General features: G+C 41.9%; 2 protein-coding genes, 1 non-coding gene and 1 pseudogene across 7 annotated transcripts in view; 2 read left to right on the top strand and 2 right to left on the bottom strand.

Annotated features, from left to right (window-relative positions):
• Nucleotides 1–63,376, bottom strand: part of PSEN1 (presenilin 1) — a 99,497-nt gene extending 36,121 nt beyond the window's left edge. The window contains exons 1-7 of one of the 5 annotated variants that reach the window (XM_003263673.3): nt 63,227–63,376; nt 51,132–51,213; nt 50,902–51,041; nt 25,430–25,680; nt 22,770–22,911; nt 11,670–11,737; nt 5,693–5,913 (exon numbers count right to left, since the gene is read on the bottom strand). In XM_003263673.3, the coding sequence (XP_003263721.1) occupies nt 5,693–5,913; nt 11,670–11,737; nt 22,770–22,911; nt 25,430–25,680; nt 50,902–50,988 (769 nt within the window). In that variant the 5' untranslated portion in view covers nt 50,989–51,041; nt 51,132–51,213; nt 63,227–63,376. Of the gene's footprint in view, nt 1–5,692; nt 5,914–11,669; nt 11,738–22,769; nt 22,912–25,429; nt 25,681–27,029; nt 28,762–50,901; nt 51,042–51,131; nt 51,214–63,226 lie in introns of those variants that run through there. The other 4 variants (XM_012504403.2, XM_030813036.1, XM_030813025.1 and 1 more) reach the window with 4 other exon arrangements.
• Nucleotides 35,533–35,593, top strand: LOC115836049. The gene has a single exon (XR_004031051.1). It is a non-coding gene; the product is annotated as a U7 small nuclear RNA (small nuclear RNA).
• Nucleotides 63,377–78,447: 15,071 nt separating the features above from the next.
• On the bottom strand, nt 78,448–143,502 carry RBM25 (RNA binding motif protein 25). Its single transcript, XM_003263670.3, has 19 exons — nt 143,160–143,502; nt 130,347–130,467; nt 125,707–125,756; nt 124,539–124,706; nt 118,558–118,615; nt 113,789–113,949; nt 105,163–105,348; nt 101,679–101,732; nt 101,362–101,445; nt 97,650–97,936; nt 95,088–95,310; nt 94,884–94,973; nt 93,285–93,358; nt 91,669–91,819; nt 88,703–89,027; nt 88,056–88,330; nt 87,609–87,707; nt 85,560–85,607; nt 78,448–80,157 (listed from the first exon to the last, which is right to left on the bottom strand). Exons 2-19 carry the CDS (start codon nt 130,450–130,452, stop codon nt 80,065–80,067), a joined length of 2,532 nt encoding a protein of 843 aa, XP_003263718.1. The 5' UTR covers nt 130,453–130,467; nt 143,160–143,502; the 3' UTR covers nt 78,448–80,064.
• Nucleotides 133,475–134,131, top strand: LOC105739241 (annotated as a pseudogene).
• Nucleotides 143,503–144,179: the final 677 nt, after the last annotated feature.

Here is a 144,179-nt window from a genome sequence, read left to right as displayed (position 1 = left end):
AGTGTCCACCCCACCAATTCATCTCCACACAGTGTGCTGCCAGCTTACAAAGGCACGGCTTCGTGCTCACATTACCCTTCCACTCAACAATCTCAGTTCCCCAGTGATCACGAATAGCAGAAAGACATCTAAACCAGTCACTCAAAGAAATCCTTGAGCTTGGCCCTAATCATTAACTTCCTAACAGGGTTTTAAAATGGAATGCTGGTTCCCCAATATCTAAATATTTTCTTTCCTTTCTATTGATATAGAAAAACTCTCTTAATCAACATCAGGTAGTAAGACAATGTTGTTTGCAAGGAAACAAAGAGATCTGCAGGAGTTCAGGGAATGCTGTGCATTTATAGATGAGTGAACAATGTACCACGAAAATGTAGTGCCATAGTTACGTGTGGCTTCAGGTTCCATATAAATTTCTACCACTGATTACTAATTCAATATCAATTCTCAAATACTTACAGGAGTAATGAGAGCTGGAAAAGCCGTTTCATTTCTCTCCTGAGCTGTTTCAACCAGCATACGAAGTGGACCTTTCGGACCAAAACAAGCCACTAAAATCTAGAAAAACAGAAAAGACATTTGATAAAATGTATGGGCTAAACTGGTAAATGGGTGTTAGGGAGGAATTAAACGAGGGAAAAAAGTTTAATGTTTTTTGTCTCTTTTTACACAAAAAGATGTTGAATGAATATGAAATAAAATGCGGTGAACTGGTGGGGGTAGGGGACAACCTAAACAAAATAAAACCACACAGAACATCTGTAAAAATTTCATTTGGGTTTGACTGCTGTTTTGCTTAGTGTACAGTGTATCATTACTGGGGTTATAGGAATAAGTCTTCCCAGTTTAAAGGAAAGCTGGCAGAGATAATGATTGAGATAGACTATTTTAAGCAGTTGTCAACTAACAGTGAGCAGAAACAGGGAGAAGTCACTTCTAATCACGGATATGAACTATAAATAAAAAGACTACTCCGAGATGAATTTAATAAAGGGGGATTTGACTGAACTTTTCAAAATATGAAGAGCAGAGTAGAAAGAAATTCATCCCTTCTCCTTTTTAAAAAGCAGTATTACGTACTACTGAGAAATACTTGAAGTAGAGGGGCAGTAAATTTAAATAAAAACAAAATAATAACTCTTCGCAAGATAAAGTTTATTACTTCTTTACTCTTTGGTCACAAATATTCAGGTCTCAGAACATATGTGGTGCTGAAAAGTAGCTTATTTTACAAAAATAATAAATCAGAGAGGAAAACAATATGCCTGTTATTCCTGTTTATTATACCACCATTTCTTTCCATCAACTGCACTTTTTCTTTCATTTTCTGTCATGAAAATTTCAGGAATATAGGCCGGGCGCAGTGGCTCATGCCTGTAATCCCAGCACTTTGGGAGGCCGAGGTGGGCAGATCACGAGGTCAGGAGATCAAGACCATCCTGGCTAACACGGTGAAACCCCGTCTCTACTAAAAATACAAAAAATTAGCTGGGTGTGGTGGTAGGCGCCTGTTAGTCCCAGCTACTCGGGAGGCTGAGGCAGGAGAATGGCGTGAACCCGGGAAGCGGAGCTTGCAGTGAGCCGAGATCGCGCCACTGCACTCCAGCCTGGGCAATACAGCGAGACTGCATCTCAAAAAAAAAAAAAAAGAAAGAAAATTCAGAATATGAAAATATAAAAATAATTTTAAACACTGAAAAAATATAAAACAGGTATAGCTAAACTTGTAAAGGAAGAATTGATAGCTTGTGTTGACATTATTGTCACTTAGAAGCATTTACATTTTAAAATTCATGTCTTGCTGGGGCACAGTGGCTTATGCTTGTAATTCCAGCACCTTTGGGGAGGCTGAGGCGGTTAGATCGCTCATGCTCAGGAGTTTGAGACCAGCCTGACCTAGATGGCAAAACCCCATCCTCTACCAAAAATACAAAAAAATTAGCAGCTCATGGTGGCAGGTGCCTATAGTCCCAGCTACTCAGGAAGCTGAGGTGGGAGGATTGCTTGAGCCCTGGAGGTGGAGGTTGCAGTGAGCCAAGATGGCGCCACTGCCTAGGTTACAGAGTAAGACCCTGTCTCAAAAAAAAAAAAAAAAAAAAATTCATGCCTCGAAGTGGTCATGTCTCTTTGTATAATAATATATGTACAATATAATATAGTATATACAGAACTATAATATAATATAGTACAGTAATAAAACACACATACACAAAAGAAACCTCTACTCTCACCACTTCTACTTCAATTTGTTTGAATGAGAAGTCTGCCCTGCTCTGAAGTAATGAGATTTTCAACTTGACTCTGCCACATTCAGTACTATTTCAGTTTTATGATATACTCTCCCTTAAAGAATTGCTAAATGATAAACCTGCTTATTTTTTAGAGCAATTAAATTAAAATTGCTTTTGCTTTGAAAATTTCAGAACTTTGACAAATTAAATCTTGAAACCTTGTAAAAATGGAGCCAAGCATCACTACTCTAAACATTGGGTACAAAAATCTCTTTTGTTTAAAAGGAACTCAAAGCTCTGTAGAGATACTCATTTGGTATGATGTGCAGACAGAATGGAGGGGTGATGGTAAAAATATTGTAATATAGTGAAAAAGAATATTGGACTTGGGATTCAGATTTGAGATCAGAGTTTAAGTTTGGGCAAATAATTTACCTCTGTAAACTTCAAGTTTCTTAGCAGTAAAACAGGGATAATAACTGCCTTGATACTTCATAGGATTATATAAAAATATAACACTGGGCTGGGTATAAGTGGCTCACGCCTGTAATCTCAGCACTTTGGGAGGCTGCTTGAGGCCAGGAGGTCAAACACCAACCTATGCCTGTAGTCTTATTCTACTCGCTAGGCTGAGACAGGCGGGACTGCTTGAGCCCAGGCTTTTGAAGCTACAGTGAGCTATAATCGTGCCACTTCACTCCAGCCTGGGAGACAGAGTGAGATCCTGTTTTCTTAAAAACAGAAAAAATTTACTGATAGACATTGTTCTAAGTGTATTATTGTATTAAATGGATCATTTAATTTAATCTTCATAACTGACATAGGAGTTGAGTAACTTGTGTGGTCAAATAGCTAGTAAGTGATGAGTAGGCCAGGCGCAGTGGCTCACGCCTGTAATCCCAGCACTTTGGCAGGCTGAGGTGGGCAGATCACTTGAGGTCAGGAGTTTGAGACCAGCCTGGCCAACATGGTGAAACCCCGTCTCTACTAAAAAATACAAAAATTAGCTGGGCATGGTGGTACGCACTTGTAGTCCTAGCTACTCGGAAGGCTGAGGGCAGGAGAATCGCTTGACCCCGGGAGGTAGAGGTTGTAGCGAGCTGAGATCACGCCACTGCACTCCAGCCTGGGCAACAAAGCGAGACTCTATCTCAAAAAAAAAGAAAAAAAAAAAGTGATGAGTAGAATTTGAACCCAGACATTCTGTCTCCAGACCTGGCATTCTTACTCACAGCTAAGCAAGAATAGATGGTTACTTTGCAAACCATCAAGTACTATACAACATAAGGTAATTACAAAAGTCAGAGAGGGTATATGACTTCCACAGTTCCACAACTGATTACTCAAATACAAGAACAGAACCAGTTCAATCCTATTTCCTCAGACTTCTTCGTCAATCAAATGAGGATGATGTTTCCTATTACAGGCCACCAAACATTTTAGTAAGTATGTAAATAGTGATAAAACTGTATGGCCAGGCCGGGCACGGTGGCTCATGCCTGTAATCCCAACACTTTGGGAGGCCGAGGCGGGTGAATCATGAGGTCAGGAGATCGAGATCATCCTGGCTAACACGGTTGAAACCCCGTCTCTGCTACAAATACAAAAAAATTAGCTGGATGTGGTGGCAGATGCCTGTTGTCCCAGCTACTTGGGAGGCTGAGGCAGGAGAATAGCATGAACCTGGGAGGTGAAGCTTGCAGTGAGCCGAGATCGCGCCACTGCACTGCAGCCTGGGTGACAGAACCAGACTCCGTCTCAAAAAAAAAAAAAAAAAAAAAAGTGTATGGCAAGGCATGGTGGCTCATGCTTTTAATCCCAACACTTTGGGAGGCCAAGGTGGGAGGATCGCTTGAGGCCAGGAGTTCCAGACAAGCCTGGGAAATACAGTGAGATCTCATCTCTGCAAAAAAAAAATTTTTTTTTTTTAAATTAGGCATGGTAGTGCATGCCTGTAGTTCTATCTACTTTGGAGGCTGAGGTGGGAGGATTGTTTGAGCCCAGGACAAGAGTTTGAGGCTGCAGTAAGCCATGTTCATGCCACTGTACTCTAGCGTGGATGACAGAGAGAGATCCTGTCTTTGGAAGAAAAAAACAAAAAGAAAAATAAAGAGTATGGCCATGGCCTTATAATATAGAAGTGGTCACATATTAATCTCTGAAAATGGATCACTTTTTGACTTTCATACAGGGCAATAGCCACAGAGTACGTACCTGAAAGCTGCCTGGGTTAATGGCTGGAGTCTGTTCTAGCTGTTCAGGACCCATGTCACACTGGTGGTGACAGAATGTGAATCTCGCACTGTCCAAATTGGTTTTATTTTAAAAGAATAATTCTATACATTACCTGATAAAAAGTAGGTAACCTAATTTTGATTTTAAAAGTGAACTGAGGCCAGATGCAGTGGCTCACACCTATAATCCCAATACCTTGAGAGGCCAAGGCAGGAGGATTGCTTGAGCCCAAGAGTTCAAGACCAGCCTAGGCAATATAGCGAGACGTTCTCTCTACAAAAAATAAAAAAGTTAGTCAGGCATGGTGGTGCATACCTGTAGTCCTAGCTACTTGAGAGGCTGAAGTGGGAGGATCACATGAGCCCGGGAGTTCAAGGTTGCAGTGAGCTATGACTGCGCCACTGCACCCCAGCCTGGGTGACACAGCAAGACTTTGTCTCAAAAAAAAGAAAAAACCTTATGCAGTAAGATATAAAGGAAAAAAATCATTTAAAAAATGAATTGAGCATTTTGTGTGTCTACCACTCTGCTTGTGCTTTTTTTTTTTTGAGACAGAGTCTCGCTCTGTCACCCAGGCTAGAGTGCAGTGGTACCATCTTGGCTCACTGCAACCTCCACTTCCTGGATTCAAGTAATTCTCCTGCCTCAGCCTCTCAAGTAGCTGGGATTACAGGGGTACACCACCACACTCAGCTAATTTTTGTATTTTTAGTAGAGATGGGGTTTCACCATATTGGCCAGCTTGTCAAAACCTCAAAATTCTTGAAAAACCAAATTTGTTTTGAGACAAGGTCTTGTTCTATCACCCAGGCTGGAATGCAGTGATGCAATCATGGCTCACTGCAGCCTTGACCTCCTGGACTCAATCGATCCTCCCACCTCGCCTCCTAAGTAGCTGGGACTACAGGTGTGCACCACCAGGCCTGGCTAATTTTTGTATTTTCTGTAGATAAGAGGTTTTGCCATGTTGCCCAGGCTAGTCTTGAACTCTGGGCTTAGGTGATCTGCCCGTCTCAGCCTCCCAAAGTGCTGAGATTACAGGCATGAGCTACCATGCCCAGCTGAAATCTTCAAATGAAAAAGTTACTATAGCTAATTAATGATTTACTGAAGAGTTATGGGATGTACACATTACCATTTTCTCTAAATCAAGATAAAGAGACGAGGAAAGAAAACACTCCAGTAAGGCATTCCTGTGACAAACAAATTATCTGTCTTGGGTTTACCATATACTGAAATCACAGCCAAGATGAGCCACGCAGTCCATTCAGGGAGGTACTTGATAAACACCAGCGCCATGAGGGCACTAATCATAATGAGATATGCCTGCTGGAGTCGAAGTGGACCTTTCCAGTGAATGGAAATCATTCCCACCACACCAAAATTCCAGATCAGGAGTGCAACAGTAATGTAGTCCACAGCAACGTTATAGGTTTTAAACACTTCCCTGAAAAAAAATTACACAGATTTTAAAAGATTTATGTACAATAATTTTCACCAAAACATTATTTAGAATAATGTGATGGCTCCCAAACATTAGATATTAATATCCCACCTTTATAATTTTACCATAACCTATATCAACTGTGCTATTATTTATTTAATACTTCCCTTTAAATAATTTACTCTTTTTTTGTTTGTTTTTTTGTTTTTGTTTTTGAGCCAGGGTCTCATTTTGTTGCCCAGGCTGCAGTAAAGTGGTGCAATCATGGCTCACTGCAGTCTTGAGCTCCGGAGATCAGGTGATCCTCCCATCTCAGCCTCCTAAGTAGCTGGGACAACAGGTGTGTGCCATCATGCCCAGCTAATTTTTCTAATTTTTTTTGTACAGATAGGGTTTCACCATGTTACCCAGGCTGGTCTAAAACTCCTGGGTTCAAGCAATCCGCCTGCCTCAGCCTCCCAAAGTGCTGGGATTACAAGCATGAGCCATGGTGCCTGGACAATTAATTCACTTTTTTCCCTCAAGTTGAACAATTCACTTTTTTTTCCCAAGCTGAACTTTTTCTTAACAGGAAGCTCTGTATCATTCATATAAATGGGAAACCAGGTGCACAGGCCATAACTATAAAAATAAGTACAAACAGGAAAAAAGATCATATAATACCTAAAATACCATACTATACTTTGGGAAATATTAGTTTAAAACATCTGAAATTAGAAAAAATTAAACATGTGCTAATAAATTTTATAGCTAGGATATAAATTTTCATATAATGAGATTTAGCAGTCATTAAAAATAGATATATGCAGGCTAGGCACAGTGGCTCAAACTCTAATCCCAGCACTTTGGGAGGCTGAGGTGGGAGGATCACCTGAGGCCAGGAATTCCAGACCAGCCTGGGCAACACAGTGAGACTCTATCACTACAAAAAAATTTTAAAATAGGCTAAAGGTGATGGCACATGCAGTCCCAGCTACTCAGGAGGCCGGGGTAGGAAGATAGCTTGAGCCTGGGAGTTGGAGGCTGTGTGAGCTATGATCACACTACTGCACTCCAGCCTGGGCAACAGAGCAAGACCCTAACACTAAAAAAGAAAATAAAAAAATATATATATATGTATGTATTTTGAAATTTCAAAGTGGGAGATAAATCATCTTTCCAGATAGCATCTGAAACCCAAAGTTTATGCTTAAATAAAGGTGTGCTTTCTTTCGCCTTCAAAGCGGGAGAAGAATCATCACACACACACACACACACACACACACACACTTACATATACACATATATACAAATATATTTTTTAATACACATATATAAACATGGAGTATAGGCGTAACACACTGTTGCTTGAAAAAATATAGGATCCCATTTATGATCCCATGTATGCAAAGCAGTGTGAGAGAAGAGTAAATGAGAAATTGATATATTAATTCCTGAAAGGATGACAGGACTTATCTTTAGGTGGTGGGAATCTGGTCATTTTTCTTCTTTATAATCTTATATAATGTCTTTTTTAAAAAAAATAATGAATGTTAAGTATTTTTATAATGAAGAAAATGCTATTTTAATTTTGGGGAGGAAAAATCCACCATCTAACAACAAAGAGATTGCAACTGTAGAAGATGCCTGAGGTAACTGAGGAGAAAGCATGCACGCCTTTAGGCATAAACTTTGAGTTTCAGGTACTGTCCAAAAAGATGATTCCTCTCCCACTTTGAAATTCCAAAACAGAGCAAACATTGAAATCTCTGGACAATGTAGATATTTATATTAAGCATTTCCGGTATCCTCGAACTAAAAAACAAAAACAAAAACAAAAGACAACAAAAAAAATCTATTTATTAATCTTTGGCTAGGTAACACATGAATAAGATATAAAATTCACAACAGATACTGTGAAAAGTAGGTTTTCTCCCCACTGTGCCCCACGGTTCCCCTCTCTAGAGCAAAGCACTATTTTTTCTTGAGATGGGGTCTTGCTATGTTGCCCAGGCTGGCTATGAACTCCTAGGCTCAAGCAATCCTCCTGTCTCCACCTCCAAAACTGTTGAGATTACAGGTGTGAGCCACCGTGCCTGACTGGAAAGCACTACTATTAATTTCATGTACATCCTTCCAGAAAGTCTATACATATCATGCATATACTTTTCTACTTGACACAAATGACAGCATATTTTAATTTTTTTTTTTTTAATAGAGACAAGGTCTCACTGTCACTCTGGACAGAGGGCACAATCATAGTTCACTGCAGCCCCGAAGTCCTTGGCTCAAGTGATCCTCCTGCCTCAGCCTCCCAAGCAGCTGGGGCTACAGGCATGCACCACCACGCCTGGCTAAGTTTTGTATTTTTTGTAGAGATGGAGTTTCACCATGTTGCCCAGGATGATCTAGAACTCCTGGGCTCAAAGGATCCTCCCACCTCGGCCTCCCAAATAGGTGAGATTACAGGTGTGAGCCACCACACCCAGCCTTAAAATTCTCAATAATAGATCTTGCATATTATCTTTTTTATCCCTCTAAGCTGTCAGTTTATTCACTTAAAATATCTATTTCTTCAGAAGCGGGAGCAGGGACTGCTGGCCCTCAGTGTCCCCTGCCTTCCTCTGCACAGCCTGCACTAGCAGCTCTGAGTACAATGTACGTAAGGAGGGGTAACCTGAGCTAGAGAGGGCCTGGAGCCACATCAGACCCATCCACCCAGTTGTTGGCCTACAACTGGCTGTGGATCCAAAGGAAGGTAGAGGCCAGCTCAGTCTACACCTGCTACTGCTCAGTGCCCACCCGGTCATGGGAGACCAACACACGGTAAAGGTCAAGGGCTTCTTGGAAGGCAGTCAGCAGCCTGTGCAAGATGTTCTCCACACTGCTCAGCTTAAGGGGAGCTGAGGGCAGGACCTCAGCTGGCATCTCTGCTTCACCAGTGTCCAGGGCTTGCACAATTCTTGTTTACTTGTAGATATTTAATCTTTTTTGCTGCCATCATAAATGGGACTTGTCCTTTTATTATGTTTTCTAACTAGTTGTTTATGTGAAGGTTATTGATTTGTGTTTTCATTTTATTTTATTTTTTTGGGACGGAGTTTCACTCTTGTTGCCCAGGCTGGAGTGCAATGGTGCGACCTCGGCTCACAGTAACCTCCACCTCCCAGGTTCATGCCATTCTCCTGCCTCAGCCTCCCGAGTAGCTGGGATTACAGGTACCCACCACCACGCCTGGCTAATTTTTTGTATTTTTAGTAGAGGTAGGGTTTCACCATGTTGGCCAGGCTGGTCTCGAACTCCTGACCTTAGGTGATCTACCCGCCTCAGCCTCCCAAAGTGCTGGGATTACAGGCGTGAGCCACGACACCCAGACCGGGGACTTTTGTTTAATTTTGTAATCAATTGCCTTACCAAACTTACTTAGTAATTTGAATTGGTTTTCGGTTAGTTCTAAAACAAAGTAAACAATCATTTTATCTCCAAATATTGGTAATTTAACCTTCTTTTCCAAATTATATAGCTCGTATTTCTTTCTCTTGCTTAATTGTGTTTGCTAGTCCCTCCAGAGCAATGCTAGATAATTGGTGATAAAGAAAACCTTCATCTCAGCCGGGACAGTGGCTCATGCCTGTAATCCCAGCATTTTGGGAGGCGGAGGCAGGCGGATCACCTGAGATCGGGAGTTTGAGACCAGCCTGGCCAACACGGTGAAACCCCTGCTCTACTAAAAATACAAAATTTAACTGGGCATAGTGGCAGGCGCCTGTAATCCCAGCTACTTGGGAGGCCTTGAGGCAGGAGAATTGCTTGAACCCGGGAGGCAGAGGTTCCTGTGAACCGAGATCACACCACTGCACTCCAGCCTGGATGATAGAGTGAGACTCTGTCTCAGAAAAAAAACAAAACAAAAAACAAACAAAAAAAAGAAAGAAAAGAAAACCTCCATCTCATTCCTGACCTTAATAGCAAGCTTCTAGTTTCCCTATGAGGATGACATTGGCCTTTAGAATGAGATGCATACATTTTATAATGTTAGAGATTTAGTTATTTATTTATTTTTAGAGACTGAGTCACCCAGGCGGGAGTGCAGTGGTGCAATCATAGCTCACTGCAGCCTTGAATTCCTGGGCTCAAGCCATCCTCCAACCTTAGTCTCCCATGCAGCTACAACTACAGGCACACACCACAATTGGCTAATTTATTTTTTGTAGAGGCAAAGTCTTGTTAGGTTGCACAGGTTAGTATCCAACTTTCAACCTCAAGCTATCCTCCTACCTTAGCCTCCCAGGGTATTGAGATTATAAGCATGAGCCATTACACCTGACCCCATCTGTTTATTAAGGAATCTGATCAAGAACAGGTGTGGAATCTTATCAAATGCCTTTTAGCACATACAGAGATGATGATCTAGTAATATGGCAACTTATAATGAACCAGTCTTCCATTCTGCAAACAAACTCCACTTGGTCAAATGTATTATTATGGCAGGGTGCGGTGGCTCAGGCCTGTAATCCCAGCACTTTGGGAGGCCAAGGTGGGCGGATCACAAGGTCAGGAGATCGAGACCATCCTGGCCAACATGGTGAAACCCCGTCTCTACTAAAAATACAAAAATTAGCTGGGCATGGTGGTGCGCACCTGTATTCCCGGTTACTCGGGGGGCTGAGGCAGGAGAATCGCTTGAATCCAGGAGGTGGGGGTTGCAGTGAGCCAAGATCATGCCACTGCACTCCAGCCTGGGTGACAGGGTGAGACTCAAAAAAAAGTATTATTCTTTTAATCTATTGCTGAATTCTCTTAATATTCTGTTATTCTTTTGAGATCAATAAATATAACTGACCAATAGTTTTCTTCTACTTGATAACTTGCAGGGCTTTAGCTATCAATGTTATGCTGGCTTCATAAAATTAATCTGGAAGCTTTTTTTCTTTTTATATGTTCTGGAACACTTAGTATTAGAGTTACCATTCCTTAAAGGTTTAACAGAATTTCCCCATTAATCCACTGGGGCCTGGTACTATTGTTATTAGTGCAGGTGGGGTGGAAACTTCTTCAGTAACTTTCTGTATTTCTTCTTTGCTCTGTTTAGATTTTCTCTCTCTTCAGGGGTCAGTTTTGATAATTTTTTTTCTAGAATATCATCCATTTCACACAGATTCTCATATTTGCTTCTTTTGTCTGTGGTTATTTCCCTTAATGCTCTACCAAAGAAATAACTCTCCAATTTATTTATTAGTTTGACTGCCTCTTCGAATTTAAGAGCTAGTGCAATTGTTTCCAAACTGTATTCTGCCACTTGAGCTGAGAAAAAGGCCAGGCTGGCACATCTCTGAGCTTCACTATTCTCTTTGACAGACTAGATCCACTTTTTTCTATATTATATATGAAAATTTCATGTAAGATTTCATTTGAAAGAAAAAAGAGTCACTGATTAAAAAAATAGAAGTATGAAAATCAATTATTCTGGTTTTTATACATTCTTAAAACCCTTTCTTAACATTCTGATTCACAGACTTCTACTAGAAGAATATATAATCTTCAAAAAGGCTTAGAATTAACTGTAGTCTTAAGTTCTTTCAGTTCTACTTATTATAAGCAAGGAGCAACAGAGGAATGTCTCAATTAGTAATATTGACTTGTCTTTTATATACCAAGTATGACCTATATATGGAAACAATTCAGAGTAATTCATCAACAAAGTACATGGCTTTAAGTGATCGCTACAGAGCACAAAGGTAGTTAATTCTGAAAGACAGACCAAAAATTTCACAACTTACCCCAAGTAAATGAATGAAAAAAAGAACAGCAACAATAGAGATGATATAATAAGCCAGGCATGGATGACCTAGAAAAGAAAGCATTTCAATATAATTAACAGGTCCCACAACTCTTAAAAAGTACATATTTTTTTTCTTTTTTGAGACAGGGTCTCACTTTGTCACCCAGACTGGAGTGCAGTGGCACGATCTCAGCTCACTGCAACCTCTGCCTCCTGGGTTCAAGCAATTCTCGTGCTTAAGCCTCCTGAGTAGGTGGAACCACGCGTGCGCGCCACCACACTAGGCTAATTTTTGTATTTTTTTTTTTTTTTGAGACGGAGTCTCGCTCTGTCGCCCAGGCTGGAGTGCAGTGGCGCAATCTCGGCTCACTGCAAGCTCCGACTCCCAGGTTCACGCCATTCTCCTGCCTCGGCCTCTCCGAGTAGCTGGGACTACAGGCGCCCGCCACCACGCCTGGCTAATTTTTTTGTATTTTTAGTAGAGACAGGGTTTCACCGTGGTCTCGATCTCCTGACCTCGTGATCCGCCCGCCTCGGCCTCCCAAAGGGCTGGGATTACAAGCGTGAGCCACCGCGCCCGGCCTAATTTTTGTATTTTTAGTACAGACAGGGTTTCGCCATGTTGCCCAGGCTGGTCTCAAATTCTTGACCTCAAGTGATCCGCCTGCCTCAGGCTCCCAAAGTGCTGAGATTACAGATGTGCACCACCACGCCCGGCCCACATCTCTCTTTAAAACAACTTTATAAAATAGTACAATTTGGCAAAGGCCAATAGAATGGCTTTACCTAGATATTGGTACTCCTTGGACATTTGAATATTCTTTTTTTTTTTTTTTCTGAGGTGGAGTTTCGCTCTTGTTGCCCAGGATGGAGTGCAATGGTGCAATCTCGGCTCACTGCAACCTCCACCTCCAGGGTTCAAGAAATTCTCCTGCCTCAGCCTCCCAAGTAGCTGGGATTACAGACATGTGCCACCACGCCTGACTAATTCTGTATTTTTAGTAGAGACAGGGCTTCTCCATGTTGGTGAGGCTGGTCTCGAACTCCCGACCTGAGGTGATCCACCTGCCTTGGCCTCCCAAAGTGCTAGGATTACAGGTGTGAGCCACAGCACCTAGCCAACATTTGAATATTCTACATTGACTATCCAAATACAACAAAGTTGTTTCTGGTGTTCTTCCACAAAAATTTTCCAACATTTTGTTACAAAAATGTTCAAACACACAGCAAAATTTAATTAATTTTACAGTCAACAGCCATATATCACCTAGAGTCTACCATTCATATTTTGCAGTATTTGGTTTATAAAATTTCTGTCTAGCTCCTCATCCATTAGTCTTTGTTATTACTAATACATATCAAAGTAAACTGAGAGGTCGGGCGCGGTGACTCACGCCTGTAATCCCAGCAATTTGGGAGGCCAAGGCAGGTGGATCATGAGGTCAGGAGTTCAAGACCAGCCTGGCCAATATGGTGAACCCCGTGTCTCTACTAAAAATACAAAAATTAGCCAGGCATGATGGCACATGCCTGCAGTCCCCGCTATTCGGGAGGCTGAGGCAGGAGAATCACTTCAACGCGGGAGACGGAGGTTGTGGAGAGCTGAGATCGCACCATTGCACTCCAGCCTGAGCAACAGAGCGACAGTCCATCTCAAAAAAACAAAAAAGGTAAGCTGAGAACACCTGTACATTTCCCTCCAAATACTTCAACTTTAGCCTAAATTTTATCTCACTCTTTAAAACTTGTCTGTCTTGGCCAAGACAGACAATACCAGTGGGAGATGTACACTGGGATTCCATATTAAGCTTTAAATTAAGGACCAGAGTAAACATTAAATAATCGAAATTCTCATCTTTCTTGAGAGATGCTTTTCACCTTGGTTTTTTGGCAAGGGAAGAAGGAGATGTTCTTATTTATTTCTTTTTTAAATTTATTTATTTTTGGGAGATGAAGCCTCACTCTGTCGCCCAGGCTGGAGTGCAGTAGCACGCTCTTGGCTCACTGCAACCTCCACCTCCCAGATTCAAGCAATTCTCCTGCCTTAGCCTCCCAAGTAGCTGGGATTACAGGCAGCCACCACCATGCCCAGCTAATTTTTGTATTAGAGATGAGGTTTCACCATGTTGGCCAGGCTGGTCTTGAACTCCTGATCTCAAGTGATCCACCCTCCTTAGCCTCCCACAGTGCTGAAGTTACAGGCATGAGCCACCGTGCCCGGCCTAATTTTAATTTTTTTAACTGTACCTTATAGGAGCCCCCAAATATTTTTTTAAATTATTTTTTGAGATAGGGTCTCACTGTGTTGCCCAGGCTGGGGTACAGTGGCATGATCATAGCTCACTACAATATCGAACCACTGGGCTCAAGCCATACTCCCACCTCAGCCTCCCTAGTACCTAGGACTATAGGCGTGGGTACACCACCATGCCTGGCTAATTTTTTAATTTTTTTTTTTTTTTTTTTGGTAAAGGTTGGGGTCTCACTCTGTTGCCCAAGCTGGTTTTGAACTCCTGGCTTCAAGTGATCCTCCGGTCTCAGCCAAACTGGTGAGAGTCACCATGTCCAGTCTTGCTTATTTCAAAAATAGCATTTTTCTGAATCAAAAGTAACATATGCTTGTAACACTTAAGAAACACAGAAACACTAAAAGAATAAAACTATTCTAATGGCCAGTGACAACGAAAATTAATATCAACATTTCCCTTCCAGGCCAGGCACAGTGGCTCATGCCTGTTATCCCAGCAGTTTGAGAGGCTGAGACAGGTGGATTGCCTGAGGTCAGGAGTTTGAGACCAGCCTGACCAACATGCCAAAACCCTGTCTCTACTAAAAATATGAACATTAGCCAGGCATGGTGGCGGGCGCCTGTAGTCCCAGCTGCCAGGGATGTTGAGGTGGGAGGATTGCTTGAACCCAAGAGGTGGAGGTTGCAGTGAGCCGAGACAGTGCCACTACATTCCAGCCTGGGTGACAAAGTGAGATACTGTCTCAAAAAAACAATACGAAACAAAACAAAACCGTTTCCCTTTCAGACATGTTTTCTATCTGCATGTATAGGCGTGTCTGAAGACCTTTTAACAGTGAGAATCAACTAGTGTACTGTTTACATTCTGCTTTCACAAATGTAATCTTTTATTACAAACATATTCTCATGCCACCAAATATTATTTGAAAATATGATTTTTTTTTTAAGAGACTGGGGTCTCACTATGTTTCCCAGGCTAGACTGTAAAACCTGGGCTCAAGCAATCATCTCGTCTCAGGGTCCCAAGTAACTGGGTCTACAGGTGCGTGCCACTGCACCTGGCGTGAAACTATGATTGATTGACTGACTGATTGATTGATTTTGAGATGGAGTTTTGCTCTTGTTGCCCAGGCTGGAGTGCAATGGCGCAATCTCACTGCAACCTCCGCCTCCCAGATTCAAGTGATTCTCCTGCCTCAGCCTCTAGGGTAGCTGGGATTACAGGCACTCACCACCACACCCGGCTAATTTTTTTGTATTTTTAGTAGAGACAGGATTTCTCCATGTTGGTCAGGCTGGTCTCGAACTTCCGACCTCAGGTGATCCGCCCACCTCAGCCTCCCAAAGTGCTGGGATTACAGGCGTGAGCCACCGCGCCCAGCTGAAACTATGATTTTTAAATGACAAAATAATAGTATACTCATATGGATAAACCCACAACTGAACCTTTGCCTTATGCATGGAATCTGTATTGTCTTCCCTTTCTTTCCCCAATTTTAATTTACATTAAAATGAACATCCTACTTCACAAATGTTTTTCTGCATTTCTAATTCCTTCTTTAGAATATATCATAAAAGCAAAATTACTAAATCAAAGTGTACAAACTTTTGCTAATTACTGATTTAATTAATACACACTGGCTTAGTTACTTGACAAAAAAGACTAATCTTGACAAAGTCAATATGCCAAATATGTTAATTTGTTATTTTCATATGCATTTATTTTATTACTATGTTATACATACACATTTCAACAGGCCTTTCTCATCTTGCAAAAATCCATAGTTCAGCTTTCCTGTGCTAAAGGATATGAAAAACAGCCCTGCTGTTTTACAGTACACAACAGTATCTTCTCTAAACCCTAAACTATCAAGGCCAGAAATCTTCTGACTTTAATAAGTTATAGTTCCTTTTATAACAAATTATGTATAATAATTAACTGCCTTTTCTGTTTTTAACATTTTAAGGTTTGGTCTTTTAGCTTCTAGGGATTGCCACAGACATTGCATAACCAACCACTGATATGAGAAATCCTCAGTGTTTATTTCTAAACAGGCTCTGGCAAGTTACTGAATCTCTGACTCAAAAGCTCCTTTTACTTATACTGGGAGTCAAAGTAAACAACTTGTTTCTATATAATTGTTTGTGCGTGCTAAGACTTGAACATTAAAAAACATCACAACACAAATGAACAAGTAAATGTGGAGATCTGGCTGAATACAAACCTCTTAAGCTGTCTAAAATGAAGGATAAGGCTGGGCCTGGTGGCTCAGGCCTGTAGTCCCAGCACTTTGGGAGGCAGAAGCCAGTGGATCACCTGAGGTCAGAAGTTCGAGACCAGCCTGGGCAACATGGGGAAACCTCATCTCTACTAAAAATGGAAAAACTAGCCAGGCATGGTGGCGTGTCCCAGTAATCCCAACTACTTGGGAGGCTGAGGCAGGAGAATCACTTGAACCCAGGAGGCGGAGGTTGCAGTGAGCCAAGATCACGCCACTACACTCCAGCCTAGGCGAGAGACTGAGACTCCGTCTCAAAAAAAAAAAATAAAATAAAGGATGGATAAAAGATGCACAAATGTGACAAAAAATGTATTAAGAAAGGTTCCAGATAAGATGGAGTAAGCACCTTCCACTCTCTCTGTCCCACTGAACACAGTTACAAAACCTGGGCAGAAAGCAGGCAGCAGCTGGTTGCAAAAGATGAAAAGTAATGAGAGGTAGGTGGGCTGGGGAATTAGAAGTACTAGCAGTGAGCTGACTACTTTTTTTTTTCCTCCACCTGTACTCAATACAACCTGAGTGGGCATTAGCAAGACAATGGGAGCTCCAGAAGACCTCTAGCTCTGGCTTGAGGATCAGGAAAGAGGTCTTCTAACACCCAGAGAGTGTAAGAATCCAGTTTTTCTTCCTTTTTTTTGGAGACAGAGTCTCGCACTGTAGCTCCGGCTGGAGTGCAGTGGCACGATCTCGGCTCACTGCAACCTCTGCCTCCCGGGCTCAAGCAATACTCCTGCCTCAGCCTCCTGAGTAGCTGGAACTACAGGCGCCCACCACCACGCCTGGCTAATTTTTTGTATGGAGACAGGTTTTCACAGTGTTGCCCAGGCTGGTCATAAACTCCTGAGCTCAGGCAATCCGCCCACCTTGGCCTCCCAAAGTGTTAGGATTACAGGCGTGAGCCACCACGCCCGGCCTTCTTTTCCCCTTTTCTCCATTCTCGTATGCCCAGTCCTCACACAATCCTGTGGTGATGGTAATGTGGGTGGCAGAAGCCTAAAATTCAGAGGGAGGGAATCCTTAACTCTCTGACTGGAGGAATGTCAGTCCCAAGAGAGTGGGGCAAATAGCCCTTGCTTTATTTCTCTCTCTCTTCCCACATTTTGGCCCTGACTTTAGGAAGATAAAGTCCACTTTCGGCTGCAGGAATGGAAAAGGGAAGCCCAAGAAACCACAGGGAGATCACAGAAAGAGAGAAACTCATGAAGGCAATCTCTTAAAGCTGTTTATAAACCTGTGGGTCCATTCCCGAGGTAAGTGGGTATGGATATGATCTTCAACAGTACACACCGACCCTGATGACCGAATTACAAATAGAAACCACTATACCAGTCCCACACTGGTGACTGGGTGGCATATACATGGGGCAGATCTGAGCAACACTGCGAAGGCTTTGACAAGGCTGGTTGGACCTAACCCAATCAGATCAATTGGCCAATAAAACAAAAATATCAACATCCTTGGAGCATAAAAATCCTCCAAGAAGTAAGGGCAAACACTCTTAAAATGAAAGGAAAGTTTTAAGTTTCAGAATAAAAAAATGTAAAGAAGGGCTAAATAGGAATTTTAGAACTAAAAATAAAATAACCAAAAACATTTCACTGAATAGGTTTAGTAACAAAATGCAAATTTCAGGAAACTTGAAGACAGATCAATAGAAATTATCTAACCAGAGCCAATAGTGAAAAAAATTGGAAAATAAACAGAGCCTCAGAGACCTGTGGAATAAAAAGTTATTTGTGTCATCACTCCCAGAAGAGGGTAAAGAGCCAGGCACGGTGGCTCATGTCTGTAATCCCAGCACTTTGGGAGGCTGAGGTAGATGGATCACTTGAGGCCAGGGGTTTAAGTCCAGCCTGGCCAACATGGTGAAACCCCATCTCTAATAAAAATACAAAAATTAGCTGGGCATGATGGCGCATCTCTGTAATCCCAGCTACTTGGGAGGCTGAGGCTGCAGTGAGCCAACATCACATCACTGCACTCTAGCCTGGGTGACAAAGCGAGACTCAGTCTCAAAAAAAAAAAAAAAAAAAGGGGGCCGGGTGTGGTGGCTCACACCTGTAACCCAGCACTTTGGGAGGCCCAGGCAGGCGGAATACTTAAGGCCAAGAGTTCAAGACCAGCCTGGTCAATGTGGTAAAACCCCGTCTCTACTAAAAATTAACAAAATCAGCCAGGCATGGTGGCAGGCACCTGTAATCCCAGCACTTTGGGAGGCTGAGGCAGGAGAATCGCTTAGCCAGGGAGGTAGAGGTTGCAGTGAGCCAAGATCGCGCCACTGCACTCCAGCCTGGGTGACAGAGCGAGACTCCGTCTCAAAAAAAAAAAAAAAAAAAAAAGAAGAGAGTAAAGAATGTGGTACAGAAAAATTTTGAAGAAATAATGGTTGAAAAATTTTCCAAATTTGGTAAAAGACATAAACCTAGAGATTCAAAAAGCTCAGTGAACTCCAAACAGAAAGAACAAAGAAATCCTCACACAGTCCCATAATTAAACTGCTGAAAAGAAAAAGAAAATTTTGAAAGTGACCAGAACAAAACAATGTATTACTTTTAGAAGAACAGTGATTTGAATGACTGATTTTCATCAGAAACCATGGAAGCTGAAAGAAAGTAGAAGAGCATTTTTTAAATGCTGAAAAAGGGAACATCAAGACAATTTTCTGCCCAGTAACAATATCCTTCAGTAATAAAGGTAAAATTAAAACATCCTAAGGGAAAGAAAAATTAAAACAAATTGAGGCCAGCTGACTTGCTCTAAAAGAATTATTAAAGGAAGATGTTCAGACAGGGCAAATAATACTAGAAGAAAACAGCTGTCCTGGCATAGCGGCTCATGCCTGTAATCCTAACACTCTTGCCTAGGTGACAAAGCAAGACTTTATCTCAATTAAAACCAAAAACAAAAACACACACACAAAAAACCCCAGCAAAGCAGTCCTACTGATGATAATGAAATGGTACGAAGGATAATTCGTTCGATTTATATGCTACCAGGTATGTGAGTAGAAGAGATATGCAAAGGAGAAAACAAACCAACCATGGGCCCTTCTGGGCTAAAAATACTACATTAAAAGTTATATTTAAGGATGAAAATTTAAACCATGAGATTAAAATATAATTTCCCAAGAAGTAATGGGAGAGACGAAAAAGTCCATCATCTGAGAATCATGGCTGGTTAGCTTTAGGAAACTGCAAAGAGGACCCAAGTAGGAAGTAAAGCAAAAGCCAGAATCAATGTCAAGTGGGAGGCAATAAATAAGTCAAATGCCAATAAGGTCCAGAAAAATTAGGTTTGAAAAGGTCAGCAGATATGACCAAAGGAAAAACTGGTAACCACATGATACGCAGTTTCCATGGAGGCATGAAAAGAGAACCCACACTTCAGGGAGCTGAGGACTGAATTTGAGAGGAATCTTACGTAATAGCTATGTGTGTCAATCCAGGCCAAACTCTGGACTCAAATGTCCATTCTGACCCATTAGGTTCTGACCCACACTAGCTGTGTGACCCCTGCCTCAGTGCCTATCCATAAAACTGGGATAATAGCAGGGGTTACCTCAAAGAGCTCGCATTTAAATAAAACAAGGCGGATGTAAAGCTATACTGTCCTGTACATGTCACTGCCCAAGATTGGGAAAACCTATACATGCTTAAAAGCAGACAAAAGAAGAGGTAGTTTAGAGATGGTGCTTTCTCTTTTATGTGTGAAAATATGAAAACACAGAAAAATTAAATAATTTCCTAAGATTACTAGGAGAAAGAACTCTGAGTCCAGAGCTCCACCTATCCAACTACACAGGCATTTTGTAAGGGAAAGGCAGGAAATCTGGATGTAAATTCTAGATTATAAGAAAGAACAAGTAGAATTCCACCCTCCAATAAAATCTGAGAAATAAACAGAAGAACAAAAGTATAATGGGATCCTGGTAAAAGTCACAAGGTCAGTCTACTAAAGCAGGGAAACTAAAGACAAGTAAACACGTGCAGACAAAATATATATGGTGAAAAAAGGGATAAAGAAAAGGAATTAAGAAACTAGCATTTTTAAAGTGGGGAAGGCGAATGCTTCCCAGCATGGGTTTATATCACTTGCTTTTTGGCCTTCTGAGTGTTGGTAACAACCTGTCATCATCATACATACCTGTCGTCTTTAATCATCTCCACACATTACTAACAGATTACACAGACAGCCATCACTTAACACTTCCACTCACTCAAATGTTCAACATGCAAGGTTAAACTCTATAATTTTAAAGTTCACAAGCATTGAAAAGGTATGTGATATTACTAGTAACCAACTAAATGCAAATTAAGACATTTTCTTTACCTATAAAAACCAGCACAGAGTTTAAAAAAAGAAATTCAGCACTGGTGGGGTACGACAGATACTCTCATTCACTACTGGTGTTAAGTACAAATTGATACAAGCTTTTTGAAAACGAGATTTTGAATACCAAGAGAGTTATAAATATGTAGATAATTTGCCCCAGAAATTCTTCTAGGATTTTACCCTAAGGAAATAATTTGAAAAACTGAAAAAGCTCTAAGCATAAAGACAGAAATTACTGTTTTTTAAAATAGTGAAACACTAGAAACAAATGTCCAACATCAGGGACATTTGAGAAGTAAATTACAAGGTACTTGAGTCAAATATCTCATAGCCATAGAAATATTTTCTAAGAATTTATAATAGAAAAAATGTTCACACCAAAGTAAAAGGACACATATTGATTATACATTTTAGCCATGTTAGAAAAGTATACAGAAATAAATACTAGAAGGAAACAGAGTAGACTCCTACATTTGGAAAGTTAATTTTTTTTTTTTTTTGGTAGAGATAGGTCTCACTATGTTGCTCAGGCTGGTCTCAAACCCCTGACCTCGGCCGGGCATGGTGGCTCACGCCTGTAATCCCAGCACTTGCGAGGCCAAGGCGGGTGGATCACCTGAGGTCAGGAGTTCTGGACCAGCCTGGCCAACATGGTAAAACCCACTCTCTACTAAAAATACAAAAATTAGCCGGGCGTGGTGGCAGGCACCTGTAATCCCAGCTACTAGGGGGGCTGAGGCAGAAGAATCGCTTGAACCCGGGAGGCACAGCTTGCAGTGAGCCAAGATCGCACTATCACACTCCAGCCTGCGGGACAAGAGCGAGACTTCGTCTCGGGGGGAAAAAAATACAAAAAAAAACTCCTGACCTCAAGCAATCCTCCTGCCTTGGCCTCCCAAAGTGCTGGGATTACAGGCATGAGCCACCATGACTGGCTGAACATTTATAATTTCTATTATTTGAAAATGGCCTTAAAAGGTGCACGACTTGTGATAATGTGTAATTTTTTCTAAGGTATGAGTCTGAAACGTGCTAGTTGGCTGAAACTCAGCAGTGGGTCACTTGGCAAAAGAACGAGCTAGGGGAGGAGAGGCTGAGAAGGGTGGGTCTGTGTCTTTCCTGTACAACCTCCCAGCGCCCCACTTCCCAAGGAAGGAAGTAGTACAGTAGAGATGGTGAGAGGGTGCATGATGGCTACCAGTTTAGGCAAGGTGTGACCAGTCACCAGTGACTTTAATACCAGCATCTGAAGATGGCTTTATTGTTCTGTACTCCAATATGAAAATCTGATTTTAGTTATACCATATTTTATAGGGACCATTATATCCTACAGTGTTATTTGTGAATGAGGAGATTCACAAAGGTCTTAGAGTATATTTCTTCAGTATACTGTCAATCAAAACATTAAAACCACTTAGGGCCGGGTGCAGTGGCTCATGCCTGTAATCCCAGCACTTTGGGAGACCAAGGTGGGCACATCACTTGGGGCCAGGAGTTCAAGACCAGCGTGGCCAACATGGTGAAACCCCGTCTCTACTAAAAATACAAAAATTAGCCGAGTGTGGTGGCACAAGCCTGTAATCCCAGCTATTTGGGAGGCAGAGGCAGGAGAATCGCTTGAAACTGGTAGGTTGAGGCTACAGTGAGCCAAAATTGCGCCACTGCACTTCACTCCAGCCTGGGTGACAGGGCAAGGCCCTGCTTCAACAAACAAACAAACAAACAAAAACCCACTTAGATTGTGCTATTATATGAAAATGTTTTTCAGTTACATCTTTTTTTGTTTTCTGGTTTTATTTTTTGAGACAATGGCCTAAAAAGGCATTGAAATCCAAAATAACATGAATTATCACTAAATCTTGATAACTAATCATAATATAATTTTACACTAATTTTTTCATGACATTTAGATTCCATGCATATAAAATACTTCCAATATTTGTTTTTTGTTTTCTTTAATAGAGGCAGGGTCTTGCTATGTTGCCCAAGCTGCTTGTGAACTCCTGAGCCCAAGTGATCCTCCTGCCTCAGCCTCTGAGCCTGGCATTCACATGCACCTGGCTTCCTTTCTGTATTTTTTGAATGTTCCACAGTGAGGAGGAAGAAAACTAAAAATTACCTTATCTCTAGAAGACAAAACATTTTTTCTTTCCTAGATCAGTTAAGTTACTGTGACAGGAATACCCAACCATAAGAAGAACAGGGTGGAAAGCAAAGATCTGTGTCTCATGCTTACCTTATAGCACCTGTATTTATACAGAACCACCAGGAGGATAGTCATGACAACAATGACACTGATCATGATGGCAGCATTCAGAATTGAGTGCAGGGCTCTCTGGCCCACAGTCTCGGTATCTTCTGTGAATGGGGTATAGATTCTACAATAAAACAAACACAAAAGCCCTAGGTAAATGTTAATGGAGATCCCCAACCACATTACCACCTCCAACACAGAATTTTCTTTCTCGATTCAATTCATATCTTACAAATCACTTTTCCCCAACTCACCAATCTAGCTAAGAATTTTTAACCTGAGAAAAACAGCTACACTCTAAAATAATTGCTTCAAAGAAAATATCTAACATATGGAAAGAAGGACTTACATGTGAACCAGACACTGGCTCCATCTAGTGGGTGCTTTATATTGAAATAATTATAATACCTCATCAAATGTTTTCTGGCTACAGCTTATTAGGAACTTGTTATAGAACCAGATTCTGCCACAGAAACCACGTGGGCTAAGTGGTTGTCAGAAGAAAGGTAATATGGCTTATAATTAGTGCCTCTCATCTGCAGAGTAATTGCAACTGGAGTTGTCTTAAGATAATGTCACATATCCATCTTCCCCTTGTTTCTCATTCACAGAAAAACATTTTTATTCCAGGTGCCAATATTCCCAGCCAAAAACACTTTACTTCTGACTCCCTTATATTTAGGATGGCTATGAGAACAAGTAATGGCAATGACTTTTAGGGAGATGTGTTGTGTATGGAACTTCTAACAAAGGAAAGAATTCTGCTGACATGTCCTATGTTCTTTTCTCCCCTACTCCTTCCTACTGTCAGAATGAAGGCTAGGGCTCCAGCCTGGACCCTGAAGTAAGCTAGAGGTTAGAAGCTAAAGAAGAAAGAAGGAGATTGATTCCTTGATGAACGTGAAGCCACTGTACTAATCTGGACTGCCTACCTCTGCACTACTCTATGGGAGAGAAAGTATGTGCATTATTTAAACCAGTTGTTTTGATTTTCTATTAACAAAGTCAGAAACATCTCTGTAAAAAGCCAGACAGTGAATATTTTAAGCTCTATAGGTCATATGGTCTCCAGTGCAACCACTCAACTGTGCTACTGTAGCGTGAAAGCAGCCACAGGCAATGTATAAACCAAGGAGCATGGTCATGTTCCAATGAAAGTTTATTCACAAATTTGTGAATAACTTTATTACAACTTTGTGGAAAGGTAGCAGACATATCTAGCCTGTGGCTGTAGCTTGCCCATGTTTGTTCTATAATATGTTGCCAAACCTAACCCTAACCTATACAGATAATATTCTTTAATCCCTCTAGTTCTAACCCCTGCCCTTCATCTGCTGTCTTAGATGCTCTCCCAAAAGGCTAAAAGTTTGGCTTTCAGAACACCATGTAGTTTTTCAGACACTTCGCAACTTCAAATTCTAAAACTCAATTAAAACTCTTCTTTGGACCCCATGAGAGTCCTAGAGACGGAACTAGATGACATTTGAATCAAGCATTTTTCTTGGAGGCCAAGGGCTGACATCAGCAGCACCAGGGAATCCACATGACAGCTCCCCAAGAGTCTAGAGAGTGCTAGCTTGAATTAGTTGTTCATCCTTTCGATTAACGATTTGTTTGGCCATTTATTATACACCTCACCTGGAGACTCAGTACCCTCACAGGCCTTGCAATAAAGAAGGAAATCAGGCATTAAATAAACAATGTAAATAAATATATATTTGCAAATTGTGACAAGTGAGAAAGGACAAGTTGCTATGAGAAAAGATACCAAGAAGGACTTAATTGTGTTAGGAGAAACAGGAATGTTATCTTTGAGGATTTAACATTTAAGCCAATGTTAGATGTAAGTTCTAAATTTCGAAGAATTAATATGTCAGTATGTTCAATTCTTTGCCTTCTGCTTTTAAACTTAACTTCCTCGTAAAGCAACGTTTTTCGATTACCTGCTCCACCCTCATTCCAATTACCTGCTACCTGCTCTGCCCTGACTCCTGACAAAGCAGTCACCCCATCATTCTCTTTAAATTAGCCAACTGGAATTAGTTTAGCCTGTGCGGTCTAACCCTAGCCAATAGGGGAAGAACACAGCAGCAGGGACCACGTGCGTCAGGGATAAGAACCCTTTCCCCTCCCTTGTCCAACTGTGCGCTTGCCATTGTTCCATCTGTAAGGGTGCACCCTTCTATATAGAAGTAACTTGCCTTGCTGAGAATTAAAAGGAAAATTTTATATTCGAGTGCTATTTCTTTTGCGGCACCAAAACTTTATATATAACACCAAGAGGAGGGGGATGACAGGAATTTAAGCCACCAAAGTTAGAAAAGGAAAGAATATTCTAGGCAGAAGAGCAATGGGCGCCCAATGGCCCTGAGGTGGAAAAGAATTTATGTGTTCAATTCAGCATAACTTCAGCCCTATCCAGTAATACCATACAGGAAACATACTTCTGCAGTGTTCCTTTTCTCCACTTAAAACATGAAGTAATAACCCCTCGCTCTCTCAACTGCTCCTGACCATCACAGAGGATGGACTCTCCAGCTAAGTCATGCGCCTTCAATGCACAGGCCTTCAAGGTGATGATGACATGCTGTAAAGAAAAGCCACACTGGCTTTGAGAATAATAAAACAAAACTCATACGTACAGCTGCCCATCCTTCCGGGTATAAAAGCTGACTGACTTAATGGTAGCCACGACCACCACCATGCAGAGAGTAACAGGGACAAAGAGCATGATCACATGCTTGGCGCCATATTTCAATGTCAGCTCCTCATCTTCTTCCTCATCTTGCTCCACCACCTGCCGCGAGTTACCCTGGGGTCGTCCATTAGATAATGGCTCAGGGTGGCCAAGGCTCCGCCTGTCGTTGTGCTCCTGCCGTTCTCTATTGTCATTCTATAAGCACAAGAAAAACATTTTCAGTAAACCAGATTCTCGGCAGAATCACCGTAATGGTTAGACCTGGGATTAACAACAGACCCGTCACTATGAGTTCTAAAAACCTGAAGCAAGAAAAAACAATGTACAGGAAGTATGCAGTTTAAAAGTCTAGATTATCTATCATTGTTCACTGAAGGCACTCAGGTCCTCTCTTTTACCTGGGTCTTGGCTTGCTCCATTCTCTCTGTTCATCCCAACATAATACAATTGTACTTACCCTTTGAGATGTAGCTTAAATACTGACACCTGCATGAAACCTTGTTTATTGGCTGCAGCTCCAAGTACCTTTTTCAAATTCGGCTTTCTGTGATTTCAGACCACTTATGCAAGGAACTATCTTACCTTAATTAATAAGACTTTAAAATCCTTGTGTCAGAGGCATTTGGACCAGAGCAACTCTATCTTGAATAGGGGCTGGGTAAAATAAGGCCAAGACCTACTGGGCTGCATTCGCAGGAGGTTAGGTACTCTTAGTTACGGGATGAGATAGGAAGTCAGCACAAGATACAGCTCATAAAGATCTTGTTGATAAAACAGGTTGCAACAAAGAACCTGGCCAAAACCCACCAAAACCAAGATGGTGAGGAGAGTGACCTCGCATTATCCTCACCGCTCACTATACGCTAATTATAATTAGCATGCTGAAAGACACTCCCCGCCAGCACCATGACAGTTTACAGATGCCATGGCAACGTCCGGAAGTTACTTTGTATGGTCTAAAAAGGGGAGGGATCCTCAGTTCCGGGAATTGCCCACCTCTTTCCCAGAAAACTCATGAATAATCCACCCCTTGTTTAGCATATAATCAAGAAGTAACAGGCCAGGCGCCTGAAATCCCAGCACTTTGGGAGGCCAAGGTGGGTGGATCACTTGAGGTCAGGAGTTTGAGACCAGCCTGGCCAACATGGTAAAACCCCGCCTCTACTAAAAATATAAAAATTAGTCGGGCATGGTGGCACATGCCTGTAATCCCAGCTACTCATGAGGCTAAGGCAGGAGAATCACCTGAACCTGGGAGATGGAGGCTGCAGTGAGCAGAGATCGTGCCACTACATTCCAGCCTGGGTGACAAAGCAAGTCTCAAAAAAAAAAAAAAAAAAATTGGTAAGGTTGAATAAGTGACACAATCAGATGTTTCATTTTTAGCAAACTTGATTGAGTGGCAATGAATGAGATTTCTAGCATAAGGAACTAGCATTGGTAGAGATAAGGAACACAATGGAACACAATAAGCTAAACAGGCTGGAAGAGAGAAGTACTTTAGTTAGAGACATAACCAGGCAGTTAAGTCCAATGACAGTTACCAATAGGAATTTCAAGCTCAGAAGAGTCAGAGGAAGTCACTGGTCTCTATAGCCTCAGAAATGGATGAAATCTCAGGCCTCAGAAATGGACGAAATAGGTGTGGGGGGAAAAATACAGTAAAAAGATGACCAAGGAGAGAAGTGTAAATAACCCCTAAGCTTAACCAGCAGGTGATGGGAGAAAACCAGAAAACGAGATTAAGAGAATAGAGGAGAGGGAAGAAAACTCAGGAATCAATATATCACAGAAGCCAAAAGTGGAGCACAAATCAGAGGTGTCATCAACAGTCTGGCAGGATGAGAGCTAAAAAGACCCTGAATTGACAATGGGAAGTTCATCAAGGGTTTTACAAAAGTAAAACAGTGAAGAGGGAAGTCGGATTGAGATGAGACGGGATAATTCCCTTGACCTCTTCATGGCTTGGAGCGTGGCTCGTTTACTCGGCCACCACACACTCAAACCCCTTGCAAGAGGGAGTGTGCAAGCGAGTGAGTGTGGGAACCAGAGCAAATGAATGTGGGAACCAGCCAGTTGCTCCTCTCTGGCAGGCACAGGCTCTATGCGGCCCCGCAGCAGCATCCAAGTGTGTTACAATCAATGCTCCTTCAACTCGGCCATTCGGGGATGGCCAGGTGCCAGCCAGCTCAGTGGAGGGTCAGGGTGGCAGCCCCTGCCCTCTCCTCTTGGCACCCAGGTTCTCTTCCAGTGTCCAGGAATAATCAGATCACATGAATAGATTGAAGGGTAGTATATGCAGAAGATTGTATTGCACGATAGAAGTGGTTCTCAGCAGGATGGGGAGTTGAAAAAGGGATGGTATGGGAAGAAGGTGATCTTTCCCTGAAGCCAGGCCATCTCCGGCTGGGCCTATTCTCCAAAGGTGCACCATCTGAAGTTAGCCACGTCCATCCATAGTCTCCAATGCTCAGCTGCTTCTCTGCTCGCTGCTCAGCCACTTGTATCACCAACACTCAGTGGCTTGTATTTCCGACAATCAGCCGCTTGTATTTCCAACACTCAGCCATTTATATCCCTGACGTCAGCTGCTTATATTGTTCTGACAGCTGCTGAAATCTTTTTTTTTTTTTTTCCAGACGGAGTCTCACTCTGTTGCCCAGGCTGGAGTGCACTGGCACAATCTGGGCTCACTGTAACCTCCACCGCCCGGGTTCAAGCAATTCTCCTGCCTCATCCTCCCAAGTAGCTGGGATTATGGTGCCCACCACCATGCCCGACTAATTTTTGTATTTTTAGTAGAGATAGGGTTTTGCCACGTTGGCCAGGCTGGTCTTGAACTCCTGACCCCAGGTGATCCGCCTGCCTCGGTCTCCCAAAGTGCTGGGATTATAGGAGTGAGCCACCGCACCCAGCCCAGCTGAAATATATTTATGGGCACAGGATAGGGGCATGGCAGGCCAAAGAGGCAACATTTGGGTGGGGAAAAATGGGGTCAGCTGTTTTCACTTAGGGTTGCAGTTCCAGGTTTAAGGGTGGAATTTAGCCGGGAGCCCAGCCCTTCTGTATCAAGGTCATAAAATCATAATGGGCTGGAAAATAATTGAGAACTGAGAAGGTAAAGGCAATCATTCTTCGAAGCAAAAAAAAAAAGGTGGAAGGGGCTTGCAATAATAGAGAGGGATTTAACTTGAAAAATTTATTTTATCCAACCCCACTAGAAATGAAGACAAAAAAAAAAAAAAACAGAAAAGGTTATTTTAGAGCTGTTAGAGACTTGAGCATACCTATCATGTCACAGTGTAGACTGAAGATTAGAGGAAGAGACAAAGTGGGGATTAAAACTAATGGAATAGGGTAAGGGATAAAGAAAGGTGCTATAGTTTGAATGATCCCCCTAAAAATTCATATACTGGAAACCTGGTTGCCATTGTGGTGTTATCAAGAGGTGAGGCCTTTAGGAGCTGACGGGGTCATGAGGACTCTGCCTTCATGAATGGATTACAGGTTCAGTATCCTTTATCTGAAATGTTTGGGACCAGAAGTGTTTCAGATTTTGCATTTTGGAATATTTCCATTATACTTACAGGTTGAACATACCAAATCTAAAAATCCAAAATCTAAAACGCTCCAATAAGCATTTCCTTTGAGCATCACATTGGTACTCAGAAAGTTTCAGATTTGGGAGCACTTTGAATTTCAGACTTTCAAATCAGGGATATTGAACCTGCAATGTCGTTATCGCAGGAGTAGGTTAGTTATCATGGCAGTGACTTTGTTATAAAAGCAAACTCTCTTGCCGTTCTGCTTATCCACCATGGGATAATCCTCCTCAGGTGCTGGTACCATATACTTTTGGGCTTTCCAGCCTCAAGAAACATAAGCTGAATAAACAAATCACCCAGTCTCAAAAACAACAACAACAAAAAGAATTTAAAAAGATACAAAAAAGAAAACAAACAACAACCAAAAATAAATAAATAAATAAATCAACCAGTCTGCGGTATTCTGTTATAGCAATACAAAATGAACTAAGGGGAACAAAAAAAAAAGACGGAGGCTGGTGTTATAAAGGCATGGTGCCCTCTCCTTCAGTCTGGAGGTCAGGATTTCTCTTCAAACAGTTATGAAGACCCAAACCCTAAGAGAAATGGAAAGGAAACTATTCTAAAGCATAAAAGGTAGAAATATATACACCACCCATCAAGAAAGATTATTTTTGCTCAACTCAAGTCACCAGAGTGGCTAAAGCCCAGTAGAACGGAAATGGTTATATGGAAGGTGAGGCCAAAGGGACCAGAACATAGTGTGATAGACAGCAAGGAGCTGTCTATCTTCCATTCTTCCACAGAAGGAGGTGACTAAATCATCTGCCAAGAATATTGTATCTGCAATTGATGTTCAGTAGTACAAGTCTGAACAACTTGATTGGCTGATTAATGTTCACAATAAACATACAAGTAATAATAGCTATCTCTATATAGTATTTGATATTTACAAGGCACTGTCACATTATCTCATTTATTCTTTTTGTCTTGAGAAGTTTTGGTAAATGAACACAAAAGCAACTGATCCAAAATCTCACAACCAGAAAACAGCAGAGGCAGGAATCAAACTAAAGTCTCTTGCCTCAAAACTTGTTTTCTTTCTATGGCACCACAGCCATCCTTTTAGGTCATATGAACAGTTTAATTAGCTAAGTCTAGCATGAAAGGGGCAATCATATGCTCATTCACAGTCCCCAACCGGATGATCTGGTTTATAATGAACATTAGCCAACTCAATCCTGCCCTGCCCAAGGCTGATAATGAGATGGATACTAGAACACTGTTTAACTTAACAGTAACATACACATTCACAAACCTTTCCTCTTTGTAGTACGCTGGATACTACTTTTATTTTTATTTATTTGTTTATTATTATTATTTTGGAGACAGAGTCTCATTCTGTTGCCTAATAGTGGCACAATCTTGGCTCACTGCAACCTCTGCCTCCCAGGTTCAAGCAATTCTCCTGCCTCAGCCTCCTGAGTAGCTGGGATTACAGGCATGCGCCACCACGCCCGGCTAATTTTTTGTATTTTTAGTAGAGATGGGGTCTTATCCACGTTGGTCAGGCTGGTCTCGAACTCCTGACCTCAGGTGATCCGCCCGCCTCAGCCTCCCAAAGTGCTGGGATTGAAGGCGTGAGCCACCAAGCCCAGCCCAGACACTACCTTCAAAACTGATTATGTTTTCAGGAATGGTGGTGCACACCTATAGTCCCAGGTACTTAGGAGGCTAACACAGGAGAATCGTTTGAGCCTAGGAATTCAAGTGCAGCCCAGGGAATGTAGTGAAACACCATCTTTAAGGAAAAAAATACTGTTTTAATTTCTTTATTTAAAAAAAGCACAATTTGGGCCGGGTGTGGTGGCTCATGCCTGTAATCCCAGCACTCTGGGAGGCTGAGGCGGGTGGATCACCCGAGGTCAGGAGCTCAAGACCAGCCTGGCCAACATGGTGGAACCCTGTCTCTATTAAAAATACAAAAATTAGCCAGTGTGATGGCGGGCACCCGTAATCTCAGCTACTTGGGAAGCTGAGGCAGGCAAATCGTTTGAACCCAGGAGGCAGAGGTTGCAGTGAGCCAAGACTGTGCCACTGTACTCCAACCTGGGTGACAGAATGAGACTCCGTCTCAAAAAAAAAAACTAAAGTACAATTTGGTGACAGAAGTGTTGGTTAGAGACAAAAATGGCAGATTCATTGGCTATCCAGATTTAATTTATGAACATATATATATATATATGAAAATAAAAGAAGCAAGTTCCTCAAGTATTGTATAGGGTACTCCAACTAATCAGAAGACTATGGCTGAATCACTACATTTTATGGGTGAAATCATAGTGTGTGAAATTTGGAATTTAAAAGTCTCTAACTTATGTTATCACATCTTGGGTTTACCCCAGTGACACTGTATTATACAGTGGTAATTAGCCCAAGTTCTGGGGTCAGACTACCAGGATTTAGATTTCTCTTCTATATAGTGTGATTTGAGGTGAGTTATTTAACCTCTTTGAACTTCAGTGTCTTCATCTGTAAAATAGTGATAAAAAAAGTATCTCCTGATAGGGTTGTTGTAAATTCTACTGGGATAGTACTTCAAAGACATATCTCATGGTGTCTGGCACATATTAAGCATTCAGTAGTTTTACCATTTATTCTACATATACACATTCCTGTGGCTACTAGCAGGTGCCAAGGTGTAACTGATCTCTTCTTAGGGTATTGTCCAGATGAAACTGCATATAAAATTCCAGACATTTTTAGTCTATCAATAGAAAATTGTAGGCATGCCAGGCGCGGTGGCTCACGCTTGCAATCCCAGCACTTTGGGAGGCCGAGGCGGGCGGATCATGAGGTCAGGAGATCGAGACCACAGTGAAACCCCGTCTCTACTAAAAAATACAAAAAATTAGCCGGGAGTGGTGGCGGGCGCCTGTAGTCCCAACTACTTGGAGAGGCTGAGGCAGGAGAATGGCGTGAACCCGGGAGTAGGAGCTTGCAGTGAGCCAAGATCGCGCCACTGCACTCCAGCCTGGGCGACAGAGCGAGACTCCGTCTCAAAAAAAAAAAAAAAAAAAAAAAAAAGAAAATCGTAGGCACTATAGAATTAGAAAAATCTGTTTCCCAAATGTTGATCTCCATCTCTGACCTCTCCTAGAACTCTATTCTAAGCTTCTCCTCCATCTTCTCCATTTATCTCAGTAAACAGCAGCACCATTCTCCCAGTTTCTAGGAAGTCCCAAATCTAGGAATTATTCTTGATTCCTTTCTTTTCCTTAGTACCTCTGTCTAGTCAGCCAGCACATTCTGCCAGAATACCTCCAAAACATCTCCTGGATCTATCTACTTATTTCTGTGTCCACAATCTTTGTGGTTCAAACCACTATTATGTATCATTTGGATTACTGTTAATAGGCTTCTAATTTGGTCTTTCTGCTTTTATGCTCCCCTAGTCCATTCTCCACACTACAGCCAGGATGATTTTTTTAAAAAAAAAAACAAAATGAGATCATGTCATTCCTTTGTTTAAAACTCAATTATATGGCTTCTTGTCATGCTCATAACAAAAATCAAAACTTCTTAGGCTCGTGAAGTCTAAAATGGTTTGGTCCTTGCTCTGACCACATACTGTTCCTCCTCTCTCCATTCCTTTTCTCAAACTGGCCTTCTAGTTCCCCGCTCAGGGCTGGTTCATCTGGAATGCCCTTCTCCCACCTGAGTGTTCTTGTCACTCAGTTCCCTCCTGGTAGAGAGAGAATTTCCCAACTATCGAATGTAAGGAAGCCTTTCTCTACGTTGATCTGGTTTTAATTCTCTGAAGCGTACTTGTGATTATTTGATGTAGTTCCTCTTTCTCACTTGATTATTCATCTTTATCTCCTTAGAATATGTTTTCTCTAAGGACAGCACATGTTATTGACCTCTGCTTTATCTCTAGTGTCTCCTGTACTCTATAAATATTTCTTGAGTTAATTAATGAATGACTCCTACAAGATTGTATGTGAAGCCCGGCTAATTTTTTGTAGAGACAAAGTTTCACCATGTTGCCCAGGCTGGTTTTGAACTTCTGGGCTCAAGCAATCCTCCCACCTTGGCCTCCCAAAGTGCTGGGATTACAGGCATGAGCCATCGAGTCCAGCCATCTTGTACTTTCAGATTGGAGTTTTGGGTTTCAGAGATTTGTAGTTCACTGAAAATGAAGCACCATGTAGGTGTGCCTGGGAGGGAATTTTGCTAAGAATTCTTACTAAATAAAGTTCAATCAATCAAATGTTATTGTACTTCAAAAATTTTCCAGGGAAATAAATTGTCGGCTTCCATTTAAAGACTGTATTCTGTCTAAATGTGCTGTTAAAGTAAAATGTGACATAAGAATCTACAGAAGATAATCGAAAGGAAATAAAAATACAGCTCTTCAAAAACAGTACAATTTATTTGTTTAAAAGCAGGTAAAGCAAAAATTAAAAATAAACACAGGTAAAACATACACGTGGTTTGAAAGAAAGTATTAAAAGGTATAGAGTACAAAATCTCCCTCTTAATATATACCTAGTTTCCTAATCCCCCTGCTTACTACTGTAATTGTTCTGTAAATCCTTTCAAAGTTTCTTTCTACATATGCGAGCAAATACAAACACATACTCTTACTCTCCCTTTTCAGACAAATGGTAGTACAGTAAATGCACTATGCAGCGGTTTGTTTTCTCCACTTAACTATGTATCTTAGAGATTTTTCTACACATCAGTACATAAAGAATATGCTCATTCTTCTTATCTTTGAGACAGATTCTCTGTCACTAGGCTGCAGTGCAGTGGCATAGTCATAGCTTACCACAGCTTTGACCTCCCAGGCTCAAGCAATCCTCCCACCTCAGCCTCCTGAGCAGGTGGGACTGCAGGTACGTGCTCTCTCTCTCTCGCTCAATTGCTTGCTCGTGCGCTCTCTTTCTCCTTCTCATGGAGAGACAGAGAGAGAGCGCGAGCAAGTGAGCCAGAGAGAGAGAGAACGAGAGCATGCCAAATTGCCCTCCCTGTGGATTGCACCAATTTAGAGAATCAGCAATGCAAGAGGATTGCCTACTTCACCACACGGTTGCTAACACCTTATGTTGGCAAATGCTTAGAGTTTTACCAATCTGATGGGAGAAATACGGAATCTTGGCATAATTGTAATATCTATTTCTCTTATTATCAGGATGGTTGAGTGCTCTTTTTTTTTTTTTTTTTTTGAGACGGAGTCTCACTCTGTCACCCAGGCTGGAGTGCAATGGCACGATCTCCGCTCACTGCAAGCTCCGCCTCCCGGGTTCACGCCATTCTCCTGCCTCAGCCTCCCAAGTAGCTGGGACTACAGGCACCCGCCACTACGCCCGGCTAATTTTTTTTGTATTTTTAGTAGAGACAGGGTTTCACCGTGTTAGCCAGGATGGTCTCGATCTCCTGACCTTGTGATCCGCCCACCTCGGCCTCCCAAAGTGCTGGGATTACAAGCGTGAGCCACCGCGCCCGGCCCTTACTTTTTCTTTCTTTGAGACGGAGTCTTGCTCTGTCGCCCAGGCTGGAGTGCAGTGGCACGATCTGGGCTCACTGCAAGCTCTGCCTCCCGGGTTCACGCCATTCTCTTGCCTCAGCCTCCCGAGTAGCTGGGACTACAGGTGCCCGCCACCACGCCCAGCTAATTTTTTGTATTTTTAGTAGAAACAGGGTTTCACTGTGTTAGCCAGGATGGTCTCAATCTCCTGACCTCATGATCTGCCCGCCTCTGCCTCCCAAAGTGCTGGGATTACAGGCGTAAGCCACCAGGCCTGGCCAAGTGCTTTTTATCTATGTCCTTTTTCTATTTAACTTTTTTTTTTGAGGAGGAGTTTTGCTTCTGTTGCCCAGGCTGGAGTGCAGTGGCACAATCTCGGCTCACTGCAACCTTGGCCTCCCAGGTTCAAGTAATTCTCCCGCCTCAGTCTCCTGAGTAGCTGGAATTACAGGTGCTTATCACCACACCTGTTTTTTTTTTTTTTTTTTTTTTTTTTTTTTTTTTTTTTTTAGTAGAAACAGGGTTTCACCATGTTAACCAGGCTGGTCTCAAACTCCTGACTTCAGGTGATCTGCCCACCTCGGCCTTCCAAAGTGCTGGGATTACAGACGTGAGCCACTGCGCCCGGCCTTAATTTCTAATTATTAATTAATTTTTAAAATAAGTGTTAGAGTGCCGGGCACGGTGGCTCATGCTTGTAATCCCAGCACTTAGGGAGGCCCAGCCGGGTGGATCACGAGGTCAGGAGATCGAGACCACGGTGAAACCCCGTCTCTACTAAAAATACAAAAAATTAGCCGGGCGTGGTGGCGGGCGCCTGTAGTCCCAGCTACTCGGAGAGGCTGAGGCAGGAGAATGGCGTGAACCCGGGAGGCGGAGCTTGCAGTGAACCGAGATTGCACCACTGCACTCCAGCCTGGGCGACAGAGCGAGACTCCGTCTCAAAAAAAAAAAAAAAAAAAAAAAAGTAACTGTTACAGCTTTTTTAAAATTTGTCTAGCAAGTTTTCTAGTTTTCACTGGGAACTGTCACCTCTAAAAAAGGTAAATGCCAGCTATGTGCCAGACACTGTGCTAGGTGCAATGCCAGGGATACAACAGGGAGCAAAGAGATAAGGTTCCTGGCTCTCATGAACTGCTTTCAAGCAGAGGGAGACAGATAATAAACAGGATTATTACACAATGGGATAGTACTATAAAAGGAATAAACAGGCTGCTCTCAGTGTACTGCCTATGGGCTAGCTCAGCTCTGCAAGGAGCAGTTAAAAAAAAAAAAAGGAATAAACAAGGTAATGTGATAAAGAACACCTGGTATGGGACTACTTGTAAATAATATGGCCAGAAAATACCTGTCTGAGGAAGTACCACAACATGACCTGAAACCTGAAGGATGAAAAGATGTACAAGGCCCGCTGTACAGTAAAGGGAGTAACTCAGCACATCAAGGTTGTCCAAACTCTGCACAGGCCAAAAAAGGATTTTTTTCCCTGCCCAGCTCCTGGAAGACAACCTCTAAACCCTTAGAATATCCGTCCTGTTAAGACTTCCTGGCTGAGTGCAGTGGCTCACGCCTATAATTCCAGCACTTTGGGAGGCTGAGGGGGGTGGACCACTTGAGGCCAGGAGTTTAAGACCAGCCTGGCCAACACGATGAAACCCCATCTCTACTAAAAATACAAAAATTAGCCGGGTGTGGTGGTGCATGCCTTAATTCCAGCTACTGGGGAGACTGAGGCATGAGAATCACTTGAACCTGGGAGGCAAAGTTTGCTGTGAGCTCAGATCACACCACTGCACTCCAGCCTGGGTGACAGAGTGAGACTCCACCTAAAAAAAAAAAAAAAAAAAAAAAAAAAAAAAATTAATTAAAAAGAAAAACAATTTCCCTTATTTACATGAGGCATTGGGTCATGCCAAAAAGTTTCTGCTAACAATGTGATCTGTGGTGAGGGCCTTGTGTCACACAGTATCAGCTTGGCCTCTGAAGGAGCCAGAGAACTGAGGTCAGCCATGTGTGACCTGGATACTAAGGCTCAGCCAGCTTCCCTGGTTGCCAATATTCCACGTGTGTTGTCATACACTGTTGCTGGAAAAATTAAGCACTGTGTGCACAACTCCACTGGGAGGGGACTATTGACAGCTTGTGCCTGGTGTGTCTCCTGGACCCTGCCCTATGTGTCTTTTTCTGTTGCTAAATTTAATCCATATCATTTCAATGTACTAAACTATAATTTAAATATAAAACCTTTTCTGAGTTGAGTCTTTCTAGCAAATTACTGAACCTGAGGGTAGTCTTACAAATCCCCAAATAGCCTGTACAATGAAACTTAACAAAATATTGCTAAGAGAAATTAAAGAACAAAAACAAAAATAGACAAATGGGTCTACACCAAATTTCTACACACCACAGGAAGCAGTCATCAGAGTGAAAAGGCAACCTCCAGAACTGGAGAAGATATCTGCAAATCAGGCTGGGTGTGGTGGCTCACGTCTACAATCCCAGCAGTTTGGAAGGCTAAGGCAGGTGGACTGCTTGAGCCTGGGAGTTCAAGGCCAGCCTGGGCAACATGGTGAAACTCCATCTCTACAAAAAATACAAAAATTAGCTGGGTGTGGTGGCGAGTGCCTATAGTTCCAGCTACTCAGGAGGCTCAGGTGGGAGGACTGCTTGAGCCTGGGAGGCAGTAGTTGCAGTGAGCCCAGATTGCATCACTTTACTCCAGCCTGGGTGACGGAGTAAAACGCTGTATCAAAAAAAAAAAAAAAAAAAAATGCAAATCATGTATCTGGTAAGAGATTAATATCCAGAATACATTAAAAAGTCCTACAATAGCGTGAACCCGGGAGGTGGAGCTTGCAGGGAGCCAAGATCCAGCCACTGCACTCCAGGATGGGCGACAGAGCGAGACTCAGTCTCAAAAAAAAAAAAAGTCCTACAATTAAACAATTGGAAAAAAACAAATCATCAGATTTTTTTTAATGGGCAAAGGACTTGAACAGATATTTCTTCAAAGAAGATATACAAATAGCCAACAAGCACATGAAAAGATGCTCTACATCTGTGTAATATGGGGGGAAAAAAAGGAAAAGATGCTCAACAGCACTAATCATTAGAAAAATGCAAAAAAACACGACACCCATTAGGATGGCCACTACCAAAAAACAGAAAGTAACAAGCAGTGGTAAAGTTGTGAAGAAATTGGAACCACTATGCATTGTTGGTGGGAATGTAAAATGGTGCAGCCACCATGGAAAACAATATGGAGGTTCCTCAAAAAATTAAAAATAAAACTACCATATGACCCAGCAATCCCATTTATATATACACCAATGAGTATACATAAAAAAGAACTGAATTACAAACAAGACCTCAAACAGGTATGTGCATAGCCACTTTCGCCATAGCATTATTCAGTATAGCCGAGAAGTGGAAGTAACCCAAATGTCTACTCAGATATGTGGTATATACATAACACAGAATATTATTCAGCCCTTAAAAAGGAAATCTTGTCACATGCTACAATACAGATGAACCTTGAGGACATTATGCTAAGCAAAATAAGCAAGTCACTAAAAGAGAAATAATGTATGATTCCACTTATATGAAATATCTAGCCAGCTAGGCATGATGGCTCACACCCATAATCTCAGTATTTTGGGAAGCCAAAGTGGGAGGATTACTTGAGCCCAGGAGTTTGAGATCAGCCTGGCCAATACAGTGAGAACTCGTCTCTACAAAAAAATTAAAAAATTAGCGAGGCATGATGGGGTGCACCTGTAGTTCCAGTTACTCAGGAGGCTGAGGTGGGAAGACCACTTGAGCCCACGAGGTGAAGACTGCCATGAGCCAAGATCATGCCACTGCACTCTAGCCTGGGCGACAGAGTGAGATCTTGTCATCAAAAATAAGAAAAAAACTCAAGTAGTCAATGTTATAGAAACAGAAAGTATACTGCCACGGGCTGAGAGAAATGGAAAATGGGGAGTTGTTCAATGGGTATAAAGTTGTTCAATGAGTACAGAGTTTCAGTTTTTCAAATTCAAAAGCCTCCCCATGAGAACAGCCTTTGACCCATGACTGATGGAACAGATTGACACATATATGGACAACTGATTTTTGCAAATGTACAAAGGTACTTCAATGGAGAAAATAGTCTTTTTTAAAAAACAGTGCTGAAACAATTGAATATCCATATGCAGAAAAATAAACTTTGATCCATACCTTGGACCATGTATAACAACTTGAAAAGGATCACAGACCTAATGTAAAACATGAAACTATAAAGCTTCCAGAAGAAAATGCAGGAAAAAACTCCTAAGAACTTGAGGTAGGCCAAAGTTTCTTAAGATGTGACACCAAAAACACAATCAATGAAATACAAACAGAATTAGCTGGGTGCAGTGGCACACGTCTGTAGTCCTAGCTATTTGGAAGAACGAGGCAGAAGAATTCTTTGAGCTCAGGAGTTTGAGGCTGCAGTGAGCTATAATCACATCACTATACTCCAGCCTGGGTGACAGTGCAAGACCCTGTCTCTTAAAAAAAAAAAAAAAAAAAAAACTGCCCTTCAAAAAGCACTGTTAATAAAAAGAAAAGCCACAGTCTGGGAGAAAACATTTGCAAATTATATATATTACAGAGGACTTGTATCCAGACTATGTAAATAATTCTCAAAATCCATTAAGAAAGCAATTTTTAAATGGGCAAGAGATTTGAACAGACAAGTCACCAAAGAAGTTATCAGGATGACAAGCATATGAAAAGATACTCAACATCATTACTCAATAGAGAAATGTAAATTAAAGCCAAAGTGGATATAACTATATACCTTTTTATAAGAGCTAAAAAATTTAGAAGACTGACAGTATCAAGTACTGACAGGATGTGGAGGAATTGGAACTCATACTGCTGGTAGAAATGTAAAATTATACAACCAGTTTGGAAAGTTCTTTGGTAGTACCTTAAAAAGTTAAATATAAGGCTGGGCATAGAGGCTCATGCCTATAATCCCAGCACTTTGGGAAGCCAAGGCGGGAGGATCACTTGAGGCCTGGAGTTCAAGACCAGCCTGTGAAACATAGAAAGACTCCATCTTCTATAAAAAATATAAATAAAAACTGGCCAGGTATGGTGGCTCACGCCTGTAATCCCAGCACTTTGGGAGGCCAAGGCAGATCACTTGAGATCAGGAGTTCAAGACCAGCCTGGCCAACATGGAGAAACCTAGTCTCTACTAAAAATACAAAAATTAGCTGGGTGTGGTGGCAGGCGCCTGTAATCCCAGCTACTGGGGAGGCTGGGACAGGAGAATCACTTGAACCCAGGAGGCAGAGGTTGCAGTGAGCCAAGATCACGCCACTACATTCCAGCCTCGGCGACAAAAGTGAAACTCCATCTCAAAAATAGATAGATAGATAGACAGATAGATAGATAGATAGACAGACGGACGGATAGAAAAAAAGTTAAATATACACCTACCATATCGGATCATATTCGACTCCTAGATAATCTATCTAGGTATTTGACCAAGATAAATTAAAGCATATGCCCATACAAAGATCTGTACGTGAATATCCGTAACAGCCACTATCTGTAATGCTTCAGAACTGAAAATCCAAATATCTACTAACAAGTAAATAGATCAAAAACTGTGGTATACAACTCAGCAATAAAAAGGAACCACATAACATTGACGAATGTCAAAATAATTATGCTGAAAGAAAGAAAGAAGCCAGACAAGAGTCTGTATGACTTTTTTTTTTTTTTTTTTTTAGACAGAGACTCACTCTGTTGCCCAGGCTAGAGTGCAGTGGCACGATCTCAGCTCACTGCAACCTCTGCCTCCTGGGTTCAAGCAGTCCTCATGTCTCAGCCTCCTGAGGAGCTGAGATTACAGATGCACGCCACCACCCCTGGCTAATTTTTGCATTTTTAGTAGAGAAGGGGTTTCACGTTGGCCAGGTGGCCTCAAGTCATCGCCCACCTCGACCTCCCAAAGTGCTGGGATTACAGGCATGAGCCACCGTGCCTGGCCTGTATGATACTATTTATATAAAATAGTATCATAATAGTAAATGGCTGGGCGCGGTGACAAAACATGGTTGCCTGAGGATGGGGAGGAATCAGGGAGAAGGGGAGATTACAACAAAACATGAAGAAACTTCTGGAGGTAATGGACATATTCATTAACTGTGGTGGTGGTTTCAAGAGTATACATATATATCAAAACTTATCACACTGTATACTTTAAATATGTACATTTTACGTCAATTATACCACAATAAAGCTGTTGTTAAAAATGTATCTTTCTTGGGCTGGGCGTGGTGGCTCACGCCTGTAATCCCAGCACTTTGGGAGATCGAGGCAGGCGGATCATCTGAGGTCAGGAGTTTGAGACCAGCCTGGCCAACATGGTGAAACCCCATCTGTACTAAAAAAAAAAAAAAAAAAAAAATTGGCCGGGTGTGGTGGCGCATGCTTGTAATCCCAGCTACTCAGGAGGCTGAGGCAGGAGAGTCGCTTGAACCCAGGTGGCAGAGGTTGCAGTGAGCCAAGATCATGCCACTGCACTCCAGCCTGGGCAACAAGAGTGAAACTCCATCACACACACACAAAAAAAGTATCTTTCTCAAGGGAGTGTGAAGGTGCTTTGAAAAGTGTCAAATGAGAGGAAAGTGGTACTAGAATACTGAGGGATTTCCAAAAGGAAAAATCTTGGCAGCTAAATACGAGAATGATGACTTAAGCATGGTATTACCTGTAAGGCTATTTTTAAAAAAAGGCCAGGCGCGGTGGCTCATGCCTGTAATCCCAGCACTTTGGGAGTCCGAGGCAGGTGGATCACAAGGTCAGGAGATCGAGATCATCCTGGCTAACATGGTGAAACCCCATCTCTACTAAAAATACAAAAAATTAGCTGGGCGTGGTGGCAGGCGCCTGTAATCCCAGCTACTCGGGAGGCTGAGGCAGGAGAATGGCGTGAACCTGGGAGGCGGAGCTTGCAGTGAGCTGAGATCGTGCCACTGCACTCCAGCCTGGGCGACAGACCGAGACTCCATCTCAAAAAAACAAAACAAAACAAAACAAAACTTTTTATTATGGAAAAAATTTAAACAAATACTGTTCAGAAACGTACAATGAAGCCCATGGGCAATTTATTCAACTTCAATAATTATGAACTCATGCTAATCTTGTTTCGTCTACTCCCCCGCTCACTTTGCCACTCCAGTATTATTTTGAGGCAAATCTTAGATATATCATTTCCTTCATAAATATTTTAGTATGTATTTCTAAAAGATAAGAACTTGAAGCCTTTTGCATTTGTGGCTTGATAGCTCATTTCTTTCAAAATATTCTTATTTTTATTTATATTATTTATTATTATTATTATTGAGACCGAGTCTGGCTGTGTTGCCCAGGCTGGAGTGCAGTGGCATGACCACTGCTCACTGCAACCTCCACTTCACAGGCTCAAGTCATCCTCCCACCTCAGCCTCCCAAGTACCTGGGACTATAGGCACATGCCACCACACCCAGTTAATTACTATTAGTATTATTTACTTTTTTTTTTCTTTTCATAGAGATGGGGTTTCACCACATTGCCCAGGCTGGTCTCAAACTCCTGAGCTCAAGTGATCCACCCGCCTCCGCCTTCCAAAGTGCTAGGATTACAAGTATGAGCCACCACGCCATAAAATATTTTTAAATGCAGACTTAGATCCACAGCAAAATTGAGCAGAAAGTACAGAGAGTTCCCACATACCCCCTCCAACAGCCTCTCTCTATCAACATCCTGCACCACTGTGGTAAACTGTTACAACAGATGAACCTACATTGACAGTCCACAGTTTATCTTGATTCACTTTTGGTGTTATACAGTCTATGGGTTTGTATAAACAGACAATGACAGGTTTCCATGATTACAATATCATACAGAATAGTTTCACTGCCCTAAAAAATCTGTATGCTTCAGGAGGCCGAGACAGGAGAATCGCTTGAGTCCAGGAGTTCAAGACCAGCCTGGGCAACATAGTGAGACCCCAGCTCTACAAAAAAGGTGAAACAAACAGCAAAAAAAAGTAGCCAGGCATGGTGGCACACACCTGTACTCCCAGCTATTCACAAGGCTGAGATGGGAGAATCACTTGAGCACAGGACTTAGAGGCTGCAGTGAGCTATGATCACACCACTATACTCTAGCCTGGGTGACAGAAGGAGACCCTGTCTCAAAAAAAAAATAATAATGATAATATATATTTGATTCTATGCTAGACATATAAATATACCTCATTCTTAAATATGGCAATTTTAATAAGAAATGTTAATATTTATTGAACAAGTATGTGCTAGGTAGTGTACTAATCATTCAGGTTATCTCATTTAATTTAAATAAAACTCTAAGTTAATTGCTATAAACTTCATTTAACAGATAAAGAAACTGAAGTTTAGTGAGGCCAGTTAATTTGCCAAAGATCATAGTGGTAAGAAGTTCCAGAATGGAGATTCAAAGTCCAACTGTTTAGTCAAGAGACCCTACTGTTAACCAGTACCTTTACACTACTAACTGGGTAAACCTTAAGCAGTTAATGATAAAGATTGAGATTACTGCCACCTTTTCACTGTTATAAATAAAACTTCAATAAAAATTCTTGGCACTTCTCTGGTAATATTTTTATAGGATAAACTTCCAGAAGTGAAATGCTAGGTGAGATTAGATTAGGTTAGACTTAATTGCTAAATTATTTCCAAAAGGCATGTGTATCTGTAGATTCAATTAACAGCTTGCCTCCAAATAAATACTAACTTAACTCCAAAGAACACAGCATACAAGAAAGCCTACTTCACTACAACCTCAGCAGCAGTGTATCAATTTTAACTCACTACTAATAGGTAAGAAGTGAAGTTTTAATTTTTATCTCTATTAGTAAGGCTGATCAACTAGGCTTTTCATATATTTATTGCCATTTCTATTTCTTACTTCATAAATACTGCTTGTAACCTTTGCTACTGAGTTAGTTGGTTTTTTTTGTTGTTTTTTTTTTTTTTTTTTTTTTTTGAGACGGAGTCTCGCTCTGTCGCCCAGGCTGGAGTGCAGTGGCGCAGTCTCAGCTCACTGCAAGCTCCGCTCCGCCTCCCGGGTTCACGCCATTCTCCTGCCTCAGCCTCTCCGAGTAGCTGGGACTACAGGCGCCCGCCACCACGCCCAGCTAATTTTTTGTATTTTTAGTAGAGACGGGGTTTCACCGTAGTCTCAATCTCCTGGCCTCGTGATCCGCCCGCCTCGGCCTCCCAAAGTGCTGGGATTACAAGCGTGAGCCACCGCGCCCGGCCCTGAGTTAGTTGTTAATGTTCTTTTTAATTTCGTAAGAATTCTATGTATATTGGGATATATCTGTCATATATTTCAAGCCTTTGTCCTAGTTTGTTTTGGACTTTGTTCATGGCAGTTTTTGCCACACATTTTTTTCTTTTTTTGAAGCAGGGTCTCACTTTGTTGCCCAGGTTGAAGTACAGTGACATGATTACAGCTCACTGCAGCCTCGACCTCCTAGTCTCAAGCAATCCTCCTGCCTCAGCTTCCCAAGTAGCTGGGACCACAGAAGCACACTACCTCACCCCACTAATTTTCACATTTTTCTTTTTTGTAGAGACAAGATCGTGCTATGTTACCCAAGCTAGTCTCAAACTCCTGGCCTCAAGGGATCCTCCTGCCTCAGCCTCCCAAAGTACTAGGAATACAGACATAAGCCACCACACCTAGCTCTACAATTAAGTTTATAATTGTGTGTAGCTGAATATGAACTTAGGTAATTTTATAAAGAAAACAGAAACTTATTTTTACAACACCCCAAATCCTAATGTTTTTCAATATATACATACATGTATACATAGTTATGTGTTTACAAATATTCTACCCTTTTCCCTTAATATTTCATGCACACATGTAAGCAGTTAACATGCCTACGTGGTTACAAAGTATTCAATTATGCTGATATATTTATAGTCTGAATATTTACTTAAAATACATTTTTTCAATAATTAATATTTGTAAGAAAAATGTATTGGCAGGCACGGTGGTTCATGCCTGTAATCCCAACACTTTGAGAGGCCTAGGTGGGCAGATCACTTGAGGTCAGGAGTTCGAGACCAGCCTGACCAACATGGTAAAACCCCATCTCTATCTAAAATACTAAAGTTAGCCAGGTGTGGTGGCACAACCCTGTTAATCCCAACTACTCGGGAGACTAAGGCAGGAGAATCGCTTGAACCTGGGAGGTGGAGGCTGCAGTGAGCCGAGATCGCACAACTGAACTCCAGCCTGGGCGACAGAGGGAGGCTCCGTTTCAAAAAAAAAAAAAAAGGAAAGGGAATGTATTAATCCTTTAAGACTTAATGGGAAAAAAAAAGACTTAATGAATATTGTTTGAATTTCTACAACGAGAAATGTGGGGCTCTAAGCCTGCTCTGTAGGACAGGACTGGAAGAGTGGCTTAACCAAAGAACTGGCAAATTAAGTGGAAAACTTGAAAACATTTATTAATCATAGGGAACATGTTTCCAACAACACACATAACTCCATTCAGCATCTGACCAAGCTTTGTGATTCCCTGGAGTCAGAGGTTTAACCATTCCTCTAATGCCAAGAAAGGCTGTCATTTCCACAAACAGTTGACGTAACTGGTTAGAGATAATACTGAACATTTATGGGGCTGTTATGTTAGGCTTAAGCCTAAAGTTTCTTAACATATTATTAAGATTTGTGCCTAAGAGATTTTACTCATGCAAAAGCTAGCATGTTTCTTTGGAGGTCGTTGAGATTTTAAGTTATTTTTTGCCTTACTCCACTTTAACACAACTGAGAAAACAAATTCATAACTATAATGACACAATAACACTGTCAAAGGCTAACTGGAGCTGCAGATTCTATTTAAATGTAGATCACCCATTCCATTCATTTTTTTTCTCCTCAAGGTCCTTTAAATAGCTTATAGGTTTGCTTTTTGTTTATTTTTATGTATTTATTTGAGACAGGGTCTCACTTTGTCACCTAGGCTGGAGTACAATGGTGTGATCTCAGCTAAATGCAGCTTTGACCTCCCAGGTGAACCTTGAAAGCAATCCTCCTGACTCAGCCTCCCAAGTAGCTGGGATTACAAGGGCACACCATCACACCTGGCTAATTTTTGTATTTTTAATAGAGACAGGGTTTCACCATGATGGCCAGGCTGGTCTGGAACTCTTGGCCTCAAGTAATCCGCCCACCTTGGCCTTCCAAAGTGCTGGGATTACAAGTGTGAGCCACCGTGCCCAGTGAACATTTCTTTTTTCAAATGGAGACTAAGAAACATAACCGAAGCGGCCGGGCGCGGTAGCTCATGCTTGTAATCCTAGCACTTTGGGAGGCCGAGGCAGGCGGATCACAAGGTCAGGAGATCGAGACTACGGTGAAACCCCGTCTCTACTAAAGATACAAAAAAAAAAAAATTAGCCGGGCGTGGTGGTGGGCGCCTGTAGTCCCAGCTACTCGGAGAGGCTGAGGCAGGAGAATGGCGAGAACCCGGGAGGCGGAGCTTGCAATGAGCCGAGATCGCGCCACTGCACTCCAGCCTGGGCGACAGAGCAAGACTCCGTCTCAAAAAAAAAAAAAAAAAAAAAAAAAAAAAAAGAAAGAAACATAACTGAAGCTTTTATTGATGACAAGGGCATAATATAAACTCCAATTACCAATAAGAATGTAAGAATGCTCTCAAAGATCTCATGCTAACCAGCTTTTGTGGTTTTTTTTCTTTTTTTGAGACAGTCTCACTCTGTCACACTGCACTGGAGTGCAGTGGCACGATCTCAGCTCACTGCAACCTCTGAGTCCTGGGTTCAAGCAATTCTCGTGCTTCAGTCTCCTGAGTAGCTGGGACTACAGGTGCATGCCACCACACCCATTGACTTTTTTTTTTTTTTTTTTTTTTTTTCAAGTAGAAATGGGGTTTCACCATGCTGGCCAGGCTGGTCTCAAACTCCTGACCTCAAGTGATCCGCCTGCCTCGGCCTCCCAAAGTGCTGGGATTACATGTGTGAGCCACCATGCCCGGCCTTTTTTGGTTTCTTTTGTATCAGCTGTTCTAACTCCATGACTTTAGTCAGTCATCACAGAAAACCTCGAATGCTTGATCCCTTTCCACAGATATTCCTCGGGTAGCATACTATTCTTTTGTGACCTTTCCTCATATTAAAAAATATAAAAAATATTTGGGAGGCCGAGATGGGCAGATCACGAGGTCAGGAGATCGACACCATCCTGGCTAACACGGTGAAACCCCGCCTCTACTAAAAATGTAAAAAATTAGCCAGGCGTGGTGGTGGGCACCTGTAGCCCCAGCTACTTGGGAGGCTGAGGCAGGAGAATGGCGTGAACCCGGGAGGCAGAGCTTGCAGTGAGCCGAGATCGTGCCACTGCACTCCAGCCTGGGCAACAGAGCGAGACTCTGTCTCAAAAAAAAAATATATATATATATATATATATGTATATATATACATATATATATACATAAATACATATATAAATAAAATATTTTAGGTTGGGCACAGTAGCTCACACCTGTAATCCCAGCACTTTGGGAGGCCAAGACAGGTGGATCACTTGAGCTCAGGAGTTTGGGACCAGACTGCGCAACATGGTGAAACCTCGTTTCTGCCAAAAATACAAAAAATTAGCTGGGTGTGGTGGCATGAGCCTGTGGTCCCAGCTACTTGGGAGGCTGAGGTGGCAGGATCACTTGAGACCATCCTGGTCTCAAGGAGGTCGAGGTTGCAGTGAGTTGAGACTGTACCACTGCACTCCAGCTTGGGTGACAGAGTGAGATTACTTTTTCAAAACAGCTTTTTAAATTATTAAATAACTGTATTATAGAACATTTAGAAAATGAAAGGGGGAAATCACCAAGATCACCCATGCTTTTCTTCTCTTATTTTTCCGAGACAGATGTAATACAGCCGTGAACCACCATGCCTGGCCTGCAATATAGTCTTGATGCATAACCACTTTGGAAGAATTCTAGCAATCTCTAAAATAGTTCTAAGATCCATATATTCAATCACAGCAACTATCTTTGAGAAAGTCACACAAGTGCACACAGACTAATGAATTAGTATGTCACTGCAGCACTGTCAGTTATTGTGAAAAACTGGAACCTATCAAATGTTTGTAAACAGATTTATTTTTATATATTCACAAGAGAAAACGAATGCTAGAGCTACATGCATCTACATATACATGAATGCCCAAAATTCTACATAGGAATGTCTCTTTTGCAACATATACTAACATATATGTGGAAATTCTCTTCAACTTTCAGACACAAACTATATAAAGTTTTTTTGTTTTTTTTTTTCTAGATGGAGTCTCGCTCTGTCGCCCAGGCTGGAGTGCAGTGGTGCAATCTCGGCTCACTGCAAGCTCCGCCTCCCAGGTTCACGCCATTCTCCTGCCTCAGCCTCCCAAGTAGCTGGGACTACAGGTGCCTGTCACCACGCCCAGCCAATTTTTGTATTTTTTTAGTAGAGACGGGGTTTCACCATGTTGACCAGGATGGTCTCAGTCTCTTGACCTCGTGATCCGCCCTCCTCAGTCTCCCAAAGTGCTGGGATTACAGGCATGAGCCACCACACCTGGCTTTTTTTATTTATTTATTTATTTATTTTTGAGACAGAGTCTCGCTCTGTTGCCCAGGCTGGAGTGCAGTGGTGCAATCCTGGCTCACTGCAACCTCTATCTCCAGAGTTCAAGCAATTCTCTGCCTCAGTTTCTGGAGTAGCTGGGATTACAGGCCCCTGACATCACGCCTAGCTAAATTTTGTATTTTTTTTTAGTAGAGACAGGGTTTCACCATGTTGGCCAGGCTGGTCTTGAACTCCTGACCTTGTGATCCACCAGCCTCAGCCTCCCAAAGTGCTGGGATTACAGGCGTAAGCCACCACGCCCAGCCTAAAGTTTTAAAACATGCCAAGTGTATTATATGATTCATGTACATAAATATTATAGTAAGCCTAATACTCAATTTTATTAAACATGATAAATACCCAATTCAGGACAGTAACTATCCTGAGAAAAGAGGAAAAGGAATGGGGGAGGGGCACTTCAATTCTATCTGCAGTTTTTTGTCATATAACTAGTCTCTTTTCAAATTAAATGCAAAATCTTGTTTTGTTTAGTTAGGATTTCATTTAGTGTAGGACAATAAGCAATAGAAGCAAAAAAAGCTTATCAAAAAAACAGCAAACAAGATGTTAAGGTTTAATAAAGTTGGGTGATAGGTACATGGGTGCCTATTACATTACGTGCCATACTTTCTGTATGTGCTTGAAACATTTCACAACAAAAACTTGAGAAATAAATATTTGGGCTAAAAAAACAAACACAACTTCAGCTCTCTGACTATTTTATCATCAAACTTCAAATCCCTTTACTATGAATGAGATTATGCACAGCAGCCCACAAAAGGAAAACTATTTTCCAGGCTATAGCAGCTCGTCACAGTATTTTCTTAGAGTTGAAGAAATGAAGCTAAAGGCAAGATTTAACCTTTGGAACAAGAAATGCTTTAGATGTTATCTTCTATTTGAACTATAACTTATAGAACTGTAATAGTACTCAAAGTTAAACAAGAAAGTCAACTAATTGAATAAGACTTGGTTAGTCAGATCCAAAATTATTTCAATTTGATTATACTCTGGTAGGTAACTGACTTGATCCTATTGCTCAGGACTGTCCCAATTTTAAAACTGAAAGTCCTGTGTTCTAGAACTTCTAGTTTTAGACAAACTGGGACAACTGGCCATCCTAGCTTCTGGGCACATCAAAACTTTCCAGCTCGGAAAGAATTTTCAAATTATCTAGTAAATTATCTAATTTTACTGATGGGAAAAGTGAAGAATCCTAAATCTTCTGAGTGTAAAAGGAAGTTCCAGGCCATTCAGTGCTCTAGTTTCAACTGCTGAATTCATGGACTAATCCTCTACAGATCTTGCTGGAGTGGCCTTCCAGCCTTTTGTGACTGTTTGTAGTGAAAAGTACACACAAGCCTACAAGGCAGCCCAGATGTACCATAACTGTGGGAAAATTAAAAAAAAAAAAAATACAGAACCTCTGTATGTTGCCCATGCTGGACTCAAACTCTTAGACAAGCAATCCTCGTACCTCAGCTTCCTGAGTTCCTGAGTAGCTGGGACTACAGGCATGCGCCACCATGCCAGGTTATGAGAAAGTTCTTTTTAGTGATCCAGACCTTATTGCCTGTTAACTTCCACCACTGTTCCTAGCTCTGCTTTCTGGTCCTAACAGAGGAAAATCTGACCCCACACCTAGTGCAGCTGGATAGCTTATAGTTGGCCTTGTGTTTTCCTCTATTCTGGTTCCACCTCTAAAAATCCTACAGATACTCCAACTGTCTCACAGGACATCCATGCTCTCTCTCTTTTCTTTTCTTTCTCTATTTATTTTTTATTTATTTATTTATTTTTGAGATGGAGTTTCGCTCATCGCCCAGGCTCGAGTGCAATGGCGCGATCTCAGTTCACTGTAACCTCCACCTCCCGGGTTCCAGCGATTCTCCTGGCTCAGCCTCCCAAGTAGCTGGGATTACAGGCAACGGCCACTAGGCCTGGCTAATTTTTGTATTGTTAGTAGAGATGGGGTTTCTCCATGTTGGCCAAGCTGGTATTGAACTCCTAACCTCAGGTGATCCACCCGCCTCAGCCTCCCAAAGTGCTGGGATTACACGCATGAGCCACCATACCTGGCCTCTGCTCTCACTTTGTGATGATTAGCTAGTAGAGTTGCAGTCAAATGTCATGTCTGTGTATGTAGCTGGTGAGGAGTCTCTTTGTCCGACAGCACAGATTACATTCTTTTCCTGAATCCCTCCTTTGAACTCTTAGAACTTCTACACTTATCCTTGCACTGTACAATCATAATGAATATTTACTGAGCACTAACAGGAACTGTTAGGTACTGAATACGGTAAATAAAATGGACTCAGCCGTAGAAGAATCAGGGCAAGATAGGTAAAATAATAAACAACATGAACTATGAGGTGCTGCACACCTTGGGAACCTGGAGAAGGCTTCAACTGAGGTGGTGATATGTGAGTTAGGTAGGAACTGTATCAACACCTATGTGTTAAACAGCCCTGTGTCCCCTAGCAATCAGCTGAAGTTCAACAAATATATTATAAATTTGGTAAAGCAGAGAAAGCCTGCTCAGCCCCCTCAGCATTTCTTAGAGGTGAGGGGAGATGATAAGTGAATCCAGTCTGGCAAAGGCAGTTTGAGAGACTGACACTGTACCTGGCTACGTACAGTATTGCTCAGGTGGTTGTCCTCCGACATCTGTGCATTCTGGAAGTAGGACAACGGTGCAGGTAACTCTGTCATTGGAGCAACTGTATAGAAATACTGTTTCGCAGAAAACAAAGCCTCTTGAGGTTCTGAAAAGGGAAAGAAAAACAGAACTTTGTGCACTACAATTATACTGTTATAAAAAACACTTTCATAGATTACATTAAGCAGAAACAAACCTTTCTTTCATGTGTTCTCCTCCAGGCCAAGCTGTCTAAGGACCTCAAAGGCTGTTGTCCCTTGCAGGCTCCCAGATTAGGTCTGAAATAGGATTTCACCAGGTCATCCATTGTTAGTTAAATCCTAGTAAATTCATTTAAACCAATCAAATACTTTTAAGACCAATTTGTAAACCAGGAATGTATTAATTTGTCACGACCTTCAACTAACTGACAAATTTACTATAAGCTCAAGGTAGACCTCTTTAGCAATAAGTAGAACCGCCTGAGACACCAAACATTTTCAACCACAAAGATACTTAATGACTTCTGATTTCCAGCAAAGGGAGCTGAGTAATCTTAAGCAATGTTCTCAACATTCCTTTTTCTATGCTGACCAAATTCAACCTAATCTTTATATTTTCATAAAATCATTTGTCTAGCACTTTTAATTTTGCAAAATTCTATAATCTCATCTTATCCTTATCACAATGCCCAAGGCAGGATGAACAGATAACATGCTTATTTTACAAAAGGAGAAGGGCTTAATCCAGAGAAGTTCAGTGACTTGCTTAAGATGACACAACTGGGTAGAGCTGGCAAGAAATTGCAGACTCAGCTGGGAGCAGTGGCTCATGCCTGTGATCTCAGCACTTTGGGAGGCCAAGGTGGGCAGATCATGAGGTCAGGAGTTCGAAACCAGCCTGACCAACATGGTGAAACCCCGTCTCTACTAAAAATACAAAAATTAGCCAGGTGTGGTGGTGCGCACCTGTAATCCCAGCTACTCAGGAGGCTGAGGCAGGAGAATCGCTTGAACCCAGGAGGTGGAGGTTGCAGTGAGCCGAGATGGTGCCACTGCACTCCAGCCTGAGCTACAGAGCGAGGCGAGACTCCGTCTCAAAAAAAAGAAAAAAAAAGAATGGCTGACTCCTGACTCCCAGCCTCAGGCCTCTCCTTTGATCTTGGTGCAGTCTTATTTACAGGGACGACTGTGTCTCTCAGAGCTCACCCTCCTGGGGGGGCCACATTCCCATTTGCCTATCTACCTTAATTTCCATCAGCCAATTCTTTATGATTTCAACTTTTCCTTTTCACAGAAGGTTTTCAGAAATATAGAAGGCAAAAATCCATGTACATACCTAACACTAATTAATACATTACCATGTACACATTTACATAAAAAAATTTTCTCCATGTCCTATTTCATTTTCACTTTTAACATCAGGATACTCTTTCCTCTAAATATTCCATTTTTTTCTTCTAATGATTTGTCATCAAAATGCATAAAGTAATTTTTCCTCTAGCAAAGGTATCAAGTTCAAAATAGCCCTTAACTACTTATATTTGTATCATTCAAATCATGACACATTTTTAACCAAGGTGACGTTCCACTTTATCATACATGCTTTTATATACCATGTATATCTTTCTCCTCCCCTCACCTTCAGCCCATTGTCAGCTAGCATGAGATCAGTGAAATGCAAATTCATATTAATTGAAAACATAGTGAAAATTTGCTTAAAAAATAAAGAGCTTAAGGCCAGGAGTTGCAGATCAGTCTCCAGCCTGGGCAACATAGCAAGACACTATCTCTACAAAAAACGAATTAGCTGGGTGCAGGTGGGATGCATCTGTAGTCCCAACTGCTCAGGAGGCTGAGGTGGGGGGATTACTTGAGTCCAGGAATTAGAGGCTGCAGTGAGCCAAGATCTCGTCACTGTACTCAGCCTGGGCAACAGAGTGAGACTCTGTTTTTAAAAAAAAGATTTCTTAAAACTAGATTTTTGTGGTAATTTAATCTATACTTAAAGAGTTATCGATACCTTTGTTCCTGTCTTTATTTTGAGACACAGTCTTGCTCTGTCACCCAGGCTGCAATGTAGTGGCACGATCTCGCTCACTGGAACCTCTACCTCCTTGGTTTAAGCAATTCTCATGTCTCAGCCCCCCGAATAGCTGGGATTACAGGTGTGCACCACCATGTCTAACTAAGTTTTGTATTTTTAGTAGAGACTGGGTTTCACCATGTTGGCCAGGCTGGTCTCAAACTCCTGACCACAAGTGACCCACCCACCTCAGCCTCCCAAAGTGCTAGAATTACAGGTGTGAGCCACCACGACCAGCCCTGTTCCCGTCTTTTAATATGGACAAAATTAGGATTTCACAATACAGACGGTCCCCGATGACAGTTCACTTTAGAAATGTTCAGCTTCAGTATGACGCAAAAACAATATGTATTCAGTACAAACTGTACTTTTTGAGTATCCACACAAGTTCACTTTCAGTGAAGTAGTCAATAAATTGAATGAGGCCAGGCTCAGTGGCTCATGCCTGTAATCCCAGCACTGTGGGAGGCTGAGATGGGCATATTACTTGAGGCCAGGAGTTCGTGACTAGCCTGGCCAACATGGTGAAACCCTGTTTCTACTAAAAATACAAAAAAAAATTGGCTAGGTGTGGGTGGTGGGTGCCTGTGGTTCCAGCTACTCAGGAGGCTGAGGTGGAAGGTTCACTGGAGCCAAGTGACTGCATCACTACACTCCAGCCTGAGTGACAGAGTGAGACCCTGTCTCAAAAAAACAAATAATAAAATAATAAAAGTACACTCCATTATGGAAAAACCCATAGAACTCTCATATAATCCCTCAGAAACAAAACAAGTAAACAAGACAGTCTTAGCCAAATGAAACAAGGCAAAGAAAGGGTAATGCAAGCAAAAATAAAAGGTAAGTAGGCTGGACGCGGTGGCTCACACCTGTAATCCCAGCACTATGGGAGGCCGAGGCAGACAGATCACTTGAGGCCAGGAGTCCGAGACCAGCCTGGCCAACATGGTGAAACCCTGTCTGTACTAAATATACAAAAATTAGCTGGGCGTGGTGGCTCGTGCCTGTAATCCCAGCTACTAAGGAGGCTGAGGCAGGAGAATCGCTTGAACCTGGGAGGCGGAGGTTGCAGTGAACCAAGATTGCGCCACTGTACTGCAGCCTGGGTGACAGAGCAAGACTCCATCTCAAAAAATAAAATAAAATAAATAAATGGTATATAAATAAACTATATTACGCTTATAGGTTAAATACGAGCAGAAGTGATTGCCATGCACTAAACAAGATTAGTATGATCTTATAGAATAAATTTAGTAGAGATACTATTAAATAATAAGAATGATTATTCACTAAACAAGAAAGACATGCCGGGCGCGGTGGCTCACGCTTGTAATCCCAACACTTTGGGAGGCCAAGGCAGGCGGATCACGAGGTCAGGAGATCGAGACCACAGTGAAACCCCGTCTCTACTAAAAATACAAAAAATTAGCTGGGCGTGGTGGCAGGCACCTGTAGTCCCAGCTACTCGAAGAGGCTGAGGCAGGAGAATGGCATGAACCTGGGAGGCGGAGCTTGCAGTGAGCCGAGATTGCGCCACTGCACTCCAGCCTGGGCGACAGGCGAGACTCCGTCTCAAAAAATGAAAATAAAAAATAAAGAAATAAATAAAAAAAACAAGAAAGACACTATCTACTTATACGTAAAACTTAGAGACAGACATTATTAAACTAAAGCTTAACAAACTAATTTATTATATTCACTTTATCCTTTTACAGACGAAAACAATGTGGCACACAGAAGTTAACTTGCTTAAGGCCACATCTGGCAAGCAAGGAGTCGGAATTCACAGAGTACACTACATTGCCTCTTTATAAAACTCCATACCTGCCCCGTAGGAGTTTACGGCAATGAGGATTACGGTATTTTGAAGCGATTTTGATTACTAGTAAATCTATTACTTAGAAGTAATGAGATCTTAAACTTCAAAAACTGCTCTAAGTATAAATTCAAAACTGAAGCACCAAAAGCATTTTCAATAATCTCAATATCCTAGTATTTAAGTTTTTTTAAAAAAGGATAAGCTGGCCAGGTGCAGTGGCTCACGCCTGTAATCCCAGCACTTTGAGAGGCCAAGGTGGGCAGATCACAAGGTCAGGAGTTCCAGACCAGCCAGGCCAATATGGTGAAACCTGATCTCTACTAAAAAATACAAAAATTAGCCGGGCATGGTGACACGCACTTGTAGTCCCAGCTACTCGGGAGGCTGAGGCAGGAGAATCACTTGAACCCTGGAGGCAGAGGTTGCAGTGAGCCGAGATTACACCACTGCATTCCTGCCTGGGCGACAGAGTGAGACTCCATCTCAAAAAAAAAAAAAAAAAAAAAAAAAAAAAGGATAAGCTATAATGCAAATCTTTTTTTTTTTTTTTTTTTTTTTTTTTAAGAGACAAGGTCTCACTCTGTCACCCAGGCTGGAGTACAGTGGCAATCATAGCTCACTGCAGCCTTGAACTCCTGGCCTCAGTCAATCCTCCCACCTCAGCTTCCCAAGCAGGTAGGACTACATGGCTGGCTAGTTTTTTATTTAAAGAAAGGGTCTTGCTGTACCGCCCAGGCTGGTCTTGCCTGGCCTCAAGCAACCCTACCACCTCAGTCTCCCAACTAGTCAGGATTACAGGCCTGAGCCACTGCAGCCACTGGTCATTTTAAAAGAAGTAGTTTCCTTTTTTTTGTTTTGCCTCAAAAAGTGACATTTATTCAAAGAAAAAAAATGATAAGATGTCCATCCCTTAGCTCCCTTCCCTCCCCCTCCTGCTGCTCCTCAGCCCCCAGAGATTGAGCCCTGGCTGGGGCTGGGTGGCAGGACAGCCCCTCAGATGAGGTCAGCAACATTGAGGGGCATTTCCTCAATGGAGGTGTTGTAGAAGGTCTCAATGTCTCGAAGAGACCTCTTGTCTTCTTCTGTCACCATGTTAATAGCCACACCTTTATGGCCAAACCGTCCACCTCAACCGATTCTGTGGATATAGTTTTCCCTGTTGGTGGGAAGGTCATAGTTGATGACTAAAGAAACCTGCTGCACATCAATGCCTCTGGCCTATGTCAAGAAAGACAACTCTTCAGCATGTGCACGGAGGACACTATCCGGGAGGGAAGACACTTAGGCATCACCCTATGCTAATAGGATCTGTTCAGTTATTACAAGAAACCATACAAGCTGGTACAAACTGGTCATACTGGAGCTTTCTCAGACAAATCCCGTAAAAATCATCAATAATACAGCAGTCACTTTAGCATTTTCCACTACTATCTTCAAAGTTCTTTTCACATCTATTCTTCCATTTGAGTCTTAAAGAAACCTCATGAGGAAAGGAATCTGTACTGACATGTAAAAAAAAATGCAGAAAAGGTGAAAGATTTTGCCTGCACAGAGTTACGGAGCTAGTGTAAACAATGCCAGTTCCAGAACCCAAGTCTTCTGATGCCCAGCCCAAGTCTTTTCCAGTTCACCCAGAGAAATCTTGTGCCTCCCTTGATGCTTCCAAAGATCACAATGCTACAAGCTGAGCCTCCCTGGGAGAGCTGCTCTTTACAGGGCGCTCGGTAGGAAGCAGAGGCAGGCAACAGGGCTAGGTCTTCAGTCAGGCCTGGTGAACAAACAAGCGCTACTGGTACAAAGAAAGGGGCAGGCAAAGCTAGATTTGATTTTGGTCCAGGAACAGCTGAAAACAATTGAGGATTGCATGGCGGTCAATGACCCCACTGTTCAGGCAGCATGGCAAAAGACACTAGGAGACTTTTTAACATTCTTAGCCGTGAACATTCTTAGCCCTGTGAACAACAAAAACAACAACAAACGGTTACTCGGATCTAAGGATCTTTCATGGGACCTGAATTGAGGAGTAGGTGGGAGTAGGGGCAGAATCTACTTTGGTGTTTTTGCTCTCTGGTCACCTGCTGCAAACTGACAGAGCACACTTGAATTCACTGACATCCATTTTCTTAATCTCAAGACACTTGCTCAATCAGACAAAAGGAAAAAGAAATCATTCTGTGATGGGAAACTAGAATTTATCTATTATATACAAAGAGATTTAAAAAGCCCCAGGAGAACTACAAATAATCTCAAAGCTCAGATGTGCTGAACAGAAGTCTAACCAGAAAACCTTCTACCCATCAGCACTTCAGAAATTATCACAGGAGCAATGTTTAGAATCTCAAAATAAGTTTATTAAAAATGTAATTCAAGAAAGTACCAACAGAAAACTGTTAATACGTTTTTTTCTCGCACTACATCCCAATGTAACAACAAAACCTCAGACTCCTACAGAACATGGTTACTTATTGATACCATTTTCTTTTTTCACTCTCAGACATAAATATAAACAAAATTTGTACTGTGGAAAAACATCTTCAGAAGACTTTTAACCATGATCTCTAGCACAAAGGGCTTGTGGCTTGTTTTAATGTCTCTAAGCTACTTGACTAGTTTCTCTTTCACTGAGAAAACTGCTACAAGTATTTTCTGCTGCATCTGCATTGCAATGCTAAGTTTTCAAGTGCCAATGAGCTTATGATTTATTCTTTATTTTACAAAAGTATTTAATCAGCCTTAGTGTTACTTTGAAAGCTTCTCCCAGGACAGGTGGCCAAACTTCTGATGTTATGAACGGGCTGAAAAGCCTCTACTTGAGTTTTTAAAGGTTCACATCCAATAGTAAATGTAACTGAACTCTAAATTCCAACCTATAATTGAAATTATTATTATTATTGAGATGTAGTTTCCCTCTTGTCACCCAGGCTGGAATGCAATGCTGCGATCATAGCTCACTGCAACCTCCACCTCCTGGGTTCAAGCAATTCTCCTGCCTCAGCCTCCTGAGTAGCTAGGATTACAGACGCCCACCACCATGCCCAGCTAATTTTTGTATTTTTACTAGAGATGGGGGTTTCAGCATGTTGGCCAGGCTGGTCTCGAACTCCTGACCTCAGGTGATCCACCACCTTAGCTGGGATTACAGGCGTGAGCCACTGTGCTCAGCCTATAATTGAAATTAATAAAAAAAGTTTTTAAACTAATTTAAAAATTTTAGGAATACATCCTCAAAAGACTCCTCTGGTTTTTAAGAGACTAGGAGCAAATCATTTCTCCAGTCCTATAAAAGGCTTTGTGAAAGCAGTAGACGCTAAAAAGAGCAAGGGTAGTGATACATCCCATTTGGTGATTTTTTTTTTCTCCTTCCATCCCACTCCACCTCTGTTAACCATCTGTGGTAGATTAGATTATTATTCAGCCAATATTCACTCCCTCCCCCAGCCTGGCCAAGGGAGGAATACACCTCTCTCCAGTGATGTTATAGGCTTGGCCCTGTAGTTTGCTTGGCTGCATGGTGGTTGCAGTCTACCACCCACTCCAAAGTCTTTGGGCATGATCGTATGACTTGCTTTGGTCAATGCAATCTTAGCACATGTGGCATAAGCAGACATTTGAACTATGCTTGTGCAGTTGGCCTTGACTTCTTGTACTTTTGCTGGTGCCTTGAGAAAAGCTTATCATGGATAGCCACTGCCCCTTCAGCCTGGGCCCCAAAATACGGCATACAAATAAGAACTGCCCCCACTGATCCACAGACCTACCTACAAGGAAGCAGAGCCCTGAGTGAGAATACATGCTCTGAACTGCTGAGTTTGGGGGAGGTCTGTAATGTAGAGTTACTATAGCAACTTGTTTTTAAATAATGGTTATGTTGGCTCAGAAAATGCAATAAAAACGAACAAAGACTTAGAATTGCAAGTCCAGAATCCCTTATCTGTAACTTTTAGGACTAAATGTGTTTAGAATTCAGATTTTTTTGGATTTTGTAAAGGTACTATGCAAATGCCAGAAGTTATATAATGCCCCTACAGGGTCTTAGAAACAGAAAAGCAAACAAATTATTAAGCTATAGTGAAACAAATGAATAGTTTTAAATCACATTAAAAAAATAAAGACTATAGGTCAAATTTTGCTGTCAAATTAGTTATGAAAAACCTTGGCCAGGTGCGGCGGCTCGCGCCTGTAATCCCAGCACTTTGGGAGGCTGAGGCAGGTGGATCACGAGGTCAGGAGTTCGAGACCAGCCTGGCCAATATGGTGATACCCCGTCTCTACTAAAAATACAAAAATTAGCCCAGTGTAGTGGCACACGCCTGTAGTCCCAGCTACTCGGGAGGCTGAGGCAGAAGAATCACTTGAACCTGGGAGGCGGACGTTGCAGTGAGCTGAGATTGTGCCACTGCACTCCAGCCTGGGCGACAGAGGCTCGGAAAAAAAAAAAAGAAAGAAAGAAAGAAAAGAAAAGAAAAAAAAAGAAAAACCTGCTGGGCAGCCTGTAATCCCAGCACTTTGGGAGGCCGAGGCGGGCAGATCACGAGGTCAGGAGATGGAGACCATCCTGGCTAACATGGTGAAACCCCGTCTCTACTAAAAATACAAAAAATTAGCTGGGTGTGGTGGCGGGCGCCTGTAGTCCCAGCTACTCGGGAGGCTGAGGCAGGAGAATAGTGTGAACCTGGGAGGCAGAGCTTGCAGTGAGCCGAGATCGCGCCACTGCACTCCAGCCTGGGCGACAGAGCGAGACTCCGTCTCAAAAAATAAAAAAAAATTTAAAAAAGTAAATAAATAAACAAAATTCTAAAAAAAAAAAAAAAAAAAGAAAAACCTTTTAGTTTTCGGATTTCAGAACTCTGGATATGAGACTATGGTCCTATATACCTTTGTATAAAGAATCTTTCTCAATAAGTTAATTTCAATAACTCTATAAGGGAGATATGATTATTCAAAATCATTGTCTAAAATTCTCTGTGGAAATGGACAGAATACAACTAATTTTTAATGAAAAATGATTATTTACGTCTAATTAATTTGTAAATCACTTGTTATATTTAGCATTGCCTGCAGTCTTTCTTTTGCTTTGATCAACTTAAACAAGAAACCGTACAAGGCGTTGTGAAAAGCCAACACTAATACCTTTTTCCTCACTCTGTCACCCAAGCAGGAGTATGAATACCCTTCAATCAACAAACACTTCCTGGGTTTCTTCTATATAACCACACACTGTGATGAGGGTTGGGAATTCTAATTAATCAGGTATTACTTCTGTTTACTTAAGGAGCTTACTATCTAGAGGGCAAAACAAGTAAATTTTTATACTGGTTAGACATTGAAATAAAAATATGTTAGGTATATTGTGTTAAAATAAATTATTCACATTGGTTTCATGTGTTTCTTTTTACCCCCCCCTTTTTTTTTTTCTGATGGAGTCTTGCTCTGTAGCCGAGTCTGGAGTGCAGTGGCATGATCTCGGTTCACTGCAACCTCCACCTTCTGGGTTCAAGCGATTCTCCTGCCTCACCTCCCGAGTAGCTGGGATAACAGGTACACGCCAACACACCCGGCTAATTTTTTGTATTTTTAGTAGACACAGGGTCTCACTATGTTGGCGAGGCCGGTCTCGAACTTCTGACCTCAGGTGATCTACCTGCCTCGGCCTCCCAAAGTGCTGGCAGATTACAGGTGGGAGCCACTGTGCCGTCTTTTTTTTTAAAAAAGAAAAAAAAAACAACGGAGTCTCGCTCTGTCGCCCAAGCTGGAGTGCAGTGGCGTGATCTCGGCTCACTGCAAGCTCCGCCTCCTGGGTTCACGCCATTGTCCTGCCTCAGCCTCCCCAGTAGCTGGGACTACAGGCGCCCAGCACCATGTCTGGCTAATTTTTTGTACTTTTAGTAGAGACGGGGTTTCACTGTGTTAGCCAGGATGGTCTCCATCTCCTGACCTGGTTATCCAACCGCCTGGGCCTCCCAAAGTGCTGGGATTACAGGCGTGAGCCGGCGCGCCGGGCCACCCAGCCTCTTTTTACTTTTTTTTTTTTTTTTGAGACAGAGTCTCGCTCTGTCGCCCAGGCTGGAGTGCAGTGGCGCGATCTCGGCTCATTGCAAGCTCCGCCTCCCAGGATCACGCCATTCTCCTGCCTCAGCCTCCTGAGTAGCTGGAACTACAGGCGCCCGCCATCACGCCCGGCTAAATTTTTTTTTTTGTATTTTTTAGTAGAGACGGGGTTTCACCATGTTAGCCAGGATGGTCTCGATCTCCTGACCTCATGATCCACCCGCCGCGGCCTCCCAAAGTGCTGGGATTACAGGGGTAAGCCACCGTGCTCGGCCTCTTTTTACCTTTAAAAATGTGTTTATGGCTAGGCATAGTGGCTTGTGCCTGTATCCCACCACTCTGGGAGGCCAAGGCAGGAAGATCACTTGACTCCAGGAGTTCAAGACCGGCCTGGGCAACATAGTGAGGCTCCCATCTCTAAAAAAGTAAATAGCTGGCCGGGCACGGTGGCTCACGCCTGTAATCCCATCACTCTGGGAGGCCGAGGCGGGCAGATCACGAGGTCGGGAGATCCAGACCATACTGGCTAACACTGTGAAACCCCGTCTCTATTAAAAATACAAAAAAATTAGCCGGGGGTGGTGGCGGACGCCTGTAGTCCCAGCTGCTGGGGAGGCTGAGGCAGGAAAATGGCGTGAACCCGGGAGGCGGAGCTTGCAGTGAGCCGAGATCGCGCCACTGCACTCCAGCCTAGGCGACAGAGCGAGACTCCGTCTCAAAAAATAAATAAATAAATAAATAATAGTATGTTTATTAGAAAATTTAAAATAGGGATAATCACCTTGTGGTTTTCCCAGTCTGCATGCTAATAAATTTGTGTGCCTTTTCTCCAAAAGAAAAACAAAAAAGATTTTTTGTTTTGTTTTTTTTGAGACAGTCTCACTCTTTTGCCCAGGCCGCAGTGCAGTGGCATAATCTTGGCTCACTGCAACCTCCTCCTCCCGGGTTCAAGTAATTCTCCTGCCTCAGCCTCGCTTGGGAGCAGCTGGGACTAAAGGCGCGCACCACCACGCCCAGCTAATTTTTTGTAGAGACTGGGTTTCACCGTGTTGTCCACGCTAGTCTCGAACTCCTGAGCTCAAGGATCCGCCCCGCGGCCTCCCAAAGTGCTGGGATTACAAGCGTGAGCCATCGCGTCGGGCCTCACGTTATATTTCTATTGGCTAGTGCTGCTCTAAATCTTCTGTTCCTTTTGCTACACCAGGCCTAACACTCAAAATCCCTGCCAATCTTTTCCTTCCTGAAGCCTCCCTCCCTTCCTCAGCTCCGGCGACCCTGCACTGCGATGGTTCTCCAACCACACTCATTCTCCTCAGCTGGCTCCTTGCTCTTCTTCCACTCCCCCGTTACAAGTGTTCCTAAGTGTTTGCCTTGGCCTCCTCTTCCCCTTCCTTAGCTTAGACTTCTCCACTGCTCCAACATCAACTGGAAATCTATGGAATTGACTCCTGTTTTCAGCTCCAGTTCTGTCCACAGGACATTTTCACCTGCTGGCACTTCCAAAGTGATACTTCCAAACCACTCCTCGCCCTCCTCTCTAAACCAGTTCTTTCTTCCTAACTTCCTTATTTCTGAGAATGTCTCTGCCATGTTCTAAACTGGAAACCTCCTAGTCAACTTCACACTTTATTCCCTGATCCTCAATTGGTTCCCATGTCCCGTTCGTGTTTCTTCTAAGCCTCTGCCACCACCGCCGATCGAACTCTAATCACATCTCAAATGAATTATGAAAAAGTCACCTCAATTCTCTCACCCATCCCAGCCTCCACTATAGATTAATGTGCCTAAAGCAGAGCTGACCACAACGGTGAGAAGAATCTGAGAGGGAAGCAGCAGCAAACACAAAAGGCACTGGACATGCATGCCTCGAGACAGTCCCGACAGAGGAGAAAGCATCAGACCCCGTCTTCCGCCTCGAACGAGAGGCGTGCGGACTTCTCTCAGAGTGCCCGTCGCCCCTGGACAAGGACACACCCGGGGCGTGAGGCGCGGAGTTTCACCAGTTGCTCAAGCAGACCCAGCCCAAGACGCTTCCTCTTTCTCCTATTCCACTCCAGTTCAGACAGCTACTAATGCCGGCCCAAGGCACCTGCGCCCTGAGACGTCTTCGAGCAAACAGCATTTCCGGACCAAGGCTCCGCGGAATCTCTCTCCACCCGGCCGCGCTCGAAGCCCGAGAAACGGGCCGCCCCTCCTGGTTTCCCACACGGGGTTCCCCGGCCCCAACCCGGCCGCGCCCCGCCCCTCATCTTTTAGGACACCGGCTCCGCGGCCCGGGCGGCGACAAAGAGCCGGGCCCTGCCCGCGGCCGCCCGTGTCTGCGGTGTCTTCCTGCCTTCCCCGGACTCGCCATCACGCACATACGCTTCTCCGCCGCCGCCGCTGCCGCCGCCGCTCGTAGCTCAGGTTCCTTCCAGACCAGCCGCTGTTTTGTTTCCGATGTGAAACCGCGGACCCCGGAGCTGCCTGTCCCAGGCCCCGCCCGAGAACCCTCACCGGTGTCGTCATTTCCGGCTCTGGCGCCGTTGGCGGCCGGCCCACGGGGGAGGGGAAGAGCCAGGAGGAAGGGGGCGGGGCCTCCGGCCTGGAGCAACGATTGCGGGGAGAACCCAGAGTTCCACCTGGTCTTCCCCACCTGACGGAATCCGCCCAGAGCGCTGGCGTGGGTTGTCGGGGTTCTGAGGCTGCTCGAGCTGAGAACGAAAGCCCCTATATAAATTGGGCCCTGCGTGTGCTTCTCCCGGCATACAAGCGATGGCCATCCTAAATTTAACACCTGTCATTTCTGTAGGGTACGTATTTGCGAATCAGCTGCATCAGAATCAAGAGAATGCTGTTAAAATTGCAAATATATCTGCCCTCTCCGACCACCCAGTGAATCAAAACTTCTGGTGGGTGGCGAGAACCTGAGAAACTGCTTTTTAAACATCCTCCGCAATTCTTGGACTCCAACTTTGACAACCAGTCTTTCTAGGTGGCAAGCTAGCTGAGAGCAGAAAATGTGTCTGGTTTGCTGGGTCACTTGATTTTTGCATCTGCCTGCTCTTTGTCCAGTTTTGGTAAAGACAATACCAATGTCTAATTCATTAGGCAGCATACCACACTTACACATATATCCAAAGGCTAAAACTAAAAAACGAATACTTCCTTATTTAATCAAGGGGAACGGAGAAATGTCAAACATGGGTATTCAAAAAACCAAAAATGAAATTAACGGTACATGGTATCTGGGCAAGTTACATTCTTCTAAAGTTTCTTTAAAAATCCACCCCCAAGCGGCCGGGCGCAGTGGCTCACGCCTGTAATTCTAGCACTTTGGGAGGCCGAAGCAGGCGGATCATGAGGTCAGGAGTTCCAGACCAGCCTAACCAACATGGTGAAACCCCGTCTCTACTAAAAATACAAAAAAATTAGCCGGGCGTGGTGGCGTGCTCCTGTAATCCCAGCTACTCGGGAGGCTGCAGCAGGAGAATCGCTTGAACCCGTGAGCTGACATCACACCACTGCACTCCAGCCTGGGAGACACAGCAAGACTCTATCTCAAAAAACAAAAATAAAAATAAAAAATAAAATCTACCCCCAGCTATCCCTTCACATTCCTATCGCATCAATCTCCAATCACTCCCCCCCAACCCCCTGCCAACCCTGTTCAAAAACATCAGATTCTAATACTTTTTACACACAAAACTTCATATTTAAGAACAAAAGTAATATTTTCCATTAGCAGAATGAAAGATAAGTTGCAGGAGAAGGTTGAACGAAAAAAGATGTTGTTAAAATTCTTCACCTACCCCACTTTAACAAGAGTAGGGATTTTAGTTTGTTCATTTACAAGTGCTTGTGCTTGTCGGCAGCACATACACATTTTACAAGTGCTGAGAAGAGTGCCTGATACGTAACAGTGCCTGATACATACAATAGTTCAGTATTGAACTATTGCAATATTTGTGAACTACTTCAATCTGATTGCAGTCTGCTAATATTAGTAGGATGTCTTAAAATGCTGATGAACTACTCTTAGAAACAATCTACAAAAATTTTGGGCAAAGATATTCATGGAATATCATATAGCAAAAAATTGGGAAACCAAATATGGTACAATAGGCCGGGCGCGGTGGCTCATGCCTGTAATTCCAGCACTTTGGGAGGCCAAGGTGGGCAGCTTACCTGAGGTCAGGAGTTCGAGACCAGCCTGACCAACATGGAGAAACGCCGTCTCTACTAAAAATACAAAAAAAGTTAGCCAGGCCTGGTGGCGTATGCCTGTAGTTCCAGCTGCTCGGGAGAATTGCTTGAGCCTAGAAGGCAGAGGTTGCAGTGCACCAAGATCACACCATTGCACTCCAGCGTGGGCAACAAGAGCAAAACTATGTCTCAAAAATTAATATAAATAAACAAATGTGGTACAATAAATTATGGTCCACCCACCCCACAGAATGTCATGAAAACTTTTCATGAATGCCTGGTCACGGTGGCTCATGCCTGTAATCCCAGCACTTTGGGAGGCCAAGGCAGGAGGATCACTTGAGGTTGGGAATACAAGACCAGCCTGGACGACATGGTAAAACCCCATCTCTATTAAAAATACAAAAATTAGGCCGGGCGCGGTGGCTCACGTCTGTAATCCCAGCACTTTGGGAGGCCGAGGCGGGTGGATCACGAGGTCAGGAGATCAAGACCATCCTGGCTAAAACGGTGAAACCCCGTCTCTACTAAAAATACAAAAAATTAGCCGGGCGTAGTGGCGGGTGCCTGTAGACCCAGCTACTCGGGAGGCTGAGGCAGGAGAATGGCGTGAACCCGGGAGGCGGAGCTTGCAGTGAGCCAAGATCGCGCCACTGCACTCCAGCCTGGGCGAAAGAGCAAGACTCCGTCTAAAAAAAAAAAATACAAAAATTAGCCTGGCATGGTGGTGCGGGCCTATAATCCCAGCTACTCAGGTGGCTGAGGCTTGAACCTGAGAAGCAAAGGTTGCAGTGAGCCGAGTTTGCACCACTGCACTCCAGCCTGGGAGACACAGTGAGACTCTGTTTTTCAAAAAAAAAAAAAAAAAAAAAAAAAAATTCCTGCAAGAAAAAGGCAATAAGATTTTAAAAAAGAGCAAACCCTAACTTTGAATAACCAGCCTTCAGATAATTTTCTTCTCATTTTCTTTATGTCCTACTGTTAGGCCTCTGAGCCCAAGCCTGCACGTTTACATCTGGATGGCCTGAGGCAACTGAAGAACCACCAAAGAAGTGAAAATGGTCAGTTCCTGCCTTAACTGATGACATTACCTTGTGACATTCCTTCTCCTGGATAATAAGTCTCTGGAGCTCCCCACCAAACACCTTGTGACCCCTGCCCCTGCCTACAAAAGGACAACCCCCTTTAACTGTAATTTTCCACTACCTACCCAAATCCTATAAAACTGCCCCACCCCATCTCCCTTTGCTCTCTTTCTGGACTCAACCCACTTGCACCCAAGTGAAATAAACAGCCTTGTTGCTCACACAAAGCCTGTTGGTGGACTCTCTTCACACAGACGTGCGTGTCATTTGGTGCTGAAGACCCAGGACAGGAAGACTCCTTTGGGAAACCGGTCCCCTGTCCTCACCCTCACTGCATGAGGAGATCCACCTATGACCTCGGGTCCTCAGATCAACCAGCCCAAGGAACATCTCACCAATTTCAAATTGGGTAAGTGGCCTTTTCACTCTCTTCTCCAGCCTTCTCACTACCCTTTAATCTCCCTGTCCTTCCAATTCCAGTTTTTTCCTCTCTAGTAGAGACAAAGGAGACACATTTTATCCGTGCACCCAAAACTCCGGCACTGGTCACGGACTCAGGAAGACAGTTTTCCCTTGGTGTCTAATCACTGCAGGGACACCTGCTTGATTATTCACTCACATTTCAGAGGTGTCTGATCACCACGGGGACGCCTGCCTTGATCCTTCACCTTGGTGGCAAGTACCTCCTCCCCTGGGTGGCAAGTACCACCACCCACTCCAAGTCTCTACCCTCTCTTTTCTCTGGGCTTGCCTCCTTCACTATGGGCAACCTTCCACCCTCCATTCCCCTTTCTCCCTTAGCCTGTGTTCTCAAGAACTTAAAACCTCTTCAACTTACACTTGACCTAAAACCGAAACACCTTATTTTCTTCTACAACCCTGCTTGGCCCCAGTACAAACTCAACAATGGTCCCAAATAGCCAGAAAATGGCACTTTCGATTTCTCCATCCTACAAGATCTAGATAATTTTTGTCGAAAAATGGGCAAATGGTCTGAGGTGCCTGATGTCCAGGCATTCCTTTACACATTGGTCCCTCCCTAGTCTCTGCTCCCAATGCAACTTTTCCCAAATCTTTCTTCTTTCTCTCCTGTGTGTTCCTTCAGTCTCCACCCCAAGCTCTGTGTCCTTTAAATCCTCCTTTTCTACTGAACCATCTGACCTCTCCCCTTCTCCCCAGGCTGCTCCTTACCGGGCCGAGCCAGGTCCCAATTCTTCCTCAGCCTCCACTCCCCCACCCTATAATCCTTCTATCACCTCCCCTCCTCAAACCTGGTCTGGCTTACAGTTTTGTTTCATGACTAGCCCTCCCTCACCTGCCCAACAATTTCCTCCTAAAGAGGTGGCTGGAGCTGAAGGCACAGTCAAGGTTAATGCTTCTTTTTCTTTATCTGACCTCTCCCAAATCAGTTAGCATTTAGGCTCTTTTTCATCAAATGTAAAAACCCAGCCCAGTTCATGGTCTGTTTGGCAACAACTCTTAGATGCTTTACTGCCCTAGACCCAGAAGGGCTAGAAGGCCATCTTATTTATTTATTTATTTATTTATTTATTTTGAGATGGAGTTTCACTCTTTTTGCCCAGACTGGGGTGCCTAGACTCGGCTCACCGCAACCTCCGCCCCCTGGGTTCAAGCAATTCTCCTGCCTCAGCCTCCCAAGTAGCTGGGATTACAGCCAGGCACCACCACACCTGGCTAAGTTTGTATTTTTAGTAGAGATGGGGTTTCTCCATGTTGGTCAGGCTGGTCTCGAACTCCTGACCTCAGGTGATCTGCCCACCTTGACCTCCCAAAGTGCTGGTATTACAGATGTGAGCCAGCCACCGTGCCCAGCCCTAAGGCCATCTTATTCTCAATATGCATTTTATCTGCTCCCAACATTAAAAAAAAAACTCCAAAAATTGGATCCGGCCCTCAACCCCACAACAGGACTTAATTAACCTCGCCTTCAAGGTGTACAATAATAGAGAAGAGGCAGCCAAGTGACAACACATCTCTGAGTTACAGCCATTTGCCTCTGCTGTAAGACAACCCACAACCACGTCTCTAGCATACAAAAACTTCGTAACATCCAAGCCACAGTTCCCAGGGGTTCCTTCAAAACCTCCTCGTGGACCTTGCTTCAAATGCCAAAAGCCTGGCCACTGGGCCTTGGAATGCCCACAGCCCGGGATTCCTCCTAAGCCGTGCCCTGTCTGTGCGGGCCCCCACTGGAGGTCAGACTGTCTGACTCACATTGCCACTGCTCCTAAAGCTCCTGGAGCTCAAACCCAGTGTTCCTTGGCCGACTCCTTCCCAGACCCACTCAGCTTAGTGGCTGAAGACTGACACTGCCCAATCGCCTCAGAAGCCTCCTGGACCATCACAGATGCTTTAGGTAACTCTTACAGTGGAGGGTAAGTCCATCCCCTTCTTCATCAATACGGAGGCTACCCACTCCACATTACCTTCTTTTCAAGGGCCTGTTTCCCTTGCCTCCATAACTGTTGTGGGTATTGACAGCCAGGCTCCTAGACCCCTTAAAACTCCCCAACTCTGGTGCCAACTTGGACAACATTCTTTTATGCACTCCTTTTTAGTTATCCCCACCTGCCCAGCTCCCTTATTAGGTTGAGACATTTTAACTAAATTATCTGCTTCCCTGACTATTCCTGGGCTACAGCCACACCTCATTGCCACCCTTTTCCCCAGTTCAAATCCTCCTTTGCATCCTCCCCTTGTGTCTCCCTACCTTAATCCACAAGTATGGGATACCTCTGCTCCCTCCTCAGTGACCGGTCATGCACCACTTACCATCCCATTAAAACCTAATCACCCTTACCCTGCTCAACGCCAATATCCCATCCCACAACAGGCTTTAAAAAAGTTAAAGCCTGTTATCACCTGCCTGTTACAACATGGCCTCTTAAAGCCTATAAACTCTCCTTATAACTCTCCTATCCTACCTGTCCAAAAACCGGACAAGTCTTACAGGCTAGTCCAAGATCTTTGCCTTATCAACCAAATTGTCTTGCCTATCCACCCAGTGGTGCCAAGCCCATATCCTCTCCTATGCTCAATACCTCCCTCCACAACCCATTATTCTGTTCTGGATCTCAAACATGATTCCTTTACTATTCCTTTGCACCCTTCATCCCAGCCTCTCTTCACTTCCACTTGGACTGACCCTGACACCCATTAGCCTCAGCAACTTATCTGGGCTGTACTGCCACAAGGCTTCAAGGACAGCCCCCCATTACTTCAGTCAAGCCCTTTCTCATGATTTACTTTCTTTCTGTCCATCTGCTTCTCACCTTATTCGATATTTTGATGACCTTCTACTTGATAGCCCCTCCTACAAATCTTCCCAACAGGACATCCTCCTGCCCCTCCAACATCTGTTCTCAAAGGAATATCGCATATCCCCCTCCAAAGCCCAAATTTCTTCTTCATCCATTACCTATCTCGGCTTAATTCTTCATAAAAACACACGTGCTCACCCTGCTAATCATGTCCAGCTAATCTCCTAAACCCCAATCCCTTCTACAAAGCAACAACTCCTTTCCTTCCTAGGCATGGTTAGGTACTTTCGCCTTTGGATACCTGGTTTTGCCATCCTGACTAAACCATTATATAAACTCACAAAGGAAACCTAGCTGACCCCATAGATCCTAAATCCTTTCCCCACTCCTCTTTCCGTTCTTTAAAAACAGCCCTAGAAGCTGCCCCCACACTAGCTCTCTCTAACTCTTCCCAACCCTTTTCATTACACACAGCACAGCTGAAGTACAGGACTGTGTGGTCGGAATTCTTACACAAGAACCAGGACTGTGCCCTGTAGCCTTTTTGTCCAAACAACCTGACCTCACAATTCTAGGGTGGCCCTCATGTTTGCATGCGGCAGCAGCTGCCGCTTTAATACCTCTGGAAGCCCTCAGAATCACAAGCTATGCTCCACTTACCCTCAACAGTTCTCACAACCTTCAAGCATTAATATCCCGCTCACACCTTTCACATTTACAGTCTGCCCCTCGACTCCTCCAGCTCTATTCACTCTTTATTGAAACTCCAACAGTAACTATTGCCCAAGGGCCCGATTTCAACGAAGCTTCTCACTTAGCACCCAACACAAGTCCTGAACCACATCTTATACCCAGCCCTGTAAATAACAGTGAAAGTTTGCTCATAGACACTCGGTGCTTTCTCATACACCATAAAAATCGAACCTCCCCCTCTACGCAGTTACACCATCGATCCCCATTACAACCTCTGATGGCTGCTGCCCTAGCTGGATCCCTAGGAGTCTGGGTACAAGACATCTCTTTTAGTACTCTTTCTCATCTTTTCACTTTGCATTTCCAGTTTTGCCTTGCACAAGGTCTCATTCCTCTGTGGCTCCTCTACCTACATGTGTCTACCTGCTAATTGGACAGGCACATGCACACTAGTTTTCCTTACTCCCAAAATTCAATTTGCAAATGGGACCAAACAGCTTCCTGTTCTCCTCATAACACCAACACTTCACTACTATTTTGTTTTTCTTCTTATTAATATAAAAAGACAGGAATAGCCCTTGACTTACTCATTGCTGAAAAAGGAAGACTCTGCATATTTCTAAATGAAGAGTGTTGTTTTTACCTAAATCGATCTGGCCTGGTATGTGACAACATAAAAAAAACTCAAGGATAGAGCCCAAAAACTCGCCAACCAAGCAAATAATTACGCTGAACCCCTTTGGATATTCTCTAACTGGACGTCCTAGGTCCTCTCAATTCTTACTCCTTAATACCTTTTTTCTCCTCTTATTTGGACCTTGTGTCTTCCATTTAGTTTCTCAATTCATACTAAACCGCATCCAGGCCATCACCAATCATTCTATATGATAAATGCTCCTTCTAACAACCCCACAATATCACCCCTTACCCCAAAATATTTCTTCAGTTTAATCTCTCCCACTCTAGGTTCCCACACCACCCCAATCCCTCTCGAAGCAGCCCTGAGAAACATCGCCCATTATCTCTCCATACTACCCCCCAAAATTTTTGCCACCCCAACACTTCACCACTATTTTGTTTTGATTTTCTAATATGAGAAGACAGGAATGTCAGGCCTCTGAGCCCAAGCCTGCATGTATACATCCAGATGGCCTCAGGCAACAGAAGAACCACAAAAGAAGTAAAAATGGCCAGTTCCTGCCTTAACTGATGACATTACCTTGTGACATTCCTTCTCCTGGATAATAAGTCTCTGGGGCTCCCCACCGAGCACCTTGTGACCCCTGCCCCTGCCTGCAAGAGAACCCCCTTTAACTATAATTTTCCACTACCTACCCAAATCCTATAAAACTGCCCCACCCCTATCTCCCTTTGTTGACTTTTTTCCAACTCAGCCCACTTGCACCCAAGTGAAATAAACAGCCCTGTTGCTCACACAAAGCCTGTTGGTGGACTCTCTTCACACGGACACGCATGAAACCTACATCTTGTAAAAATTTTTGTTACTCTTTTTAGAGACAAGATCTCACTCTGTCGCCCAGTCTGGAGGGTGGTGGTACAAAGCTCACTGCAGCAGCTTTGAGTTCCTTGCCTCCAGCGATCCTCCCGCCTCAGCCTTCCAAGTAGCTAGGACTACAGGCACATGCCACCTTGCCCGGCCTTTTTTTCTTTTTTTCTTGTAGACACAAGGTCCTGCTATGTTGCCCCATTTACCTTCATCTTTTTATAAATATGAACACCCAGGGAAAAGCCAGCAAGACACTGGGAAAAACAGACTTCAGGAACAAGGAAAAAGTGATATCCTAGACACCAAGTAAGAGTCCCAAGAAGACAGGAAATGTACATGGTGCTAAAAGGCAAACTAAGGAATAGCCTCTGTGAATCCTGAAAATTTTAGACAGGTCTCAGTTAATTTAGGAAGTTTATTTTGCCAAGGTTGAGGACATGCGCCCATGACACAGCCTCGGGAAGTCCTGACATGTGCCCAAGGTGGTTGGGGCACAGCTCAGTTTTATACATTTTAGGGAGACATGAGACATCAATCAACATATGTAAGTACATTGGTTCAGTCTGGAAAAGTGGGACAACTTGAAGCAAAGGCAGGAAGACTCCAAGCTGGGAGGGGGCTTCCAGGTCACAGATAGGTGAGATATGAAGGTTGCATTCTTTCGAGTTTCTGATTAGCCTTTTGAAGGGAGGCAATCAGATATGCATCCATGTCAGTGAGCAGTGGGGTAACTTTGAATAGAATGGGAGGCAGGTTGGCCATAAGCAGTTCCCACCTAGACTTTTCCCTTTTGCTTAGTGATTTGGGGTCCCCAAGATTTATTTTCCTTTTACACCTCTTACATGCCCAGTTTCTCACACAGGCTGTAACCTGCCATCAGAGGAATGGTGAAGTACAAACTGGAACAGGTTGAGTGAAACTCAAGAAATTTGGAGGGCATATATAAAATACTATTTCTGGAATCTTGATAGTATAATGGAAAGGAGATAGGATCTAAGATAAATTTTTTGTGTTGTTCCTCCATGTTCCAGACCCGAGGGAGAAAGCAGATAAAAAAAATACCTGAGCAACATTCAAGAAACTGTAGAATGTAGTTAGAAAACAGTGCCATGGGGCAGAGGGTATTCTAGATTGGGATGCATGGAATATGTTTGCTTACGAAAACAGGGGTAAGGTGGATTCTGTCATAAACTGGAGAGAAGGTGCCTAATAATAATTGGTTTTTTTTTTTTTTTTTTTGAGACGCAGTCTTGCTCTGTCCCCCAGGCTGGAGTGCAGTGGCGCGATCTCGGCTCACTGCAAGCTCCGCCTCCCGGGTTCACGCCATTCTCCTGCCTCAGCCTCCCGAGTAGCTGGGACTACAGGCGCCTGCCAACACGCCCGGCTAATTTTTTGTATTTTTAGTAGAGACGTGGTTTCACCATGTTAGCCAGGATGGTCTCGATCTCCTGACCTCGTGATCTGCCCGCCTCGGGAGGCCGAGGCAGAAGAAATCACTTGAACCCGGGAGGCGGTGGTTGCAGTGAGCAAAGATCACGCCATTGCACTCCAGCCTGGGCGACAAGAGCAAAATTCCATCTCAAAAAAAAAAAAAAAAAAAAAAGATTATTTACCAGTTGAGGGAGAAATCAAATCACTTCTGGTCGTTCAGTATTTTTCAATACCTACTATAGCAATGAAGGTTCAAAACAGTAAAAGCTGCAGTGTATGAAAAGTGAATGACCAAATAACACTAAAGGTCCTAGACTTTCTGCAGTGATGCATTTCCTTTTGCTTCAGAAGCGTTTGTAACTTAGGAAGAGGAACAGATAAGTGAATGATAAATGGTGGCAAAACCCAATAGTAAGTGGTAAAAGATGAAGCTGAAGGGCAGGGCATGAAAGAATTACTTGGGGGAGAGGGTTGTTAGACTAGAAAAGCTGGATCAGTCACTACTAAAGTCAGGACCTAGGCAATGGGAAAACAAAAACCAGCTCTTTACACTAATGATTCCAAAGGAATATACCTCATTAACATTTTCACATAAAAACAGTTTGCCTTAATTTATGCACAGTGTCGCTGCCATGCTTCTTATATAGGAGGAAAGAGGGATTGTTATGAGAGTAAATATTGCCGTCAAGGCTTGGTGCATGGCCACATTTTATCTTATTAGCTCTCACGTCATTTGAATTATTTGCAAGCATGGGTTTCCTTAGATTGCTTAAAATCACGGGCTGCCATATCTTCCTCATCTTGTTCTAGCCTTAAGTTCTGAATATGTGTTGGGATTCAATCAGGCTGTTGGGAAAAACATTAAAGATAGTTACAGAGACAGATACAATTCTTGAAAGGCCAAAAAGTTTGCATAGCTTCGGTGACAGATATGGTTGAAGGCAACCTGATCTTTACTTTTAAACAAATTAAAGTAGTAATAAAGGAAGGCAGAGTAGTTTACCTAGTTTGTTTACTCATATGATCTTAAGACTAATCTTGGATGTACCATGGATGCTTAAGTGCTTTTTACTTGGGAAGTCCACAATATCAATTACGCTCTAATGGTGTTGACTCAAGCCTTTGTTAATCTTTCTGAATAAATGCAAGCCTCACTAGCTGTCTGAGGCCTAGTTGCAACTGTTTTCAGAACTCTCCAGGGAGTCTGTAAGCAGTGGGACACCCTCAGCTGGACTGGCAAAACCGAGTATCTGTGTGTCAGTGTACTTCACTCATCCGTCACAGGGTCAGGGTCTGTGGGCAGACCCCTGCAGCTGGTGCCCCCTCTGAGGCGCGCTGCCACAAATGTTTGTCACTGTTTTGTTAATTCTAAGTTCCTTCTTAACCAAGAACCTGGACCCTCTCATTTAGAAACTTGCCTCGACAGTACACTGAACAAAGTAAAACTTTGTTTTGGTACTTTTCTATCTACAGTAACAGACCAGTCTCTTCACCTGGGTACATTTACAAAACTGTAAATTGACAGGAAAAAATTAACTTTCATGTTTTTGGATTCTACAATGTGAAATGCTCATTCGTTTTTCCTTTATCAAAAAAGCTTATGCCTGTAATCTCAGCAGTTTAGGAGGCTGAGGCTGAAGGATCACTTGAGGCTTGAAGGATCACTTGAGACCAGCCTAGACAACACACTTCATCTCCACACAAACACAAAAAATAGGAGGCATGGTGGCGTGCACCTGTAGTCCTAGCTACTCAGGTGGCTGGGACAAGAGGATCACTGAGCCCAGGAATTCGAGGCTGCAGTGAGAGCCATGATTGTGCCCCTGCAGCTTTACAGGGAATCCTTGTCTCTAAACAAAAAATTTCGGCCAGGTGCAGTGGCTGACACCTGTAATCCCAGCACTTTGAAAGGTCAAGGCATCGTTTGAGCTCAGGTGTTCAAAGCCAACCAGGGAAACATGGTGAAACCCTTCCTCTACAAAAATTAGCTGGGTGTGTTGGCGTGCACCTGTGGGCCCAACTACTTGGGAGGCTGAGGTGGGAGGATCACTTGAGCCCAGGAGGCGGAAGTTGCAGTGAGCCAAGATCTTGCCACTGCACTCCAGCCTGGGTGACAGAGGCAGACCCTATCTCAAACAAACAAAGATTTCACGTGAATGCATGTAAAACTACTTGTCATTAGTGGTTATTTAACAGTGCAATGCTAGACCATGAATTAGAACCCCATATATACTCCTCTAGATAAACCACCTGCAGGGACTACTGACATAATTACAATGGGCAAAATAGACTAGGTGACCTCTAAAGCCCCTTCCACATATTACTACCTCTACTGAGAATCTTCCTATTTCCCATTTCCTCTCAGTTAGCTTATCACATTTGATAATTCATATAGTATTTTGTATTTATGTCTAATGATGTTCCCGAACTCGTGTAATTTTTTTGCCACCATTAGATAATCAGCTACCAGAAATATATGTATGTATTTTTTTGAGATGCAGTTTCGCTCTTGTTGCTCACGCTGGAGTGCAGTGGCGCAATCTCGGCTCTCTGCAACCTCCACCTCCTGGGTTCAAGATGCTGCCTCAAAAAAAAAAAAAAAAAAAAAAAAAAAAAAGAGTAGACAGACTCAGGAGTGTCATTTAATTCAAACATGGCTTGAAAAGAATTTTTATTTTTGTTTCTAGAAATTACTTTTCCTGGCTGGGCGTGGTGGCTCAAGCCTGTAATCCCAGCACTTTGGAAGGCCGAGGCGGGCGGATCACGAGGTCAGGAGATCGAGACCATCCTGACTAACATGGTGAAACCCCGTCTCTACTAAAAATACAAAAAATTAGCCGGGCGTGTTGGCGGGCGCCTGTAGTCCCAGCTACTCGGGAGGCTGAGGCAGGAGGATGGCGTGAACCCAGGAGGTGGAGGTTGCGGTGAGCCGAGATCGCGCCACTGCACTCCAGCCTGGGGGACAGAGAAAGACTCTGTCTCAAAAAAAAAAAAAAAAAAAAAAAAAAAAAAAAAAAAAAAAATTACTTTTCCTGGGTATTTTAGACTGCCATTCTTTAATTTGGCCTTCTTGACTCTAGTAATGGAATGCAAAGATTCTGTCAATTAAAAATGTAAGCATTCAAATGCAAATAAATTAACATAAATATTTCAGTATTTTACCATAATCACATTACAAAAAATCTATCAGTTTATCAAAAAGTGTAAGTTCACTTCGGTCTATAGTATGATTGTTATATTAGTAGCTCCTGGGTTTGGTATGTATCTCTCCCTGTTTTCTTCTTGACACCTAGACTGTTTCTTTGCCTGTTTGGGATTCCTTCTCATACCCTTTTATCTCCAGTGACATTCACAAATCAATTCCTCATCATCTTTTGTTGAGCAAAACTATTTCTCAATTTCATACTTAACAGAAGACTGAAATACAACCCAGAGAAGTTTGTAATCAATTTTACAAAACCTCTCAGCAGTCTTTTGGGTATAAATTGGGGACATCATAAAACTTGTTAAAAAGAGTTGGGAAAATAAGCCTCATCTAAACATTATATACCTGCTTACACTTATTTGCATTAAATTTATTCCATAAAAAAGGAGAAAAAAATCATAGTGTCTAGTTCAAACTGGCTCTCAAGCTAAATGTTTTCTCAGTTTTTCTACTGTATCTAAGATTCATGCCAGATTAATACCTGAAACAGCACTCTTCACAAAACAATCATTAGCTTACACTTACATAGTTTACAGGGAAGTGCTATAATAAGATTCAGAATAAGTTACAACATAAAGTTATCTACAGAAAAAATTTTCACGGCTGAATGGAAAAAAAGCCTAGAATATTAGGGCTTTCTCAGGCATAATTTTGGAAGATTACATTACATTCATGAATTATGTATATTTGCCTCAAAAAATGTTTTTCTCTTTAAAATCTACTTAAAGGAAAATTCAGCTGCATTTATGTAGTCTGTTAGGATAAAATAATACTGAATAGACACCTTAAAGTGCTAATCAAAATGCAGTCCTTGGATCAGGTGGCAATGACATTAGCTGGGAGCTGTCCAGAAATGCAAAGCCTGCGGCGCCCCCCCAGCGCTGCTACTTCAGTGACCTTTCTTCCTTGTGAACAGATGTACATACTTTATTTTGTTTTTAGGGACAAATAAAGAAAAGCAGTATTCTAATTGCCAGATCAAGACTGGTTCTTAAGATGTTCATGCTTTGGCCAGGCAAGGTGGCTCACGCCTGTAATCCCAGCACTTTGGGAGGCTGAGGCGGGTGGATCACCTGAGGTCAGGAGTTTGAGACCAGCCTGGCCAACAAAGTGAAATCCTGTCTCTACTAAAAATACAAAAAATTAGCCGGGTGTGGTGGTGGGCACCTGTAATCCCAGCTACTCAGAAAACTGAAGGAGAGTATCTCCAGAACCCGGGAGGCGGAGGTTGAAGTGAGCTGAGCTTGTGCCATTGCACTCCATCCTGGGCAACAAAAGCACAATTTCCTCTCAAAAAAACAAAACAAAACAAAACAAAAAAACCCAAAAACAACAACAAAAAAAAGACTTTCATGCTCTTTATATAACAATTTGAAACGGCAAAATGAATTCCTACTGTATAAGGTTTTCAAACTAAAATTAATTTATGGGTTTATGGTAAAATTAACCCACAAAGTTCAAGCAACTTAATAGAAATTTCTTATGTGTATTTTCAGACACTAGAATATGCCTGTTTAATGTCTAATTCTTTATATATACAATTCTAAAAAACAACCAACTCTGACAATCTAAAGGCTTTTACTGAAGCTTGGTTACAAAACATGATTTAAACTGGCATTAAGTGATTAACGGTTTCTACCACATTTACTGTAACAATTTTCACTCTGCTGCAGAAACTTTAATATATGAACTTGCACAAATTCATATACTTAGTTGAGGTCCTGTCACAAACCTCACTGGAGATGTTATGAAGTACAGAGTACATCTCCCCAAACGTTTCAGATTAAGAGATCTCCCTTGTTTTTAGAGTGGCCCTTTAAGATAAGTACAGTTGACAGAGCAGGAGAAGAAACCAAGCAAAGGAAATCAAATCTACCTGAATAAACCTTCATGTTAACAGTGGCTAAATAAAAACAACATAATATGATGCTGAAACAGCAACTGTGCAGTATGTTAAGAAAAGATAGACACAATAAACTGCTCGAACAAGGTCTTAGGCTGGGGGTGTGTCTAAGACTGAAAAATAAACGAAAATGGCAAGGGGCATCTTTTCTGAAATTTTCCATTGAGAAACCAGAATTTAAAATAATAATAAAAAGAGGCATTTCCATAGATGTATAGTAGATTCATCCAAAATAATGTAAATGGCTTCCTTGACCTTTAGATACCAATAGTCATAAAAATCAAGTCCATAAAAAATTCAGCCCATATTTTTAAGTTTTCTAGTATGCACCACACAATTACAACATGATGCCATTTATTTACATGATTCTGAAAGAATATGAGTCCCCAGGATCAAATATATACATTTTTAATATTTGTAATATTTACATAATGGAACCACATCAGGGTTCGAGGGTAAGAACAGTGTTTTCAAATGTCCTCTCGAGGTGTGTTTAAAAAAAAAAAAAAAAAAAAAAAATCCAGTAATCCAAAGCTCACATTATGCTTTTCTAACAGGCCAATCTTTACCTTTCTTTTAAATAAGTACTCAGACATGGGAACAGTTGCATCTAATTTCTGTGAAAAGCTGTTTAAAACTTGTTACATTTTCAGGTAATTTTACTCCCTGGTGAAATTCTGATCTACAACGAAGAAAGCCCCAGGAATCTCTAAGCACATCATCAGTACATTTTTAAACACTAATGAGCCAAGGTAAAACAAGATATAAACCTTCTACAAGACAAAAATGAAAACAAAAAGTTAGTGGTTGGTAACTGCCTTGAATGATTTACCTTTATCCTTAAATAAGATGTAAACTTACAAACTGCCGAGCAGAATACCTATCATGTTTATAAAACTCTCATTGTCTGTCAATTTGCCTAATTTTATTTCATTTTTTTGTTTTGTCTTAAAGGGGGTTTTCATTTATACTTTTTGGTATGATGAATTTTTTGTTAAATAAAGGGATAAAATAGAATTAAACTAAGGACCAATTAGTGCAAAAATGCATTAAATACAGCTATCCAGGATTTTTAGGATATGCCTCATTTCTGAGCAATAAAATTAAAGGGAAAAATCACTATGATCCACATTCCTTTAAAAGAGAAGCTGAAGCAGCCAGCTTATTAATAAGAAAACCCCATCCAGTTAGCAGACCATTGCTCACGACAGGAGAATACCATGCTCTGGGAAACTAATAACCTAATTATAACAGACATTTTAGGTTGGAACAGTACCACTTTTCCTTTACAATTCTATTCTTTAGTTAGGAAATGTTTTAAGGACCCCACCAAAGCAAATTAGGGAAAAGAAAGACTTTTACACATACATTCACAAACACATTCATACAGAAATACAGTAGGAATGGATTGTCTGCTAATTTTTGCATTCCAATTTTAAACTCCATGCCTTCACAAGGGCTTGCCATTTCTGATCAAAAGAGAGTGGGGGTGGTAATAGTTTATGACTGGTGTTTTCAATTAAAATTGTTCATGTTGGTTCCTATACAGTACATTTCAATATTAAGTGCAATTCTGCAAAATAATTGGGGAGTCGTTTTAATATTTACAAGAAACAAATCAGCAGAACAAGATTATATCAGATAGGCTGTGTACAGTAGCTGCGGCTTATAAAACATACCAGTAATTTGTACCTGGTGAGTATAAAGAGAACCAAGGATTCAGATGACTTTACAACCAAGGGAGTACACAGGGCAACGACAAATTAGAGGACCAAAAAATTCACATTTTCTACAATAAAAAAAAAAAATTACAGATCTCACAATGTCTTCAAAGACAAAGAAAAATTCAAAGTCCTTAAAAGGGTGGCAAAGAAGAAATCTGAAATGGAACTCTAAATATAAAAAGTTTTACTTCACAAGACCAATTTTCTTGGCTTCTGTTTCATATATCAATAATCTCCACATTTTGACTATAAAAACTTCTGCTTCTTCATCAAGTACCTAAAGAGGAAACAAAACAGCAACACATTTAAGAGAAGCAATCATCAACATCTGCCAACAACAGCGACCAGTATAAAAAAGTTTTTCATCCACTGACAATAAGCACTTATTACTTAAATGCTAGTTAAGATTTTAAGGTTGTTTTAGTGGCGGGGTGTGGTGGCTCACGCCTGTAATCCCAGCACTTTGGGGGGCCAAGGCGAGCGGATCACAAGGTCAGGAGATCAAGACCTTCCTGGCTAACATGGTGAAATCCCGTCTCTACTAAAAATACAAAAAATTAGCCGGGCATGGCGGCGTGCACCTGTGTTCCCAGCTGCTGGGGAGGCTGAGGCAGAAGAATGGCGTGAACCTGGGAGGTGGGGCTTGCAGTGAGCCAAGATCGCACCATTGCACTCCAGCCTGAGTGACAGAGCAAGGCTCCGTCTCAAAAAAGAAACAAACAAACAAACAAACAAAAACAAAAAAGTTTTAAGGTTGTTTTGAGGGGATAAATGAGATTCTGTATTGTTATTACATAGTTGTATATTTAGTTCTTCTTAAATTATTACGTTCTTTATAACACGTATTTGTTTTCCTTAGGAAGTAGTTTTACTTTCAGTAAAATGACTTAAAGAAAATTTGTCCAGTGTGAGAAATGTATTATCAATAAACAGTAAATGGACCGGGCACAGTGGCTCACACCTACAATCCCAGCACTTTGGGAGGCTGAGGCAGGTGGATCACCTGAGGTCAAGAATTCAAGATCAGCCTGGCCAACATGGCGAAACCCCATCTCTACTAAAAATACAAAAATTAGCTGGGCATGGTGGCAGGCACCTGTAATCCCAGCTACTCGGGAGGCTGAGGTAAGAGAATCGCTTGAACCTAGGAGGCAGAGGTTGCAGTGGGCCAAGATTGTGCCACTGCACTCCAGCCTGGGCAACAAGAGCGAAACTCCGTCTCCAAATAAATAAATAAACAGTAAATGTAAATTACCAACAACAACAACAACAAAAAAACATTCAAAATTCCATGGCTTACAAAACACAAATAGTACAATATTTTTGTGATCCACCTTTTCTTCTTTTATTGTACCTTTACAGATACTGAAATTATACATGTCTGACAAAACTACTTCCCAAGGAAACCATGCTTTTCATAAAGAACATAGTAATTTAAGAACTAAATAATATACAATTACATAATAACATTACAGAATTTCATTTATCCCCAAAAACACAACCTCACAAACTTTTTTTTTTTTTTCCTGGAGACAGGATCTCTCTTGTCACCCAGCCTGCAGTACAGTGGCATGATCATGGTGCACTGCAGCCTTGACCTCCCAGGCTCGAGTGACCCTCCCACGTCAGCCTCACCAGTAGCTGGGACTACAGGTGTGCACCACTACTCCTGGCTACATTTTTGTGCTTTTTTAGTAGAGACAGGGTCTCACTATGTTGCCCAGGCTGGTCTCAAACTCCTGGGCTCAAGCAATCTGCCCACCTTGGCCTTCCAAAGTGCTGGGATTACAGGTTTGAGCTGCTGTGCACAGCCCAACCGTACCATCTTAACTAGCATTTACTGTGTATGTGACACTAAAGTGAACATTAAATGAGAATATAAGTATTTAATACAGTGTCCAGAATACAGTAAACACAATAAGCAAATGCAATCATCATCACAGGGCACACATGACTACTGAGTAACAAGTCTTCTTCCAGTGGTGGATGAGGAAATTGTCTTCCTCTCTACTTACGAGTTATAGGGTCCTTGTGTCCCCATCACTATTCCTGCCATCATCCCATACACACATCTGGCCCTCTACATTACGGCTGCTATGAGGTGAAATGGCCTACTCTGCTCCCTTCTAAAGGGGGCAGCTATGACTGTGCTCCAGAAATGTGGCCTAGTGTTGCCAGGTCTTCATAGAGGAAGTTTGGGGTAGGAATTTAGAGTACTCAATCTCTAGTCAGACTACATAGGTTCAAATTCTCTAGTCAGGCTCCATAGGTTCAAATTGTACTGCTGCCTCTTACTAGCAATAGGTCCTTGGTTGGGTTACTTAACCAGACCCTCAGTTCCCTCATCTCTAAAGTGGAGGCAATGTAGCTACACACCATAGCAGGAGGTACTAAGTGGGAATTAAAAGAATTGGTATGTAGTTAAGTGCTCTGAAAAGTACCTGGTATATAATAAGTGCTTAATAAATACCTAGGAGGAGACTGGGCACAGTGGCTCACGCCTGTAATCCCAGCACTTTGGGAGGCCTAGGTGGGCAGATCACCTGAGGTCAGGAGTTTGAGACCAGCCGGGCCAACATGGTGAAACCCGTCTCTACTAAAAATACAAAAATTAGCCAGGCGTGGGGGTGGGCACCTGTAATCCCAACTACTTGGGGGGCTGAAGCAGGAGAATTGCTTGAACCCAAGAAGTGGAGGTTACAGTGAGCCATGATCACGCCACTGCCACTCCATATAGCCTGGGAAACAGAGCAAGACTCTGTCTCAAAAAAAAAAAAAAAAAAAAAAAAAAAAAAAAGAAATTAAAAGAAAGAAATTTCTGTCACTTTCTCAATGATGGTAATAATTAAAGAACTTTTGATCAGATTTCTATAAGCCAGATTTGACCTTAGTTTAAGAACTCTGTTGTAACACTAATTCACATCTGAGTCACACTTCAGAGAGATGTAGGCACAAAATGTAACCAAACTTCATTTAATTTACATAAAATGAAAAAGGTATAATATAAAGAAGTCAGACTTTTGTTAAGAGTGAAACAGTACTCAGGCTAAAAATTCAGTCTCCTCATTTATTCAAGAAATATTTACAAGGCCCATGAGCTTTTTAGCAGAGCTGTTTGACAACACTAGCTCAATTGGTTTCCTCTCATTCTAATCAACAATGAGCCACAAAATCATAAACAGTGGTCTAAATACACTTCAAATATCAATACATTACAACAGGTCAAAAAATCTAAAATTAACACTGACATGAAATCTTTACTATGATAGGAACTCTGCTGAGGCCAAACGCTAGAACACTGTTTTATTTTAAAAAATGTCTTCACTCAGGCCTAACTACGACACCCTCTATTCCAAGAAAAACGGGGCTGGAAGCTTCAGGAAAGTTCAGAATTCAGACCCAAGGACTGAAATCTATTCACATTTCTCCTTTCCTCTGAGGCAATGAAGTTTTCACAAATGTTTTATCAGGTGTTCTAAATGACAGCTGCATCAAGCTAGCTAGGCAGCAGAAAAGGAATGTTATCTGGCTTTAGACACCATAAAATGCCTGGACACAAAGCAGCTTGACCTCACAATCCTTCTTTTTGACAATAAACCCCACTATGTCCCTCCCTGACATCTCTGGTGGCAGTTCCAAGTGCAAGTACTCCCAGTCATCTACCATTTCATATCATGCTTGATGATTCTTCCTTCCTTACTCATCTTCCCATTGCTGCCTTTCAGCTCTGCCCTTTGGACCGCTTTTCCATTTTATACTACACATCAACAACTAAATTAGGTTTTTCCTCTTAACAGAAACCCTCCTCTATCTCCTAGAGCCCTGGCACTTCTCAGGCAGTCCCTCACTCTCAATGTCTTAAGTCTCCATAGGAATGACTGGTGGGTCTTCACTGTTTCTTTCTTGGTAAAAAAAAAAAAAAATAACAACTCCATGGACGCTCATGAGCTCTCACCACCTTATCCACTGCAAGAGCAGCTATCTGGCAAGTAATCTAGTCTTTCCCCCCACTTAAATGAGTGCTCTGGCAACTATTTCCAGTATTTCTCTCCAATCTGACTCCCAATACCCAGGAATTTCCCATAGTCATACTGTGCACCTTGCATCGTCTGGGCTGACCTATCACATATAGACTTGAACTTTCTACACTCTGACCATAACCTCTCCTTTCAGTTGTTTTATTACAATTCACCTTCCACAACTTCACTGGAACCACTAGTCCTTAATTCATTCAAACCACCAGCTCTATTCAGGTACTATTTTCTTCTCTTCCTAACTTGGAGATCATAATTCAATCTCTTGCTCAACCTTTACCATCAATTTTCTTCTCCTTTCCTTGTCTCACAAAATCACAATGTTAACTACATGCTACCACTGACTGTAATCCCAAATTAAATGCAATGAGGATTTGATGTTTACTGTCAGTACAACAGGTGTTTGGATACCTGTCCAAAAACCAGCACATATGTACAATCTTGCGGCCATAAAAAACGAAATAGTGTCCTTTACAGGGACAAGGATGGAGCTGGAGGCCACTATCCTTAGCAAACTAACACAGGAACAGAAAACCAAATACAGCATGTTCTCACTTTTAAGTGGGAGCTAAATGATGAGAAAACATGAACAAAGAGAGGGGAACAACACACAATGGGGCCTATCATAGGGTGGAGGGTGGCAGGAGGGAGAGGACCAGGAAAAATAACTAATGAGCACTAGGCTTAATACCTGGGTGATGAAATAATCTGTTCAACAAACCCCCATGACACAAGTTTACCTATGTAACAAACCTGCACATGTATCCGACTTAACACACACACACACACACACACACACAGTCTCAGTTTCTGTAGTAATCCTTGTGATGCTTAACCTAACTGCTATCAATGCCATCAGCTGTTCTATCTCCTCTATCTCCATTATCGTTTCTACATATCTAATTCAAACAAGTACATCAAGGTTTCAGTACCTGTATACCTGTCTCTCTGCTACTACAGGTCATTTGTTCTACTTTATGCTTCTAGCACATTGTGCTGGGCATAGGGAAAACATGAATGGAACTGGTGGAAAAGAATGAAGCCTTATTTATTTAGAGACGGGGTCTCACTCTGTCACCAGGTTGGAGTGCAATGGCACGATCTCGGCTCACTGCAACCTCCACCTCACAGGTTCAGGTGATTCTCCTGCCTCAGCCTCCCCGAGTAGCTGGGACAACAGGCACACGCCACCACGCACAGCTAATTTTTGTATTTTTCATAGAGACGGGGTTTCACCATGCTGGCCAGGATGGTCTCAATCTCTTGACCTTGAGATCCACCCGCCTCAGCCTTCCAAAGTACTGGGATTACAGGCGTGAGCCACCACTCCCGGCCACTCAAGTTTTAATTCAGGCCTAAAAAAGATTCTTGAACAAAGATAGGCAGGAAGTGAATCAAATTCAAAAGTGAGTTTATATAGATGTTAATTAAAATATTAATAATAGTGCATTTCTGGCCAGGTGTGGTGGCTCATGCCTGTAATCTCAACACTTTGGGAGGCTGAGGCAGGAGGATCACTTGAGCCTAGGAATTCAAGACTACCCTGGGCAACCTGGTGAGACCCCATCTGTATTTTAAGACAAAAACAAAAACAAAAACAGTTTTTTAAATTAAAAGAAATAAAAATAGTGAATTTCTAACTTACCATGGCAACATCATCTAAAATGCTCTGGGGTGAACTATGTGCCATAACCTAAAAGAGAAAAATAATTGTCACATTAAAAATAAATTAAAAGTTAACAATACAGTCAAGAAATTTTAAGATATGAATTCTCAAATTCATACAGGAATTTCTTGTGGCTAAGGAACCATTCTATAAATGTTTTAATTTTCAGAATATCAATCTCTATAGTGGTCTGTAGCTTAATTTTAAGTCAAATCTGATACAAGTTTTAATGCCACAATAATTACAAGTCAGAGAAGACACAGTAAATTTACTGTTCATAATATCAAAAGAGCACTACTGGCAGAAAAATACCCTAGCTATACCTTTATAGAAATATGGTGTTTCTACTATGTTAACTGTTTTATTAAAGTTAAGACTATGTTTTCAGGAGACAATGGGAAGATATACCTTAGTGGTTAAGAGCATGGGTTTCAGAGGCTAGACTCAGTATACAACACAGCCAAGACACAATCTCTCCTTGAACTTCAATTTCTTCATGTATAAAATGGGTATAACATTCATGACAGACAGATTCTAACAGTGTTAGGTTAAAAGAAGTTTTCTTTTTTTTTTTTTATTTTGAGACAGAGTCTCACTCTTGTCACACAGGCTTGGAGTGCAAAGGCGCGATCACAGCTCACTTCAACCTCCGCCTCCCAGGTTCAAGTGATTCTCCTGCCTCAGCCTCCCGAGTAGCTGGGATTACAGGCGCCTGCCACCAAGCCCACCCAATTTTTGACTTTTTAGTAGAGACGGGGTTTTACCATATTGGCCAGGCTGGTCTCGAACTCGTGACCACAAGTGTTCTGCCCCATTGGCCTCCCAAAGTGCAGGAATTACAAGGCGTGAGCCACTGTCTGGTTAACATTTTATAGAACTTTATCTTTGGCTGGCGTGGTGGCTCATACCTTGTAATCCCTGCAGTTTGGGAGGCCAATGCGGGCAGATCACTTGAGGTCAGGAGTTCGAGACCAGCCTGACCAACATGGTGAAACCCCGTCTCTACTAAAAATACAAAAAATTAGCCTGGTGTAAACCAAACACTGCATGTTCTCACTCACAAGTGGGAGCTGAACAATGAGAACAATGGACACAGAGAGGGGAACATCACACAGCTGGGCCTGTCAGGGGGTGAGGAGCTAGGGGAGGGAGAGCATTAGGAGAAATACCTAATGTAGATGATGGGTTGATGGGTGTAGCAAACCACCACGGCATGTGTACACCTATGTTACAAACCTGCATGTTATGCATATGTATCCTAGAATTTAAAGTATAATTTAAAACAAAAAAAAAAAAAGAAAAAAAAATTAGCAGGTTGTGGTGGCATATGCCTATAGTTCTGGCTTCTCAGGATACTAAGGCAGGAAGATCACTTTAGGCTGGGCGTTCAAAGCTGCAGTGAGCCATGACTGCGCCACTGCACTCCAGCCTGGGGGACAAAGCAAAACTCTGACTCAAAAACAAACAAACAAACAAACAAAAACAACAACAACAACAACAAAACCAAACAAAACTAACACAATACCTGCTGAGAACACAGCCTGTCAGTCAATAAACACTGATTGTTACTATGATATGAAAGGAACTATTTTGATCCTATCCAAAGGATAGGTGACTGACAAAGGAGTTGGGAAAGCTATTAGCTATGTCCATAAAATCTCAACATAATTATTCCAACCAAGACAAGAAGAAGATGGCACAGCATTCTCAGGGGCAGAAAGAGAGCACACAATTGGCAGTAACCAGCAATTCCATCCTCCTCGACCACTGAAATAAAAACGTGGTGTGAGGAGTCTGAAGTTGGATGGAAAGGTTCATTAAAGCAGACATAAATCTGCATCCACTGCAGTGAATAATAAAAAAAACACACCAAAAATAAAAATAACTTTTAAAAAGCAGATATAAATCACCTAACTGAACCTAAACCATCATGGAACCTGATTCTGTAAAATTTTTGCTCTTTTAAAAAGTGTCTAATATTTTAATATATAAAATAAATGTTGGTATGGAAGAGAATAGAAGACTAACCTTAGAACAAACAAAATCAACTAATGTAGCTTCTTCTTCACCTATATATTCTATGATTTTCTTATTAATCCATGGTCTAATTCGACGTTCCATCAGTATCTGCAAAACAAAGCACGGTTACTGAATTAAAGAACTGTAACTTGCTATAACAGTTATTAAAGCTTCATGATTTTTCCTGAGACTAAAATATAATGTTAATTCACAAGTTGAACTACGACAGATATGTATCAAGATACAATCATCTGCTTTTAGTAAGTCTTCAAGTACCACCAAAAAAATTTCCATTATTACTAATTTCTTGACCATGGCATCGAGTTGGTGTCAAGATGATCATCCCTACTTATTTGTCATTAATAGAATCAAACGAGGTTTTTTTTCTTCAAATGAATTTTTATGGCATATTCCAACTGTTCCCAATAATATGATGAAATATAATTTCCTACTCACAGAATCCACAATAGACCAATCCAGGGGATAAGCGAAGAGCTCAGGTTTGGCTGTAGGGATTTTCTCAATAAGACTCTTAATGTGTTTACGCTTTTCTTCAGTGTTTACAGTGCCTTTGGCTGAATTTTTATCATCTTCACCATAATCCAAGGGAACCAGTTTCCTTTTTCGGGGTACATCATCACTGTCTTCATCCTCAAATTTGTTAAAGACACTATCTACAGGTAGTTTCTTTCTCTTCACAGAATTAGGCTGACCAGGACTATTGGAAGCACCTACAGTAAAAACACTCTCTTAGCAAGATGACTTAATTTCCAAATGTTTCATTTTATAACCCACCATCCCTCAAAAGCAATGCAAAATATACTTCCACAAATCTTACAGAAAGATCCCAACTGTAAAAAATTACTCACTACTCACAAGTGCTAGAAAATTAAACTTTTCACTTCTTCTCAGAACTCGAGGCAGCTGCAGATATAGGAGCACTAGTAAAACTATGAAAACAATCGTGAGCTAGAAAGGCATTTTGTAGTAATCTTCTATCTACCTAACCAAGCACAAATATAAATTTTTTTCCTTAAAGCACAATACAGGTATTTGCAGGGGTGAAGGGAAGAAAATAAAGAAGGAAGGAAATGCTAACGTACCCAGTTTAAGACTTAGTCCTATTTTTGGCCTATGCTCCTCAGGTTGCTGTTGATCTGGTGAGTTTTCATGAGGAATAATAATACCACAGGGAGACTCATCCCCAGGAGTGTTAGGTGTTGCATTGCCACTGGCAGAGGAAACAGATGGAGCAGAGCTGATGGGCCTCAGAGTAGGTTTCAGACAAGGCTTTTGCTCTGGCTCCTCTTCCTCTTCCATGGGTTCTTCTCGTTTTTCTTCTTTTTCTTGCTTTTCTTCTTCCTCCTCTTCTGATTCTGGCTCTTGCTTTATTTGTGGCTGCCTGCGCCTCTCAGCCTCTTGTTCCATCTAAAACCCAAACAATAATCTGATTAACTACAACTCTACACCATTCAACTTGATTTTTGTTCTACATTACCTCTTGTAAAATGTCTTTATGAAAAGAGAAAAAGCCAGGAATGGTGGCTCACGCCTGTAATCCCAGCACTTTGGGAGGCCATGGCGGGCAGAACATCTGAGGTCAGGAGTTGGAGACTAGCTTGGCCAACATGGTGAAACCCTGTCTTTACTGAAAATACAAAAATTAGCCAGGTGTGGTGGTGCACGCCTGTAATCCCAGCTACTCAGGAGGCTGAGGCAGGAGAATCGCTTGAACCTGGGAGGTGGAGGTTGCAGTGCGCCTCGCAGAATTGCACTACAGCCTGGGCAACAGAGCAAGACTCCATCTGAAAAAAAAAAAAAAAAAAAAAAAAAAAAAAAAAAAAAAAAAAGGACATGGGCAGTGGCTCAATCCTGGGTAACACAGGAAAACCCCATCTCTACAAAAAAGCATAAAGCAGTCAGGCATTCTGCTCACGCCTGTAAGTGTCCCAGAGACTCAGGAGGTAGAGGCCTGAGGACCACTTGAGCCCAGGAGGCAGAGGGTGCAGTGAACAGAGATTCTGCTACTACAATCCAGCCTGGGCAACAAAGCCAGACTCTGTCTCAGGAAAAAAAAAAAAAAAAGTCTGGGCACAGTGGTTCACTCCTGTAATCCCAGGACTTTGGGATGCCAAGATGGGCGGATCATTTGAGGTCAGGAGTTTAATACTAGCCTGGCCAACATGGTAAAACCCCGTCGCCACTAAAAATACAAAAATTAGTCGGGAGTGGTGGCACGTGCCTGTAACCCCAGCTACTCAGGAGGCTGAGGCAGGAGAATCCCTGGAGCCTGGGAAGTGGAGGCTGCAGTGAGCCAAGATGACACCACTGCCCTCCAGCCTGGGTGACAGAGCGAGACCCCGTCTCAAACAAATAAATAAATAAAAATAAAAATACAAAAATTAGCCAAGCGAGGTGGTGCGCACCTGTAATCCCTACTACTACCCAGCTACTTGGGTACCTGAGGCAGGAGAATCGCTTGAACCCAGGAGTCAGAGGCTGCAGTGAGCAGAGATCACACTACTCCACTCCAGTGTGGGTGAGAGAGTGAGACTCCGTCTCAAAAAAAAAAAAGGAAACGTCTTAATACTGGCCGGTTTAATACCAGCAGCACTTTGGGAGGCCGAGGCTGGTGGATGACCTGAGGTCAGGCATTCGAGACCAGCCTGGGCAACACGGTGAAACCCTGTCTCTACTAAAAAAATACAAAAAATTAGCCAATCCCAGCTACTCCAGAGGCTGAGACAGGAGAATCGCTTAAACCCGGGAGGCGGAGGTTGCAGTGAGCCGAGATCAGGCCCATTGCACTCCAGGCTGGGCAACAAGAGTGAAACTCCATCTCAAATTACATAAATAAGTAAAATAAATAAAAACAAAATACTTTGAGTGGCAACAGAGAAGGAACTTAAACCACAAAAAGTAAGTGTCAGAGCAAATTATAGGAAGAACAGCTTCAACTATAGAAATAACAGATTCTAGCAAAGTGGCATTGGAAGACATAAAATAGAATGGCCAGGCGCAGTGGCTCATGCCTGTAATCCCAGTACTTTGGGAGGCCAAGGCCAGTAATCACTTGAGGTAGGGAGTTTGAGACCAGCCTGGCCAACATGGTGAAACCCTGTCTCTACTAACAATACAAAAATTAGCTGGGCGTGGTGAAAGGCACCTGTAATCCCAACTACTTGGGTGGCTGAGCCAGGAGAATAACTTGAACCCAGGAGGCAGAGATTGCAGTGAGCTGAGATCACACCACTGCACTCCTGCCTGGGAAGACAGAGCCAGACTCCATCTAATTAAAAAAAAAAAAAAAGACATACATAGAAAACGAATAAGACGTTTAGAATGAACTTGTAAATCAACTAATACTGACAACTTGTGTAATTAAAGTACTGGCCGGGCGCAGTGGCTCACGCTTGTAATCCCAGCACTTTGGGAGGCTGAGGCGGGCAGATCACGAGGTCAGGAGATCGAGACCACAGTGAAACCCCGTCTCTACTAAAAATACAAAAAAAAAAAAAAAAAAAAAAATTAGCCGGGTGTGGTGGCGGGCGCCTGTAGTCCCAGCTACTCGGAGAGGCTGAGGCAGGAGAATGGCGTGAACCCGGGAGGCGGAGCTTGCAGTGAGCCGAGATCACACCACTGCACTCCAGCCTGGGCAACACAGCGAGACCTCATCTGAAAAACAAACAAACAAACAAAAAACAACAACAACAAAAAAAACAAAACATGTGGATGGTATAGGTATAGTATCTTTTTTTTTTTTTTTTTGAGATGGAGTCTCGCTCTGTCACCCAGGCTGCAGTGCAGTGGCACGATCTTGGCTCACTGAAAGCTCCGCCTCCCAGGTTCACGCCATTCTCCTGCCTCAGCCTCCCAAGTAGCTGGGACTACAGGCGCCCGCCACCACGCCCGGCTAATTTTTTTGTATTTTTGGTAGAGACAGGGTTTCACCACATTAGCCAGGATGGTCTCAATCTCCTGACCTTGTGATCTGCCCGCCTCGGCCTCCAAAAGTGCTGGGATTACAGGCGTGAGCCACTATGCCCAGCTGGATGGTACAGTATCTTACCCTCTGGAGCTCTGCATCTGGATCAGGATGCCCTTCTGCCAGAAGGCGCTGCCTGATTTCCTCAAGCTCCTCCTTCTCTCTCTTCCTATCTCGTTCATCTGCTTCCATTTCCTTTTCTCTATCACGCAACCTTTTCTGTAGAGCACTTCCTCTGTAAAAGTGAATGATAAAAGGCTTCATTTAATACTCAGATCATTGAGAAGTAAACATGACATCTCCAATAGCACCTCTTTTCAATACTACAACCTGCATGCTAAGAGGTTAAAGAATGTCTTAATGTTCTGTATCTACAGAACACACCAGTGTGCTCTCTACAGGTAAATGTATAACAAATAAGCATTATCTTGTCATTTATCACTATGTTCCCTTCATTCTTAAAGTCATTCTAATAAGTGTCTAAACAAGTAAAATAGTCGCTTTCAGAAAGAGAGCTCACATTTTGTGCCTATTTCACAAGGAATACCCAACAAATAATTTTCATTTTCCCAGATACCAACCTTAAAAAATATATAAAGTAGCATTAGTAGCACTGAGAGTTCTGTATCCTCAATTTATTCCCTTGTAAAAAATATCTCAGAAAGTAGTGCAAAATCAACAGAAAGCAGAGGTTCTCTCCTATCTAGCAGTTCATTACTTCTCAGAATGTTGACGTTATACATTGCCACTTTATGTTTCTCGCCTTCAATATTTTACTGAATTCATGGCACTTTCTACAAAGCCAAATCCCTGGCATTCTTTAAATGTAAGCTACTAATTCCAATGTTTTAATTATTTTGGGTATACTGTATTAAATTTAACTACATTAAATATCTTCATTATGATTGTATAATGTCAGACAAATTAGAGATAAAATAGTAACAAGACACTGTCTATTTCCCCAGCGAACTTACAGTTTGGATGGAAGGAAGAACAAAACAAGCAATTTTGCCATAATGTCATAAATACTAGAATGAGAGTAGTTTGAAAATGCTATGGGAACAAAGAATGAGAGAAGGCAGTTTTCACAACTGTTACTTCACAATAATGTATCAATTTGGAGATGGGGTGAGAGATGGGAGGTCAAATTGCTAGAAGACCAAAATTTCTAGACAAACCCAGATAGTTACAGAGATTAGTTGTAACTTGCTATAAAAATTGGGCCTAGCAGACAGGTGTGGTAGCCCACACCTGTAGTCCAACCTACTCAAGAGACTGCGGAGGGAGGACTGCTTGAGCCCAAGAGTTCAAGGTTACAGTGAACTATGATCATGCCACTGCATTCCAGCCGAGGTAAGACCCTGTCTCTAAAAAAAAAAAAAAAAAAAAAAAAAAATCAAGAAAAAATTTTAAAAATCAGACCTATTTACAACACACAAAGAAAAAAAATAGTATTGTTTGATATAATACTATCATGGGCTCCCCCACTGCACAAAAGATGCATAGAAATGTTGATCCTTTTCTGATAGCTCTTTTCTCCCAAGAAAAGTGTATTAGCTATAGAAGTAATTACTACTCGGAATGTGAAAGTTTCTTGTTTTTCTTATTCCACTTAGTGAACCTGCATTATCAACTGTGCAGATGGAAAAATATAGCTAATAAAAAAGCAAGTATGAATCCACAGAACAAGCCTTCTTTACCTGTAATATTTGGGGTCATCTCTATCATCATCATAGTCTTCTAAGAATTCTTTTAGTCGTTTAGCTTCTTTGGCCTTTGAGGAAATAAGGACAACGTATAAAATTAACATACAAGTAATAAAGATTACTCTTCCCTTTTTTGTGTAAACAGATTTTTCTGACCCAGACATAAACCAAGAGTAAGAGGGAGATTTATAGGAATTTCTCTTCACATAATTTTAAGAAAAACATGGCCGTTTCAATAAATGAAACTAAAGTTTCTCCTGGATCCCAGAATTCAAACCATATTTATAAATGTATATGTATTCAGCTATTTGGTTTAAATAAACTTGTTGGGCTAGCCTGGGAAACGGTATTTTTACTATTTTCTATAGAGAAAATATTTTCTAATTTAAGTTGGAGCTATCTGTGTAGCTCTCTACAGTTGTACATAAAATGTTTTTACTGTAAAATGAGATATGTATAACATACCACTCCATGCCATAATAAAGATAATAATACTTTAGTTAAAAAAAAGATTTTTCTTATCCTCTTAAATTTTAGTTTTCATATACTTCATATATTAAGTATAGGTCACATTAGACATTTTAAATTTTTTACCTCTAAGAAAAGTCTGAATGAGGACGCATCTGTAAAATGCAAACCACATATATACACTACGCTACAATAAATACGCTCTTTGAATATAATCTTCAAAATACAATACCTAAGCACACCAACAAAACTGGAGATTATTTTATTAAACGAAAAAATATGGCTGGGGGTGGTGGCTCACACCTGTAATCCCAGCACTTTGGGAGGCCAAGGCAGGCAGATCATTTGAGGACAGGAGTTTGAGACCATCCTGGCCAACATGGTGAAACCCCATCTCTACTAAAAATACAAAAATTAGCTGGGTGTGGTGGCACACGCCTGTAATCCCAGCTATTTGGGAGGCTGAGGCAGGAGAATCGCTTATCGCTTGAACCTGGGAGGAAGAGGTTGCAGTGAGCCGAGATCACACCCCAGCCTGGGTGGCAGAGCAACACTCCATCCCCCCCAAAAAAAGTATATACATATATATATGTATACATGTATGTATATGTTTTTTAATTCCATTTTTAAGGTAGATGATATTGTAAGAAACAGTTCTTAAGAAACGCAGAAATTTAAATCATGTTCATCAATCAATTTAAAGGTAATGCCCCCCTAACTCTAAACCAACAGCAAACAATCCATGAGATAAAATGAATCTCTTACTCTTAACTCACGGAATTTCAAATGCAACTATTACATCTAATAACAACAGTTCAACAATTTTAAAAATATGCAGATTTCTTAAAAATAAGTTAATAAATTCTTGACTTAAATATTACTACATGACAAATTTACTTTGATGGTATACAAAAAGATAACTTTAGATGCAGCAAACATTTGAAGAGGAAAAAAGATTTTGGTGTACTTAAATTGGCTCAAAATTACTCAAAATATATAAAAATTAAATTGTCCATGAACAGAGAAGCTTGTGCATTTCAATTATTAAGTTACTTGTAGTTAGCAATAAAGATATAATCTGACTTTTTACCTGAAAAAATCACTTATTTTAGCCTAGAATCTTACCATTTCTCTTCTTCTTTCTTCTTCTCTTTCAGCTTCTTTCTCATATTCCCGGGTTTTCTTTCGTTCTCTGATTTCCCAATTCTTAAGGCGCTAAAAAAATTAAATTTTCAAAGCTTTAAAAATTTATACATAGTGTTCTATAAGTTTTGATTAACCTATTAAGGGATACCAAGATTTAAGAATAAAAGCAATTGCTCAACTTACCTCTTGATAAGCAGCTTCTTTCTCTCGGAGTTTTCTTTCAAGTTTTCTTCGTTCGTATGCATCTTCTTCATCTTCTTCTCGGTCCCGTTTTTTGTCTTTTTCTCTTTCTCGCTCCCGTTCCCTCTCTCGCTCTCTCTCTCGCTCCCGTTCTCGTTCTCGCTCTCGTTCTCTCTCTCTCTCTCTTTCCCGCTCTCGTTCCCTTTCACGATCTCTGCTTTTTTCTCTAATGTAAACAAAATATTTTACAAATCTGTCAGTCTACTTTCTGTTTTCAAGACCAAAGTAAAGGAGGACAACATATATTATGAAATAATATAAAATCTCACAGGCCAGAATCTAGCACTTGACTTCCATAGAACTATATAACCTCTTCTACACTCATCAGAAAGACATAAATTGCAGTCCCAAATCCTAAAATGCATTCTAATATCTAATGCTTACTGGTACGTCAGAAAACAAATACAATCTGAATATAAAATAGTTATAAATCATTAAAATGAATGAGTAGTTAATGCCCATCATATACTGGAGTAATAGTCAATCCCCTGATGGTGTAAAACAGAAAAAAGGAAAACTTAATTCCCAAAAGAAATATGAAGGACTAATGAATATGTTAAGAGATAGTTTAGCTTACTAGTGGTCAAGGAGTAAGTGCTGGCAAATGTGGAAAACAGAGAATTTTGACATGTTGCATGGATTAAGTTAGAACTTTTATAAGTATCAGCACTGAAAGTTCTCAAATATTTAATTAAGAGTGATAAAATCTAATCCCAGCATTTTAAGAAGCTGAGGCAGGAGGCTTGCTTGAGGCCAGGAGGCATGGTGGCACATGCCTGTAGTCCTGGCTACTCCAGAGGCTGATGTGGGAAGATCCCATGAGCCCAGGACTTGGAGCTTACAGTGACCTATGATTGTATCACTGCACTCCAGCCGAGGTGACGGAGCATGCCCGTCTCCAAAAAAAAAAAAAGCAATAAAACCAAACTGCAGATTACATATAGCATGATGCCAAAGATCTAATCAAATAACTGTGTGTGTGTGTGTGTGTTTAGTATGTATATATGAAATATACTCTTTATGGATACACTTATGCCATAAATATAAGAGATGGATTTTATACATATCAACCTCTCAATGACTATATCAGGAATGGACAGAATGAAATAATTTTAATGCCTATTAAAGGTTGAGAGCTCTGGGCTTCCAGTTCCAGTTCTAGCAACTAGGTGAAATGACCTAAAGTGGAACTCCCTCCAGCCATAATCAAGTAAGAAACTGCAACACGGTAATGTATATTTTAAAACTAGCTTGAAGAAAAAGGAGCTTTTTCTCTCTTCCTTGCTGCTTTCTCTTCTTCCTTTGTTCAGGTTTGCTATACCTCAATTGCTCAACAATGAAATGACTCATCAAAATAATTCAATATAAGGCCGGGCGTGGAGGCTCACGCCTGTAATCCCAGCACTTTGGGAGGCTGAGGTGGGCAGATTACCTGAGCTCAGGAGTTCGAGACCAGCTGGGCAACATAGCAAAACCTGGTCTCTACAAAAAAAGTACAAAAATTAGTCCGGGACAGTGGTGTGTGCCTGTAGTCCCAGCTACTCGGAAGGCTGAAGCAGGAGAATTGCTTAAGCCTGGGAGGCAAAGGTTGCAATGAGCCAAGACTGCACCACTGCACTCCAACTTGGGCAACAGAGCAAAACCTTGCCTCAGAAAAAAAAAAAAAAATCAATATAATTAAAAAATTTTAAATAAAAAATAAAACCTTCCAAAGAGTAAAATTACTAGGAGCCAGAGGTAGAGGTAGATAGTAAATTTACAGACAGAAAGATTAAGCTGTGGCAGTACAGTGGGCTATCAAGACAAATAAAAATGCTAGGGGCTAAAAAGACGTGGTGCTAGAGCTGATGTCTCAGTATACAGAACTTCAACAAAAAGAGCAACTTTAAAAATGCCCACGGACCCAAGGAGACAGCAGGGAGTCATGTCTGCCCAGAACATTGAGTGGCCACTGTGTTTCTATAAAAAGTGGCTTCAGACAGAAATTAATCAGAGTTGAAAATTATTACTTTCACCCATAGTGTGTGTGTGTGTGTGTGTGTGTGTGTGTGTGTGTGTGTGTGTACGCGGCACGTGTGTGAGAGACAGACAGACAGACAAAGACCATGTTGTCTCTAAAAAAATTCTCAGCCCGGGCACAGTGACTCACACTTATAATCCCAGCACTTACGGAGGCTGAGGCAGGTGGATCACTTGAGGCCAGGAGTTCAAAACCAGGCTGATTAACATGGCAAAACCACACCTCTACCAAAAATACAAAAAATTAGCTGGGCATGGTGGTATGAACCTGTAATCCCAGCTACTTGGGAGGCTGAAGAATGAGAATCACTTGAACCCAGGAGGCGGAGATTGCTCAGCCACTGCAGTCCAGGCTGAGTGACAGAGTGAGAATGTCTAACACACACAAAAAATTTTCTCATTCCATGAATGCAAATGGTACTCTGGAGGACTACCCAGTAGTTCTATTAAAGCTATCAGGAAACAGTAACTTCTGCAAAGCCTTACCTTGATCGACTCCGATCCTTATTACGATCTGAGCTCCTTTCTCTATCCCGGTCACGATCTCTCTCTCGATCCCGATCTCGGTCTCTCTCTTTTGTCCGGTCACGGTCCCTATCCCGTTCTCGTTCCCGCTCCCGTTCTTTCTCCTTTTCTCGTTCACGTTCTCTTTCCCTTTCTCGTTCCCGTTCTCGCCTTTCTCGTTCCCTTTCACGCTCCCTCTCTCTTTCTCTCCGTTCTTTCTCAATTTCCTGTCTTTCTTTTTCCTTTTTGCCTTTCTCTTCTTCCAGTTTCTAGAAACCAATAAAAGCACTTTTAGAGTTAACTCTGTAGCTCCAGTATTAAGATTTTTCCCGGCGCAATGCCCAGTACTGGGAACAAAAACACCAAACCACTGATACATTAATATTAAATACTTGTGGTTTTATGTGACAAATTAAACTGAGGCAATCACAAGACTAGAAAGATTTCGTGCAAAACCATATACTCTACACAGACCAGGAATCTCCAATCTTGGATGCTGGGAGATTGTGTCAGGTGTGGCTGGCCACTCAATGACTATGTACTAACTAAAATGACCATGAAGAATGTGGTGTTTTGAAATATTTTCTATAAATACAATCATTGGTTAAAACTCAACTCTGTCCATTATGGATTTCTGTAAATCCACAAGATTATTAATACTAATTAAAACCCCAGACTGCGCATTACCTCAAGTTGAGGGTTTCAAAGGGCAAGTGGTATAGAAGAATACCTATAATGCAACTAAATAATCTCTGCCCTCTGATTTGCCCACCCTCCAAAAGAAACACAAGCTGAATTCAGCCAAGAACTGCCTTATCATCTATGGAAACATTTACTCCCACCATTACAAGATGGACAGCCCACCAAATACAAAAAGTTTGAAACTCACTCACTTCAAGCAAAATATATGTAACTGTAATAGTTTCATTTAAAATATTTAAAAGCAACATACTTATGCCCATTATGCCTGTAAGACAATGAAAATATATTTACAATGATAAATCCATCCTTGGAAGGAACGATTGTGCATTAACTTACAGATGCTGTGCTAGGACATGGATCGCCAACACTGGATTAACCTTGCCTACAAGCTATGTTTCTGGGAGGAAGAGCAAGTACATGGTTCACAAATAAACCAAATAACAAAGTCAGACCAAGTTTGTACCCTGACAAGATTACCAGTGTACCACACGGTTTCTACACAAACTCAGAAAAAAATACCCCAAACAGGTAAAACAAAACAGAACAAAACACATTTATCCCTTTTGTTTCACGTTTAGTTTCACCAAAATGAAAATTTAAACTGCAACAATAAAATGTGCATTTTTCTTTTCTCAGTCATGTAATGCATTTAAAACAACTTTAAAAAGCAATCTTACCTGTCAGATACTCTTTTTCTCTTCCTCATGGATCAGAGAACTGATAGCAGGTTATGAAAGAAAAGCTAATGTATGAGCAATATATTCAGTTGCTGTGCCAGTCTATATCGAAGTAGAATACAGGCAAAGTCAAAACTGAATACATTGAAATTACAAAGGGATGAAATGAGATATGATAGAAAGAGGACAGAAACTAACAGCTATTAAAAGGGGAAAAATCTCATTTCTGAAACAGTTCTAATGAATATAAAAATTTATATTGTAAAATGAGGCTAGACTATATAAAACTTACCTCAATGGCATACACTTATAAAGAAATTTGTTTATTTCTGAAATAGATACTTACAGAATATTTTAGCTGTTCCAATACTAATTTTTCCTGTAGAATTCCTCAATTTTTAATTCTTGCTTATTTCACTGTGCTCCTTATATTCAGTTACATAAATAACCATTTGTTTCAGAACTCATTTCAAAAGTTTGGTTCTAAGTAAATGAAAAAGTGAGTGAATCTAGCCCATACTAAATGTTTCCTAAAGTTTATATATGAGATATATATATATACATGTATATAAATATAGGTATACATGTAAACATATACATGTATATTTTTAAAGAAAGACTGGAGAAGAGAAATGAGGCGAATCTAAAATTATGTAAGAAAGTCATGAAGAGGAAAGGACAGATTAAAAAAATCATAAATCTTACCTTATTCTCTCTTCAGACTCATCCGTGCTGTAAATGGACGCCCCCTGCCACGCTGATACCCTGACAGTCTGTGGTTATTTAATAAACTCATACCAAAACATGCAAAGGTTCACTGAGCTCATTTTTTGTTACTGGAGTTTCAAACAACCCTTTTAGCCAAACCACCCAATAAAAAACAGCTGTTTTGTTTTTTCATTTTGATTTCTTTTTATTTTGAAAAGACATTCTGAAAATTCAAAACATTCCCTCCAGTGAAATAATACTAAGGCAGTGAAATGCCTGACAGATTCCCAAACTTTAAAGCAAATATATTTTTGAATTTTTCTTAAAACATGATTTCCTCATAATTTACCAATAACATGACAGGGTTTAACAAATAAATAAAAACAAAAAGGGGGTAAACCACACACACAACCTATACCATTTTTAAGCTTACTCGGTCCTGAATTTGAGTATTATACCTAACCAAAATTATTCATCTAAAATGATTTCCCATAGACCACCTTTTCAACTCTCAAAATTAATTTTGGGAGAATTATGTTTGTGCTCTTAGACACATTTAATTCTTGAAAAAGCATTGTGTATGTGAGCGAGGGCTGGGCATCTGGATAGTAAGTGTGCAGCAGCACTGATTCATTGGCATTATTTGTGAACTGCAGATTTTGAAAGCAATGGGAAAAAGTAAGAATAAAAGAGAAAATGAACATTTAACATTTCACTGAGTTAAAGATCTCTCAGTCTATCAGTAAGAACCAGCAACACCTTATTATCTCTACCATCAAAATACATTTCATGCAGTGTTTGCATTGCACCGTTCAAAAGCATCATTTTCAACACCAGCGAACATTCACAGATGCACTGTCATTGAGAGAAGCTTCAAATAGGCAAAACTCGTGAGTGGGATTTACTATGCATAAATACCCATTTCCAAGCCAGTTACCCCTTTGCATATTTTTCTGAGGGGGCATCCATAAATATAATAAAAAACAGAAGCTCATACTTACATCCTATTCCTTGTTACTTTCCAAGCTGAGAGTTTCATCTTGCATTAGTCACCATATGATCTCTATCATAATGGTGGGGGTCAATGAATAGATTAGCTTTATGGGAATTTACAGTTCTTCCATGCATCTAAAATTTGGTAAGTCTGGTAACCACTGACCTACTTTTTAAAATCTCCCCCACTCAACTTAAATCTATACAATATAAAATGTAAATTTTAATCTCAGCTCTAAAGAAAAGGTATTCCTAAGATCAAGTTAAATAACTGCCCCCAGAAATACACTACAGTGTATGTTATCCTACTGCCCCCTGAATCTAAGTCTGACCTTGATGTTTATGTTGAAATCTAAAAATAAAATTAGCTTGTATTCATATTAAAGTGAGATGACTGCAGAATAGTCAGTAACTGAAAAAACTAAGCACAACATGTCAAGGACCACTTTAATATGGTATTGGTCTTCTGTTTCTTTTTTCTATCTAGATATCAATTAAACCTATAAAAAACATTTAAAATTATATTCTAATTTAAGGTTGATTTTTTTTGTCTCTTTGCTTTGGATTCTGTAAAAAGTCTAGATTGGTATCAAGTGAAAAGACAAGAATACTACCTTATGTGTGTCTCTGAATTTGCTGATCTCTCGAGATATCAGGTCTCTTTTGTCTTCTTCCATTTCTATAGCATTTATATCCTCCTAAAAGAAAATGGGCACAGGAGGGAATGAATAAAGAACAACCTACTTTAATATAAACAGTTAAAGGTTAGATATTCTGTATAGGTCTCAAAGAGTAAATAAGTAAATAGAATATCCACAATAACAAATCTAACAATCTAAAGTTAAATAGTGAAAAATCAGATAGACAAGAATGACAAATCAACAATCATCAGTAAACACAGGTATTGTCAAAGCCTACAATTTAAACGAACCTTAGTGATGAGTGGATAAGGGATCAGTGGGGCCACTGGAAATCTGCGGAAAATCTGTGAAAAAATCCACCAAGAATCTTTTTTTAAAAAAGAAAAACAGCGTTCATACTAATCTGCAAAGCAATGCCCTATACATTTATGACGTGAACAATACAGTACACTTCTGTGATGCTTTCTTGATTTCAAATTACTTAGGAATAAAAGTGATTTCACTCTTTTTACAATAACTGATCACACACTACCCTCCTCTCTGAATACTCCAACACCCCCAAGAAATGGAAATATAGAAGGTGATCTCACAGTAACAGGGCTTTCTAATCATGCCAACAATATTTACCCATAACTCCTGCCACAGAGGAAGATTTTATTATCTCCTCCCAGTCCACATGAAACAAATGTTATTTTTCTCCTTTCCCACTAATGAAGAAAGAGGAAGAATGAACTCTACAGGCCTCAATTACCCTGTACCCTACCAATTACCATTCCTAATAGAATACACCTCATTAGAAAAGTTATGGGTTGGGCACAGTGGCTCATGCGGATCACGAGGTCAGGAGATGGAGACCATCCTGGCTAACACAGTGAAACCTTGTCTCTATTAAAAATACAAAAAGGGGCCGGGCGCGGTGGCTCAGGCCTGTAATCCCAGCATTTTGGGAGGCCGAGGCAGGTGGATCATGAGGTCAGAAGATCAAGACTATCCTGGCTAACACAGTGAAACCCCGTCTCTACTAAAAATGCAAAAAAAATTAGCTGGGCGTGGTGGCGGGCGCCTGTAGTCCCAGCTACTCGGGAGGCTGAGGCAGGAGAATGGCGTGAACCCAGGAGGCAGAGCTTGTAGTGAGCCGAGTTTGCGCCACTGCACTCCAGAGCCTGGGTGACAGAGCGAGACACCATCTCAAAAAAAAAAAAAAAAAAAAAAAAAAAAACAAAAAAAAAAAAAAAAAAGTAGCTGGGCATGGTGGCAGGCACCTGTAGTCCCAGCTACTCAGGAGGCTGAGGCACGAGAATCGCTTGAACCCGGGAGGCAGAGCTTGCAGTGAGCTGAGATCGCAGCCACTGCACTCCAGCCTGGGCGACCGAGTGAGACTCCGTCTTGGGTGGGGGGTGAGGGGAACAAAAAAGAAAAGTTCTATAACCAAACGAGGAAATACATACCAAATGATAAAAATGTATGTATCTGGCCACAAAGAAAACTGAAGATGGCCTAAAAAGGCACTGAAATTTAAAATAATATAAAATGTAACCATCCATTCATCACTCATCATAGTATATATACCGCATAGTACTTTTTTATTACATAATGCACGCATATAAAACACGTTGAGCTGGCTATGAGTGGTTCACACTTGTAGTCCCAGCACTTTGGAAGGCTGAGGCAGGCAGATCATTTGAGCTCAGGAGTTCAACACCAGCTTGGGCAACATGGTGAAACCCCATCTCTACAAAAAATACAAAAATTAGCTGAGTATGGTGGCACATGCCTATAGTCTCAGCTTCTCAGGAGGCTAACGCAGGAGGATCACTTTAGGATGGGTATTCAAGGCTGCAGTGAGCCGTAAATGTGCCACCATCCTCCAGGCTCGGTGACAGAGCAAGATACTGTCTCAAAAACATAAATAAATAAAACAAAACACTTCCAATATTTGTGGGATTTTTTTTTCTTACTTTATAGACAGGGTCTCGCTCTGTGGCCCAGGCTAGACTCAAGCTCATGGGCTCAGGTAATGCTCCCCTCAGCCTCCCAAGTTGCTGGGACTACATGTGTCAGCCACCACTTCTGGCTTCTTCCAGTATTTTTAAAAGAACATTTCCCATAATTTAAGTTTATCCAAAGGAAATAAGTATGAGAAAACTAAACCTTTTCTTTCAACCTGGACTTCCCACTGTTCAATTAACTTAAGGCCACAAAGAGGTAGCCATCAATTCACTGAGGAGGAATGTTTCAAGTTGTACTGCTCTTTCAGAATCCTCCAGTTTGATTATTCAATACCATTATTGTTCAGGGAGGGGAATGCGACATAGTTTCTAAAGGAAAGGCAGCTAAAAATTAAGAGTGGGTGGAAATCTTCAGTGAATCAGATCTGGTTTCTTGCTTAGAACAGAGACAGAACAACCATAGTCAAACAAAGTAAAATAAGGGCCGGGCGCAGTGGCTCACGACTGTAATCCTGGCACTTTAGGAAGCTGAGGCAGGAGGATAACCTGAACCCAGGAGTTGGAGACCAGCATAGAAAACATAGTGAGACCTTATCTCTGTAAAAAAGTTTAAAATGTAGCCGGGCGCAGTGGCTCACGCCTGTAATCCCAGCACTTTGGGAGGCCAGGGTGGGTCAATCACGAGGTCAGGAGATTGAAACCATCCTGGCTAACACGGTGAAACCCCGTCTCTACTAAAAACCAAAAAATTAGCCGGGCGTGGTGGCGGGTGCCTGTAGTCCCAGCTACTTGGGAGGCTGAGGAAGGAGAATGGCGTGAACCCGGGAGGCAGAGCTTGCAGTGAGCCGAGATCACGCCACTGCACTCCAGCCTGGGCAACAGAGCAAGACTCCGTCTCAAAAAAAAAAAAAAAAAAAATTAAAAAAAATGTTAAGGCTGGGAGTGGTGGCTCACACCTGTAATCTCAGCACTTTGGGAGAATGAGGCAAGTGGATCCCTTGAGGGATATATGGCATATAACCCATGCGCATTCTCCCATATACTTTAAAACATCTCTAGATTACATATAATGCCCCATAGAACATAAACACAATGTAAATACTTATTATACTGTATATTTTGTTTTTTGTTGTATTGCTATGTTTAATTTCTCCCCCTTGTATTTTCAATTTGAGGTTGGTTGAATCCATATTATGTGGAACCCCCATGCAGAAGTCTGTGTATGTGTGTGTATACACATACATATATTTCTTTATATACTTTATAATACTTTTTGATGGCATAAAAAATACTTTTAATATTTTAGAAATAATAGTCCTTGTAATTTCTCTAAATTTATGCCAAAAGAAATGAGTTTAAGAGAACCAAATATCTTCTTTCAACCTATATATTGCTACAAATCCTATTTATTCTGTTTTCCCTTCAAAACCTGACATGTGGCCGGGCACAGTGGCTCACGCCTGTAATCCCAGCACTTTGGGAAGCCAAGGTGGGCGGATCACAAGGTCAGGACTTCTAGACCAGCCTGACCAATATGGTGAAACCCCCTCTCTACTAAAAATACAAAAATTAGCCGGGCATGGTGATGGGTGCCTGTAGTCCCCGCTACACAGGAGGCTGAGGCAGCAGAATCGCTTGAACCCCGGAGGCAGAGGTTACAGTGAGCTGAGATTGCACCACTGCATTCCAGCCTGGGAGACAAAGTGAGCCTCCATCTCAAAAAAAAAGAAAAAAAAGAAAAAAGAACTGACATGTAATCAAAGTATAAGAGTGATATCATAAAAAACAAATGGTAGAAATGATATGTTGTTGTCAGAACACATACGTCCTCCTTCTTTTCCTTCTTCTTCTTCCTGGGGTGAGAATCAGATTCCTGTGAGGGGGCATTTAGCTCACTGGAGTATTCACGAATTAAAACTTCAATAGCCCCTTTAATCATCTGATCTCTCCTCTTTGTTTCTTCATCCAAGGCTTCTTCATCGTCATTAGTGACAGTTTCTGGCCTTGCATTCTTAAACAAAACAGCAAATTCCGGGGAAAGACAAATCAAGCAAGAAAATCAAAATCACTCTATGACAAGCGTTAATAAACATACATTTTTCTCAAAAACATCTCTGTAGTCCTACTAAACACAGATTTGGTTTTGTTCTTAACATCAGAAAAGCTTCATTTTTTTATTTCACTATTCCTGAGATACTGGTTCATTTTCATTTTCTTTTTCTTAATAGCTAAAAAATTCTGGTCCCTAAATTTCAGGACTAGCACACTATACAACACATCTGCAAACCATTCACAAGTTTTCAGACTGTTTTGCTCAATAGGTACACAAATAGTAACGACTGTATGTAATAGTTCATTCTTTTAAACAGATACTAAACAGTTGAAAATTCAGTTATGTAGTAAAGGCAAAATACAATTTTAAGTTAATTATGATAGCTACCGTTCAGAATAAGCAAAATTGTATGTAGATTAAACAAACAAACAAAAACATCAGATTGCTAAATACATCAAACAGCAAGAATCGGGAGTTTAGGGGCTGAAATGATGGCTTATTTCCTATTTGCTTTCTACGAATTCTTATAATGCAGGAATACCACTTATAGAAACCATACACTTACAACCCTAACAAGGAATCAAAGTAAGTATTCGTAGGTCTTTATCAATAATTTTCTGGCCAGGCACAGTGGCTCACTCCTGTAATCCCAGCACTATGGGAGGCTGGGGGGGGGGGGCAGATAATGAGGTCAGGAGTTCAAGACCAGCCTGGCCAACATGGGGAAACCCCATCTCTACTAAAAATACAAAAATTAGCCGAGTGCGGTGGTGCATGTCTATAATTCCAGCTACTCGGGAGACTGAGGCAAGAGAATCGCTTAAAACCGGACGGCAGTGGTTGCAGTGAGCAGAGATTGCGCCACTGCACTCCAGCCTGGGCAAAAGTGTGAAACTCCATCTCAATAATAATAATTATTATTTTCTAAGAAATCTAGATTATTCCCTCGATGTGGGGAAAATTGTTGGCTTCTAATGTGCTACAATAGTTGTGCATGCCCCAAAGTTTTTAATGACTTACTTGGTAAACATATACTGTGCACATTTTCAAATACATACAAGAACCGTGCTCATGTGCATACATGCCTGGCTCTTGGTCATAATTCCTGCAACTCGATTCAAGGTGAGCTTCATGCCTTGTGGCTCCTTAACAATGTAACTTAGCAGTAACTTTATAAGTTGACCACCAACATTCTGAAAGCTGCCTCCAATGGATATATATTCAACAAACATTTTATTTCTTAAATTAATTTGCTCAACTCTTTTTTTTTTTGAGGCAGAGTCTCGCTCTGTTGCCCAGGCTGGAGTGCAGTGGCATGATCTCAGCTCACTGCAAGCTCTGCCTCCCGGTTTCACGCCATTCTCCTGCCTTAGCCTCCTGAGTAGCTGGGACTACAGGCGCCTGCCACCACGCCCGGCTAATTTTTTTGTCTTTTTAGTAGAGATGGGGTTTCACCGTGTTAGCCAGGATGGTCTCAATCTCCTGACCTCGTGATCCGCCCGCCTCGGCCTCCCAAAGTGCTGGGATTAGAGGCGTGAGCCACCGCACGCAGCAACAAATTCTTAAGAGCATACTGTGAGAAAGATGCTGCACTTAGACGGAATAAAATCCAAATTGAAAAACGCTCTCTTCTCCTCAAGCTGTACCACTACAGAGTAACAGATGGGTTATGACACAGATAAATATAAGGCATTACGTGTTACTATAAAACTAACCACTTGGCAGGGTGTGGTGGCTCACGCCTGCAACCCAGTGCTTTGGGAGGCCAAGGCAGGCGGATGACGAGGTCAGGAGTTCGAGATCCGCCTGGCCAGCATAGTGAAACCCCGTCTACCAAAAATACAAAAAACTAGCTGGGCATGGTGACACGTGCCTGTAATCTCGGCTATTCGGGAGGCTGAGGCAGGAGAATTGCTTGAACCCAGGAGGTGGAGACTGCAGTGAGCAGAGATCATGCTGCTCCATTCCAGCCTGGGAGACAGAGCAAGACTCTGTCTCCACCCCAACAACAACAACAAGGAACACACACACACACACAAACAAAAAACTCGCTCCTGTAATCAAAGCATTTTGGGAGGCTGAGGCGGGCGGATCACAAGGTCAGGAGTTTGAGACCAGCCTGACCAACATGGTGAAACCCCGTCTCTACTAAAAAAATACAAAAATTCCCCGGCCGGGTGCAGTGGCTCACGAAGTCAGGAGATGGTGAAACCCCGTCTCTACTAAAAACACAAAAAATTAGCCGGGCATGGTCCCAGCTACTTGGGAGGCCGAGGCAGGAGAATCGCTTGAACCCGGGAGGCAGAGATTGCAGTGAGCCAGTATCACACCACTGCACTCCAGCCTGGGCGACAGAGCGAGACTCCGTCTCAAAAGAAAAAAAAAATCCTTATAGACCCTAAATTGATTATTGTTTCCACTGTAAACCAAAATTTAAATATCAATATGGCTATTTTACCTGAATTAGAGATAAAGCATTTGGAATTAACTAATTCACATTTTTAGAAGAAAAGTTTATTAACCCAAAAATCTTAACTGATTGCTAATATTAAAAAAAAAAAAAAAAACCTGATCATGGTAGATGATCAGGTTAGAAAGACCACTCCACAGACTGGCAAGTTTCGTCTAAAGCTCTATCTCTGGAATATCAACTATACACGATTTTCTGATTTCCTTTTTTTCTTATACTTCAGAAACCAGATGGCCGGGTGCGGTGGCTCACACCTGTAACCCCAACACTTTGGGAGGCCGAGGCAGGTGGACCACCTGAGGTCCGGAGTTCAAGACCAGCCTAGCCAACATGGCGAAACCCATCTTTACTAAAAATACAAAAAATTAGCCAGGCGTGGTGGCGGGTGCCTGTACTCTCAGCTACTCAAGAGGCTGAGGCAGGAGAATTGCTTGAACCCAGCAGGTGGAGGTTGCAGTGAGCTGAGATTACACCATTGCACTCCAGCCTGGGCGAGAAGAGTGAGACTTCAGTGGGCAGAGAGGGAGAAACCAGAAAGCATATTCAGTAATACTGGGAAACAAAAGATGAAGGATTCAGCCATATAGGAAGCTGACAGATTATCTGTAATGTTTACACGGCCCACCTAGTTGGTTTTTTTCAGAGAAATTAAAATTTCAATAGTAAAGCTAGTAGCTGTGAAGTTAAACAGCTCTGCTGGGCTCATTCTTTGGCACCGAGTTCTAGAATCCAAAGTACGAACCTTTTAAAAAACTTAAGGAAATGCAGAGTTCTTTCTTTTGAGAAAATGTAGACTCAGCCAGGCTAATTTCCAGACAAAGATGTTCACCTGAAGCAGCTGTCCTCTATTAATGGGTTCTTTCCAGAGAATAACTGTGTTTCCAGCACTTGTCAGTGTTCATTCTTGAATATATGGTTAATAACTATGACTTGTGACATACAAGCAGATATATTGTCTCCTATACTATTTTTGCTGGACAGCCAGAAAGCAATAGGACATGAACTAAATTAGCATGGCCACCTCCCACGGAATACTTTTACTACTAAAGGTCAATAAGAAATGGAAAGAAAAAAAGTTACTCCTGCAAATTCTGCAAAATCTAAATTAAAATGTTCAGTCAAGTTGTTTGACAAGACACCTTACGCATGCGCAAAATTATTCTTAAAATTCTGAATCTGGCTGGGCGCAATGGCTCATGCCTGCAAACCCAGCTCTTTGGGAGGCTGAAGCAGGAGAACTGCTTGAGCCCAGGAGTTCGACACCAGCCTGGGCAACACAGCGAGACCCCATCTCACAAAAAAAAGAAAATTTTGGGGGGGAAGGGGGGAGGGATAGCATTAGGAGATATACCTAATGTTAAATGACAAGTAAATGGGTGCAGCACACCAACATGGCACATGTATATATACGTAACAAACCTGCACGTGGTGAACATGTACCCTAAAACTTAAAGTATAAAAAAAAAAGCAAGAAAATTAAAAAAAAAAAAAAAAAGAAAATTCTGGATCATGAAAAATATGTTCCTCTCCTAGACAAACTCATGTTTCCTTTTTAGTCAATGAGAAATAAGGAACTAATTGTTTTCTCTTCTGCCTCAGAGGAAAATGCCTAATAAAGCAACACAAAGGGTTCTCAATGTCTCATTCTCCTATCCTCTACTTAACAGCTTTCTAAATTTCTCCAACTAATCAACGACCAAGAATAAAAGACAATCACCATGTCATATTTTTATACTGAAAAATCATGGCGGCAGTGGCCACCCATCTCGCCCCCACCATCTTCTCCCCTCCCCCTGTTCCCTCCCTCCAATCTCTCACTCTCCAGCTTTCATCCCTCCCTCCACCCCCTACCACCCTGGAAAAAAAAAAAACATGGCAAATCTCTAATCTACTCCACTATATAATAATATTTGCTTAAGTTATTTGAAAAATTTTTTTTACATCAGATAGAATGCTTTTTTAACCTGTATTTGTTGAGTAAAATTGACACTCAAGGAAAATATGCCATGTTTATCCTATGACTTCAAGTACCACTGGGCAAGAAGCCAAAGGGCACTCAGAAATACACATATAACAGTTGGAACAATAAATCATGTAACTGATGTCTGTCAATTATTTTAATTTCATTTTATTAAAAATAATTTTTCTGTGTGATTTTATTGCATGTAACTTCGCTTTTTTTTTTTTTTTGAGACAGAGTCTCACTCTGTCACCCAGGCTGGACTGCAGTGGTGCAATCTCAGCTAACTGCAACCTCTGCCTCCAGGGTTTTAAGTGATTTTCCTGCCTCAGCCTCCCAAGTAGCTGAGATTACAGGTGTGCACCACCACATCTGGCTAATTTTTGTATTTCTTTTTTAGTAGAGACGGGGTTCCACCATGTTGGCCAGGCTGGTTTCAAACTCCTGACCTCAGGTGATCCTCCGACGGTGGCCTCCCAAAGTGCTGGGATTACAGGTGTGAGCCACCACATCCAGACACATATTGCTTTTCCTGAAGACCAACAGATCTAAAGTGTGGTTACTCTGGCTAATGTTGATTATACAAGAAATGTGAGCTGGGCACGGTGGCTCCTGCCTGTAATCCCAGCACTTTGGAAGGCTTAAGTAGGTGGATCACTTAAGCCCAGGAGTTCAAGGCCAGCCTGGACAACACAGTGAAACTGCATCTCAACAAAAAATGTAAAACTTAGCCAGTACGGTGGTGCATACTTGTAGTCCCAGCTGAGGCAGAAGGATCACTGGAGCCTCGGAATAGGAGGTTGCAGTGAGCAGAGATCACACTACCCCACACTCGAGCCTGGGTGACAGAGCAACACTCTGTCCCCACCCCAAAAAAAGCAAGCAAGCAAGAAACGTGAAGTCACATAATTGTGCACTGCCTTATTTATAAAAATACATAGTATAGTGACATTTCATTTTCAGAGTTTTTCAGTATAACATTTGCAAATGCTACAAATTAAATGACCTCACAAACTGAAGATTAAACACAAGAAAACAGTGAGTCCTAGCAAATCAGAACACTTTGAAGATACTGAATCCATACTTTCAACTAGTTAGTATACAATTATCACAAGGCAAATCTGAAAATTCTTATTTCAAACATTTCTGTTTTTTGAGGTTTTAGTGATGTGACAGGCAGTATTACTGATTTGAAATAAAATATAAATAAAATATAATTTCCTTATGAAGCAGGGTGAGGATAGTAAGACTGACAGATAAGCGTCTATTAACAAATGTTAATTCCGTCCTTGCTTTAGGCAAGACACTGTCCTAGGTGCTGTGGAGGTACAAGATTAAAGAGACACAGCCCACAAACTTATCACCCTTTCTATTTGTAATCACAGATGGGGGTTGAAAGGGAATACGGGAATGAGATGGGTTACAAGGGGCTGTGAAAGAGAGAGATATATAAACAATATCTACTAAAACAGCTATAAAGATCCGCTTTACATGGGAACAGACTTAATTCTGTTTGAGAGAAACTGAGGGTAGGCTGATAAAGTTTGTATGAATCAAGGGACATGTTAATTATAAGTATGGATAGAATTTCAATAGGGAGCTTGGATTGGCAACAAAGACATGAGATGCCAGCAAAGCAAAAAGGAAGACCGTGGAGGTACGTGCAGTAGTACGTGCGGGGGAGGGAAGAAGGAAGCTAGAAACGTGGACTGGAGCGAGCCTTGAATGTCATCCTAAAAATATGAGCTTTATGGCCGGGCACGGTGGCTCATGCCTGTAATCCCAGCACTTTGGGAGGCCGAGGCGGGGGGATCACCTGAGGTCAGGAGCTCAAGACCAGCCTGGAAAACATGGAGAAATCCCACCTCTACTAAAAATATAAAAATTAGCTGGGGGTGGTGGCGGGTGCCTATAATCTCAGCTACTCGGTAGGCCAAAGCAGGAGAATTGCTTGAAACCAGGAGGTGGAGGTTGCAGCGAGCCAAGATTTCGCCACTGCACTCCAGCCTGGACAACAAAGCAAGACTGCATCAGAAAAAAAAGCGGGGGGGGGGGGGTGGGGGGGGTACTTTTTTCTGTAAGAAATCCAGAACTATTAAGGATGGGTCTCACATAATAAGCAAGAGTTTCATAAAATTATACTTATGTTTTAGAAATACAGGCAATGCTGGCCGGGTGGAGCGGCTCACACGTAATCCCAGCACTTTGGGAGGCCGAGGCAGGCAGATCACCTAAGGTGAAGAGTTCAAGACCAGCCTCGCCTACATAGTGAAAATACAAAAAGTAGCCGAGCCTGGTGGTGGACACCCGTAATCCCAGCTACTTGGGAGGCTGAGGAGGAAGAATCACTTGAACCTGGGAGGTGGAGGTTGCAGTGAGCTAAGGTCACGCCACTGCACTCCAGCCTGGGCAAGACAGTGAGACTCCATTTCAAACAAACAAACAAACAAATAAACAAAAACCTACATTTGGCCAGGTATGGTGGCTCACACCTGTAATCTCAGCACTTTGGGAGGCCAAGGAGAGCAGATTACTTGAAGTCAGGAGTTCGAGACCAGCCTGGCCAACACGGTGGAACCCCATCTCTACTAAAAATACAAAAATTTGCTGAACGTGGTGGTGGATGCCTGTAATCCCAGCTACTCAGGAGGCCGAGGCAGAAGAATCACCTGAACACGGGAGGCAGAGGTTGCAGTGAGCCAATATCGCACCACGGCACTCTAGCCTGAACGACAGAGAGACTATGTCTCAAAAAAAAAAAAAAAAAAACCTACATTCATACACAGAAAAATGTCTGGAAGAACATACATCCAAACTGTCTACAGTGTTGCTTATGATGATGGGATTACAGGTGGTATTTAATTGATTTATACTTTGCTTCATTTTGTGAGTTTTTTGGGTTTGGTTTTTATTTATTTTTATTTTTTTTTAACAAAGAACTTGGAGGGAACATGAAAGGTATTTCTTTTTTCTTTTTTGGCAGCGGGGAGACAGAGTTTCACTCTAGTTGCGCAGGCTGGAATACAATGGCTCGATCTCGGCTCACTGCAACCTCCGCCTCTCCAGTTCAAGCAATTCTCCTGCCTCAGCCTCCGAACTGCTGGGATTACAGGCACCCACCACAACGCTAGGCTAATTTTTTGTATTTTTAGTAGAGACAGGGTTTCGCCATGTTGGCCAGGCTGGTCTCGAACTCCTGACCTCAGGTGATCTGCCCACCTCTGCCTCCCAAAGTGCTGGGATTACAAGTGTGAGCCACTGTGCCCAGCAGTAAGCGATTTCTATTTTGAAAGATAATAAAAATTTGATGACAGTGAAAGACTCTTCTGGTTTTGTTTGTGTTGGGGGAAGGCATTAATAAATCTATTTTGGATTTGTTCAGCACGAGATGCCAAAAAGGAACTAAGAAGAGAAATGAAGGAAATACATACTCAACTTTTAGCTATGTTTCACTTTGCTGAGGGGATAATAATGTATACATTACAATACAATATACAACAATGTCCTTTATTTTAGCTTCACTTAGTATAGCTTGGATAAAGCCCCCAAGCTAAGGCAAGTAATCAGACTTTTATTCATTTTAGAGTCGGTGTACGTCTAAAAGAGAGGGAAACTAATAAAAATTGTGTAGGTTGAAATATATTTTGTACTTACTTACAAAGCTGCCTTAATGAATTAGCTCTGTTTGGAATAGTCTGTACCAGTGCTTTCTCTGGCAAGTTAACCTTGTCCAGCCTCCCTTACTACTTTCATCCCAACCTGGAACAAGCAAACCAACAGTCATCCACCCACTATGGGTAGATAAGACTTAAAATAACTACAAACTATAAAATACCCTCCTACATTTAAGCCACAAGCACATACATGACGATCTTTTGAAGCCCCATATTAGATTCATTTATAATGAGAAACATTACACTGAAATGGCACAGTCTGGCCTAGCAAAGATAACACGACAGAAAACATACCCCATTAGAAGCTTTCTTCTTTGCTTTCCATTCATCCAGCTGTGCCTTTGTCTTTGCATCAACTTTAACGAGTAGCTTTTTCTCTCCAATTTGCAGGTCATGTAATAATCTGAGTGCACGGAGAGTAGATTCTGGCTCCTTGTACTCACAGAATCCGAAGGCTAGCAATGGATGAAAACAATTAGTGAAATATCAATTCACTTACAAAAGAAAAAAAATTATGGAAAAGTAGAATCACTAGAGTCCAAATGTTTTAATACAAAGACCACTCAATTCATAATTCCACCCCTGTCCCCCAATTCTCTTTGACAACCATTTCACTTTTAGTACCCTCAAACAACCAAAGGGGGAAAAAAGGGAAAAACAGAGAGGAAGAAAAATTCAAATAAGACAAACTGCTACTCATTAGAAGCTCTGATAAAATATTTAGCAGAGTCAATGAAATTCATGATTAAAAGGAGTCAACTGGCCGGGCGTGGTGGCTCACGCCTGTAATCCCAGCACTTTGGGAGGCCGAGGCGGGTGGATCACGAGGTCAGGAGATCGAGACCATCCTGGCTAACACGGTGAAACCCCGTCTCTACTAAAAATACAAAAAATTAGCCGGGCGCGGTGGTGGGCGCTTGTAGTCCCAGCTACTCGGGAGGCTGAGGCAGGAGAATGGCGTGAACCCGGGAGGCGGAGGTTGCAGTGAGCCAAGATAGCACCACTGCAGTCCTGTCTGGGGGAAAGAGCGAGACTCCATCTCAAAAAAAAAAAAAAAAAAAAAAAAAAAAAAAAAAGGAGTCAATTATTTCATAAATTCACCCTATCTAGACTTCCAAACAGCCACAAGTAAGAACAGACTGCAGGAACATAAACAATGCACTTTTCAATTCTGAGATGTTAAATTACAGAATTAGTGATCTTGTATCCTAGTTACCAGTCTATTTTACTTATATCTATTTCCTTTTATAACTAGTCAATCTCACTATTAAGATAACTTTAACAGAGATATTAAAACAAAATTAAATCCAAGAAGAGCAACCAACAAATTGAAAATAAAATCAAATAAATCTAAATATGTATATAGTTAATGACATGAAACAGAAAAAAACTACTGATATTAAAATAGTGAATTTGACTATAACATTTTCAGTGTGATATACCATAAAGACAAACAGATATGCCCCTCAAAAAAGTACCTTTGGGTTGGGCACAGTGGCTCATGCCTGTAATCCCAGCAGTCTGGGAGGCAGAGGTGGGCAGATTACCTGAGATCAGGAGTTCCAGACCAGCCTGGTCAACATGGCGAAACCCTCTCTCTACTAAAAATACAAAAACTAGCTGGGTGTGGTGGCACATGCCTGTAGTCCCAGCTACTAGGGAGGCTAAGGCAGAATTGCTTGAACCCGGGAGGCAGAAGTTGCAGTAAGCTGAGATTGCCCCACTGCACTCCAGCCTGGGCAACAGAGACAGACCCTGTCTCAAAAAAAAGAAAAGTAATTTTAAATGATCATATTGCTGATGATAGTGTCAATGTTGTTGGTGTGAAACTGTTAGATGTGCAATGTTAGATAAAGCAACTCAGTAATTAATATTTTATCATCCCCAATGGCCTTGAAACTCTGGGAACTGAGTGTGGGGAAAAAGGAGATACAAATATATGACAAAACAGGTTAAATAAAAACCTGTTAGTCCTGAATCTGAATTAGTATACACTGGAAAAATCTAAAAGCAAACACAAAACCACTGGTTTGTTGTTTTGTTTTGTTTTGTTTTGTTTTAGACGGAGTCTTGCTCTGTCGCCAAGCTGGAGTGTAGTGGTGCGATCTCGGCTCACTGCAAACTCTGCCTCCTGGGTTGAAGCGATTCTCCTGCCTCAGCCTCCTGAGTAGCTCAGACTACAGGCGTGCACCACCACACCCAGCTAATTTCTGTATTTTTAGTAGAGACGGGGTTTCACCATGTTGGCCAGGATGGTCTTGATCTCTTGACCCACCTGCCTCAGCCTCCCAAAGTGCTGGGATTACAAGTTTGAGCCACCACGCCCATCCCAAACCACTGTTAATATAAGTGTACCTAGCGTCCAGATCGTGATCCTCAAAACAATTTCCTCTGGAGAAATGGCTGATTCTAAGTCTGGGGCTGAAAACCTATTATACTAGATGACCTTGGAACAAATTGTCATACCAGATAACAAAGCAGCTGTCAAAGGTGTTCAGGGTCATGTCAAAACCACTGGAGATGTAAAGTGCAGAGACAATTTAAGTTAAGCTTTAATGGTGATAATAACTACAATGAATCCATATTAAATACAATAATACTAAATATGCTTCAATTCATAAGTTCACAATAACTCAAAAGAAAAAAGAAAATCAGTCACTGCTAGAGAATGCTGAGGATACCAACTCATTGTTTTAAGAAAGAAAGCCAGGGCATCTATCCTGCCTTTTGTGTATTAAATATGCCTCTATGCCAGGCATAGTGGCTCAAGCCTGTAATCCCGGCACTTTGGGAGACTGAGGTGGATGGATCACCTGAAGTCACGTGTTCAAGACTTGCCTGGCAAACAGGGCAAAATCCCGCCTCTACTAAAAAAAACAAAAAATTAGCCAGGCATGGTGGTGGGTGCCTGTAATCCCGGCTACTCAGGAGGCTGAGGCAAGAGAACCGCTTGAACCCAGGAGGCGGAGGTTGCAGCGAGCTGAAATGGTGCCATCGCACTCCAGCCTGGGCAACAAGAGCGAACAACTCCATCTCAAGAACAACAAAAATGCCTCTAAGTTACCAAACAGTAGATGCAGGGGCAACTTTCTCCATAGAGAAGCATTCTACTAATATATGAAAAAGATTTGTTCCTCAATGAAAGAATGACAGAATTCTTCAAAACAGACTACTGATGAGGCCGGGTGCAGTGGCTCGCGCCTGTAATCCCAGCACTTTGGGAGGCCAAGGCAGCTAGATCATGAGGTCAGGAGATCAAGACCATCCTGGCCAACACGGTGAAACCCTGTCTCTATTAAAAGTACAAAAATTAGCTGGGTGAGGTGGTACGTGCTTGTAATCCTAGCTACTCGGGAGGCTGGGGCTGGAGAATCACTTGAATCAGGGAGTTGGAGATTGCAGTGAGCCAAGATCGCACCACTGCACTCCAACCTGGCAACAGAACGAGACAGTCTCCAAAAAAAAAAATAAATAAATAAATAAATAAATAAAAAAAAATAAAATAAATATATATATATTCTATATATACATATATTCTATATATATATACTATATATATATTCTATATATATATGTATATATATATACTGATGAATTGCTTCCTAATGAATTAATCAATCTAGGCACTGGCAACACTGATGCTATTACACATACAAAAAAGACAATCCCACATGTGTTCCCTGATGGAAGAATACTCCTTTATAGTATTCTTGCTCTAAGGTGCTAGAATAAAAGCATAAAAAAAAAAAAAAAAATAGCGGCCAGGAGCGGTGGATCGTGCCTGTAATCTCAGTACTTTGGGAGGCTGAGGTGGGCGGATCATAAGGTCAGCAGCTCGAGAGCAGCCTGACCAACATGGAGAAACCCTGTCTCTACTAAAAAAATTAACTGGGCATGGTGGCACATGCCTGTAATCCCAGCTTCTCGGGAGGCTGAGGCAGGAGAATTGCTTGAGCCTGGGAGGTGGAAGTTGCAGTGAGCCAAGATCACACCATTGCACTCCAGCCTGGGCAAAAAGACCGAAACTCCTTCTCCAAAAAAAAAAAAAAAACAAAAAAAAAAAACACCACACAGAACACATCAAGTACAACTACTGACCACTTTACAGAAAATACAGAGGATAGATTAGTGGCAAATTATAGTACTGGAGCTGCATTCAGCAAAACTCAACTTAAAAAATACTACTGCACAAATGACCCAGTTTCTTCAACAAATAAACTGCAAGGAAAATTAGAAATAGAATAACTTAAAATATTAAGAGTCTGGCCAGTTAGCTCAGTTGGTTAGAGGATGGTGCTAATAATAAAATATTAGGAGACTTAAAACAAATTGCCAACTAGTTGCAATGTGTGGACTTCACATAGATCCTGAATCAAATGAACTATTTAAAAAATTGACATCTGAGGCCAGGTGTGGTGGCTCCTGCCTGTAATCCCAGCATTTTAGGAGGTCAAGGCAGGTGGATCATCTGAAGTCAGGAGTTCGAGACCAGCCTGGCCAACATGGCGAAACCCCGTCTCTACTAAAAATACAAAAATTAGCCAGGCATGGTGGCGCACACCTGTAATCCTAGCTACTCAGGAGGTTGAAGCAGGAGAACTGCTCCAACCCAGGAAGCAGAGGTTGCAGTGAGCCAAGATCACACCACTGCACTCCAGCCTGGGTGACAGAGTGAGACTAGGTCTCAAAAAAAAAACAAAAAAAGTTAACAGGCCATGATTGTCTCTTCTTCTCCCTTACTAACACTAACTTCTAATTGTTCCATCTTGATCATGCAGTCATTTCTTGAGACAAAAGAGATTTTTGAAAGAACAAGAAACCAGTTAAATTGAGCTATTTTAATTTTTTCCTTTCCTGTTACACCTTTTTCCCCCTTCTGATCTCAATTCTCAGCCAATATGTTCCCAAACTGCCTTTTAACCCTATTTCAATAAAAAAGAGGACAAACAGTGCTAATAAAATAAGTCTCACTGATAAAGACAATGAAAGGAAGTAATGTAAAGTGATTTAAGCACACAGGTTAGCTAAAGTGATTTCAGTAAATAAGGAAAAAAATGACATACCTTGAAGCTTTCCGGAAGCACCTTGTACTCTCTTCCAGCTCAAAACCAAACCGCATTTCTTAAAAAGAAAACAAAACAAAAAGATTGCTACCATTTAACAAAATAATTTTTAATGTAACTAAAAGCAAAATTGTATTTCTACTAGGGACAGAAAACATAAAAAACCAGCAACTACATTTGTGAAAATTTTTGCAATTCCCACGAACTTATCACATGAAAGAAATGAACAACAAATCATTTAAAGAAAAATATAAATTTCTTACTGATTCTTCATTTGCAGAACATTGTTTACCTTTTATTAAAAGTTTCACATCACTACTTATCCTAACAAAATAAATACATAAACCTAAATGCCTAAAATTAGAATGGGTAAAACAAACTATAATAAATTTAAATATTATGAACTTATAAATAAATGTTTTGAAACAATACCTATGATTTTATAAAGGGTTTTTTTTCTTTTGAGACAGAGTCTTGCTCTGTCACCCAGGCTGGAGTGCAGTGGCATGATCTCGGCTCACTGCAACCTCCGCCTCCCAGATTCAAGCGATTCTTCTGCCTCAGCCTCCTAAGTAGCTGGGACTACAGGCAGGAACCACCACACCTGGCTAATTGTGTTTTTTTTTTTTTTTTTTTTTAATTTATTTTTAGTAGAGACAGGGTTTCACCATATTAGCCAGGCTGGTCTTGAACTCCTGACCTCGTGATCTGCCCGCCTCAGCCTCCCAAAGTGCTGGGATTACAGGCATGAGCCACTGCGCCCAGCCATCAAGGATTTTTAACAGGGGAAAACGCTTGATACGGTATGCAAAAATAACTGGGGAAAAGAAAATGCAGATACACAGGCAAGACTTTAACTATAAACAAAAACAACTTTCTGTAAAATAAAGAGAAATATTCCAAAATGTGAAGAAGCGCAGGTTATCTGAACAGTGGGACACTATTATACTTTAAAAATAAAAGCAGCCAGGTGTGGCTCACGTCTATAATGCCAACACTTTGGGAGGCTGATGTGGAAGGATTGCTTGAGCCCAGGAGTTCAAGACCAGCCTGGGCAACATAGGGAGACACTGTCTCTACAAAAATAAAAAAATTAGGTGGGCATGGTGGCACGCACCAGTGGTTCCAGCTACTCAGGAGGATGAGACAGATGGATGGCTTGAGCCCAGGAAATCGAGGCTGCAGTGAGCTGTAATCATGCCACTACACTCCAGCCTGAGCAACAGAACCAGACTGTCACAAAAAGTAAAAACAAAGTTCCACCCAGTTAAAAAAAAAAAAGACAGAGGGAGGGTGTAGGTGAGAAATCTTCAGACAACAAGAGAAAACTAATGGAAACTTCAAACATGGTATTAAAAATAAATATTTCAATGGAAATCTGGAAGGTAAAGTTAAGGACAAATCCCAAGAACCCGTACAAGATAGTAAGAGATGGAAAATAGGAAATCAAAAACACATAGGTCAAACCTGGAAGCTCAACATCCAAACAGAGTTCCTGAAGAAAGTAAAAAGAATTCTCAAATAGCCCAAAAATTTCTCCTGAAAAAAGTCTCCAGAACGAAATGGCCCACCAAGTAAGTGACCAACACAATGATATAAGAAAAATAAGAAAATCAAATAAACATTAGAAGAATTTCACATAATTAGGAACTAAAACCTTCAATCAGTCAAATCCTCACTAGGAGAGGCATTCCAGGGAAAAACAGTTCACATACAAAGAACATTCAGAATGATGCAGGACTTCTGAAAACCATCATTAGATGCTGTAACACAATAAGGCAACACCTTCAATGTGAGGAAGATAAGCGTCAACATAGAATTCTATATCCCAGTAAACTACTGACCACATGAAGTAAAAAGCACTTCCCACATACCCATATATACCATGTACATCATATATACAGGATGTATCAGCCCAATATAACAGGAACTACTATGTGTCAGCACAAGCAAGATACAGGATCCAAACCATGCAACACAGAAGAGCAATAAGGTGAATACCAGAAAAGACAGAAAAAATCCAAGGATAAAAGCAGACTTAGAGGAACCAGAACACATGAGACAAACAAAGGGACCTGACAGGAGGGCCTCTAGAAAAGAAGAGAAAAAGAAGGGAAAAGAATCCCCACACTTTGGGAAGCCAAGGTGGGTGGATCACTTGGTCAGAAGTTCAAGACCAGTCTGGCCAACATGGTGAAACCCCGTCTCTACTAAAAATACAAAAATTAGCCGGACGTGGTGGCAGGTGCCTGAAATCCCAGCTACTCGGGAGGCTGAGGCAGAAGAATCACTGACCCTGGAGGCGGAGGTTGCAGTGAGCTGAGATCGCGCCACTGCACTCCAGCCCGGGCAACAGAGCGAGACTCTGTCTCAAAAATAAAAAATTAAAATAAACAAGAAAATGGACTAGGCACAGTGGCTCACACATGTAATCCCAGCACTTTGGGAGGCTGAGACAGGGAGATCACTGGAGGTCAGGAGTACCAGATCAGCCTGGCAAACCTGGTGAAACCCCGTCTCTACCGAAAATACAAAAATTAGCCAGGTGTGGTAGCAGGCATCCATAATCCCAGCTACCTGGGAGGCTAAGGCAGGAGAATCTCTTGAACCCCGGATGGCGAGGTTGCAGTGAGCTGAGATCACGCCACTGTACTCCAGCCTGGATAACAGAGTGAGACTCCAGCTCAAAAAAAAAAAAAGAAAGAAAGAAAGAAAACAAAACAAAAGAAAGAAAATTCAATCATAGCACATGACCTAGTTCTGCTAAAACTATTTACATAATAACACTTATTAACAAGTTCGCCATCTTGTAACACCTGTAAGGAAGCTGGGGAAGGGGGACTGAGGCCTTTAACAGTTTAGGCCTCAAGCTACCATATCATGTCAACAGATAATACCAAAATTATGAAGAAAGAACAGTAAAAAGGCATGTTGAAATAGGAATAAGGTTATTTCACAACACAATGTAAAAGTCTAAACAAACACTAACTGTTAAAAAAGATGTATAAGAGGGCCGGGAGTGGTGGCTCATGCCTGTAATCCCAGCACTTTGGGAGGCCGAGCCGGGTGGATCACGAGGTCAGGAGATCGAGACCATCCTGGCTAACACGGTGAAACCCCGTCTCTACTAAAAATACAAAAAATTAGCCAGGCGTGGTGTTGGGCGCCTGTAGTCCCAGCTACTTGGGAGGCTGAGGCAGAAGAATGGCATGAACCCGGGAGGCGGAGCTTGCAGTGAGCCGAGATTGTGCCACTGCACTCCAGCCTGGGCGACAGAGCAAGACTCCATCTCAAAAAAAAAAAAAAAAAAAAAAGATGTGTAAGAATAGAAACTTGGACATGACACTGCTGCAGTAAATATAAATAAATTGGTGTGGAATTATTTTGTAAAGCTGCAGATAAGCATGCCCTAAGAGTCAGAAATCGTACTTCTATGAGAATATGTGGTGAGAATCTTTTCACATACACCTAGTGAGAAAACATTAGCAGTAATAACATAGCAAAACAGAGACTTCCAGAAGCAGACAGGAGCAAACACATTTCTACACTCCGGTACCTTCTGACTTTCCTGAATTCCATTAGAGCAGGGTAAATGCTAGTTCTCTGCAGACCCCAGATTAGGCCTTGTGGCTGCAGTGAAAAGAAGCCCAGGAGAAAACTCAAGAATAAAAATGGAGTCAGGCTTCAGACTGAAATTACCAAAAATCCCATGGAAGTAAAGGAAGAAAATGAAACTGAGAAACCCAAAACATCCTCAGACCAGTTAATTAAAACTCACAGAGTGCCCAGGAGATCCAGTTTTCTAAAACAGGAATTTCTTAAATATGAAGAGTTGAGGAACAAGAATCATGAATGAGGTAATGTAATTGCCCAGCATCTTGGAGGGGCATAAGGAGAGCAGGCAACAATATTTCCAGAGGATGACAAGATTGCAGGACTCATACTGAACTACTCATGAGGTGAACCACAGGTTGAGATAACCCTGGCCCTGTCCTTACAGAGAACCTACACAGGATTCTGGGATACAGACGAAGAATGACATCTTTGCAGGTCCTCTTGGTGCAGAATATAGTCATTCTTCCAAACTCCTTTTTTTGTGTGAGACAAAGTCTAACTTTGTCACCCAGGCTGGAGTGCAGTGGCGCCATCTCAACTCACTGCAACCTCCGCCTCCCAGGTTCAAATGATTCTCCTGCCTCAGCCTCCCGCGTAGTTGGGATTGCAGGCACCCACAACCACGCTGGGTTAATTTTTGTATTTTTAGTAGAGATGGGGTTTCACCATATTGATTAGGCTGGTCTCAAACTCCTGACCTCAAGTGATCTGTCCACCTTGGCCCCCCAAAGTGCTGGGATTACAGGTGTGAGCCACTGCACCTGGCCTTATTTTATTATACAATCATTCAGTATTATTTCATTTAACAATGTACATGTATCATCAAAATAAAATCTTAAAAAGGTAAAAAAAGTGAATCAACAAGTTTACCAAATTTAAACAACTTATTACTATTCAAGCTCAGAATAAAACTTTAAAAGGAATCAGTCAATCACCATTGGATGCTAAAATCATTGTTTAAGGTCACTGGGGAAAAGGACTCACAGTCTCAAAATATTAACCCAGGCCAGGTGTGGTGGCCCACGCGTGTAATCTCAACACTTTGGGAAGCCAAAGCAGGCAGTTTGCTTGAGGCCAGGAGTTCAAGACAAGTATGGACAACATGACGAAACCTTGTCTCTACAAAAAATACAAAAATGAGCCAGGTGTCATGGCACGCACCTGTAATCCCAGCTACTCAGGAGGCTGAGGCATGAGAATCACTTAAATACAGGAGGCAGAGTTTGCAGTGAGCCAAGATCTCACCACTGCATTCAGCCTGTGTGACAGAGCAAATCTGTCTCAAAAGTAAGTAAAAATCTTTCATTGGATCATGGATGAAAAATAAAACAACTATTAATATTATGGCCATTACTGGGAAAATTAAATATGAACTACATGTGCATTAGTTAACAATATTATAGCAATTTTATATTTTTTTTGTTTTAGAGACTCTCTTGCTTGGGCTGGAGTGCAATTACAAGATCATAGCTCACTGCAGCCTTGAACTCCTAGACTCAAGCAATTCTCCCACCTCAGATTCTGAACAGCTAGGACTACAGGCATGCATCACCACACCCGGCTTTTTTATTTTTATTTTTTAATTCTTGTCATTATTTTTTTGAGATGGAGTCTCGCTCTGTCGCCCAGGGTGGAGCACAGTAGCGTGACCTCAGCTCACTGCAGCCTCCATCTCACGGGTTCAAGGGATTCTCCTGCTTCAGCCACCTGAGTAGCTGGGATTACAGGCACACGCCACCACGCCTGGCTAATTTTTGTATTTTTTGTAGAGATGGGGTCTCACCATGTTGGTCAGGCTGGTCTCGAACTCCTGACCACAAATGATCCGCCCACCTCAGCCTCCTGAAGTGCTGAGATTACAGGCATGAGCCACTGCACCTGGCCCTATTATTTTTTAATTTTTTGTAAAGATGTGTCTCGATATGTTGCCCAGGCTGGTCTCGAACTCCTAGCATCAAGAGATCCTCCTGCCTCAGCCTCACAAAGGACTAGGATTACAACTACAGGCAAAAGCCACTGCACCCGGCCGAATTTCATGTGTGATAGTGGCGTTGTGATTATGTCGCAGAATGTCCTTGCTCTTAGGAGATAAATGAAGGATTCACAGGTGAAATGTCATGTCACAATTTACTTTCAAATTATCCAAGAAAAAAGTGTGTGTGGTACACATGTGTATATAAAGTATCTAAACATGTTCATTGGTGAATCTAGGAAAAGAATACAAATGTGTTCACTGTACTTTCACCTTTGCTGCAGGATTGAAATTTTTTAAAATAAAAAGCAATCACTGAAAGTCTTCTTTCTGCTTAAGTTTGAAACGTAGAATGATAAAAAAATTTTAATGAAAAATAAACAGTTTAACTTACAGCTAAGAGTTGTCTTATAAGCATGTCTGAGGCTTTCTCGGAAATGTTGCCAACAAAAACAGTAGTAGTAGGACCACAATTTTCATCATTTTCTTTAGCCTTTAAGCCTGGATGATCCTTTCTTGCGCCCAAATGCTTTCCAACCATAGACACAGTGGGCACTAAGACCTAAGGTGAAGAAACAAAATAAAAATTGATCCAGCAATTAAATTTCCTACCACAATTAACATCAGGCTAAAAACATCAGGATTAAATAAATATATATAGCACATTGTTTAAGCTCTGCATGCTTGTATACTTCTAAAGCTCCTAAAGTGCATAGCACATTTCATTAATGCAAACTTATTTGTGACAAGTAAACTTCTACTACTAGATTACCTTTCTTCTTAAAAAAGAAACAAAAATAACCAAGAAAACTTTGTTATGTTTAAGACATAATTTTTACTTTTATTTTCTGAAACGGAATTTTGCTCTGTCACCCAGGCTGGAGTGCAGTGGCATAATCTCAACTCACTGCAACCTCCGCCTCCTGGGTTCAAGGGACTCTCCTGCCTCGGCCTCCCAAGTAGCTGAGATTACAGGTGCGCACCACCACACCTAGATAATTTTTTGTATTTTTAGTAGAAACAGGGTTTCACCACGTTGGCCAGGCTAGTCTTGAACTCCTGGCCGCAGGTGATCCTGGCCTATGTCTTGAACATTTAAAATTTATGCCTTAGGCCATATACCTTAGGAAGGTAGGAGAAAACATGTAAAAGGTAGTCCACACAAATTTCATTTCAAAATTTTAATTTTTACAAGGATTCTTATGTTCTTTTAAGAGATCAGACATGTCACATCCTTCTCCCATCTCCCAGGACCAAGATGAGACAGCAATGAAGAGCCAAAGTCCTAAATGTGTAATAACAAGTATATGAAGAGTCTAGAGAGTAACAGGAAAATCACAGAATTATCTACTTAGGGAGCACATTGCAGGGGCAACTGCATATATGCGCACCTAAGTGAAAATGATACTTATTCAAATAAATGATATGCTCTACAGGGGTGCTCTCATTCTGTCCTTGCTATTCTTTTAAATACTCATAATTTATCTAAGTTTATCACGCTGTTTAGCTTAAAAGCACTAGCACTAACATAACTCATGATTCCTCCTTTAAGTTATACTTACAGTTGGAGCAGGAGCCATAATGCTCATTGGCACAGGAATCATTGGGGTCCCTAAGAAAAGAAAAACCACACTGATTTTATATGACTGCATTCTCTATCAACAACATGCCACACAATTAAGTATCCTTACTCATAATTAACATAAGTGGAAATATAGGACAAATGAAAATGAAATACTGATAAATACTATCTTATTTTCAAAAGGAACGTGGTATCAGGTTGGTCCATATAAACTTACAAAAAAAGACTACCCTGAAAACAAAATGGCCACCTCAATATGCTTTTGTCTTAAAGAGCATAAAATTCTGGATGGTTATCCATTCGGGTTCATGTGGTTCGGTGATCCTCAAAACCAACGCTTTTCACAAATACAGACTGACTTATAGGTGAACATGCTATTAAAGAATCCTTTAAAAGTAAAAACAGCTGGGCGCAGTGGCTCACGCCTGTAATTCCAGCTCTTAGGGAGGCACAGGCGGGAGGATAGATTGAGCCCAGGAGATCTAGACCTGCCTGGGCAAAATAGTGAGACCCCGTTCTCCACAAAAATGAAAAAAAAAAAAAAAAGACCAAAAACAAAAGGTAAAACACGTCGTACAACATGGTGATACAGTTAGTAAGTGTACTATATTCTTGAAAATAACTAAGAGAAAATCTCCACTTAAAATCTAGTGTTCTCACAACAACAACAACAAAGTATGTAAAGTAATACACCATGTGTTAATTAGCTCAATTTAGTCATTCCACAACATATGTTATTTCAAAACGTTGTGCACAATAAACATATAAAATTTTGTCAAATAAATAAAGTAAAAACAAATCCTTTGAAAGTTATTTTAAGCATGAGATGAGAAATTTATGTGGAAATCTAAGAAGAATCTTGTTATTCCTGGTTCTTTCACAGAAAATAAAAATCATGGGCCAGGCGCAGTGGCTCACGCCTGTAATGCCAGCACTTTGGGAGGCAAAGATGGGTAAATCACCTGAGGTCAGGAGTTTGAGACTAGCCTGACCAACATGGAGAAGCCTCGTTTTGACTAAAAATACAAAAATTAGCCAGGCGTAGTGGTGCGTGCCTGTAATCCCAGCTACTCAGGAGGCTGAGGCAGAATTGCTTGAATCCGGGAGGCAGAGGTTGCAGTGAGCCGAGATCACACCATTGCACTCCAGCCTGGGGGACAAGTGCAAGACTGTCCCCAAAAAATAAATAAATAAAATCATGCTTGTAGTTACAGCTATTCTGGAAGCTGAGGCACAAGGATCCCTGAGCCCAGGAGTTCAAGACTGTGGTGTGCTATCATTGTGCCTGTGTAAAACCACTGTACTCTAGCCTAGGAAACATAGCAAAACTCTATTTATTTTAAAAAAAAAAAGGCGGGGAGTGAGGGGACACGGTAGCTCACACCCATAATCCAAACACTTTGGGAGGCCAAGACAGGCAGATCGCTTGAGCCGACATGGCAAAACCCCATCTCTACAGAAAATACAAAAATTAGCCGAGCATGGTGGCACACACTCATAATCCCAGTTACTAGGGAGACTGAGTCAGAAGAATCACTTGAACCCAGGAGGCGGAGACTGCAGTGAGCCGTAATGGCGCCACTGCACTCCAGCGACAGAGTGAGACTCTCTCAAAAAAAGCAAAAAAAAAAAAGAAAAAAAAAAATCAAAGAAATTTAAAATCTTTTCTATACACCCAATCTACTGGTAAAGAAATTAAAGCACAGATTCTCCATAACCATCTTTTCTGATTCTAAACAAGTGATTAAGCTTACTGCCACCCCCCACCTCCCCATAAAACAGGGTCTTTCTTCCCTATGTTGTCCAGGCTGATCTTGAACTCCTGGGTTCAAGAAATCCTCCTGCCTCAGCCTTCCAAAGCGATGGGATTACAGGTATGAGCCACCATGCCCAGCCTATAACTTCTAGAACACTCGGGCTTTGCATCATAGTTATAGTAAGGCCCATCGAAAAACAGATCTGAGTCAGGCATGGTGGCACACACCTATAGTCTCAGCTACTCAGGAGGCTGAGGCAGGAGGATCAGTTGAGTCCAGGAAACAGAGGCCACATTAAGTTATGGTTATGCCACTGTACCCCCAGCCTGGGAGACAAAGAGAGATCCTGTCTCAAAAAAATTGATAAATTAAAAATTAAAATCCAGATCTGCATTATGAGCCTATAAATATATGAAGAAAATCAGGATATAGGGACCAAAGAGAAAAATGATGCCCAAATGAAAGTTGTTCAAAACACTTTCCTTCTACAACTATTAATCTGTTGGATGGCTGATAACTAACTTTATTCAGTTTTCTGCAACATTTTCTCAATTTTCTCAATAGAATTTCCTTTCAGCAAAATTTATCTTAAGGAAAAAATTTTGTCCAAAGGGCCAGTTAGAGCCTTCCAGCAGAATTTAGTCTATTTATGATCCATTATAAAACAACTAAGTTACCACTTAAAATCAGTAATTGTTACATGGGATAATAAAGCAGTAGTGTAAACTTTTACATTACTCCTCTGGCAGCAGATGATAACAAACATACATCCATGATTATCTAAAAGCACAGCTTAAAGCAGCTCCACTACAAGCATAATGTCTAAAATAGCTTATTAAAGTACTGCATTCTATTCCATAATATACATGCATAAACAGTTGTTCTGATTTTTTTTTTTTTTTTTTTTTGAGACAAAGTTTCATTCTTGTTGCCCAGGCTGGAGTGCAGTGGCACCATCTCAGCTCACTGCAACCTCTGCTTCCCAGGTTCAAGCGATTCTCCTGCCTCAGCCTCCTGAGTAGCTGGGATTACAGGCCTGAGCCACCACGCCCGGCTAATTTTTTATATTTTTAGCAGAGACGGCATTTCGCCATGTTGGCCAGACTGGTCTCGAATTCCTGAACTCCGGTGATCCACCCACCTTGGCCTCCCAAAGTGCTGAGGTTACAGGCGTGAGCCACTGTGCCCGGCCTGATTTTTTTAAATTATGATTTTCCCCCAATTCTTGAAGTGTTAAATAATATTCCACAGAAATTCCCATATTTATCTTGTGGCTTTTCACACCCAAGGGTAGAAGGCTCCCAAAGCTGAGCCTGTGGCAGTAAATTAAAAATTTTACAATGAATAGTTGAATCCAAAATAAAGACGAGGTCAGGTGCAGGGGCTCACATCTGTAATCCCAGAACTTTGGAAGGCTGAGGCAGGAGTATACCTTGACCCCAGAAGTTCAAGACCAGCCTGGACAAGATGGTGAGACCCCCATCTTTATAAATTTTTTTATTTTATTTTAATTAACAGAACATGGTGGCACAAGCCTGTGGTCCCAGCTACTCAGGAGGACTGAGATGGGAGCCCAGGAGGTCAAGGCTGCAGTGAGCCATGATCATGCCATTGTACTCCAGTCTGGGCAACAAAGTGAGGCCTCGCCCAAAACACACATACACACACGTGCACACACAAACAACATAAAGACAAACGTGCTGTTTATACAACCCCCGTAACATACATGCTATGAATTAACAACCCATCATGAGTCAACCAACTGCAATGTTCTTAAGTCAAAAGAAAAATTTCTTATAAGCAAAGATTTTTGTTTTTTCAAAGATGAGGTCTCACTCTTTGGACTTGAACTCCTGGGCTCAGGCCATCCTCCCACCTCAGTCTCCTGAATAGCTGGGACAACAGACACGCACCACCACACCCAGCATAAGCAATGTTAACTATGTACTTCAGGATAATGGTTCTCAAATGTGGATTCTCCATGCTTAAATGAGTGCCAAAAATTACCTGTGAATTTGTTAAAAATTAAGATTCCTGAGCCCCAATTTCTGAGGATCTGATTCAGGGGGCTGGAGCAGGGTCTGAACATTTTTTTTTAACTCCATAAATCTTTACTTATATTGACTTATAATATACACTTTTAAGTATCTGGAAAAATAAAGAAAAAACTAATAACCTTACTGCTTCCCTTTTTAGTAAGGGGATAGCAATAGCAGTTATGGGGGTATATGAAGAAAATTTTTCACTGTATTACTTTCTGTATTTTTTTTTTTTGTTTTTGAACAATGTGTATGTATTACCCATTTTTTTTAAATATAGAATTTTTAGGCCGGGCATGGTGGCTCACACCTGTAATCCTGCACGTTGGGAGCCGGAGGCCGGCGGATCATTTGAGGCCAGGAGTTCAAGACCAGCCTGGCCAACATAGCGAAACCCTGTCTCTACTAAAAATACAAAACTTAGCCAGGCTTGGTGGGAGGTGCGTGCAATCCCAGCTACTCGGGAGGCTGAGGCAGAGAATTGCTTGAGCCTAGGAGGTGGAGGTTGCAGTGAGCTGAGATCGTGCCACTGCACTCCAGCCAGGGTGACAGAGCAAGACTCCAGCTCAAAAAAGATAATAATAATAAATAAAAGAATTTTTAAAAAAACTTTCCAGATGAGAAGAAAAAAAAAAAATTTCCAGATGAGTTTGATAGCCAGATATAAAAGCTACTGCTATAGGAAAAAGAGACATCCACATTTCCCAAACGATTCTGAGAGTCATCTTCACTAACACCGTCACATATTTAACATTTTCCTGAAGTTAGTATCGCAAAGACAAAAGTACAAGTTTAACGACAAAAAACAGTAACTACAAACTTACCTGGAGGTACAGGTGGAGGAAATCCTGGAAACTGTGGGGGTGGGATCCCTGGTGGGAGTGCTGGGATTCCCATGGGAGGGCGATTCAAATGAGGGGGAAAAGACATTCTTACTGCAGCAGTCTAAAGAAAAAAGGACATGACAAATCATTTTATTTGAAAACTTCAGTTTTAATATGCCTTCTTTGTTGACTTTCATTTTTAGAGTATCTGCAAAATTCTGAACTTTTCTTACCCAAAGAAGTTGGCAAAGACCCTCTTTTCTGTCTGTTCATTGAGAATTCTTACAACTTAGATTTTTTCTAAAATAAGTTTCCAAAATGTACATGATCCAAGTTCAGGACAGACTCCTACAATCATGTAGGAATACATACAAAGGAAGAAAAAAATTTTGAAGTTCAGTTAACATCCAAAAATTAAATACCAAACATAAACGAATCTTTTTAGACCAAACTGAAAATCCAGATGGGTATCTAATCTAATAGTTTTTAAGTGTTCTGATACTTTTTTTTTTTTTTTTTTTTTTTTTTTGAGACAGTCTCAGTCTGTGGACAGGCTAGAGTGCAGTGGCACAATCTCCGCTCATTGCAACCTCCACCTCCTGGGTTCAAGCGATTCTCCTGCCTGAGCCTCCCGAGTAGCTGGGACTACAGGAGTGTACCACCATGCCCAGCTAATTTTTGTATTTTCAGTAGAGACGGGGTTTCACTATGTTGGCCAGGATGGTCTCCATCTCTTGACCTCAAGTGATCCACCCTCCTCGGCCTCCCGAAGTGCTGGGATTACAGGCGTGAGCCACCATGCCTGGCCTTTTGTTTTTGTTTTGTTTTTTTTGAGATGTAGTCTCGCTCTGTCGCCAGGCTGGAGTGCAGTGGTGCAATCTCGGCTTACTGCAACCTCCACCTCCTGGGTTCAAGCAATTCTCCTGCCTCAGCTTCCTGAGCAGCTGGGATTACACGTGCGCGCCACCACACCCGGCTAATTTTTATCTTTTTAGTAGAGACGGGGTTTCACCATGTTGGCCAAGATGGTCTCGGTCTCCTGATCTCATGATCTGCCTGCCTCAGCTTCCCAAAGTGCTAGGATTACAAGCCTGAGCCACCACGCCCGGCTCATTTTTCTTACATCTATCAGAATCCCAAAAACTAAAGGTACCAAGTTACACAGAATTTGTTGCTTCAATGCTGGCCACTTCCTAAGAGACAAATGTGCTCATAAACTATACATCTCAGTAGGGGGAAATAAACTCCTGACTTCCAGTCATATAGTAACCATTCAAATATAAAGAGAACATACAACTTTTGACAAGAGAAAAAAAAGTCATAGTTTTTTTTTAAACTTAAAAAGTAAACCTTGTAACCATTCTTGAAACAAAATTGAAGAATCAGAAGCTAGCACTTGATTTTTTAAAGTTTAAGAACAGGTTGGTTGCAGTGGCTCACGCCTGTAATCCCAAACTTTGGGAGGTCAAAGTGGGTGGATCACCTGAGGTCAGGAGTTCGAGACCAGCCTCACCAACATGATGAAACCCCGTCCCCACTAAAAATACACAAAAAAAACAAAAAAACATTAGCAGGATATGGTGGTGTGCGCCTGTAATCCCAGCTACTCGGAAGGCTGAGGCAGGAGAATCACTTGTAAACCACTGCACTCCAGCATGGGTGACAGAGCAAGACTCTGTCTCAGGGTGGGAAGAAAAAGAAAAAAAAAGAACATATTTAATTGTTTCACTTAGTTTGTCATGTTAAAGAAAACTTTGTCATTTTGTTAAGTATTGCCATTTAATGCTAATATTTAAATTTTAGAATTTTTAGTATTAAAAACAATTTCCAAATTAGCCAAGCATGGTAGTGCGTACCTATGGTCCCACCTACTTGGAAGGCTGATGCAGGAGGGCGGCTTGAGGCTGAGAGAGCAAGACCCTGTCTCAAAAAAAAAAAAAAAAAATTTCACCTCAAACTTTATTTTCAGCAACACACTTTTTTTTTTTTTTTTTTTTTTTTAAGAAGCAGGGTCGGCCAGGCGCAGTGGCTCACACCTGTAATCCCAACACTTTGGGAGGCCAAGGCGGACAGATCACCTGAGGTTGGGAGTTCAGGACCAGTCTAGCTTACATGGAGAAACCCCATCTCCACTAAAAATACAAAATTAGCTGGGCATGGTGGCGCATGCCTGTAATCCCAGCTACATGGGAGGCTTAGGCAGGAGAATCGCTTGAACCAGGGAGGTGGAGGTTGCAGTGCGCCATTGCACTCCAGCCTGGGCAACAAAAGCGAAATCCCGTCTCAAAAAACAAATAAAAAAAAATTTGTCTCTACTATTTTGTCTTTTATGTTTTACAGAAACATAAAAAGAGAAAACATAAAAAGTGTAAGTCTTCCACTTCCTTGCCCCCAATCCCAACAGTTTGGTATCTACCACTGTGCTCTTCTTAATTTCTATAAACTAATAATTTTTATTTTTCTACAACCAATCACATCATGTGAATTTCTCCCTCATCATAATTGCCATCTCCTCATGTCAGTTCACAAAAGTTTTATTCCAAGCCGGGACGGTGGCTCTCGTCTGCAATCCCAACACTTTGGGAGGCCAAAGCGGGTGGATCACTTGAGGTCAAGAGTTCTAGACCAGCCTGGCCAACCTGGTGAAACCCCATCTCTACTAAAAATACAAAAATTAGCCAAGTGTGGTGGCACATGTCTGTAATCCCAGCTACTCGGGAGGCTAAGGCAAGAGAATCACTTGAACCCAGGGTGCGGAGTTTGCAGTGAGCTGAGATCGTGCCACTACACTCCAGCTTGGGTGACAGAGAGTCTGTCTAAAAAAAAAAAAATAAAAATAAAGTCTTATTCCACTCTTTATAATGCAGTAAATTGGCCGGGCGCGGTGGCTCACGCCTATAATCCCAGCACTTTGGGAGGCCAAGGTGGGCGGATCACAAGGTCAAGAGATTGAGAGCATCCTGGCCAGCATGGTGAAACCCCGTCTCTACTAAAAATACAAAAATTAGGAGAGGGGGTAGCTGCAGTAGTGAGAGGCTGGTGCTGCAGCTCTTTCCCTGCAGTCCAGCCAAGGAAGCGTGAGTCCCTGGCGCTTCCTTCTCTTCGGACAGAGAGCTTGGGATGTGGTAATGCCAGCCAGACTTCTCAGAGCCATGGTCAGATCTACCGTACATTGTCAAAAGCACATCAGTGCCAAAGAATTGGTCATCTAATGTTAAAACCACTTAAGGAATTTGAAAATACAACATGCAGCACTCTGACAATACGTCAAAACTTGGATTTGTTCCTTCCTGATAATACAGCTGGTGGTTTGAATAAGTCTCAGATCCTGTAAATGAACCAAAAAAAAAAAAAAAAAAAAATCAAATACAAGCATTGTCTCTCCATTAAATGCTGCTCACTGCCAAGATGAAAAGGCACACCTTCCAACCATGAAATCCTCTGGTACTCACAAGACAGTGACCCACAAACCAAATCTATTGGGGTCTAAATGTTTTATAAAAATATTAAAGAGGCATTTCTCATCTGTATCAATGGAAACATTTGTTCCAAAACAAGGCTTTCCACATATCAAGAGACCACTAAAAGCATCCAGGACCAAGCAGCCATCCAGGACCAACCTTCCAGTTCTGTCTGTGAATGAGGTAAAGTTGGGGTGGCCGTGGCTCCTGTGCTTAGTGATCACTGCTCACGCTAAACCAGTGTGCGCTACACCCCTGCCTTACCGCCAACTTAAGAAACTGGCAGTCAACTCAGACTTCTCCATCAAGATCTTTGAAGCCTAATAAATATCCAAAGAGATTCAAAATCTTAATTTTTAAGAATTAATGATACATATAAAATGTATATAAAATGTACATATAAAACAAAAAACATATAAAAACAAAATACAGGCCAGGTGCAGTGGCTCACACCTGTAGTCCCAGCACTTTGGGAGGCCGAGGCGGGGGGGGGGGGGGGGGTCACGAGGTCAGGAGATCGAGACCACAGTGAAACCCCACAGTCTCCACTAAAAATACAAAAAAAAAAAAAAATTAGCTGGGTGCGGTGGCATGCGCCTGTAGTCCCAGCTACTCAGGAGGCTGAGGCAGGAGAATGGTGTGAACCTGGGAGGTGGAGCTTGCAGTGAGCCGAGATCGCACCACTGCACTCTAGCCTGGGCGACAGAGTAAGACTGTCTCAAAAAAAAAAATAATAAAATAAAATACAGGCAATAAAATATGAAAAAATACAAAAATTAGCCAGGTGTGGTGGTGCATGCCTGTAGTCCCAGCTCTCAGGAGGCTAAGGCAGGAGAATCGCTTGAACCTGGGAGGTGGAGGCTGCAGTGACCCGAGATCAAGCCACTGCACTCCAGCCTGGCAACAGAGCAAAACTGTCTCAAAAATAATAAAATAATAATAATGCAGTAAATTATTATAATACGGACATACTTATTTAACCAACATTAACAGTTGGCTCCACTTTCAGCTTTCACAAATAACGTTGAACATTCCTGGAGATAACAGACATATAACTGTATGCATCTGTACAGGTAATTCTCTAATACAGGTTAGAACTATATGTATCTGATTAGCTGGGCGTGGTGGCAGGTGCCTGTAGTCCCAGCTACTCCGGAGGCTGAGGCAGGAGAATCACTTGAACCTGGGAGGCGGAGGTTGCAGTGAGCCAAGATGGCGCCATTGCACTCCAGCCTGGGCGACAGAGCGAGACTCCATGTCAAAAAAAAAACAAACTATATGTATCCAAACTTTACCTCCAAAATCGTCCCTGAAAACTAGCATACAAATGTATATTCCCACCACCAGAATATGGGTATGCCCTTTCCTCATATCCTCATCATTGCTAGAATAGATCAGTGTCAAAATTCTCACAATTTTATAAGTAAAATATACTCTTATTTCAATTTACATTTCCCTCATGACTAATGAGGTTGAGTATCTGTTTACCTGTTTACTAGATATTTCTCCAAAACAGAAAAGCATGACCTACATGTTCACAGCTCTACTTCCTCAGAATTCCTTTGACTTAAATTGGCATAATTCATATTCAATAAAACTAAACTTCAACTTCAGAAAACACAGTATACTTAAAATATTTAGAAAACTTTATAGGTAAAGGAATCCCTAGGATGAATTTTTTTTTTTTTTTTTTTTGAGATGGAGTCTTGCTCTGTCACCCAAGCTGGAGTGCAGAGGCACCATCTTGGCTCACTGAAACCTCCGCCTGTCGGGTTCAAGCGATTCTCCTGCCTCAGCCTCCAAGTAGCTGGGATTACAGGTGCACACCACCAGGCGTGCACCACCAAGCTCAGCTAATTTTTGTATTTTTAGTAGAGACGGAGTTTCACCATGTTTGGTCAGGCTGGTCTCGAACCCCTGGCCTCAAGTGATCTGTCGGCCTCGGCCTTCCAAAGTGCTGGGATTACAGGCATAAGTCACTGCGCCCAGCCCTTAGGAGGATTTAATATACTTGGCAAATGAGGTATTAGAAATGTTTTAAACAGTAGGTATGTTGTCAGTACATATTAACAAATGAAAACCACAAGATTGCAAGACTGTAAATGTGTTGAGTTTTAAAATCAACTTTCTGTAAAACTTTTTGACCAAAACCAAAAACTGGGGGTGGTATCTCTTTTTAAAACAGAAAGGGCTACTGTCCTACTTACAGAAGCTCTTTTATTATCATTATAATAGCCTATCTCAGCGCTTTCTTAGGGTAGTTGGTTTTCATACCTGTTGAATAAACTGATTAATGAATAAATCAGTAAACAAACTCTGAGGACTTCAATAAACAAATTTATTATGCTATCTCATGCCGCGTACTATATTCTAGCAATGGCCCAGTGCCTAGCCTCACGATGGTTACAAGACTGGGCCATGAACTCATTTTTAAAACCACTTTTCCCCCACTAATATTAGATATAAATAATGCTTAAAAACTAAAACTCTCGGCCAGGGGCGGTGGCTCACACCTATAATCCCACCACTTTGGGAGGCCAAGGCGGGCAGATCACTGGAGGTCAGGAGTTTGAGACCAGCCTGGCCAACATGGTGAAACCCCGTCTCCACCAAAAATATAAACACTGGGCTGGGTGAGGTGGCTCACGCCTGTAATCCCAGCACTTTGGGAGGCCAAGGCAGGCAGATCACAAGGTCAGGAAAGCGAGACCATCCTGGCCAACACGGCGAAACCCCAGCTCTAATACAAAAAATTATCCAGGCATGGTAGCATGCGCCTGTAGTCCCAGCTACTCAGGAGGCTGAGGCAGGGGAATTGCTTGAACCAGGAAGGCAGGGGTTGCAGTGAGCCAAGACTGAGCCACTGCACTCCACCTTGGCGACAGAGCAAGACTCAGTTTCAAAAAAAAAAAAAAAAATTAGCCGGGCACAGTGGCTCACCCCTGTAATCCCAGCACTTTGGGAGGCCGAGGCAGACAGATCACTTGAGGTCAGGAATTGGAGACCAGCCCGGACAACATGGTGAAACCCCGTCTCTACTAAAATACAAAAACTACCCCGGTGTGGTGGCAGGTGCCTGTAATCCCAGCTACTCAAGAGGGAAAGGCAGGAGATCACTTGAACTCGGGAGGCCGAGGTTGCAGTGAGCCAAGATCGCGCCACTGCACTCTAGCCTGGGTGACACAGTGAGACTCCGTCTCAAAAGAAAACAAACAAAAAAAAATTAGCCAGGTGTGGTGGTGCACACCTGTAATCCCAACTACTCTGGAAGGTGAGGCAGGAGAATTGCTTGAACCTGGGAGGCAGATGTTGCAGTGGGCCAAGGTCACGCCACTGCACTCCAACCTGAGAGTGACAGAGTAAGACTCTGTCTAAAAAAATAAATAAATAAATAAAACTCTATATTCCTGGTATTTAAGTTATATTTTACGGTTTTTAAACGTGTAATTCATTCTGTAGAGTAAACCAGATATATTTAATTTTCGTTTATGCCAATATACCCATTCCATTCACTTCAAATTTTTCCATAACATTATTCCCCTTTATTTGCAGCTGCCAAAACTTGCTTGATGATAGGCTGGACTTCAAAGGTGAAGGCAAAAACACCAGTTAACGGCTAATTTTTATGGATATTCCCTTAAGATAATTGGCCTCTCCTGGGCGCGGTGGCTCACGCCTGTAATCCCAGCACTTTGGGAGGCCGAGGCGAGCGGATCACAAGGTCAGGAGTTCGAGGCCAGACTGGCCAACATGGTGAACGCCTGTCTCTATTAAAAATACAAAAATTAGCCGGGCGTGGTGGTAGGCGCCTGTAGTCCCAGCTACTCGGGAAGCTAAGGCAGGAGAATTGCTTAAACCTGGGAGGCGGAGGTTGCAGTGAGCTGAGACTGTGCCACTGCACTCCAGCCTGGGCGACAGAGCAAGACTCCATTTCAAAACAAAAATAAAAAAATTGGTCTCTCGTGGAAATTCAGAAAACATTTCTCATCTTTGATAAATACTAATGTCCACTTTAAGCAGCCTAAAAGGAGATTACCAACGACTTATTTCAACACAGGTTTATATGTTTTGCCATGTGAAACTGATTATTAACTTTTATAATCATAAGCAAAGCTTATCTGTTACCTATAGATGATAAACAAAATAAATTATAATACATTGAAAGATGGTATGTACTTTGTAGAAAAATAAATTAGGGAAGAGAGCTATGGAGCAGTTTATTTTAAATACAGCGATTAGGCTTCACCAAGAAGGTGAAGATTAGAATAAAGATTTAAAAGAGGCAGAGGCAGGAAGCCCTATTCATATGTGGGGGAAAGAGACTTCCAAGCAAAGGAAAAGACAAATACAAAAGGTGTGTTTGAGGGAGGAACAGCAAGGCCAACAGTATGACTGGAGCAGAATAAATGAAGAAAATCAGAGATAAATACTGAGTATTACGAGTAAAATGTAGCGCTATGTAGCACACTGTAAACATTTTAGTTTCAACTCTGAATGAGGTGAAAATCATTTGAAGAGTTTCTGACTTGTCACATTTTAACAGTATTACTGGCCACTGTGTTAAGCCTAGAAGGGAACAGGATACAAGCAAGAGACTGGCACAATAATCCATATAAGAGATGGTAGCCTGGAGAGATGGTGGCCTGGAACAGGTGGTAGTGGTGAAAGTGCTATCAAGTTGTTGGATCCTGGATATATTTTGAAGGCAGCCAATAGGATTTGCTGAGGGATTGTATAATATGTGGGATTTAAGAGAGAGAAATGCAGAGTTATCTTATGGCACTGAAATCATTTCCATAGCATTTTTTAAAATATTGAAAGTACCTCACTTTTAGAAGGTTTAAAGCACCTTTTCCTGCTAAGTATGAAACTCTATAGCCCACGATAATAAAAACGGGAACCTGGGCCAGGTGCAGTGGCTCATACCTGTAATCCCGGCACTTTGGGAGGCCAAGGCAGGCAGATCACTTGAGCTCAGGAGTTCAAGACCAGCCTGGGCAACATGGTGAAACCCCATCTCTACCAAAAATGCAAAAAATTAGCCAGGTGTGGTAGCATGCATATGTGGTCCCAGATACTCAGGAAGCTGAGATGGGAGAATCGCTTGAGCCCGGGAGGTGGAGGTTGCAATGAGCCGAGCTCACACCACTGCACTCAAGCCTGGGCGACAGAGTGAGGCCCCCCCAAAATTAAATAAAATAACAGAAACCTATGATGGAAGGGTTCTCTATCTCTAGTGTGGTGGTGGTCACACAAGTATATGCATTTGTCTAAACTCATTGAAATTAAAACGGATGCATTTTATTGTATGCAAATTTTATCTCAAGAAATCTGGTCCAAAAAGAAACCCTGAAGACGTATCTCTAGTACTCAACATATGCATGCACTCAGCTTTTCTTTTTTCCACTTTTTTCTCTTTAAATCTTTCAAACTACTTTTTTCTGCACTCTTAAGAATACTGCAAGTATGCAAAATATAGCAAAACACTGCTAATAAGCATTCCTCTATTGTAGACTTATTCAGATAGAAACAAAATTATTTATCCCAGGATAGATTATTTTAGAGTACCTCCATCAGTACACTACGTGCCAAATTTCTGAAATGATAATGAACTGAGATTCCTCTCAGCGAATATTCACATACAACTCACTCATTCATTCAATATCTACTTCCAATTATGTGTCAGGTCTGCAGGAATTATTCCTAGAAAAAAAAAAGTGTTTTATGCCCAAAGAAGAATGGGAAATGCTTAACAGAAAAACTAATTTTACAGCAAAGCTTTTCAGAAGTATGAAAATACTCAATTGTTTGGAAATCTCCAAAAAAGAGTTGATCTTTTTCTGACATTGCCACTTTGTTGTTTTACCATTTTCAATGATTAAAGAGCAACACTCCTGTGCCTGCCTATAGTCACAGCTACGCAGGAGGATCGTTTGAGCCCTGGAGTTCTGGGCTGCAGCACACTACCGATCAGGTGTTCATGCTAAGTTCATTCAGCATTAATATGGTGACCTCCTGGGATGACAGAGAACCACCAGGCTGCCAACAGAGAAGGGCAAAACTCCCAAACTGATCAGTAGTAGGATTACGCCTGTGAATAGCCACTGCACTCCAGCCTGAGCAACACAGGAAGAATCCATCTTTTTAAAAACAAAAACAAGGCTGGGTGCAGTGGCTCATACCTGTAATCCCAGCACTTTGGGAGGACGAGGCAGGTGGATTCTTTGAGCCTGAGTTCCAGACCCGCTTGGGCAACATGGTGAAACCCCATCTCTACCAAAAATACAAGAAAATAGCCAGGCATGGTGGCGTGCACCTGTGGTCCCAGGTACTTGGGAGGCTGGGGTGGGAGGATTGCTTAAGCCTGAAATGCATAAGTTGCCGTGAGCCAAGATCGCAGCACTGCACTCCAACCTGGGTGAAAGAGACCCCATCTCAAAAACCAAATAAAACAAAAAAGCAGCGCTATCTACTACTATCTATACAGAAAAATGAGTGCTTGCCTGAAACTGGGGTGGAACAGGGTGACTTGCAAACAGACAGAAGGAATCCTTTTGGGGTAATGCATGCATAACTTTGTATATTTACCAAAAATCATTGAATTGTGCACTTACACGTGAATTTTCTATGTCAATATAGTTCATATAGTTGCCATTTTAAAAAAGGTATATTGGCCAAGTGCAGTGGCTCACGCAATCCCAACACTTTGGGAGGCCAAGGCACACAGATCACGTGAGGTCAGAAGTTCCAAGACCAGCCTGGACAACATGGTCAAACCCCGTCTCTACTAAAAATACAAAAATTAGCCAGGCATGGTGGCGGGCGCCTATAATTCCAGCTTCTATGGAGGATGAAGCAAGAGAATTGCTTGACCCCGGGAGACGGAGGTTACAGTGAGGTGAGATCGCGCCACTACACTCCAGCCTGGGCGACAGAGCAAGACTCCATCTCCAAAAAAAAAAAAAAAAAAAAAAAAGTATACCAACTCAGAAAAATCGGCAAAATCTATTTAAGAACTGTAGATTTTTATCTACAGTTTTATCTATTTTATCAATGTTAGTTTCCTGATTTTGAGATTTTGATTGTTGTACTGTTGTTACATAAGACTAGTCCTAATTTTTAGGAAATACACTTAAGTATTTATGGGTTAAGGGGCATCACATCTGCAACTTACTAGCAAAACATTTCAGAAGAAACCTATGAAGAGAAGAGAAGGATAAAGCAAATTGGCAAAATGTTAACATTTGAGGAATCTGGTGACAGATATCTGAGATTTCTTTTGTACTATTCTTGCAACTTTTTTTGTAAATCTGAAATTATGTTTAAATAAAAAGTTAAAAGCCAATACCAATAATTCTGGGTAGTGGAATTTTGTTCTTCCTTTTCGTTTCAGCAACTTTCAATTTTCAAAAAAAGGTAGAAAAGCTATTTAAGAAGAATCGAAAATCCCCTTCTGTGAATTGCAGTGATAGTGTTTGAAAAGTCAATCAAGAGATCTCTAAAATGCAGACTGTTTCAGCAAGATGTTAAGATTCATAAATGATTCCGTTGCTTCCAAAGCTATAAAATAATGTAAATTTTCACTAAATCATGTGTAAATAAGAAAAGTAAACTGCTAATTTGTCTGTGGACAAAAACATAACTTGAAAATTCCAAATTCCTGTTAGGTCTGAAGTAGTTATCCAATGTTAACAAGGACTAGTTTTACAGGCACGGTGGCTCACGCCTGTAATCCCAGCACTTTGGAAGGCCGAGGCGGGCGGATCACGAGGTCAGGAAATCGAGACCATTCTGGCCAACATAGTGAAACCTCGTCTCTATTAAAACTACAAAAATTAGCCGGGCGTGGTGGCGAGCGCCTGTAGTCCCAGCCACTCAGGATGCTGAGGCAGGAGAATCGCTTAAACCTGGGAGGCGGAGCTTGCAGTGCGCCAAGATCGTGCCACCGCACTCCAGCCTGGGCAACAGAGCAAGACTCCGTCTCAAAAAAAAAAAAAAAAAAACCACACACACAAAACAAAAAAAATTCAAGAGTCAGGGTTGGACTCTTACATTTCATTGAAAATTCTTAAATAACAAATTACGTCAATATAGATTTAAATGCTTACTACGTGTTACCTGGATACTGCACGAAGGATTTTACATACGTTTTTCTCAATCCCCAACCCCAATAACGTATAGATACTACTATAAATTCATTTTACAGAGGAGCAAAAACCAAAGCTTAAAATAAAAAGAAAAAAGAAAAAGAAAAACCAAGGCTTTAAGTTAAATGAATTAGAATAGTGTAAGATTCACTTGAATCATGAGTAACTTATGACCAACTTAATCCCTTTCAAGTCCTCTGAATGTTTTTGGAAATAGCCTTTAAAAAAATTAAAAGCTCCAAAGACAATACAAAAATTATTTATACATTACTGCCAACGGCCTAATACACAGAGTACTTCACACTAATACAGCAGTAGGGTGCAACAGAGGTCCAATCTCTTCCCTTCTCTTGGCTCCTCTCTGCCCAGTATCAAAATGGCATTTCCATGGCAATATAAATCCATATTACGTAACCTCCGAAAAATCTTCATAGTCCTACGTCTATTCCGGAAAACCGTATTTAAAAGCATGATTGACGACCAAAGAAAAATGAGAAAGTAACATTTTAATGTGGAGCTTAGTAATCGCCTAGAATGAATGGCGATATACAGTTTACTGCACCGTCCAATGCGCAAAAGAGGCAGGATGGCAAAATTCATGACTATCTTAAGCAAGCCAGGAGACTGCTAAAAAGGTAGGTTTTAGCTCAATTCCAAGGGGGTGGGGCCCAATTCACTTGGTGGCGGGCTCTAGATGGCCAAAGAGGAAGGGAAAGATATCCGTTGGTGGCCAGCACCTCGCTAAAAAGGGTGGGTAGAGGCTAACTTCAAGGCAACGGCTGGGGCCAGAGTGTCCCAGGCCCGAAAACCTACTGTGGGGCTCCGGTAAGCTAGGGGGCTCAGGGAAGGGCTCCCCTGGGGCAGATCGATCGTTTTGTGTCTAACGTGGAGCCCAGGAGGGGCAGAGACGATATACTCCGCGGCGGAACGTGGAAGGGAAAGGGAAAGTGGGCGACAATGCAAGACGGAAAGCTCAAGCCGTAGGTCTGGCCTCCACCAGCTCCGGCTGGGCCCACAGGTTTTCCAGGCCTTACAGAAGAGGAGAAACCAAGCCTCGTGCCGACCCCTCCCCCACCCCCGCCTCCGCGCCCCCCCTTACCTCTACCCCACCCTGGCGCTTTCGCAGCCACCCCGGCTTTTCCTCCTCCACCAGCTGAGGCACCCCGTCTCCCGGTTTCCACACGCGTTCAGAGACACAAACTCACCCGCCGCTGAAGAAACGGTACTGCCTTCGCGACCTTCTGGGATCCAGGTTACGAGTGCGCTCCACTGGTTGGAGATTTCTGCCCACCGCTCGCCAGGGAGACTGAGCGCCCAAGCGCCTACTCGCACAGGCCGCAAATACAGCCGCGCTGCGCGGGGAGCTGCTGGAGGTCTTCCTCTTGCCCGGCGTGCACTGCGGCCGGGGGCGGGGAGCGCAGAACCATAGAGAAGAATGTATATAGATCGTCTCCGCTGTTGGCTTTGACTCATCAAGCCGAGACGAATAACCATAGAGAAGCAGCGTCTACGGCTACTAGAAAGGCCCGAACTGTAAATTATGACCCACCATGTTTGATTGGAGCCGACTGTATCTTACGACTACGGGACGCCATCTTGAGGTCAAGGTTCCGGCTGGGCACGGCGCGAGGAGTGTTAGAGGATTTCTCACTTTTCGTAGTTTTTCGGGGCGTAGAATCTTGCTTTGTGATTCCTTGAGGTTCGAGGAACTGATAACTGGGCGCGATCCGCAACCTCAGTGTTAAACCCCAAGTGCCTTTATAACAACTACTCGAGATCAACAAATAATTGGCAAAGGCTGTGGAGGTTTTTTGAAAAGCAAAAGCTTATGCGTAGTTGTAGGGCCAAAGAGGTGGCTAGAAGATGTTTGGAAAAACGTGAAAAGTCCTGTAATACTAGTTAACATAGCTTTCGTTCTGTAATCTAAACGTGCTAAAAGAACTTAGCTTAAGTTAATGGAAATGAATAAAATTAATCATAAATGATTACGTTATTCAAATTGTGGACCTTATAGGCAATATCTAGTTATACGCCTTTCTCAACTGCTTGCTTCTAGGGAGGCATAAAACGTATTCAGTATAAAGTTATTGCCTCCCTGAGTTCCTGGTACTGTGCTAAGTGCTGGAAGTATGAAGGCAAATGGAAGTGAGGTTTGTTCCTGTCCTGCAAGAACTGTGAACCAGGTGAAATAGATGACAAACCATGACCAGCCTAATACAAAATTG

This window comes from Nomascus leucogenys, chromosome 1a, assembly GCF_006542625.1.
Source record: "Nomascus leucogenys isolate Asia chromosome 1a, Asia_NLE_v1, whole genome shotgun sequence".
NCBI lineage: Eukaryota > Metazoa > Chordata > Mammalia > Primates > Hylobatidae > Nomascus > Nomascus leucogenys.
Note: the sequence above shows the minus strand (reverse complement) of the source record. Positions and strands in the feature narration are given on the sequence as shown.

Excerpts from the sequence above, each read along its gene's own strand:
- RBM25 (XM_003263670.3), bottom strand. The coding sequence starts at position 130,452 with ATGTCTTTTCCCCCTCATTTGAATCGCCCTCCCATGGGAATCCCAGCA. Across the intron at positions 118,616-124,538 it reads TTATAAGACAACTCTTAGCT|AAATGCGGTTTGGTTTTGAG; the intron begins GTAAGTTAAACT and ends TTTCTTTTTAAG. Across the intron at positions 101,733-105,162 it reads AGAAGGAAAAGAAGGAGGAC|ATTTTCCGCAGATTTCCAGT; the intron begins GTATGTGTTCTG and ends ATTTTTTCACAG.